This window comes from Varanus komodoensis, unplaced genomic scaffold (genome assembly GCF_004798865.1).
Source record: "Varanus komodoensis strain SLA01 unplaced genomic scaffold, ASM479886v1 scaffold36, whole genome shotgun sequence".
Lineage (NCBI taxonomy): Eukaryota > Metazoa > Chordata > Lepidosauria > Squamata > Varanidae > Varanus > Varanus komodoensis.
In genome coordinates this window covers 240174-381183 of record NW_025335873.1, presented here as the reverse complement: position 1 = coordinate 381183, position 141010 = coordinate 240174, and the positions used below count along the sequence as shown (strand labels likewise).

At 50.8% G+C, this 141010-nt stretch overlaps 4 protein-coding genes across 11 annotated transcripts in view; 3 read left to right on the top strand and 1 right to left on the bottom strand.

Annotated features, from left to right (window-relative positions):
- Window positions 1-7948, top strand: part of GFI1B (growth factor independent 1B transcriptional repressor) — a 12431-nt gene extending 4483 nt beyond the window's left edge. For 3 of the 5 annotated variants that reach the window (XM_044440055.1, XM_044440056.1, XM_044440052.1), the window contains exons 2-7: window positions 1629-1755; window positions 2505-2591; window positions 3931-4184; window positions 4733-4870; window positions 5402-5567; window positions 6973-7948. In XM_044440055.1, coding sequence (XP_044295990.1) covers window positions 1632-1755; window positions 2505-2591; window positions 3931-4184; window positions 4733-4870; window positions 5402-5567; window positions 6973-7151 — 948 coding nt within the window. In that variant the 5' untranslated portion in view covers window positions 1629-1631 and the 3' untranslated portion in view covers window positions 7152-7948. Of the gene's footprint in view, window positions 1-1505; window positions 1756-2504; window positions 2592-3930; window positions 4185-4732; window positions 4871-5401; window positions 5568-6972 lie in introns of all 5 variants that reach the window. The other 2 variants (XM_044440054.1, XM_044440053.1) reach the window with 1 other exon arrangement.
- Window positions 7949-19946: 11998 nt separating this feature from the next.
- GTF3C5 (general transcription factor IIIC subunit 5) lies at window positions 19947-35690 on the top strand. Its single transcript, XM_044440039.1, has 11 exons — window positions 19947-20155; window positions 22763-22979; window positions 24552-24750; window positions 27635-27830; window positions 28985-29089; window positions 30088-30202; window positions 31504-31584; window positions 32038-32135; window positions 32655-32737; window positions 33153-33295; window positions 33613-35690. Exons 1-11 carry the CDS (start codon window positions 19952-19954, stop codon window positions 33777-33779), a joined length of 1608 nt encoding a protein of 535 aa, XP_044295974.1. The 5' UTR covers window positions 19947-19951; the 3' UTR covers window positions 33780-35690.
- A 185-nt stretch (window positions 35691-35875) lies between these two features.
- CEL (carboxyl ester lipase) lies at window positions 35876-48859 on the top strand. The gene is made up of 11 exons (XM_044440040.1): window positions 35876-36086; window positions 38114-38264; window positions 40517-40639; window positions 40965-41162; window positions 41521-41651; window positions 42024-42131; window positions 43012-43129; window positions 44052-44238; window positions 45635-45838; window positions 47166-47363; window positions 48588-48859. The coding sequence occupies exons 1-11, from the start codon at window positions 36021-36023 to the stop codon at window positions 48778-48780; spliced, it is 1677 nt and encodes a 558-aa protein (XP_044295975.1). The 5' UTR covers window positions 35876-36020; the 3' UTR covers window positions 48781-48859.
- A 1735-nt stretch (window positions 48860-50594) lies between these two features.
- Window positions 50595-130127, bottom strand: RALGDS (ral guanine nucleotide dissociation stimulator). Of its 4 annotated transcripts, none has more exons than XM_044440036.1 (18): window positions 129890-130127; window positions 74852-74962; window positions 70677-70870; window positions 69334-69408; window positions 68778-68971; window positions 68127-68248; window positions 67797-68012; window positions 66785-66888; window positions 66125-66209; window positions 62096-62173; window positions 61733-61819; window positions 59137-59169; window positions 58027-58148; window positions 57281-57376; window positions 56421-56679; window positions 55351-55596; window positions 54312-54426; window positions 50595-53342 (listed from the first exon to the last, which is right to left on the bottom strand). In XM_044440036.1, the coding sequence occupies exons 1-18, from the start codon at window positions 130067-130069 to the stop codon at window positions 53167-53169; spliced, it is 2493 nt and encodes an 830-aa protein (XP_044295971.1). In that variant the 5' UTR covers window positions 130070-130127; the 3' UTR covers window positions 50595-53166. The 4 variants fall into 4 exon arrangements, with proteins under 4 accessions (XP_044295971.1, XP_044295973.1, XP_044295970.1 ...); XM_044440038.1 differs by lacking the exon at window positions 129890-130127 and adding an exon at window positions 121326-121654; XM_044440035.1 differs by lacking the exon at window positions 129890-130127 and adding an exon at window positions 106039-106361.
- Window positions 130128-141010: the final 10883 nt, after the last annotated feature.

Genomic DNA, 141010 nt, shown 5'->3' with positions numbered 1-141010 from the left:
AAAGGGTGGTTATGTGTTTAGCCTCACAGGTAGATTGGTCCTGAGAAGTGGCACGGGAGCCTTGATTCCTTAGCCCAGAGAAAGGCATAGAGGGATTCTACTTGGCACATGCCAAGGAGTAACCAGCCCTAGGTCCAGATTTTTTTTTATTCGGGGGGTGGAGAATATTGTAAAGGCAAGTTGGTAACCAGGCTCACACAGTGACTGCCTGCAAAAATTGCAGAGGGTGGGCAGCAGCCACTGCAACCCCAAGGAGCCACACTGGGCTAGTGAACCCGGTCAGAGAGAGGGGCTGTGACTAACAGCTCAAGGGCAACACAGATTAGAATTTGCTTTGGGTGTGTGTTTTAACTGTTACTGCATGAGCAGTTCCAAGAGAAAATGCAAACGACCATGCAAATAAGAGACACTTGATTGCCTTCCAGTGTATTATGCCTTTTTCATGGATTGTGTTACTGTCTGGGATGCAGGCAGGGTGGCCCTGGAGGATTTCACAGGCTGGAGGCTAAAGAACAAGGGTAAATACGGGATAAAGGCAGGGATGGTGCTGAACACCCAGAAGGTCCGGAGCTCAGGCCCACTGGACGGAGGCAGGAGCATAGATTGACATATGCCAATTTGCATGTGCTCTGAAGTCTCTCCCTGTGTGTCTGAAAAGGAAACCAGGTGCTAAGGACGTTCCTATTGGTAAAAAGGGGCGTATGGACGGGGAGAAGGGGGCATCCGATTTCCGAAGGAAGATAACCAGGCAAAAGTATTCAGTGTGGAAAGACACAGGAAGGGAAGCACATGTGTGCAAACAGCCAGCTGACCTCCTCAGGACCCCTGCAACTGCAATGCCCCACGAGCCCACAGTGGGACAGACTCCGGAGAGTCGGGCTCCAGCCCGTGGGGGCCATTAACCCTGCCGCTGCAGGACACGAAAGACAAAACAGGTCCCTTGTATCCTCTCTCTCTACCCCAAAAGGTCAGGAGGTTCAAGGGCAGTTTTTGTCACGAGCATTTCCCCCACCGTGTGCTTAGTCACCAATGCTGAGTGGATGGGAAGCAAGCAAGCAATGCTATTCCCCCCGTCCATTTATTTATTCATGTGATCCCACAATAACCCAAAAGCTGCCTTCCAAAAGCTTTCCTTTAAGAGCCAGCCCTCGTGGCCTTAATCTTTCTCTCAACTGGTTAAAATCTGTTCTTGTCAAAAAAACGTCCACTTGCCCCCAAATGAATCAACAGGTCAGACACCCCCTCTCAGCCCAGCATCCTCGGGATGTGTGGGACTGCAATTTCCATCGTCCTCAGCTTGCATAGCCAGTATGGAGGGCGCCAGGTTGGGCAAATCTCTTCTAAATGTACAATCCTATACATATTTAGACAAAAATAATATTTTATTGCTATACCACTCGGCAACTGAAGCTGGAGGCTTTGTTTGCTCACTGGAGGTTCAATGCCCCACCTATTTGAAGGAGTAATTCCTCGCCCTCAATATGTTTTCTTCCCTTCTGCTTAAGGCGGAGTCCATTTTGGGGGCTGCTGGATATCTTTTATCAAGGAAAGGCAGCAGCATGCTCCTGGTTCTTACTTCCCTCTCTTTGCTTCATTGTCTTTCTGGATCTTTGCTCGCTGGGGAACAGGAGATGCCGAGATCCTTCCTGGTGAAGAGCAAGAAGGCGCACTCGTATCACTGGCGTCGCGCGGTGGATGAGGGTCTCCTCCTTCCGCGCTGGGATCCGGAAACCGCCACTGCTCCCTGCCTTGCCAGTATGTCAGCTATCTTTGTTTCGCAAGAGTTACGTATAGCCAAGGTGTCAAAGCTTTCTCAGCCCGAGGGCCAGATTCCATTTTGGAGAAGCTCTGGGGCATGGTCTGGGGGGCAGGGCCAAAAACAGAAGAGGTGGGGCCAAAATGCACCATGTTTCAGCTGAAAGCAGCAGCACCCCAACCTTATGAAATTGGGAAAGCACTACTAAAAAGTCAGGAAACATCCACAAATAAGGGAGGAGGGAGTACCTGAAATTTGAATTCAATCTGAAGCAAGATCCGTATTGATAAATTCATGGGGGAGGGGGTCACTTAACTGAAGAGAATTATTGATCTGGGAAAGTTCCAGGGTGGGTACAAATTAATTGAAGCAACTGGGGTGTTTTGGACAGGAAATGAAGTAACCTGCCTTTAAATCCATTCTGTTAATGATGCCGACATTTGCTATATAAATTAGCCTTCCTCGGCTTTTAACTCTCCTGCAAGATGTACCTACCTAATTATTCTTGAAGCGTTCACGTGGGCCTATCCTGCACCAAGTCTTTTAAGTATCTAGCAACACAGTGCCAGTGAGATGAGGCAAATCGGGTGGTCTTGACCCCATGGTACATTTTAGGGGTCTTGAGGGTACCCTGCTGTGCATGGACTACAGTGGCCCTTCAGGCCAGGGAAAGCCAAGCCAGACTTCAGTGGCCAGGGCCCCCCGAGTAAGGCCTTCACCGCAGATTACCTGCCATTCCCTCTTGCAGAAGAGAAAGATGGTCCCGCCGAGGGCAAAGAAGAAAACATCCCTGCCCAGAATATGACCAGGATAGTGCCCAGGTCTCCGACACCAGGTGAGAGATGGTGCAGGGTCTACACGCACCACACCATGAGGGGGTGGTGACATGGTAGAGGCCTACGGGGAGCAGAGGAGGGATTGTATCAGTTCAGTCTGCAGATGCGGAAGTGCCGCTTTTGAATGCTCCCCCCATTAAAAACCTTCCTGCAAATAGAAAAGCAGCTCCTCAGGGAAATGTTTCCAGCCCTGCTGAGCTGCACTTCTACTTGCAAGGAATTATTCATGCTGGAAGTGCTGAAAATGTGATGGTCCGCCTGCAATCTGAAATGGTGCAGTCTGGAAGTCCACCTTCCTTCTCTCCACCTGCGCTACCTGCCTCATTCTGCTGCTTGTGGCTGTTTCCAGTGATACAACAGAATGCAAATAAAAATCTGAAACAATTAAACGGCAATTTAGGGATCCAATGAAATGCAGTGATTGGAGTGCCAGACTACAAAGACTCAGATTCAAATCTCCACTCGGCCATTAAATTAAATTTTCTCAGAGATCACGGGCCAATTGCTATTTGAGCCTTACCTACACCTCACATGATTGTTGCAAGGATAAAATGTGGGAGGGAGCAATGCATGCTACTGTCAATTCCTTGGAGAAAACATAGCATATGAATTAACAAATGAAATTGGAAAATAAAAAATGAAATTCGGTGTCAAATAGGTGGGAAATTTCACGGCTGCATTTGAAGGACTTACAATTAGTTTTGGCAGCTGTCAGTTGGAAATCTTACAAGTTGTCAGCAACTCCAATATTGTACTGTTGCCTGCCTGTTCTCAGAAGTGGGAGCAAGTCACTCTCTCTCAGCCTACCTTGCAGGGTTGCTGTGAGCTTAAAATGGGGAAGCCCACCACCCTGTTGATTCATTCACTTACAGCAGCAGTGGACAGAAGTTCTCCAAATATTTGGGATGCCAACTCCCAGAAGTCCCTGCCAGCATGGCCAATGTTCAGGAATTCAAGTGTTGAAATCCAGAACATGGGAAGACTGATTTTCTGCCCACCTTGGATTTACAGCTATTTCTGAGAATCAGGGTGGCATAGCAGTTAAGAGTACAGGACTGGGACTCGGGCGAACTGGATTCTAGTCGCCACTCAGTCATGGAGCCAACCGGGTGACTCTGGGCCAGTCACAGACTCCCAGCCCAACCTCCCTCACAGGGTTGTTGTGTGGATAAAGAGAATGAAGTGAGCCGCTTTGTATTCATTGTAAGAACAAAGCGGGATACAAAGCTAATAAATAAATACAATCATCGCCACTACTAGTAGTCATAACAGTAATATGAAAATGGTGGATCATACACAGGATGACCATCTCTTCCCCCACCCCACATTCTGCTTCAGAGCGACCCGTCCCGGCCTTGAAAGCCAAAGAGGGTGGTGCTGCGGAGAGCACGTCTCCCGCCTTCTACAAACCCGGTTTTGCGTGGGACGCCTTCCACCCTCCGTATGGCTACAGGCCAATGTCTTCTGCCCGCCTGGACCGTGCCCTCGGCCTGTACGGGACCCACCTCCTTCCAGCCTTGGAACCGCCGCTTGATTACAGCATGCGATTCTCACCAGACACAGAGACTTTCCACTGCATTATATGCAACAAAGTGAGTTCTGCACAAGCCACGCACCTCCTCTGGTGCTGCCATGCGAGGCTGCCACGTGAGCCTCCCACAGGGCCCTGGGATGAGGAGGGTGCCCGAAATGGCCCAGACGGGTGCCACTTCACCCCGGAGTGCCATTTCAGTCTCTCACCAGGTGGGGTGATGCCATTTATATGGCTCACAATGGCCCCAAGTGAAGCTGTGTCCCTGGAAAAACGCCAGTTCGTTTTCCCACCAGGAGGAGCATCAGACCCTTCTCCTGAAAGCTGGAATTCCATTCCGGAGAACACTCGGGGGTGCTTTCTAGTGGCAGGTCTTGCCAAGGGGGTGGAATGCCACCTAGGTTGGAGGGAACAGGGGGGCCTGGCCAAAGGGCAGGGCTTTGCCAGCCAGCCAGCCAAACCCGACAGGCGAGCTTGGAGGTAGGAGCAGACGCCCTCCTCTGCCACAGAAGTGGGGCTAGGAGGGGACTGGAGACCCAGCTCTTTCAGATGAGATGGAGTAACAGAGGCGGAGTGTCCGTTGTTCTCACAAAGCACTTTATTTTCCAGATATTTTCCACACCTCATGGTCTGGAAGTCCATGTCCGAAGGTCACACAGTGGCACACGGCCTTTTGCTTGCAAAGTCTGTGGCAAAACTTTCGGCCATGCAGTGAGCTTGGAACAACACAGCAACATACACTTCCAGGTAGGATGGGGAACTAGGAAGCCAACGTGGCTGGCCCATAGCGCTCCGTGGCCCAAAGGCAGTTCTTCTGATTTTCTTTTTTTTAATTTCAAACACTCCCACCAACCACTACATTTTTCAGAGAGCTACTCTAAGAACGGGATAAAACGGGTGTGGAAGCTCTCTCAGTCTGAGGACCAGCTTCCATTGTGGAGAAGCTCTGGGGTGGGGTGACATTCCTCTAGTAGGTGGGGCTGAAGGCCAAGGGGGTGGGCCCAAACTACAAAGAAGATCCTCACACTGTAGTTGAAAGGCCTTCCTGCCCGTTACTCAGCCGAGAAAATACCGCGAGAAGAAAGCTGAACTCGCAAAGAAGAAAACTCGGCAACAGTCCCCAAGCCAGACATCTTTACCCTGATAACACCACAGGAGCCCTGTTGTCCCCCATTGCTGGCTGTCTCAGCAGTTAATGTTCCTAGTCCCTGTGGTCTGATGTTGCACACATGCAGAGACGCCCAGGGACCCTCTCTCCCGACCCCGCCTTCCTTGCAGGAGAAAAGCTTCGAGTGCAAGATGTGTGGCAAGGCATTCAAGCGCTCTTCCACGCTCTCCACTCACCTGCTGATCCACTCAGACACGCGACCCTACCCCTGCCAGTACTGCGGGAAGCGCTTCCACCAGAAGTCCGACATGAAGAAGCACACCTACATCCACACCGGTAAGAGGGCACCCTCCCTGCGCGGGGAGTCCTTAACGAACTTCTGGCCAGGCCTAAAGGGATGTCTCATTCAGAAGCACAGCGCAAGCCCGGCGATCCCCAGAACGTAAGCGCCACGGCGGGCCCATCTCATCCAGGAACCTAGTCACACGGTGGCCCAGCACTGCCTCCGGGAGACCCCCCAGCAGAACACAAGCGCAACAGCACCATCCAGCAACTGGGGCATATAGGCACACTGCCTCTGATCCTGGGGAAAGCGTATACCCTTCAGGAGCACTGGCCACAAACAGCCTTCTCACCTCCAGGGACCTGCCCCGTCCCCGTTTATAGGGACTGGTTGGTCGCAGCCACAGCATCTCGGGGAAGCGGATTCTGTCATTTAACTCTGCAGCACTTCCTTTGATCTGCCCTGTATCTCTCATCGTACAGATTCATGGGGTGAACACATTGGGTTCTAGAATTATGAGGGGGAAAGAAAAAGGTTTCTTTCTCCACAGCATGCATAATTTTGCACACTTCCATCATGGTTCCCCTTAATCGTCGTTTTCCTAAGCCAAAAGGCCCTTTTGCATCACAGGGGAGCTGCTCCAGCCCTTTGATCTTTTTGCACATCTTCAGACTACAGCAGGACCCCCGTATCCATGGGGGAAAGGTTCCAAGCCTCCCAGTGGATGCCTGAAGCCACGGATTATTTATTATTTATTTATTTAGTAAACTTCTATGCCTTGGGGTGGCTTACAACAATAAATAAATACATATAACCATATAAAAACAATATAATTGGAAACGCCCTGGCCAAAGATATAAAATCAATAAATAAGCTAACAATTAAAATACCGTTTAATAAAAAGGTCTTGGCCTGGCGCCGAAAAACACAGTAGCAAACGCTCTACTGTACATACACATTTCTTTTTTTACAAGTTCACGGACAGAAAATTCATTCTTACTGCATATCCTAGCAACCTCAGCATACATTTTCCCCATTAAATCAAATTCAAAGTCTTGATTAGGGTCCCAGACCAGCATATCCTATTAAATCGAGAATTTCCACTTAAATGAAGCACTTTATGAGTTCCCTTTTGGACCAAGCTCAACAGCAATTGAGTGAACCTGTGGCAGCTGGGCCAGTGGAAACGGGGCGGGGGGGGGCGCTATATCCAATACCTACTGGTGACCAGAACTGTTGTCGCAATGGTCCAAGTGTAGCTGACCAGCAAAACAACACTCCGTTGTGTAAAGCGCTAAAACAGGGGCGGCTGCAATTTCGAGCAGGATCCTGTTTCCATGGGAGGAGGTCCCCTTCTTGGGCTATTCACCAGCCTTCCATCTGAGCAAGGACCACTGTAATACTAACACCCGAGATGCCTGTGCTAATATGCCTCGCACGCCTCTCTTTTCCATGCAGGTGAAAAGCCGCACAAATGCCAGGTCTGTGGCAAAGCCTTCAGCCAGAGCTCCAACCTCATCACCCACAGCCGCAAGCACACTGGCTTCAAGCCCTTCAACTGCGAGCTCTGTGGGAAAGGCTTCCAGCGAAAGGTGGATCTGCGGCGTCACCGGGAGACCCAGCACAGTCTCAAGTGAGAGGGGGGACCCACTGCAGCCTGGGTGGAAGACCTGCGGCCCAAGGGTCCTTTTGCAAATGCCGCCCACCCTGCACCCAGCCCCCCGCTACTCTTCGCTCTCACCACCCCACTGCCGTTCCCTGACAAATGTTGCCTCAGGTGATACGGCCCTTGAGAATTATCTCCCTGAGAGACCCCCTAGCCTAGGGGTGGGTGGGTGGAGGATTTCCGGCACTTTGGACTTCAGCTCCCAGCATTCCTAACCACACTGGCAAGGGACTATGGGTGGTGAAGTGCAAAAGATGCCCGCCCCCTGCAAAACTACAGGACATGGATTACTCTGTGGGGACAAGGAAGAACCAGGGAGGGCACAATCCTACTCATGTAGACAGAAGAGGTCTTAGAATACCGGCACGGCCCAGGCCCAGGCGGCCCTGCTCGGAGTTGTGAGACCTTTTTCTGTCTAAACATGAGCAGGACTGCACCCTAAAACACTTTAAGCTTATACCCCAAGGATAGCCAGAAGGAGAGAATGGAGGAGGTTACCACCCTGTGCATTGCTCTGAAATTTAAAGAAGGGAAAAAATCGAAATTCTCTGAAATGAACAGTTTTGCAGCGGAGAAATTCATGTCTAAATGTCATGTTCTTAAATCTGGACACTTATTGTTTTCAGTTTTGGGAACTCTCACGCCAAACCCTCCCTTCTGATTTCTCACAGAACCCTGTACATAAGTATTTATGCATGTCACACTTTTTTAAATCAATCACCTGCTACAAGTCATTAACATTTCATAAAGTTGCTTCTACGATGCATACATCTGGATTATTATTGGGGTGCTAGTATTTGTGCTGGGGTATCTTCTGTTTGCTTTCGGGTATTCAGACAGGCTGGATGCCCAGGTCAGAGTCCTCTCAGAACTTCGCTATAGTTCAGGCACCAACATCACGTCCTTCCAACACTCTGCAGAGGAAATGCAGTGGGGGGTGCTTCGACACCGCATCATTCATCTTCCTCCAAATCCTTCCACAACCCACACGGTATTACCCCAAATCTTAACTGTTCACAGACTTTGCAAACAACCTGTGCCGGGTGAACTTCTGAAGCAGTAGCATCTGCCCAAGAGTAAAGCAGAGGAGAGGAAAACAGAACCATGCCAAAATTGTACAGTAGTGCTTTGCATCTGTGCATGCATATATTCATTGATGTGTTGAATGCCATGGTCAAGATTTCCAATATAGCTGTCACCTTAGTCTGTGGCAACAAAGCATCCTGTTGCCCCATAAAGCCTGTTTGTGACTATTAGTCCTGGCTGTGTGCAATCTGCAACATCAGGAGCAGTGTACCTGTGGACACCAGTTGCTGGGGGACATGGGCAGGAGGTGCTGTTGCACTCTGGTCCTGCCCGTGGGATCCAGTGGGCAGCCAGCTCCATACTTAGACTCGATGCCCCTTTGATCTGATCCAGCCTGGTTCTTCCTCTCACTTCTAACCATTTATTTTGGCATAAACTGTTGTGGACAATGCCCACTTTATTAGAAGGCATGAAACATTAGTCCCAAATTGACAGATTTATGTACATGTGCCAGAGAGTGGAAGCAGCAGCGACTTTAGGGTAATTCTCGGTCTGCGCTGCTTCATTTCAGTCCCCTTCAGCAACACAGCTCACACCTCTCCACCTACCAGAATGTATGTCTAAATGACAGTGACACCCAAGTCCCATCATGTCATGTTGGGAGCAAGAGAAAAAAGTTCCTGTGCCTCGTCCCTAACAATAAAAATATGTTGACTGGATTCAGAAAACATGATTAGGGGTTGCAGTAGGGTTGTTGCTGAAACATGGGTTACTGTGTTGTCCGGACCCTGCTGTGCCAACCAACTATGGCTTGTTAACACAAGAACCCATGGAGAGAGCCCCTGCTTTGCTCTGGGGCTGTAAACTGCACATTTCCTCTTTGGTGTGTCATTGCATTGCCATGTTTTAACCTTTCTCGAGGTGGAACAGCTTTGCTTTTTGGCTGTTGCCTGTAATCAGTCCAAGATCTGTTGGCTGAAGACAGATGGAAGGAAAACGTTGCTTCTCCTGGCAATCGTCCTGCAAAAGTTGCTTTGCATGCCTCTAATTTGCTAAACAAAGCAGTCCAAATATCAGCCTCGGAAGAATGAAGGTGTTAGGCAGACAGGCAGGCAGAAGCTCGGACAATTGGCTTCTCTGTGCTCCAGCCACCGTGAGATTTTGGTGGGAGGTTAGTTGTGGATTGACTGAGGGTGGGTGGCCCAGATGTCCCTGAGTGGGGCCCTTTGCCCAGCCTATTTGCATGTTGAGAAGCAGAGGAGGGGAGAGGGCAGGTGTGCCCCTTTTGCAGAAGCGGCTTGACTCCACCCTCACGATTAAGCAATCAGGAAGAGTTTTCTTATCAGATCAGCACAAATGAGCAGTCCAGTTTTCCATGCTGGAGGGCCAGGTGCTTTGGGGAAGCCCAGAAGCAGGACGCAGAGGCAATACCTCTCATTAGCCCTTACGGCTGATCGCTTCTCTCCAGCTCTCTATGAATGTGTTTGCTTCTATTCCAGAGCTGTCGAAATCATTAGCCATCATTGCTGCCACCCTATACGACTCTGGTGCACCCACAGCTGGAGTATTGTGTTCAGTTCTGGGCCCCTCATTACAAGAGGGATGTAACGAGGTCGGAATTGGTGCAGCGAAGGGCCACTCGCATGGTGGCTGGTTTGCAGGGATGAGGAGAGACTGAGGGAGCCGGGTCTTTCCGGCCTGGGGAGACCCAATGAGGAGGAGGAGCCACTCCAGGGGGTCTTGGGACACACCCAGCCATGCCTTCCTTCCGTCAGCACAGGCCCTGTAGACAGTTCATGCTCCGGCTCATGCTCCACACACCCTGTGAGGAACTCGTGGCTTAAACAGTTGCACATGCAGTTCTCAACGCTTCTCTTTGGGATGCTCTCCTGTCCCCGTTCTAAGTGCCATGCTTGCATCCACTCTTGTGCTGCAGATCCAGCATTTCTCGTCAGCGGGCCCTGATGACAAGAGATGCCATCTTAGCCCATGCCCAGCCATACCTACTCTCGACACCAGCCCTGTGTTCATCCCAAGGGTTTTGAAGCGCATGACCCGGACTTTGAATCAGGCCTGGAGCTCATGTAATTGATGAAATACTCTCGATTTATTGCTAATTAATTCCCTTGCTGATTGTTTTCTTTGAGCCTAAACATTAACTCACTCCCCACCATTTACTGTTTGATAAACTCCTAAAATAACGGTTCCTCCCTTCTCACTGTCACTAAGTCACTTTTATGCTGAAATCATAATCAATGTAGAACTTTCAAGGCATTGGATTAGTATTGACTATTCCACACACACAGCTCATCCTCTCCAGGCTGTGGGCCATAGAAACTTTGGAGACAAGTAGATAAACATGAAAATTATAAGAAGTAGAAACATAACTGCAGGAGAAAAATGGAGCTCCAGGCCTGCAGATGTATCCTTTCTTAAAAACTGAGCTAAATAGCAATGCCTTGCATGGTTGTTGCTGTTTTGTTGACTCCTACAAGCAAAGGGGAGTAAGGGAAGAACGACTCTGGAAATCTGGGGCTGAAGAACTCCTTGCCTGTGGAGCTCAGCTTTGGGTGATAACTTTATCAGGCGTTGGCAGCTGCTAACTGTCAGCCCATGAAGCTGGCTTGGTTGGGAGGAGAGACAGACTCCCAGGGCAAGATAGGTCAACCCTGCTCTTATCAGAGCCTACTATGAACACAAAGATCCTGAAAGAACCTCCCCACAACTCCACAACAGACAGATTGTCAAGAAGGCGAGGGGGGGGTTGGGGCCCTTAATATATAGAAAGGCCCCCATGCAAATGACAGGCGGGATGGGGAAACTTGCAAATTGGAACATGATAACCATCTCCAGGAAATGCAAATGTTAAGGAGGGCATGACATGATGGCCACAATGGTCAGGGAGACCAGAGCCCCTTTAAGAGTGAGCATTCTTCATCTGCCAGAGACTCGGGACTAGAAGAGAGTATGTGGTCCCACCACTTTTCTTCCCCAGAAAGCAGTGGTTTAAAAATATTTTTGGCATATTTTGTAACCCTCAAGGGTCCTCCAAGTATGCTGATAATCCCCTCTTGCTTCAAGTGGCCCTGTTCTGGCCTGATTTCTGTTGGCGCTCACCACCTGACCATGCTATTAAAAAATGGGATGATGAAAGGGTACGAAAAGAAGTGTAACCTGACTGTGTTTATTTTCCTCTTCCCTCCCCATCCCTTTTTCCTTCTGTACTGTGCATACCTGCATCGAAGCTGTTGGTTCTGACATGGACACAGCCTTGAGCCCATTGGCAGAAAGGCAAACGAAGGCTTCCTTTTGCTTAGGGGAAGGAGATCAGCATACAACTTGCTGATGAAATGCATTCTCTGGAACACAACATAGCATTTGCTCTGCTTCTGCAAACTTTTGAGAATGTTCAGAGAAAACCTTAAGGGCCAATGGTAGACAACAGATGGTCTGCTGGATTGCGGACAATCCTCTCTGAAAGGCAGGCTGGCCAAGACACAGGACCTCCTGCTTCCAGATGCAGCCATGGAAAGCATTTGTGTATGGTGCCTGAGGGGGAAAACATGGTTAAAGAGCCAAGCTTCTCCTTGTCCTACAATTTCTGTTTGGTTTACATAGACCGGGGGTAGAGAGCTTGATGCCCTCCAGAAGTTTTGGCCTACAAAAGCCATCAACTGCTGCCAGCTTGCTTCCCTGCTGTGCTGAGGTCTCAAATGCCCGGTCAGCATCGACTGAGAGCCAGGAGATCCAGATCAAGTCCCTCTCAGCCATGACTGTGGCTCACTAGGTGTCTTTGGGCCAGTCCCTGCCTCTGAGCCTAAGCAACCTCACAGGGTTGTTGGGAAGATAGTGAGAGGGCGAACTGCGCTGGGTTCCTTGCAGGGAAAAAGAGCAGAATAAACGCAATACATAAACTAAGCATTTCTTTCCATCATGTCCCCAGAATCCTTTGCAACGCACAGACTGCAGGATGAACTGCTTACAAGAAAGGATTCCCCCATTTCCCCCCTCTCCCCTCGTTTTCCGGATCCTTTCAAAATGGGGCAGCTTATCTTCTCTCCTAAGCAGTTTTCTGTTCGGAGGTTTTGTTTCATTTTTGGCTCTTCCTTTCTGTTCTGCACAAACTATCTCTATCGAGCAGGAAGCATTGTACACACAAACACACACACTCACGACAACCACAGCTCAATAAAGCTATTCCTCTAAGACTTGTATCCCATAGGCTTCCTGTTGACTCAGTGTGCCAGCTCCAGGTTTCGGAGCGCCCTGGGGCAAGGCACCCCTCTGAGCCACGTCCTCCCTGCCATGGCCACTGGCTTGCTCCTCCACCTCCTGGCTAGCCCTTGCTTTCCTGACAGGCTGGGAACCGGGCACAGCCCCTCTGTTTTGGCATGGCCTTGGCATGTGCGGCTTCTTGGCACCCCTGGGCGGTAGGCTCATCCTGAATCTCGGGTCAGGGACTGCACTGAGACCTGGAGAGTTCTGTGCAGTTTCTCCGCCTTCAGCCAGGCCTCTGTGACAGAGGCACTGCAAAGCAGCAAGGCCATCAAGGGGTTGGGGAAGGGGTTCCATATAGCCTGGGCCAGCTTGAGGGTCCATGCAGAAGCAGTGCGGTGTAGTGGTGAAGAGCATGGGACTGGGACTCAGCCGACCCAGGGTCTAGTCCCTGCTTGGCCATGCAGCCAATGGGGGGACTTGGGCCAGCCGCTAACTCTCAACCCAGTCTACCTCACAGGGTCACTGTTGTGGGGAGAAGACCGAGAGCAAGAGGAAGAGAATGGTATGTGCCACTTTGACTTGGTAAGAAAGAAGTGGGATATAAATCTAATAAATAAATAAATAAATAAATAAATAAATAAATGTCCCCCCTCACAGTGACTCTCCCTTCTTAGCACCATGGTCCCCAGTGGCCCCTGGTCCACATCCGCTCCCTTGCCCCTGCTGCCCAAAGCCTGCTAGAGTGGAGGCGGCAGCAGCTTCTGCTGCCCTCCTCCTCCTCGCCACCCCATTGTCTGGGCCAGAGCAAGGAACGGGGAACAAGCAGGTGGCAACAGGAAAGAGGAGACACACACCCAGGCAGCTCTTGTCAGTGTGCCCTCAGCAAGAGCCCAGCCGTGCTTGCGCCAGATGCTGGCAGCCGTCGTCAGCCACAGCATATGGAGGAGCATCGCCGATAAGCAAAGAACGAGGCACCCCCACTACTGTCCTTTGCCACTTCCTTGGGGGACAATTCCAGTTAAACCAGTACATTAATTGTTTGATGACTGGCAAATTAGCCTTGCATCCTGGATGGCCTTCCTGGTCCCTTCCAACTCTACTAGTCTATGATCTCCAGGTGACTCCCAGGAATCTCCCTCGCCCTAAATGCTACTCGGATTATATCTCTGTACAGACAAGAAAGGTGTTGGGGAACTTGGGCCATCTAAATGTCTTTAGAATCCAACTGTCATAAACAAACGCCAGCATCTACAAGGGCGATGCACAATGGGAGAAGTAGTCCAATATTGCCCCTGTTCCTCCATGCTGCCAGTGCTTTTGCTGGTCTACCAGGAGCCAGAGAACTGGGCCAACTGCTGACTGAAGGGGTGGGTCACAAAAACAACTCAACTTCCATACAAATATATGGCAAAAATGTAAGTGTTATTTGGGCCAGAGCTGCTTCCCACCAGAACCCGTGCTAGGCCTGGCCGATCTACTTCCCCAGGCCCTGAATCAATTGCACACATGTGCCAGAAAGGGGAACCCGGCACACTTTTGCTTGGTTTCATGGGTGTGGAGTGGATATCTGAGAGAAGGATGCCCAAATCCGCACCTTCTCCTGTGAGGAACAGCAATCGCTCTGCAAAGTCCTGCCATTAGCGCAAAGCCCTCGGGCTCTGCAGGGCCACCGCCTTATCGCCTCTCGCCACCTGCCTCCGTTGTCCCCTGCTTTCATCCTCCCGTCATGATTCAGCAAAATCTCCTCTCCAAGAGAAAAACAGGCTCCGCCGTGGAACAAATCACAATGTCAGATTACCAAGGCGAAACGGGGGAGCATTGCAACACAGGGCCGTGCGATAAGGCGGCTGGGGAGACCACATGACACCAATGACTAGCAAGACGTATTCATAATATTGTTCCAGGGATCCTCAAATAGGAGGTTATTCTGGGGGTTGGCTTTTATATGGCTGGGTTCTGCCATCTTATGTTCTGAGAGTATACTATTACATTTCAAAGAATACAGGCTGAGGGGGTGGGAAACAAGCACCTGGCATTGCGGCCCCTCGCCAATCCCCCTTAAGCACCAGTATTTATTTACAATTTGATTTGCAGCACTGTTTCGATAATGCTAAGCACTTTTTAAACATCCACAAGTTTCCCATGCAACATTTATCGAAGACACAATCCTATACATGCTTAGACAGAAAAAATGGCCTACAACTTCCAGCGTGAGTGTTTGGACAGAAAAAAGTAGTACAAATCCTAGCATGCTGGCTGGGGATGCTGGGAATATTTGTATCCGTCCTCAGTGCTTCCAGAGTGGCTTATAGTAAACGAGTTTGTCCTCCTCCAAAGACTTATATTCTAAAAAGACATGATTTGTTGTTGTTAGTTGCAAAGTCGTGTCCCCAGAGTGCCTGAAGAACTATGGAAGGGGGGTTTGCAACATTGTATAAGAGGTAGCAACTAAAACCATCCCAAAGAAAAAGAAATGCAAGAAAGCAAAATAGCTGTCTGAGGAAGCTTTACAAATGGCTGAGGAAAGAAGGAACGCAAAAGGCAAGGGAGAAAAGGAAAGATACACCCAACTGAATGCAGAATTTCAGAGAATAGCTAGAAGAGATAAGAATGCCTTCTTAAATGAACAGTGCGAAGAAATAGAAGAAAACAATAGAATAGGGAGGACCAGAGATCTCTTCAAGAAAATTGGAGATATGAAGGGAACATTTCACGCGAAGATGGGCATGATAAAGGACCAAAATGGCAGGGACCTAACAGAGGCAGAAGAGATTAAGAAGAGGTGACAAGATTACACAGAAGAACTATACAAGAAAGAGCTTAACGTCCCTGAAAACCACGATGGGGTGGTCACTGACCTCAAGCCAGACATCCTGGAATGTGAAGTCAAATGGGCCTTAGGAAGTCTGAGCAACAACAAAGCTAGTGGAGGCGACAGTATTCCAGCTGAGCTATTCAAAATCCTAAAATACAATGCAGTAAAAGTGCTACATTCAATATGCCAGCAAATTTGGAAAACTCAGCAGTGGCCACAGGATTGGAAAAGGTCAGTTTACATTCCGATCCCAAAAAAGGCAATGCCAAAGAATGTTCAAACTACCACACCATTGCATTCATTTCACATCCTAGCAAAGTTATGCTCAAAATCCTACAAGCTAGGCTCCAGCAGTATGTGGATCGAGAACTACCAGAAGTACAGGCAGGATTTCGAAGAGGGAGAGGAACAAGAGATCAAATTGCCAACATATGCTGGATCATGGAGAAAGCTAGGGAGTTCCAGAAAAACATCTGCTTCATTGACTATGCTAAAGCCTTTGATTGTGTGGATCACAATAAATTGTGGCAAGTTCTTAAGGAGATGGGAGTACCAGACCATCTTATTTGTCTCTTGAGAAATCTATATGTGGGTTAAGAAGCAACAGTGAGAACTGGACATGGAACCACTGACTGATTCAAAATTGAGAAAGGAGTTCGGCAAGGCTGTATACTGTCGCCCTGTCTATTTAACTTATATGCAGAGCACATCATGAGAAAGGTGGGCCTAGATGAATCACCAGTTGGAATTAAGATTGCTGGGAGAAATATCAACAACCTCAGATATGCAGATGATACCACTCTCATGGCAGAAAGTGAAGAGGAACTAAAGAGCCTCTTGATGCGGGTGAAGGAGAAGAGAGCAAAAGTTGGCTTGAAACTCAACATTAAGGAAACTAAGATCATGGCATCCGGTCCTCTCACTTCCTGGCAAATAGATGGGGAAGAAATGGAGGTAGTGACAGATTTTATTTTCCTGGGCTCCAAGATCACCGCAGATGGGGACTGCAGCCAAGAAATTAAAAGACGCTTGCTCCTGGGGAGGAAAGCTTTGGCAAACCTAGACAGAATACTAAAAAGCAGAGACATCACCCTGCCAACAAAAGTGCGTATAGTCAAGGCTATGGTTTTCCCAGTTGCAATGTATGGCTGTGAAAGCTGGACCGTAAGGAAGGCCGAACACCGAAGAAAGAGGCGTTTGAACTGTGGCGCTGGAGGAGACTCCTGCGAGTCCCTTGGACCGCAAGGCGATCAAACTCATCAGTCCTAGAGGAGATCAACCCTGACTGCTCTTTAGAAGGCCAGATACTGAAGATGAAACTCAAATACTTTGGCCACCTAACGAGAAGGAAGGACTCCCTGAAGAAGAGTCTAATGCTGGGAACAATAGATGGCAAAAGAAGAAGAGGACGGCAGAGGATGAGGTGGCTAGATGGAGTCACTAAAGCAGTTGGTGTGAGCTTAAGAGGACTTCGGGAGATGGTGGAGGACAGGAAGGCCTGGAGGAATGTTGTCCATGGGGTCGTGATGGGTCGGGCATGACTTTGCAACTAACAACAACATAGAGCTTCTCCATCTTTGGCTGCAGAGCACATATTCAATCTGATTTCTGTGTTGACCATCTGGTGATGTCCATGTGTAGAGTCGTCTCTTGGGTTGCTGGAAAAGAGTGTTTGCTATGACCATCATATTCTCTTCACAAAATTCTACCAGCCTGTGCCCTGCTTCATTTTGTACTCCAAGGCCAAACTTGCCTGTTATTCCAGTTATTTTTTGGCTTCCTACTTTAGCATTCCAATCCCCCAGGATGATAAGGACATCATTTTTTGGTGTTAATTCTAGAAGGTGATGTAGGCCTTCATAGAACCGGTCAACTTCAGCCTGTTCAGCACCAGTGGTTGGGGCACAGACTTGGACTACTGTGATATTGAATGGTTTGTCTTGGATTTGAACTGAGATCATGCTGTCATTTTGGAGATTGTATCCCAGTACTGCTTTTCCTGCTCTTTTATTGACTATGAAGGCTACTCCATTTCTTCTGAGGGATTCTTGCCCACAGTAGCATACCTGATGGTCATCTGAATTAAATTCCCCCATTGCTGTCCATTTCGGTTCACTGATTCCTAAGATGTCGATGTTCAGTCTTGTCATCTCTCGTTTGACCACATCCAGCTTGCCTTGATTCATGGATCTTACATTCCAGGTTCCTATGGAGTATAGATCTTTACAGCATCGGGCTCTCCTTTCACCACCAGATACATCTGAGACTGAGTAGCCCTTCAGCTTTGACCAGTCACTTCATTCTTTCTGGCGCTACTAGTACTAGCCCTCCGCTCTTCCCCAGTAGCACATGGGACACCTTCCGACCTGAGGGGCTCAACTTCCGGCCTCGTATCTCTTTGTCTTTTGGTACTGTCCATGGGGTTTTCATGGCAAAGAGACTGGAGTGGGTGCCATTTCCTTCTCCAGTGGATCACGTTTTGTCAGAGCTCTCTGCTATGACTGTCCATCTTGGGTGGCCTGCACGGCACAGCTCAGAGCTTCATTGAGCTACGCAAGCCCCTTCATCACGGCAAGGCAGTGATCCATGAAGGAGAAAAGACATGATATATGATGATAAATTAAACCGTCTTTCACCAAGGCAGGCGAGACGGCTCTATTGCAGGGGTTATAATCAGAATGCTTTCATTGTCACAATTTTAAGAGCCTCCCTACAAATGCATTTCCCCCAGCCTGTGCTTCTCTCAGTATTTTTCCTGTTTCCTGGTCTCACCACCCCAGCAATTAAGCAGTAGTTCACCGAAGTAATTTTAGACCTTGAGCTAAGAAGGCAGACCAATCCACCCGCCGTACATAGCCATTTTTATTACTTCATGGAGAAGGCTACCCACAGCCACTAGTCCTGATGGCTCTATGCCACGTCCAGACCAGAGGCCTGTGTACATCAGTTGCTGGGGAACATGAGTAAGGGAGTGCCATGATTATGGGTTTCCCATTTGTAGAGCTGCTGGGCCACTGGAGGCAGAAAATGCTGGGCCAGACAGATCCTTGGTGTCACCTGGCAGGGATCTTCTTGTGCTCTTAGATCCACAAAGAACAGCACTCCTTTGCAAAACAAAGCCATTGCAAAAGGGGACCTTGACAGACGAAAATGATATTCCCAGAGCAAGCACAACGACATCCAAAAGCTACTGAGCACACCCCTCAAGTCCTGAGCATCCAAATATAACCATTTTACACCACCCATTTTCCAAACACCCACAAGGAACAACAGCAAGAAAGCAGCATAAAAGGGAAATCCAGCTCAAAAATCCTTACCTTGCTGGCTGGGGGATGCTGGGATTTGTAGTCTGTCACATTTGGAGGGCACTCTGTCCGGGAAGGCAGTGGTTTCGTACGCTGATGTTAGCTGGACCGTTGTCAAATAGTACCCCCTGTCGTGCATGAAATGAATAACAGTTACAAAGCATCCATCATAAATACTTCCAATAAAAGCTGTACTACAGCAAAAGCTTTCATGGAATTGCACCTGTTTGATTAGCTGCCCTGATGTATTGTCCTTCATTAATTAGCCATTGCTGGTTTTTTGTTGTTAGTTGTTAATGGCTGTTTTTAATGTGCTTTTCCTACTTTAAAAAAAATCTTTATACTGCATATGGTTTTATTGCTGAATGCCATTTCGGGAGGGCATCTGCTGTGAAAGGCAGGCAGGAAATCTTTAAACAGATAAAGGCACAATCCTATGCATATTTAGACAGAACTAAGGCCTATAGCTCCCAGCCATGACCTGCAGCAATTTTTCTGCAGGAACAAGCCCAGCATCACATCCCAAGGAGCTTATTTAGGGAACTTCTTTCCAAATCTTTGTACTATTTAATAAATGTATAATTTTGAGACTCAGTTTTATGCACTCCTTTCTAGCATTTGCTAGAATGACTGGGGGAAGGGGGGAATCTATCACTTCCAACACACTCTGACCAGGTATGGGTCTAGAATACGCTGTGAGTTGTATTTTTAAAAGACCACACACTAACTCACTGATTCTGCCTCCCCTCACCCCCAGTAAGAGAACCTAGCAGGGCTGGTTGACCTTGCTGGAAACTGTAGGCTTTTAATTCCTGTCTAAACAGGCATAGGATTTCCCCATAAATCACGTTTTCTGCCATTTTCCCCTCTTGCAAGGAACCAAAGGCAGCCAAATATACATCAAGAAAGCATACTGATCTATAGGAACGTATATATTCCACCAATATACTAATTTAGTCTATCAACATATTCTATCAATCCATCAACTTCTGTGGCAATATATAATATGTAATAAGAACCAGTATGGTGTAGTAGTTCAAAGCATGGGACTGGGACTCAGGCCATGGAGCCAACTGGGTGGCTCTGGACCAGTCACAGACTCTGAGCCTGGCCTACCTCACAGGGTCGTTGTTGTGGGGACAAGCTGGAGAGGAGGAGGAGGTCAGCTGCTTTGAGTTCTTTAAAAAAGAAAAAGATGGGCTATAAATCTGATAATACAAATAAAGTAAATATCACCACACCAGATGACGGATAGGGATACCTGGCCTGCTGGGGACCCGCCTCGAGGCGGAACTCTTCTCGCCCGGCCCTTGGCGCACCGGCCGCATTGCGACGTGCGCGGGGGACTCTTGGAGCGACGGACCGCGCCGCTGCCGCTGCCGCCGCCTTTGGGTGAAGGAAGCCAAAATGGCGGGCGAAAGCGACGCCGAAGGCGGCGACGGGAAAAGCGACCGTCAGGCCGGCGGGGAAGGCTCCTCGGGGGCCGGCAGGGCTGCCGTCACCCCGGCGGTGCCGCGCGACAAGCGGCTGGTGTGCGTGGAGTACCCCGGCGTGGTGCGGGACGTGGACAAGGCGCTCCTGACGCTGGGGGGCGAAGAGGGGGTCTCTCGGGTGAGGCCTTCTCCTTAGGAGCCCCTCGTTGTTCCTCGGGGGAGAGCTGCCGGAGCTGGAGACCCTCTCTAGCCTCTGCTTTCCCCTTGCAGCGCCGGCATGTATCGGTTGCGGGGAGGGCTGTACTTTGCGTATGTTCCGGGAACTCTTCTTTTTTCTCCCTGCAAAATGCAATAATAGTGATTGAGATTCTCTCCCCAGACATACGCTCCATTTCTTTCCAGATACGATGGACTACAATTTCCATTACCCCTGGCCAGCCTGATAGGAAGCCTTAGGAAGTCAGCCTTCCCCAACCTTATGCCCTTCAGGTTAGGTGTGCTGCAGTGCAACTTGCAGTATCGTTAATAGGACCCAGATATCCACAGGCCTAGCCTACCTCTCCATCCACAATAAGATAATGGCCCCATTGTTAACTGTACCCTCTTGTTGCTGTTGTTGTTTTCCCTCACTTCCACTGGCTTCCCGAAGTGACTTACGGAAATTCTTAATTGATACAATAACCCCGCCCCGCCCAAGATCAATAGAAGCCTTAAAATGGTATAAGAATGCAAAGGGAAAAAAACACCATAAGCATATTCTTTAAAAAGAATTGTTGTTAATAGTGAAGTCGTGTCCAACCCATCACGACCCCATGGACAACATTCCTCCAGGCCTTCCTGTCCACCATCCCCTGGATCCACTCAAGCTCATGCCAACTGCTGCTTCTTTTGCCATCTATTGTTCCCAACATTAGGCTCTTCTCCAAGGAGTCCTTCCTTCTCATTAGGTGGTCAAAGTATTTGAGTTTCATCTTCATGATCTGGCCTTCTAAAGAGCAGTCAGGGTTGATCTCCTCTAAGACTGACTGGTTTGATCACCTTGCGGTCCAAGGGACTCGCAGGAGTCTCTGCCAGCACCACAATTCAAAGGCCTCTTTCTTCGGCGCTCATCCTTCCTTATGGTCCAGCTTTCACAGCCATACATTACAATTGGGAAAACCATAGCCTTGACTATACGCACTTTTGTTGGCAGGGTGATGTCTCTGGTTTTTAGTATTCTGTCTAGATTTGCCATAGCTTTCCTCCCCAGGAGCAAGTGTCTTTTAATTTCTTGGCTGCAGTCCCCATCTGCGGTGATCTTGGAGCCCTGGAAAATAAAATCTGTCACTACCTCCATTTCTTCCCCATCTATTTGCCAGGAAGTGATAGGACCGGATGCCATGATCTTAGTTTTCTTAATGTTGAGTTTCAAGCCAACTTTTGCGCTCTCTTCCTTCAACCGCATCAAGAGGCTCTTTAGTTCCTCTTCACTTTCTGCCATGAGAGTGGTATCATCTGCATATCTGAGTTTGTTGATATTTTTCCCTGCAGTCTTAATTCGAACTGGTGATTCATCTAGCCCCGACTTTCTCATGATGTGCTCTGCATATAAGTTAAATAGACAGGGCAACAGTATACAGCCTTGCCGAACTCCTTTCTCAATTTTGAACCAATCAGTGGTTCCATGCCCAGTTCTCACTGTTGCTTCTTCACCCACATATAGGTTTCTCAAGAGACAAATAAGATGGTCTGGTATTCCCATCTCTCTAAGAACTTGCCACAATTTGTTGTGATCCACACAATCAAAGACTTTAGCATAGTCAATGAAGCAGAAGTAGATGTTTTTCTGGAATTCCCTAGCTTTCTCCATGATCCAGCGTATGTTGGCAATTTGATCTCTAGTTCCTCTTCGAATAATACCATATGAAAAATGTTAATCTGCATATATATCCCCTCCCCCGCCGACCCAGAGCCGTCTCTTCCAACTTAGCACTTTCCAGATGCATTGGATTGCAACTCCCATAATTCTTAGTTAGCACGGCAATAGATATGGTAGCTAGGAATAATGAGAATTGGCATTCAGCCTTTTTAGAGGCTGGGGTATCCGGCTGGGGAAGGTTGGCCTAGAATGAATACTACAAAAGCAGCCCATGATGACTTGGCTCTGCTCCAAGCTGCCAGGTATAGTTTTCAGGGTCTCAGGCCAGGACATGGATGGCCAGAGACAAGACAGAGGCACAGGGACCAGTGCAAGAGAACTTGAGGCAAGATAGAGTCTAAAGTCCAAATGTAACTGGCATTAATGGCAAGTCCAACTCAGTCATAGTACAGGCCAACCAGGAAAACAAACACGGTTCAGATACCTTAAACCTTTGTCACTGTGCGAAAGCTGAAAAACTATCAGAAGGTCAAGGGGAAGGGTGTGTGACCATCTCAGGAAGCCTGGAGGGCTTGAGATTCAACTCCTCTGGACTGGATTAATCTTTGTCTGATTTAACAAGACAGTTCATGTATCCCGTTACAAACTAGGCTGGGATGGGGATGGTGACAGGCCAGCTAAAAATCCATCATGGCTCCAATTTAGCTCATGGGCTTTTAGTTGCCTTCTTTTATCTAGATGCATTTTTGGTCATAAGGATGACCCTGTGTGTAGCAGTTTGAGGGGAGTTCTCAAGTGGACCTTCTGAATTCATATTCTTTGTAGAAGGGGGTGATTTTGGAAGTGAAATGAGTGTTAGAAAGCCTAATTGCAGGGGTCAGATTCAATCAACCATTATTACATGTGGCTGATTTACATCCTCTTTAGATCTATGCTGACCCAAGCAGAAGACTTGAGCTATACTTCCGCCCCAAAGATCCTTACTGCCACCCTGCTTGTGCCAACCGTTTCCCTACATCTTCCATGCTCCTCAAAGTGAGAAAGAAAACTTGGAGGAAACAGACAGAAGCTGGTGATTTTGAAGAAGAAAGTACATTTGAAGTGGAGGTCCTTGGCATAGTCACCACAGTTTATAAGTTTCAAGGTAATCCTTTGTTCTGACCTGCTTGGAGTATGCATGCGTGCAACCTAGATGGTGCAATATAGCATTTTCTTCCTCTGTTTTGTATAGCCAGCAGGTGTTTCAGATTATATTTCCCAGCATTGCTACCCAAAAGCCTATTATTTGTATAAGTCAGATATTAATCCTGGACCTTATGCATACAAACCTTGGTCCTCCTACTGATTTTTGAGCTTTTTCCAATAGTCGGTTGTAAAGTCCTGGATCAAATCCAACCAGAGCTTTCCCTAGAAGCAAAAGTGACAAAACTGAGGCTATCATACTTTGGACATATCACAGGAAAACAGAACTCTGGGGAAGACAATCATACTATGGAAAGTCAAAGGCAGAAGAAAACCAAGACCAGATAAATGGATTAACTCCATAAAGGAAGCCACAGCCTTGAATTTGCAATTGCTGAGCAGGGGTTGTCATGGATAGAACATTTTGGAGGGTTGCCATAAGTCAGAGTCAACTGGATGGCACATACCATTTTTATAATGACCCATAACTGAAGCTCTGTGGGAGTTCCATAAGCCAAAGCTTTAAACCAAAAATACAACAAGACAGTAAAAACTTGTATGAAAAAATTAAGTTTAAAACACAGTATCATTTGATGCGGATACCTGGAGGGTCGCCTCTGAGGTCAAACCTAGGGACTTGGGAGGTATATATGGAAGTTAATCTAGCCCCAAACTATTTAGGGCTTTGTACATTAAGTATTTTTCCAGTGCTTTGAACAGACCCAGAAATGGAAAAGTGCAGATTTCATTACTGATTGTTAAAATGGTTGAAAGAATGCTCTCTAAAGTGATGGTGAGAGAAACCAGGACAGAACATGTGAACTCTGAATCCGCTGGTTCTCATACATTGTAAGAATAGTTTTCTTCCCCCAAGGCAGTCCAGAAAAAGAGGTGCACTGCTAGATGGGACGGAAGTGTTCATTGCCAAGAAATGTTCAAATTATTGGTTAAGAAACTTCTCTAACTCAACCTGTTTAAAGAATTAATTCAGCTTGGAGATCATTAATGTTCTTTTATTCAGATTATTAAATACCAACCTAGGTAATATTTTAAAAGAAAATGCATTATATTAACACTAAATATCACATTAATTTACAAGAAACTTACTCTTATTTCTCTAAAATTAAAAAATCAGTTTATTAAAAAATATGAAACTTAATGTACTTTTCTCTGCCTTGACTAACTGAAATTTAGTCAGCTATAATGTCTCTCTCAGGGCATATTGTCAATACATAACTAGCTAAATATTATTAATAATACATTGCATTTCTATTCTGCCAATAGCCAAAACTGTCTGAGTGGTTCACAACATTTAAGTCACCCATCCGGGTTTCAGCCAGGCCTGGCCCTGCTTCACTTCCCAGAGTAGGCACAATCAGGCAGTTCAGGCTATAAACAAAAGCGCCCCTCATTTATGTTTGAGTATTGCTCAAGGTGCCCACCTCTGTCGTAATGGCTTCATTTAGTCGTGCTGTGAGGGAAACTCTGGTAGCCATTGAGGTGAACCTGCATGTTTCTGTTTCATTGTCTTCAGGGATGTCTGATTTCCAGTACTTGGCCGTGCACTCAGGCCCTGAGGGCAAGCAAACATCCATGTATGACAAAGTCCTGATGCTCAAGCCAGAGAAAGAGGAGTTCTTCATGAGTGACATGCCACTTTATATTCCTCCACCCATTTTCTCACGCCTGGACACACCTGTAGACTATTATTACCGCCCAGAAACACAACACAGGTCAGTGCCTTTCTTGTAGCAGTAGCAAATAGCCTTTCACTAAGCCTTCAGGACTTGGAGCTGTACCTGGGCTGTCGACAGCAAGGATGCAGAACCTCTCTCAGCCAAAGGCTGGATTTTCTTTTGGAAGAGCGCTTGGTGGGCATGTGCCAGTGGTTGAAGAGACCAAATGCAAGAGGGGCAAGCCAGCATGTTTTAGCTTAAAACTCTTATTGCCGTTAAGTAAGCTTTGAGAGATATTATATTTCCACCTTTTAGAATAGGAGGAAACATGGCAGCAAAACTAGGAAACCAATAAGTGATTGGGAGTGAGGCAAAAGGGGTGGGACATGAGGGAATGCAGTGTTCTGGGGAACTCCACAGGGCTGGATTGGTTCCCTGGGCCTGAGGTTCTGTGCCTTGATACGTAGGTCTAACTGCTGTTTGAGCCAAAGATACTTACACCCTGGAGCTGCTCTTACGGGAGTCCGTGAGCAAGTTTTTACATGGCTGACAGCTACAACTGGCATTTGTAGAGAAACTCCAGCTGGATTTGTTTATTCCATGAAGGCATGGTGGAAGAAGCATGGTGGAAGAAACACGTGCTTCTTTTTACAGGGTACCTTTCTTCTTTATTCATCAGTGCAGCTGCTTCTGTCTCAGCACTCCAAGTCCCAGGTTTGGACGGCTGATTTTACCTTGCTCCATGCTATGTTGTTACTGAGGTGGTGTTGGCTGGCAGTGGCTGTTCAGTGAATAGAGATAACAACAGAAACGCCTCTCATGCTAACACCTTGAGTTTTTCTCACTGTTGTCCTTCATCCAAGATGAAGAAAAACTAAATGAGTGGAAAAGTAAATATGCTGCAACATGGTCTGAATTTTGATTTCCTACCTTTGGTATCATTTTCTAACCCAGGAGTTGGAACCCAGTAGACTTCGGGGCCCAGGTTACTATGGCCCTTGCTGCCATCCAGTCACTAGTTGAAGTGCTCGCTGGAGTTCTTCCAATTAGCTCTTTGGTGAGGGAGCCTTCCCTGCAAGGGGCAAGAAATAATCGTGTCCTAATTCTGGGACATTTCCCCTCCTTCCCAGCTTAAATCTGAATCCCAAAACTTAGTTTAAGTGCTTTCAAGAAGCACTCAAGCTTTGGATTGAAAACTCCTGAATTGAATAGAGACATAAAGGAGGTAGCTATAATAAATAGATGTGTTTGGATCAAAAGGAGTTCATTGTGTAGGAAATGTTTGTATATATTGGTATTAAATGGCAGGAAAATCCTATGTTGATCCATTCCTTTTCTGTGCTTTGGTGCCACCCATTACCTCAGGTTTTCCCATCCTTTTTTAAAATCCTCCCTTCAGTTAAGACTCTTTTTTCTCAAAAGTACATAAAACAAAATACCCAACACAGATTTTAAAACTTCCAATCATTTTCTTCCCTCCCTCCTGAATATGTGGTTGGATACTTTCATTAATTTTCTAATTCAATACTGAATACAATGCGCAAACCTTCACAAACAAATTATTCCCTAGTTGGCATTCTTCCCCGGCCCTTAGATAACTTGTCAATTGTATCTGTTTGCCCACTTTTTTCCAAAGAGCCTTGAAAATTTGGCACGGTCACCTTTTTCCATATCCTAGCTGCATATAAAATATTTTTTAAAACCATAAAATGACAAGTGTCACCTTTCCCCTGTTTAAATCATACCGAAACATGGGTAAGACTGGGGCCTCCAGTGGGGTGCCTGTGGCTGAGACCTCATGGTCCTCACCAGGTTCCCTGCCCATCCTGATTTGCACGTTATTTTTATTTTTATTTTTTGTATCTGGAAAAGATACCTGATTGGCTGGCATGCTGCGAAGTGAAGGGTTGCCCTCCAGCGCCCTTTTGTTTGTGTTCGGAAGAGTGCTTTTTTGTACTGGATTTCAGACGCACATCTGCCTCATGCTTGGGTTTCTGGGCAAGGTACTTCCTCTAGTTTCACCAGTTTGCCTTCCGGAAAAAATGAGTGTTCTGTGAATGGCCACATCCACTCTGGTAGCTATTTTATGAATAGGCAAATTCCTTATGGTGGCAACTGTTTTGGAAAATTCCATATGTGTTCAGAAAAGGGACAGGACCCCTGGGGTAAGGCATCAAGTGGTAGTTTATCATCCAACGTTCCACATTACTCTGTCCAATCCTAACACACTGATAGGAAGAAATTGTTCATCTTCTAAGGGAAGGGGTGGGGTTTTTGGTACTAATATTTAGAACTTCCACAGTACCACACACAGTAGTGGTACAGTAAGGCCTCTCTCCGAGATAGGATGGAAGGCAGCATTGTACAGAGGGACTTTTTGGAGGAATGATCCAAGGGATTCCCTGTTTGCTGCCTTGGCCATTGGCCTGTGGGGTCCCTCGGGATTCCAACGTATCCCGCGTGATGCCGATCACATACATGACATCTGATGAATCACAGCTCTGCCTTTCTGTTCCATCTATATCCAAGGAAGCTGCTCTGGTTCTAAATTGGTGCCTGAGGAAGGTAAACAAGTTAAAACTTAAACCAGACAAGGCCAAAATGCCAGCCTGTCCTAGCTTAAAGCTCTTACTGCCAGTAATTAATATGTAGGAGAGCCATTCCAGCCTTTTAGAATGGGGAAATCCCAATTAGTAGGGGCAGTTGGTGATTGTGGGAAAGGGAGGATAGCCAGAGAAGAAATGTTGCCTTCTGGGATGTTCGAGAGGGGTGAATTGGCATCTCAGGCCTGAATTTCTGTCCCCCTGGTATATACTGTGAAAGAAAGCAAACTTTTCTTTTTTTTTAATTAACTGTTAAAAAGAAGGGTTTTTAAATATACTGCAGTGCCCAACTGAGTTGAAAAGGCCTTGTCTTGCTTTTTCCTTTCATTGCTTTCCAGGGAAGGATATCACAACCCTTCTGTGTCTAGTGAGAATCTGATAGGCCTCAGCAGGGCTCGCCGGCCCCACAATGCCATTTTTGTCAATTTTGAGGATGAAGAGATCCCCACCAAGCCCTTGGATGCAGCAGAGCAGACCTGGAAGAGAGTTTGCAGCAACGCCATGGACCACAAAGCAGAAGAAGAGTTGAGAAAAGTAGGTGCAAAATTAGGTTCTCAGCTAAAAAGAAGTGTGAACAAGATGCATTTGTTTGGAAATTTGCATCCTCAAGAGAGCCTGGATTGCCTGGGACTGCCCAGTGTACAGCTGGTGGTACAGCCAGGTTTGCCAACATGTGGAAGTGCCCTGAGCTATAGAAGGAGTTGGCAGACTGGTGAGCTGCACTCAGCTTGCTTAGAATCTCTACTTCTAAAAAAAGTTTCCTTAAAAATGCATGTTTCTAGCCCATATGCTTGCACAGGTGAGCTGGGACATAATGGTAGCATGATACAGAGCTGTCTCAGAGGCTGTGGGGAAGGAGGCTGAGCTGGGCAGAGTTTGCACTGGTTAGGGGAAAGACCCTGGAATGCTGTGTTGCTCCTTGTTCATTTCTATGATGAACTGAATAAATAATGCTGCTAAACTGGATTTTCCATAATTCAGATCAGTTTTTATTTTATTTATTTATTTTTCAATTTATATCCTGCCTTTGTAGGAAAAAGGGCTCAAGGCAGCTTACATCTCCTCCTCCATCTTGGGGAATGTTGCTTTTTCTTGTTGCAGAATGTAGGTTAATCTGACTTTTTTTCTTTTTGACCCATGTCTAACCAGGCTTTGAAAACCACAGAGTTTGTGATAACCTTTTATTTTGGGCTGCCTGGAGTATAAATAACTTAATATCACCTATGGTGGTACTAAGTTGCTTACTGAACGAAGATGTCTTTGGTTATGCTTCTCGATCATAGTCATGCAATCTTTGGCCATGCAATTGTTCCTAAAAGCAAAACTGAGCCTATAGACCAGGTGCAGTGTGTTAGAGATCCTTTCTGTCAGCCTGATGAGCACAGTATTCTGACTTTAAGCATTTAGGTAATGCAAATATATATGCCATCCTTCAGGTAAATGGTTCTCAGAGCCAGTAACACACAAAAAGAACAAAATGACAAGTTATTAAATGAAAGATCTGCTTTGTAGAACGACCAGAGTGTCTCTGCCTAATGCAGAATTTAAAAGGCAGCATGAATGCAAGATGGACTCGGGTTGGGTCCTACCCTGCAGTAATTAAAAAGGAAGTTTGTCATTCGGGAGGCAAGTTTGGCTATCTTTTTTCTCTCTCCCATTTTCTCTTATGAGTATTTTTTTTTTTTAAGCTGTTTGAAGTCCGACCTGTCTGGTCTCGTAATGCCGTGAAAGCCAATATCAGTATTCATCCTGATAAACTTAAGTTTCTTCTGCCATATTTAGCTTATTATATGGTGAGTACGATACGTTTTTTCACAGTTCCATGCTAATTTCTTTGTTTGCAGACAACCTGCATGGAGTGGCGCCCCCAAGCACACCTGTGTCACTGTTGAGTGTGGTGTAAGCTGGGTGTGGTGTGCCTCCTCTGCCCGGGTTCCTCAGACTTGGCCCCTGCCATTGTGTACCCCAGGCTCACTGAGCGAGATTTGTCCTCTCCATTACTCTGTGTGTGTGCGCGTGTGCGCGCGCCAGGGGGATGTGGGGAGATAACTCCTCAGCAAGTGGGAGGGAGCAGGTGCTTATCTCAGTTTCTCAGCCTATTAGTCTCATCAGTCTTCAAACTAATATCAGTTATGTGCTGGTAAAGGAGTTCTGGCTGAAGGTGTTCCTGTGAGTTTTAACATAATTAAATATGTTTTAAAACAAAACAGCCTCAAGGGGCACATTCCTAAGGTCCCCTTAGTGTGTATGCCGCATTTAGGTGTCCGGGGCTCACAGTCTTGCAGCTTTGGTATTGACAGACACACACTCTCTCTCTACTCGCTATCGATAGCAACACCCTTGCGATATTTTGTGCGTTAGGCTGTCAACTATTTGTGTGTTGTTGCTGTACCTGATGAACAGTGCAATATCAATTGCATTGTCTGCTGCAATTTTAAATAAAAAAAGCTTGTTGCTGTAAGGAAGTACTCCAAGGTAGAACAAGTCTGGAAATGAGGCATTTGCCCCAGGTTCTCCAGAAAGAAGTCTGAAAACACTTGACAACCTAGGCAGAAGGCAAGGCTCAAGCTAGTGACATTTCCTTCCCCTGTCAGCTTTAAAGGTTCCAGCAGTGGTGAGAAAGGTGCATTTGTTTGTGGGTAAGAGAATGATCTTCTGAAACCTCAGATTAGATGCCAAAAGCTCAGAGTTCAGGGAGCATTTCTCTCTCTTAGAATGAAGGCTTGTTTAAATGGTGTGTGCAAGAAATCAGAGTTTTGTATATTATTGTACTTGTATGTCGTCTCCATAGCTAACAGGTCCCTGGAGAAGCCTGTGGGTTTGCTTCAGTTATGATCCAAGAAAAAACCCCGAAGCAAAAATCTACCAAGTCCTGGATTTCAGAATTCGCTGTGGAATGAAATACGGTAAACACACAAACAAGCAGCGAAAACACTGCTGTACTCTTCTCTATCACTAGAACCCTCTCCACGTGTGCACACGCTTTTGTGTGCTCTTGGAGTTGTCGGGTCCGTGCTGTGAGAGGGCCAGGCTGCTTAGCAGTGGAAGTCCTGCGAGGTGCAACGCTTCTTCTTGCCATTTGAACTGCTTCCTCTCACAGCAGTCCCTTGTGGGGCTGAGAAGCTCTGCATCTGGGCAGAACCTCTTTTCTAGCAATTTGTGAAGATAATGAGAATCGTCTTAAAGGACGGATTTGGCAGCCATTTGTTCTCAGGTCCCGCTTCCTGGCCCCTTCCCTGTCGGCTCCCTTTGGGGCTGAGGGCTGATTTTCCTGTCAGCTTCTCCTCTGCCCCTTTCCAAGCAGCATAAGAGCTGTGCTGGATCATACCCAAGTTTTGACCACTCGAGTATTTCATTCCCACCGTGGTCAACCAGATGTCCCAGTGGGACACCCATAAGCAGGGTATATGTGGAATGGCACCCTCCTAGCCATGTTGCGGGGCGGGGGGGGCATGCTGCCTTGGATTCTGGAGGCAGTATCTGGTCTCCACAGTGAGTAACTATTGATGGTGTTTCCCACCATGAAATGATCCACTCTGTGGTGCCATTATTTGGGTAGTGGAAATATGTGGGCGTCTTCTTTTCAAGGCCTGTGGATGTGGAGGGAGGGGGGAGGGAATGGTGGGAGCCAAGAAAGAGAGTAAATTTGAGCCCATCTCTCAGTCCCTTCTCAGCAGGATCTTTGACTCTTTGCCCTTACAAGCTTCCTTAAAAAAAAGTGCAGCCAAGAAATCGGGAGGGAAAACGGCTGGTTTCCTGCAGATGCAAGGCAGCTCCTCCATAATGAAGTTGCCTGTTAAGCAGACAGACACGTGTGGTGCCATACGACGGATTTGAAACGTTCCACGTTGAGGAAGCCCTTGATCTCCCTGAACGCCAGCCTTTACCCATCCAACTGCAAACTTCTGGGAGGTGCTGAGAGTTCCGGGGAGTGGCTTGGCGCACACTTGGTCATCTGGAGGCGCTGCTCAGGCCGTTCTGGCCTCACAGTTGCCTTTCGTGGCCTGAGTGTTTGCCCTCCAAAGCACCTTCTGTTCTGCACACCGGAGATCTGGGAGCAAATCTGCCTCGTCTGCTAAGGCCGCCCTTCTTGTGGAGTGGCTTCCAGACAGCCCCACCGGTCGACCAGGGATGGTGTTGCAGTTCCCCTGGAGATGCTCTTTCTGCACTGTGGCTCCTCCCTCACAGACATGTTTCTTCTCCTTAGGATACGCGCCAAACGACATGCCAGTAAAAACCAAGCGGAGCGCCTACAACTACAGCTTGCCCATCACAATAAAAAAACCAGGTACGCTGTGTGGATGAGGCAGGTGGGCGGCTGCTTTCTCTTGCCTTCTCCGGCTCAGGAGAAGCATGAATGAAACCCCCGTGACTTCTGCCAAGCATTTACCGGACTCTTTCCAAGGTCAGTGCAATGCGGGAATAAGATAAGCTTGGCAAGATGTTTGCTCTGACTGCATCTCAGCTTGGGGACCCCACGGCCCTGCTGGGTTTAGCCCCCGGGCTGGTTACTCGCCCCTGGTGTAAGCTGGGTGGCTCTGCTGTGTGACTCTCGAGGCCACTTGCTCTGTTGGGTCTGCTGCGCACAAAGGGTGATTTCTGCTGGTCGTGGCCCAGCAGGTCACATGTTCTTCTCGGGTCTGAATTAAAAGGAGAAGGGTCTGATCATGTTGTATCGCAATTTCTGTGTACCTTTTCATGCAGTCATGTAATTTGGAGAATCTCCTCCCACTCTTTTCAGCAAGTCATGCAGTCGGCATACAGGACCTGAAGCACGGGCTGAGCGCGTCTGGGACGGCCAGTGGGAAAAAGCCTGCCTTTAGCAAGTACAAACTTAAGGTAGGCACTGGGCCTCTCCTTGCTTGTTGTACCATCTAGCCTGACGAAGAGTTCTGGATAGCCCAAAAGCTTGCATATTTAATAGAATTTTGTTTGGGATTGCTATATTTTACTTGGTATAAAGGTATTGCCAAATGATGGATTTTGGGTTGTTTACTCGCGGGCCAGAATAGCTACCATCTTTACTTTTTAAAGTAAAATGCATTGCTTTGTGGAAAGGGAACATCCATGAGCTTCCAATCCTGCCTGGCATCCGTGTGGAAACAAGGCCTTCCAAGCCCAGAAGGTGGTTTCGAGCAGCCGGAGTGGGGCAGGGTGGGGCTGGATCTGACTAACAGGAGGACTCTTGCCCCCCTGGGGGCCTGGAAAACGAGAGCAGCTTGGGTGTTCTCTGCACTGAGCCCATGGAGGCGGCAAGACTTTCCACGCTTAGAAATTCATCCACGCCCTTGTGTGGAAAAGTTTTGGCCTTCCGGCTCAGTCTTGTTTCTGATTCTATCCCTCTCCTTCCTCTTTTAGGATTCAATTTATATCTTCCGTGAAGGGTCCCTGCCCCCTTATCGGCAGATGTTCTATCAGCTCTGTGACCTGAATGTGGAATGGTATTTGCACCAATCATTTGAATGCTCCTGTAATGCTCGGGGGCGTTTTGATTGCCTTCTGAGAATCTGCCTTAGCCGCACAGGAATCCTCCCCACCAGCCTGCCAGGCCAGTGGAAATGCCCTCTCTTACACTGGAAAACATTCGGCTGACAAGTCGAGAAAGTCACGAGCATTCGTGCATTGCATATGCAGTCTACAGAATGCCTCGGAGCTTTCGGCCCCTTGGCAGTGTTCCCAGCCATGCCCCCACGGTCAGGTGTACCACCTGGCCCCAGCTCCAGGTGTCCCTGTATTGGCATGGTCCTCTGAAAGAAGGGGTGGGTGGTATTCTTGAGTCTAGGGTGGCCCAGTGGCACAGCCCCTTTCCAGTAATGGCCTGGACAAGAGCAAAACCGGAGGGTGGTCTCTGTTCAGCTTGCAGAAGATCATCCACCGGAATGACGGCATGGAGACGGTCTGCACTGAACGAGACGGCTGGTGCCTTCCCAAGACCAGTGATGAGTTACGGGATGCAATGTCTCTGATGATAAAACAGATAATCCGCTCAGCAAGGCCTGGTAAATAATACTAATATTAATAATACTAATATCTCTTCCTCTTGTGAGAAACCCAAGGTGACTGGCTCAGTTCTCTTCTGTTAAGTGTTCCTTCTGGCAGGAGGAGACAGGTGGGTGTGCTCAGGTTGGTCTCTCCCCTAGCCTGATATTCCTCCTGAACAGCAGGAAAGGCAACCTCCCAGTGGCTCTAGAAAAATTGTGATCCTTTGCTCTTGTGCCAGGCTCAGCTATGTCCAGCTTCTTAATTAGTGAACATTAGACTGAGTAACCCCCCGGTAGGATTCACCTTTTTAATTCTTTTCCCCTGCCTGCTTCAGCTCTGTTCACAAGTACTTCAAACGCCGAAGAGGGCAAAGAGCAGCTGACATTTGAGTCTGGAGAGGAGGAGGAAGAGGAGGAGGAGGAGGAGGAGGAGGAGGAGGAATTCAAGCCTTCCGATGGGAGCGAAAACGAAATGGAGACAGAGATTCTGGACTATGTGTGATGCCACATGCCTGATGTGGACACATTTGTGGGGGAAATCTTTGCAGCCCATGTTTTGGTGAGGGACATGGGGACAGGCAGGCCAACTTGATCTGCAGGCTCTGTGTGATGCCCTTTACCCCCCCCCCCCGGGCTGTTTCCACTCCTGGCCCCCTTGGCTGCTCTCCTGGGATTGATCTGGCCTGCAAGGCACGTGTGGCGCTTGACCACAATCAAAACATGCCGCTGAGTAACTTCTGCTCTGACGCCATTTGTGCTCAACAGCAGTAGCTGCCCTTCCAGATTCTCCCCACCACGGCTGTCTGTTCCCCCGTTCGTCATGGACTGCGCTCCGTGGCACTTTGGCGCTGTGCAGATGCCATTTCACTCCAGCATTGACTCATGGAAACCTGTTCTTACAAGTGGTTACCAAGGATATTGATACTGTGCACAGATACCTTTTCCTGTCAGGTACACTGAAAGCCGGCAGAGCCGCATGGACCAAGTTTTTGGTGGTCTTGTCAAACCAGACTGATTTTATGCAGCCACCAGGAAGCCTCTCCAACTTGGCTGTTTCTTGTGGCAAAGAAGCAATGGACTCTCGCAAACTCATTCCTAGAAGAACTCTGTCGCTCCCAGGGATGCTGGTTCATGCTGTCGGGCTCATTTCCCTGTGCTGTGCCGTCAAAATGTTTTCTATCACATTTGATCCACGGTTCCCTGCAGCAAAGCAAAGATTGTCTTGGCATTTAAAATTATGTTGGGAAGGAACCTTGGAGGTCCTCCAGCAAGATCCTCCACTCAGTGTATGATCTAGTGCAGGATGCATTTCCGGCCGGCAAAAGAGATGGCCCTGCAGGCTTAGCTGAAATGCCTTGTGGGAAGAAGTGCTCCTCGCTTCTTGAGCTGGCCTGTCCTGCAGACCAACAGCTGTACTCTTAGGAACTACCGTTAGGAAGTTGTGTGTCTCCTTCCCTGCGGTTTCCACTGTGATGCAACATTTTGAATTAACAGCTAAATAAGATGTGCCCTAGCCTTGCTATACTTCCTGGTGCCCCAGGCTGGTTGTTTGGGCCCCCGCCTAGTGGGAAGGGACTGAGGGCAAGCAGAGCTGGAGGCAATGCAAGGGAGGCGGGTGCTGGCTGAGCAGCTGCAGAAGCCATTGTGTGTATTGTTCAGATGCATTTCCAGTACTAAATTAAATGCATTGTTCAGATGTATTTCCAGTACATAAGGAAGTTCCAGGATTGATGTTGCCTTTCATAGGACTTTTTTGTTTGGGAAGGGGGTCAGATTCGCCCAGAGCTGATGGTGGTGCTGGTTGTAGCACGGGCTTTGTGGGGTTGCCTTTGAGCTTTGAGGACTGCTCAGAAGCTTCCATTGGCTCAAAATGTGGCTGGTGGGAGCCATAAGATCTGAACATGTTATATCAATTTCGCACCATGGTTTTTACCTTTTAAAGCCTTAAACAGGGTATTTAAATTACCGCCTTCGTATGATTCTCCTTCTCTGCTGAGATCAGCTACAGTCTTGCTTGCCCAGCAAAAAAAGACAAATTAGGTTGGCAGGCACAAGAGGTCTAACCTTCTTGGTGTTGTGGAGGTCCATTTACATGGGCCTATGCATTGCTTCTGTAGTGCAAATACTGAAAACCAATCTGTTCCAAACTGCCTTTTAAAACAGTGCTTTATGGCAGTGGTTCTTATGGCTTTGCAAATCCTTAAAATACTGTAGGCTTGGCTGCTTCAAATCTATTTTTTCTTGTTGCATACTGACTTGTGAGAATTGTGTACTTAAAAGTGGCTTATAAATATATGAAAATACCTGTAAATACAGTCTTGAAGGCTTAAGCAGGACTGGAAAAGGCCAGATTTCAGGCACCTATAATTTTAATAATGATAATGATAATAATACAGATATCCACAATTAGAAATACATTTTGTAGCCTTTTTCAGTTTGGTTGTCTCCCCTGACATTTTTTCCAACTCCCTCCTTAAGCGTTTTCCTTTCTTCCAAAGGAGACGTTTTATTTATAACTCATAGCAAGGATTGCCTGTGTGAGAGAACCAGCTGTTGGGCGGAAGAAGGAGCCAGAAGCCATCCTGTGTCAAGGTAAAACAGACCTACCATTTGCATTGATTTCTGCGCAGAAACGGTGGTGGCGTTGCTCGCTCCTCCCCTTTGCTGGTGCAGTAAAAACTCATGCCTGACTCAGGGTATAAAACACCCAAGAGTACTGAGGCAGCCCTACTCAGACCACAGCATGGCTCGCTGGGACATCGTGTGTCTTGCCTTCGCCTTCTGCCTGGGTGCAGCAGGAGCTGCAAAGGTAACTGTGGCTCTGACTGATGGCACAAAAGCAAAAACAAAGTCCGGTGCTGAATTTGGGAGAGCAGATGAGTTGAATGGCTTTGCTAACTCTTTGTAAGGCTCACAATCAGGGGCAGCATATAGGGCAGGCATGGCTGGGCCCCTGTGGATGGCCCGCACCCCAGCAGGTACCCACTGAAAAAGAGGGCTCTTCCTCTTCACCTTTGCAACCTGCTTGTTCACCTACCCCTCGCTCTGGCCACGACAACGTGGCAGGTGTGGCCCCGGCCCTCTGGCTGTCAGGCAAGTGGTAGAAAAGACGAGGGTGCAGAGCAGTGGCGCCTGGCGATCAGGACAGCAAGAAGGTTGACTGCTGAAAGGCAGCCCTTGATGGGTCCCTTGCCACGGCCTTCAAAAACCTGCAGCTGGGACTGATTATGTCCGAAGGTCCTTGCTTCTCCTTCCAGGAGACCAAAGGGAGTTGGTATTTAGGGAAAGAAAACAAGCCATACCCCATCCCTCTGCACATGGCAGGCCATGATGCAGGATGAGGTCAGACGGGAGTCAAATGTCCAAAGAGCACTTGGAAATTAACCTGGTCCTTCTCTAGCCCTTTGAGGAGAGCCCAAAGGACCAGTCAAAGATGGCGGTATTCGTACTTCAGCAGGCTAGTATATTTTTAATCTACATTTGGCAAGGCGTCATCTCATCTGAAACATCCAGTCAGAGTTTGTGTGTTGAGAAAAATCCTTGGATTTTTGTCTCTTGGCTCACAGGTTTAATATTTTTATCCAGGTGAGGGGGAGTGAATCATCTTTCTGCTGGAGCAAATGCCTGAGATCTGGAAAGGGGGTGGGGGCCGTGGGAGGCTGGGTTCATTGTTCACCCTCTCTCCTTCGTTGGTAAGCTCCAAGCAGCACGTTTGCCTGATTATGCCAGTGGCAAGTATCCGTTTTTGTATCCAATGGTGCTCCAGAATAAGAAACAGAAATGCGTAGCTTGCTGCACCTGCCAGTGCCAGACCTGGAACCCCAGAACCAGTGGGCCCCTGCTCCAAGCGATGGGCCCCAGCCGCCGCCACGGTCGCCAGGGGTTGGCACTGGCGGGAACCAGCGTTGTTTCCCGGGACGTTCAAAGGCTTTTGAACACGGGAGCAGCAAAGGACTGGAGAGGGGAAGAGACGCGGCCGAGGGCAGCCGTCTCACTGATGAAGGAGCAGCTGCACGTGGTCCTGCAAGCGGCCGTTTGCCCCACTGGCCCTAGAAAGAGGGGTCCAGTGGGCCACCGCCTTGCTCAGCCCCGCCACTGCCCCCTGCAGCCCAGCCTTGGGGACCACGGCTTCCCAGGGTGCTGGCAGGAGTTTTTCCGAGCCCACCTTGCCTGGAGATGCCGGGCACTGGACCTGTGCTGCACGTGAAGCAGGGACTCTGCAGCTGCACAGGAGCTTGGGTGGCCCAAGGGGGGTCTTCTGCAGAGGCACTGGCTGCCAGGCGTCAGGCAGCTGGAAAAGTGGGCAGGGCCTTTTTTGTGGTAGCCCCCTGACTGGGCTGTTTTCTCCAGTGAGATCGGCTTGGAATGGCATGTTAGGCTACCAAGCCAAGGCCTCTGTGCTTGTCCAGCCCTTTAACACGCACAAACTGCTGCTGACTTTTTGTGATGGGGCTGTGGGGGAGGGCAGCCTGATCAGTAGGTTTTAATCCCGCTTCTGGCTCCTTTCAACAATAGCCCAAAGGCAAAGGCAGCTCTGCTGAATGTCATAAAAATGCCAAAATCACTTTAATGGAATCCCTTTGATTAGGTGAACACCAAGATCATTAAAAATGCACAAGCTTTCAAGCTATCCAGGTCTCTCTATCAGCCAAAAGGTTGCAACAGACAGATTGGCAGGGCAAGTGGAGTCTTTCTCCTGTTCTCACCTTTCAGTGTAATGTTGTTCCCATTTATGTATTACTGTGAGCTGCCTTGAAAACCTCGTTGCAACTCTAAGGGGGCCACATTTCATCAGAAGAATAACATATTTTTCTTTCCTTTGTGGCGTGAATCTAGCTGGGCATTGTGAACACGGAAGGCGGCTTTGTGGAAGGTGTCAATAAGAAGCTGGGCCTTTTTGGGGACTATGTGGACATCTTCAAAGGAATCCCCTTTGCAGCACCTACAAAAACCCTGGAAGACCCTCAGCCACACCCTGGCTGGCCAGGTCAGGGAAGGGCAGCGGGTTGGCTCAACTAACGATGATAACGTGCAGCACCTTCCAGTCACTGAATGCACATCACAAATTTGTGTGCTGGGGAACCGGGCAACAACTTCCAGGTTCCCGGCTGTCAATTCCCACCTGTTGCAGTGGAGGAGAGAGACTGCTGCTTGCTGACAGAGCGGCTGCTTTCCCTCCTGGCCTCAGTTGCTGGCATCTGCAGCTGGGTGGGAAGGTCTTGTGGAGAATGACTTCCTGCCAGAGTAGACCAGGGTGCCAAGCCCTTCTTAAGCCCAAAAGACTATTTCTGTTTGGGAAAAGCACTTGGAGCCACATCCTGATGCTAGGCGCAGACCAAGCAAGCCAAGTGTGCCGGCATTCTTTCGTATTTAAGCTTTTCTTTCTAGTGACAAAGCTTAAAGAGAAGCGTTTCAGCTTTTTAAAATGGAGGGAAAGTGGCCGAAGCTGGGCGAACACCCCATGACTGGCAGCTGGGGGGAGGGATCATGCCGGGAAGGGGATGCGACCCCTTGCGGGACCCTGAGAGGTCTGGATTTGGCCAGAGAGGCATGTTGAAGTAATGGCCCCCAATTTATTCCTGCTCTGCTGCATTCCTCTCTCGGGGGAGGTGAACCAGAGCGTGGATTTCATGCATGCTAGTAAATTTTCCTAAACAAAATTTTCCCCACAAAATTTTGCTTCATTCCTCCTGATGTTCATGAACATGGGGAGGGGCAAAATGGAGCAGTGCGTTTCTGCCCCCCATCCGCACCTCCACCTCTGCCAGTGACTGGAAACAGTATTCTGCCACCTTTTTTTAATTTGCTGTTTTCCAGAGATTTTGCAGCACTTCGCACTTCGCACCCACGGGAACCCGAAACAAACGGCACTGAGCGCCTGTCCCTAGAAAGCAGAATCCACGTGGCAGTTCTGCACCATGTCCTGTGCTCTCTGCAGAATCGTTTTGCACACAGTGCCCAGGAAGGGGGGCAGCTGCATGGCAGAGCTCAGCCCCTGCATACGGGAAGTCCCGAGCTCACTGCCCACAGCCTCCAGGTTCCCCCCAAAACCGCAGAGCCGCTCCCAGTCCCCGACTCGTGAACCACATGGGTTGGTGGTTTCCTGTGGCTTCGTTGGAGCCGGGGCCAGACGAGGGCAGTGGGAAACTTGGAAGTGCCAGGAGCCGGGCAGCAGAACCTACGGAAAGGCCCTGGTCAGTCAGGGAGGCCAGGGACCCGGAAGATGCACCAGGGCGGAACAGGGATGTGGCCAGGGACGAGCTGAGGGCCTAGAAGAGGAAGTCACGCAGGTGTGCGTACCTTGAGGCAGGCCAGGCAAGGTGCAGGGGCTGAGATGAGCCAGGGAGCCGGTCAGGCGAAATGCAGGAGAACAGGCAGCAAGCAGGAGGACGTGCGCCATGCAGGAAAGCTTCCTGGGCAGGAGCTTGCCTTTGCATGGCTCCTCCCCAGGACTCCCACCTGCTGCTCATCAGGAGGCTGCGCGGTCCTGCAGGGCCTGGGCCAGTCCTGCGAAGGACTGGAGGCTGCCCTGGTTCGGGCCCCAGAGCTGCCCGGACCCCGGCAGTGTTGTGGGAAGGGCCGCAGCCTGGCAAGAGAGAACCTGCATGGCAGCATGTGGCCTTGCACTCAGTCCCTCGCAGGCAGGCTGGGAAGTCAGACGGGTGGCCTCTTCCGCCTTGGAGTATCTGGCCTCCCAGAGTAGCAGCCTGGGCAGTACAACATCGCTACTCAGCGGCTGGGTTCTGGTCAGATCTTTAGTATCCCTTGAGTGTGGGCAGTTGTTGAAACATGGGTTATTGTGTGCTCTGAACCCAGCCGTGCAAGCAAACCTGAAACGAACAAACCCCCCCGTTCACAGCCCAGTAACGAACAATGAATTCTCTTCAGGAATAATTCATGCTTAACAAAGCAGGGTTTCTTAGTTTGAGGGGCAGTGCGGTCTAGCGGTTAAGAGCGTGGGACTGGAACTTGGGCAGTCTGGGTTTGAGTCCCCACTCGGCCACGGAGCTCATGTGGTGACTTGGGGCCAGTCACAGACTCTCAGCCCAAGCTACCTCGCAGGGTTGTTGTGAGGATAAGATTGCGAGCGGGAGGAGGAGAATGATGTAAGCTGCTTTGAGTTCTTTCAAAAAGAAAAAAAGCGGGATATGGACGAGTTGAATGTGCATTATCTTGGTCTGAATCCAAATAGTGGATCCGTAAGGAAAGCGCAGACACATGCCCACCATTTCACTCCAGGCACCCTGCAGGCCAACGAGTACAAGAAGCGCTGCCTGCAGTCCACACTTACCCAGACAGATGTCCGTGGCAGTGAAGATTGTCTCTATCTGAACATCTGGGTCCCCCAAGGGAAAAAGGAAGGTAAGGCTGATTGCCGAGGCCCAATCCGGGCCTTGACAGACTTCCCCTCTGGGTTTTGCAGGAGGGTTGGCAGCCCTTGGGGCTTCTGCACCGGGTGCCACAACGGCTAGTGCAGCAGCTGGCGTGGCGTGGCATGTTCGGGTTCCACACCACGGTCGGGATTTCTGCCCATGGACTGCTCCCCATCCGTCTCGGGGACACGTTGGGTTGCCCTGGAGCATCTTTGGCAATGCATGTGGGGGGTGTCGTCCTTCGAAACGGTGGTGCCAGTGTGTCTCCTCTCTGTTGCACTGTCTGCCTGCCCCCACTCCCCTTTCTGCTTCAGTCTCCACCAACCTGCCAGTGATGGTCTGGATTTATGGGGGAGCCTTTCTCTGGGGGGGTGGACAAGGCCCCAACTTCCTGAAGAACTACCTCTACGACGGGGAGGAGATCGCCACCCGCGGAAACGTCATTGTGGTGACCTTGAACTACCGCCTCGGACCACTGGGCTTCCTCAGTACAGGAGATGCCAGCCTTCCCGGTGAGAGGCCTCTCTGGGTGTGTTTCTAGCCGCCTCCATGTCCCCCACCCACCCCGTCTCCCGTGTCCGTCTCAGCTCGCTCAGCGGGACGAATCGGAATGCTTTTAATTTCTGGCAACACAGTTAGCATTAAACAGCAAGTTCAGCTGCTGTAGACGTGCTTGTACAAATGCCAGCAGTCTCACGTTTGCAGTATCATGTTTGATATTGTTTAAGCTGCTTGCAAATGTTCTGGTCATGAATCATTCATTTTAAGAGGGCCAGGTGTTAAAAACCAGGTGCCTAATCAAGTCCAGCTGTTGGTGGACGACCTCGGCCGGTCAGGGATGCATCTCCCCCTCTCTCCTTCCCTCTCAAGGCAACTATGGCCTGAAAGACCAGCACATGGCCATTGCCTGGGTCAAGAGGAACATCAAGAACTTTGGCGGTGACCCCGACAACATCACCATCTTCGGGGAGTCAGCTGGAGCCACAAGCGTCTCCTTGCAGGTGTGGGGCTCTTGCGGGGTCCTGGGTTGAGTGGTGTGGTGTGGTGTCCTTGGGATGGAGTCACCTTTTTTCAGCAGGTGTGCCTGCTCTCCCTGTGCAACCAGGTAGGCCATCTGGGTCACCGAAAGGACCCAGAACGGGACAGCTTGGACGTGAGGCTGTCAAGCGAGTCCTGCAAGAAGCACATTCCTGTAAGAATCAATCTGTGCTGCTCGCCCCTTTTTGCACTGGAAACAGTTCTTTGAGAATGTCTAACAAGCTGCTGTTACGACACTTGTATAAGCAAATGGTGACTTTCTGCACTGTTCTTGTTTCACTGATAATTTTGGATCGGAGAGGATGTTTGATGCACTGGCTCTCTCTGCACTGCAGACACTGTCACCGTACAACAAAGGACTGATCAGACGGGCCATCAGTCAGAGTGGAGTCGGGCTCTGCACTTGGGCCATTCAGAAGAATCCTCTCTTCTGGGCCACCAAGGTAAAATGCCGTCCAGGCAGGTGGCTAAACATGGCAGGGCGTGTGGAGCGCTTTTCCGAAAGCTGAATGCTGCACCAGTAGCGGCGTCTGGGCTGCTGTGGCCGCCTGGGGTCTGCCCAGGCTTGAATTGGTCCTGGCCTTTCACTGCTCTCCCCCTTAGTAAAAATGAAGTTAGAAAATCACAACGCACTGAAGCCAGAAGGCAAGGGTGCAGAACGTCTTTCTCCCAGGGAGCCAGATTCCATTTTGGAGAAGTTCTCAGGCGAAAGGCAAGCCAGCGTATTTAACCTCAAAGCTCATATTGTCAGTAACCATCCCTTGCTGAGGCCTTTCAACTCCATAAAATGGGGGAAGCGCCACACAGAACCAGCAACAAGCGAATGATCTGTGATTGGGGGATGAGGAAGGAGGCAGAGGAAGGTTGGGGTCTGAGGTTCTGCCATCCTGCTTTGCCTCTCCATCTGTGTTGGCCTCAAGACTGACCACTGAGGCTCTGCTGACAAGCCCACCCCATCAAGGCCAGCTAGATGGGTGGGCCCAAGAGACAGGGACTTCTTCGTAGTGGCTCCTGTGGAACCCAAGGCTGCTGTAGAACTGTCTTGCAAGGGATGTCTGTTCAGGAAGTGAGCCTGTTTGCTTTTAGACGGGACTTCTGTTCTGCTTTTAAAGATGCCTGGCTGAATTTTAAACAGCTGCTTTAAACTGTGTTATATTTTTAAAATGTATTTTATCTGAAGCTGGACTGGACTAGGGTGCTATTCTGCCTTTTTGCTTTAAATCGTTTTTATGCTGCTGCGCGTGAGCTGCCATGAAGAGAGCACTTGCTTTGAAAAGCAGCATGAAACCGATTGAACAAATGACTCCAACGTGTGCCTTCCAGATAGCACAGCATGTGGGCTGCCCCACAGACAACACAACGGTCCTGGCAAACTGTTTGAAGGTCACCGACCCCAAAGCACTGACGCTTGCCTACCACCTGAACGTGCTTAACCTGCGCTGTAAGTTCGTCGGCCTCGGGGGCAAGGGCCACCACATACGCCCTCACTCTGAACAGAGCAGTATCCATAAGCGCCCCCAGAGCAGCAGCAGGCGGCTCAGTGCTTACTCTGAAGCCGCCCGGGAGAAGGATGTGTGTTCCTGTGCACAGCTCGGCATCGGGCTCCTTTAAGAGCGCGGCAGGGCAGGACTCGCCCTCCCCTGCCCCTTGGGGAGCACAGCCGCTGTTCCTGCATGATTTATAGATGGGCGTCTTGGCTGGAAAGAGAGGAAGTCCCTTCCGAGAGATCGGAGGTGGGCCCAGCATGTGGCCTCAGTGAGGGGAAGGGCTCCGCTGGCAGGCACTCCATCCGCTGAATTGCGCAGAGCGCCCCTTCCCACTCTCTCCACCACGGTCCCCTGGGTCAGTGCAGCACCCTCGGGGGCTGGGGGGGCCTGCCGTGGGGAGCGTGGCTGTGGCAGTACGCTGCCAACTGTGCTGTCGTTCCACCGTAAATCTGGATCCCGCCCATTGTGGGAAACCTTGTCTGAAGGCGGGCCAGTCCGCCGAGGCCCGTGAGCGCACCCGTGGCCGGTCCCAGTTTCGAACAGGTCCTTGGGCGGGAGCATCCCCCGTGCAGTGGCCATCGACTGGTCTGGCTCCTCTTTCTTCTGCAGAGGCCGTGCGGCGCCTCCCCTCTGCCTGCACCCTGCACCCTGAGCCAGAACGAGGGCCAGGAAGAAGCTCCTCTCAGCAGGGCCTGCTGGGTGAGGGCCTCCTGCAGATGCCCACCTTGCCCGCGGGCCCTCCAGCCCCTGGCCCCGTTCCCCCTCCTGTGCCTGCTGCGAGGATGAGGCGCGTCACCGCGTGCTGCATGCAGCCTCCCTCCCCGGGGAAGCCCTCCGGTCCCCAGGTGGCGCAGGCATGTTCTTTCCTTCCTGCAGACCCGCTTGTCCACTATCTCGCCTTCTCGCCCGTGGTGGATGGCGACTTCCTCCCGGATCACCCCGAGAAGCTCTTTGCCAACGCCGCTGACATCGACTACATCGCTGGCGTGAACAACATGGACGGGCACTTCTTCGCCGGCATCGACATGCCTGCCCTCAACCGCCCGCTAGTGAAGATCACGGCGTAAGGAGGGGAGCGGGCGGGGGCGGGCGGGGCGCGGGCGACGGCCCCGTGCGGGCGGGCTGGGCCTGCTCTAGTCCGAGGGCTGCATTCAGCTCGGGAAGCTCTTGAGAGCGGCACGTTCCGGTGCTGAGCAGTGAAAAGGGCAGGTCCGGCAGCCGGGGAGGCCAGCTCGTTCAGCATAAAGCTTTTCCCGGCAGAGCCACACAGAAGCCGGGAAAGGCCGAGCCATTGGAGGTGGTGGGTGTGGGGTGGTGGCCGGGGAAAGGGGGTGTGGCCCTCAGAGGAGCCCCAGGGGACTGGATGTGACCCCCACCCACACCTGAAGCCCCCCATCCCTCTGGTATTTCCATTTTTAAAAACTCCTTAGGAGAGGAATAGACCTGACACAGTTTGAACATGTGTGGCATCTTTTTGTTGTGCTCATTGTCCTTCTTATGAAAGGGTGGTGTTCAGGTTAATCCATCTGACTTCCCGTATCAGATACATAATCCTGAATCCAGCATTGATTAAACTGGCAGACAATGGGGACAGAGCATAGAAAGAGAACACCAAAGTGAATTTCAAAGCTGTGCTGGATATAAAAAGTCTGGGGAAACACAAAGGCATTGCTTGTGTATCCGACTGGTTGTCTATATAGCCGAGTGTTAGTGACTATCTGGATGTCTGTGGATACTCGCAACAGCACTCTCTGCCCATGTTCCCCAGCAACACCCTGCCTCTCACCCTGGGGAGAGCATGGAATCATCGCCAGCAGGATCCCCCCCACCCCCCCATACGTTGCCCAGCCCTTTTTTAAATGATGGTGAGCCATCATAACCTCTTGTGGGAGGGACTTCAGCCATTTAACTGCTGCGCAAAGAAGTCCCTGCTTTTAAGTGTCCTGAATCTTGCATGGAAAAACCTCACGGAATGGCCCTCAATTCCGAGTTTGGAGGAAAAGGTCCCCCCATCTGCTTCCTCCATACCATACAAAAGGGCTCCATCCGGAGCTGAAAATAGCGGCAGTGTTTGTGCCAAGTGAGCATCCGGGAAAAGATGGTGTCCCCCTGCCACAGCTGCCTTGGCAGGGTGCCACGGTGCCGAGACCCACCTGGAGGTTAGCTGAGAGCCACACGTGGCCCAACACACAGCTTGAGAAGCCCCCAGTCAGAGGCTCGGGCTACGATGTGGGAGATCCCAGGGGAGGTTCGGTGGGTGACGTCGGGCCAGCCACTCTACACCCAGTCCTACCTCGTAGGGTCGTTTTCAGCGGAGAGCCATAAACGCCCCCATCCGCTGCTTGGAAAAGGGGTGGGGTCAGGCTCCAGGAACGTCGATCCACGGGGCGCACGTGACGCAGCCCAAGCGGCACCGTGCAGAATGCCCACCTCCTCCCGCCGCTGCTCTTGTGTTCCAGGGAGGAAGTGCAGAATGTGGCGACGGGGCTGGCCGTGGAGAAGGGAGAGGCCGGGGCAAAGGCCGTCTTCTCCCTGTACAGCCAGGTGTGGAGCAGCACCGTGGACCAAGAAGTCATGAAGAGGACCGTCGTGGACATGGAGACGGACTACATCTTCCTGGCGCCCACCCAGCGGGCACTGCAGCTGCACAGCCAGCATGCCAAGTGAGGCTTCCGCAGCGGAGCGCCTGGTTCCGCGAGCAGGAGCAGAGCGGGGCCGGGCGTTCGCCTTCAGTGCTCCGGGCCGGTCAGGGTGGAGCTGGCTGCTTCCGGAGAGGTGGAAGTCGGGGCAGACCTGCCGGTGCTTGAGGGAGGCGGGCGGAGGAGCCGGGGGACCCTGCAGGTGCCTCCAGACCAGCAGCCCCACCTCCACACAGTTCGGCCCATGGGCTCCCTCAGCAGCCAAGCCACTGCCTCAAGGAAACCCACACGCTGGGCGTGGAGGCCATTTGGCTTGTTCAGGAACTTGGGGGTGCCCCACAGAAACTGGGAAATGTGGGGAGATACTGGTTCGTATACTGGTGGCAAGCAGTCCCAGAGCCCAAATCCTTGCATAACCGAAGCAGAACCATCCACACACGGGTTCGTGAGGGAGATGGAGGCCGAGCAGGAGCGGGGAGACACCAAACTACACAATCCCCATTTAAGGGATTTGGGGCAAAAAATACCCCCACGTGGCTAGAGCAGAGCACGTCGTACCAGCTGCTGGTTGGGGAGGAAGCAAGCGGAGGCTCGAATCGTGGGGGACCGGAGCATGTTGCGAGGCATCCTCTGCACAGCCGCCGTTTGTGGGAGGCCCGGCGGCTTCTGCAGGTCCCCGCTGCTCTGAGGCTTTCAGAATGACGCCCTCTTTTAATGACTCGCTGGCCACTGGAGTCAGGCACTGGGTGCATCCAGGCGGGACTTGTATCTTGCTAGTTCCCTGCTCAAAACATGAAGTTTTGCCAGACTGCTTCATCTTCCTGTTGCTTTTTGCCTCTTTTCTTACCAGAAAGAAGAGGAAAACAGACTAGGGAGGCGCACGGGGCCCCTTGGCTGGCAGTGGGAGGAGCCCGCCAGGAAGGGAGGGAGGCGTGGGGAGGTCGGCCTCGGCCACGTGCTCCAGGCACGATTCTCCTTCTTGACTGCAAGCTCCCTCTGCTTGCTATTCGCGTGGAAAAAGTGTGTTTTGCAAACAAGCAGCGCAGGCTTGGGAATACCGGGGCCTTGTCTGGAAAACACGTGTGGGGCCCGTTCTGGTCTTCAGCAAGGGAGCATTACATCCCTGGATGCCCCTTCCCTCTGGCGGAAAGACTCACGGGCCACCCCAGCCCTCCGTCCACCTGTGTGGCAGCTGCGGCTCCCTCCCCTTTCCACCTGGGCTGCTGAAGATGGGTAGACGGAAGCACTTCCGTGCGTGCGTGGGGGGGGGGGGGGGGGGGGGCACATCGTGAGGGCCTGCGGCTCTGCTCAGTCACTTACCTTCACCACACGCCTTTTGCTCCCCGGTCAGGACGGCAAAGACATACAGCTACCTGTTCTCCGAGCCGTCGCGGATGCCCGTCTACCCCAGCTGGGTCGGGGCAGACCACGCCGACGACCTGCAGTACGTCTTTGGGAAACCCTTTGCTACTCCACTGGGCTACAAGTCTCGGCACCGGACCGTGTCCAAGGCCATGATCGCCTACTGGACAAACTTCGCCAGGACAGGGTAAGCGGCTCCCGTTCCTCACCGCAGCCCTTGGCAGGCCGCAGACCTCCTGCTTAGGCCTCAGCTGATGGCTGCCGTGGGTGGGTTTCAGAGCGTTGTTCGATCTGAGCAGATGCCTTGGCTCGGCTGACCTAGGAAACTGGTCTGTGAGAAAGACTCTGTAGGAGATGGTGGCTGTGCCTGATTCGGAGCTCTGGCTTCCGCCGTCAGCTCAGGGCCTGGGTACACTGGGAAGCTGCACCTCCTGCTTCCCAGGAACAAACCCACCCGCCGGGGGCAGCTCTGACTCACGTCTTGGTCTGCAGGGAAACCAGCTCCAACTGACAGTTGGATGAGAACCATGAAAGGCAGGTGAAAACCTGTGCTGGGCCCATCCATTGGCCAAAGGAGCACTGGCTGCCACTGGCTAGCCAAGCCAGGACACCAGCAAGGGAAGGCCTTTGACGGCCCACCTGTGCTCGCCATCGTGTCCTGGCCTCGAAGGCCTGACCGCCCCCTTCCCTCGTCTCCTGTCCTTTGGCCTCTTGCAAGGGCAACTTGCAAGGCTGAAGGTGGGCCTCCCTGGCTCTTTATGTGAACTCTTCGAGAGATAGTAACTGAAAAGCCCAAGAAAAATGCAGCAAAGGATAATAAGAGAGGAGAAGGTCCCTCACTATGTTACGCACAGACAGACCTTTTCCTTTCCAGGCCTGGTTTCAAATGCTCCTAAGATTCCAGAATTCAGCAGTGGGGGATGGAGCAGAGGGCCTCTAAAACCACGTGATTTGCTTGTGCCCTGGAATGGCAGCTGTGCTTCCCACAAAGATTGCTTTGCGGAGCTTTCAGCACTGAGTACGGCAGCCCCAAACTGGACACATAGGATGAAGTTTCTGGGGCCCTCCAGATAATAATAAAGCGCGCCAGAGGGTCTAACATAAGGGAAGGTGGAGCCAGCATTCGATTCACTGCTCCACGCACCACTGTCTGTGGCACCCCTGAGCTGAGGGGCCTATTAAGCCCCCGCGAGTTCAAGGTGCGGCACCAGCCACTGGTAAAACCTCACTGGGACTAGTTTGTGAAGGGCATCATCAGGTACGAAGCTGAACTCGCTCTGACTCGTCCCTTTGCCCAGTTCTGGCCTGCAGGTCGCACGATGCCACGAAGCACAGCAGGTCGCAGATCACCTGCTACTGTGTGCGCTTCGTTCCTTGGACGGTGTGTTTTACTATTTTTCTCCTCTTGCAGTGACCCTAGCAAAGGGTTCTCAGACGTCCCCATTGCTTGGGTGCCCTACGACATTCAGGATGGTTACTACCTGGAGATCAATGACAAAATCAACATTCAGTCCGTGAAACAAGGGCTGCGGTCACCTTACGTGGATTTCTGGAACAAGGCCTACCGCAGCCTGCCAGATGTCCCTGTGACCCTGGACCTGTAGCAGCACCAGTGCGGGAACAACCGCCTCCATTTGTAGAAGAGCGGAAGGCAAGCTCTGAATAAATCGATCTTAACTCTTCCGTATGTCACATCTTTGGGTGCATGGTTTCCCTTCTGTGGCTTCAGGCACTTAGGTTTCCTTGCATTTTTGGTAAGTTTTATTTCATGTGGCATTCTGTTTGGCTCTCCTGAACGTCCTACCACTCAGTTTCATGGGAACATCCCCTGCGACCTGGTTTTATAAAACCAGAGGAGAAACGCTCTCTCCAACTTCTTAGCCTTCTTACCTCAGTTCTGCTTTTTGGGGAAAACATACTTTCCTTGGGAATGGCAAGGATGACCACTGATAGGATAATCCCACTCAAGCCCTGCCTGCCCCCGAGCAGAACTGCATATTTGACCCTTTCCGGCCTCTTTCCTGCCCAGCACGCGTTAGCCATCTGCGCTGATGCTTCCAAATTGGCTCGAGACGACAGCCACAAAATTTAGCAAGAAATATTTGATGTACCTTTTAGCTTTCTTATTTAAGCCAGATGGAAGGAAAGGTTATTGGCCATTTTGAAACTTTTGATGCCCCACTATTTTGTGAGAACCACTGGGAAGGGGAAAAGCCCATTGCGTCTCAGAAAGGAAAAGCTTTTCTCCTCCAAGAAGGCTGTCGTGCTTTTCAGCTACGTTTCTGTGGCCTGCTGCTCTGGGCATCAGATACACGACGTGTTCACTGCCAGTGGCCAAAATGCTACACCCAGCCTGGGTGGAGGGCGAGATACGCCAACTGTGCCATTGGAGGAAACTGAACTGCCAAGAAAATACAGGCAGTGATCGTACCTTAACAGTGGCCATTAAGAAAGCTTTGCTGGGGAATAGCACAGCCTTTAAAAAGGTATTTCTGGAAGGAAGGAAGGAGTTTCAGCTCCAAATCACTGAGGTGCAGTCCATCAAAAGAATCAACTTGGCTTCCTGTGGTTGGAATAATTATAAGGCCTTATTGGTGCTATTTTTAAATCACACACTTGGTATGCTAACTGTCTCCGCAGGAGCTTTTGTGATTATCAGGGCCTCTCCATTTCCAGTTTCCACTCCCTGGGGAAACAGAGTTTACATTGCTCTCCCTCCACCTCACCAGCCTAAACTCACAAACACTTGATGCATCTCATGAAGTATACAAACTATGATAGCTTCTGCCAGAAAAAAAGGCCAATCTTTAAGATGCCTGGCATGCCTTTCTTTTTTGGGGATGGGTGATTCCAATTCCCCTGATTTGTTTCCACTTTTCTTACTGGCTCTGTGCTAAGGGCATCAGCTTCTCCTACACATGTCCAGTTCAGTTCCAAAAGAGCCAGGGGCTTGGTTTGCATGGAAGCAGTGTGTCCACACTCATGTAAATTGGATGTTTCTAGTTCTGCACATAATTTTACCAGCCTTGGTCTTGGCCTCCCCCATGGTTGTCTTTCTAAACTAAAAAGCTGGAGTGGGATCCAGCTTGGGGTACTTTGCGCACAAAGTCCCGGGTGCAAACTTGGGTCCCTGGAGTGGAGGGCAGCTGAAGCCCAGAGCAGCACAGGTGGAGGTTGCTGGGTCCAAATTTCCATCTGCTCCAGCCAGCAAGGATGATGGGAGCTGAAGTCCAGGGAAGTAAGGAAGGCACCGAGTTCATTACTCATCCTCATGGGGAAAAGTGATGCAGACCCTTCCAAGGCGTCCACATCACATCTCTCCCAGCTCACAAATGCCCTTTCTGGAGAGGAGGGGGTGGGGGGAGGCAGAGCGCAGGCAGGGCACAGCTGAGCCTAACCTGGTCAAACAAACAACATGTCAAAACATTGGATTTTATTCAAAAGGCTAATTACACAGCCGTATGCCCATCACACGGAGTAGTGTGCTACTTCATGAAAATCGGTACAAAACCTACAGTCACCTTCGCGAATCACTCACTCACACGCACAAGGAGTCTGTGGAGACCCACCATGAGGCCACCCAAGGGGTGTGGGGGAATGGGGACTCTTCTCCTTTCATCTGTCACTGAAAGTTTCTCACCCAAGTGTGAACGCCGCAAGGAGGGTTAAGCAGAGGCGACTAAAGCCGCTTTCTCCAACATGCTGCCCCCTTCTGTGCCCTGGATTACAACGCCCACCATGCCCAGCCACTGATGATGCTTGGCTGGGGATGGCAGGATCTGCATTCCCACACATCTGGAAGGCACCAGGCTGAGGATGCCGGGGTACATGTAAAGCACAGCCTGCGTGGTCCCCAAGGCACAGCTGAGAAGCGCACAAGCGAGTCGGGCACTCGCCACGCGGACGGGGCAGCCTTCTGTGCAGCTGATCCACAGGCAGAAGCCCCGCGGGAGGCCGCTGTTGGCAACACAGGCCATGAGGGCCCCCTTCCTCCCAGCCAGGAAGCAAGCACGGCAGGAACTGGAGACGGAAAGCATCTGAGCACTTGGGGCACCAAAAGGAAAAAAAAACCAGATGACCAAGCAGCTGTTCTACCAAGGAGAGGAGCTGCGGCGTTATGCCTTGTTAGTGTTTGCAAGTGACTAAAAGGAGTCGGAAAGGCTGCACTGAGGGAAGTGACTGAAAAGTGAATGATGGGAGAGGGAAAACATTCCATCCCACCTCTGCCCTCAGGGAAACCAGAGATCCCATCATAGGCAGAGGGAGACCCTTGCGCTGTTCGGCCAAGCTGCTTCGGCAGGGGTGCTTGGTTTAAGCAGGATCCAGAGCAAAGTGTGCCTATCAAGGCCCCCAGGCAGGCGAGAGTCCCCCTTCCATGGGCCCCTGAGAGGAAGAGAACATTAATCTGGATAATGTGTTCTCTAGAAAAAGACCGCAAAGCAACACTGCAGAGTCTCAGACGCTGCACCTCTTTCATCCCCACATTTTAAACTTTCCCCAGGCTTCTGTCCTCAAGGTGCTTCAAAACCAGTTACTTTCCAGTTACGAGCTTCCAAAGTATCAACAACCTGTTCGACAGAAGGCCAGAAGTGTCAGGAATTTAGCTCGGTACCTTACAGGATAAGGCTCGGACAAGAACTGTTGCCTCCACCAGCCCTGCCAAACACAAAGCAGATCGAAAGGGCAACTGCATCTCGGGGACCAACAAACTGCCTTTTCTTAGTGTATCTTTCTCCACCCTGGACCATTTAGTGTTTTAAAAAATAATCCTCCTCCTCCAGATACACACATTTTAAACTCAGGGGAAAAAAATGGAAACCAATCATTCTAAACAAGGGGCTTTTGGCATCCCCTCCCTCCCTCCCTCACACACACACACACTCAAAGTTCTCTTGCAATTTAAAACAAAAGTGACTGCACTAATGGACCTCTAACAGTGTTAGTAAAATGTACAAATCCAACTGATCTATTTACAAGAAATAAATACTGGGTGGGGAGAAAAAATTAGTAAATTCCATTTCAATTCTGCCTTTTTTACAAAAATCTGATCACATCAGATCACAAGTCCACAGACCCTATTTCACTGTCAAAGTTTCCAGTCCATTAAAACATGAGTGGCACTTCCCAACAGGTTAAGGAAATTCAGAGGTTGGTGTGGGGGAAGTGGAGACCCTTCAGAGCAACCGCCGCTCAAGCTCTTCCGTCACTCACACCGAAGACTCTATTTACAAAAGCTCTGTACAGAAACTGGCTTCTTTTACTCCTGCTCCAGTTAGTCAGCAGAGGGGCTTTGTCTATGAAGAAATGTTGTTTGATCTTTGGTGCAGGCTCTTTAAAAAAGGAAAGAAAAGGGGAATTGGAAAGTTCTGACTCACTGGCGGTATCCAGCTACACCAAGTGACCGTGGCGTCTCCTGCAGATTTCTGTGGCAGGCAACGCAGCCGGCAACAAGGAGCAGACTGGCGGGCTGAGAAAGCAAGCTTTCCAGTTTGCTTCCCCTAATGGCAAAGTGCTTTTCAGGCAGTGAGAGTTTGCTTGGCCAGGAAAATCCTCAGAGCAGCAACTCCAGCGCAGGCAAAGCCCGTCCCTTCCCAAATTCCACATCCTCCCTCTTCCAGACCGCTGCTCTGCTGCACCCTGGCCGAGGTAAGCGTGGACGCCCTCTCTTTGCAGCACCACTCCAACAGTGTAGAGAAGACACCCTAAGGCAGAGAGGTGGGTGATTGCTCCAGGCAGCCAGGCCGGGTTTAGAAAGTGAAAAATCTTCCATGTAGAAAAAGACACACAGAGACCTGGTTGAAGGCAAGGGCCGGCTGTTGCTGCGAGAAACGCACAGCCAAGCAATGGTGTTGCTAAGGTATTTCCGCCCACAGTCTTGGTATGTGATTTGGAGCTCCTTCCCCCTGGAGTGTTACTTAAGTCAGAGCAGCAGCCAGAAGCACAACGGAGGCCCCCCATCTCCGGCTGAGCTGGCGAGGGCAAAGCCCCGGTCAGAAGATGCCTTTGGCGATCTTGAGGCCCTTCTGCTTCATCCGGGGCAGCGTCGAGCTGGAGCCGTGCTTGATCTTGACAGCCTTGGAGAAGCCCCGCTTCTTGAGGACGAAGTCGTAGTTGGCAGCAGAGTTCATGGCATAGAAGACGTTGGCATTGTCGGGGATTTTCAGCTCTGGGGTGGCAAGCGGGAACAGAAAGGGAACAAAGGAGGGTCAGGCCCAAGTGGCTGGTGGGCTGCGCCTTGGCCGCATTTCAAAAAAGCATCTGTTCAGGCCCCTGAATTAGGGTGGGGAGGAAGAAGGTGGCAGAGAGTGGCGGGTAGAGAGAGAGAGAAGGTGCTACACAGAACAAGAGGAAGGCGCAGCCGGAGAAACGAGGGGTGTTGAAAGAGAAAGAAAGGGTGGCAGACAGAGAGGGAGAGAAAAGGGGAATTCCAGGGAAAAAGAGAGAGGTGCTAGATGGAGAGAGAAGGGTGTCAAGAAGGAAAGCCGGACAGCAGAAAAGAGAGGAGAGGACTTGAGAAAAAGGGTGGTCATGCGGGGAGGGAGAAAAACCGCTGCGAGGAACGGAGGCCAGCGGCAAGGGAATACATGAAGCCCAGGAGGTGGGGAGATCCACATCTCCCCAGAGGCCATGGAGAAATCTGGGGAGCAGGCAAGTCTATGCGCTTCCAAGAGAAGAGCTGCTACTGCTAAACATCAAAAGACAACACTAAGTTTATGCTGTCTTTCCTTCCTTAAAGGATTCTTTCCCGGTGGGGTAAAAAAAGAAACGACACCAAGCTCGGGAGGGGTACATGTGGAAGGGCCTCCCCGTGGCTTGGCTCCAGGATGATCATCCCACTGCTGGAAGGATATGGCAGGGGCAATGGGGCCTCTGCCCCTATCTCCCCTGCCGCCTTCAGCCTGCCCCCCAGGTCTGTCCTGGAGGGCTGGGAGAGTCTGAAGAGCAGAGCGGGGCGGGGGGGGCGGTGTGCTGGGGACTGCAGGGGCAGGAGATGTCATGCTGCAGAAAGGACCCGGCTCCGAGCCAGTGAGCGAGGTGAGTCTCCGCTAGAAGCCCGCACTGCAAGAGGCCGGCGCCCCACCCTGTGAGAACGGGATCCGCGCAACAGGCCCCGGGACGCGCCAGCCCCTCCTACCTCTCTCTTCCGAGAGGATCTGAATGAGCTCGTAGTCCTCCGGCCGGTCACCGTCCAGATTGTGCTTGGCCATGGCCTTCCGGATCACGACCGGGGTTTTGTCCTGACTCGTCACCTGGAACACCGTGTCAGAAATGAGACGCGTGCTGGCCGGCACTCACTCCGACTGGCACGTGAGGTGCTCGTGCTCCTGGACAATTCGGTTTCCAGGAAGGAGCCACACAGTACCGAACGTCACAATTATTATTATTTTGACCTGCATTATCCCTTGAGCTGCACGCTTTTTATTTGATGCGCCTTGCAATATTTTGAGAAGACCTTGTGGAGCGTGCGGTAGACACACCTGTCCATTAAGGATCTAGCACAGCTTTTCCCCATCCTGTAGCTCTCCAGAAGTTTTGGACTGCAACTTCCAGGAATGCTACCACAGCACTGAATCGTCTAAAAATACGACCAGTCCAGTGCCTTCTACATGTTTCAGACCACTGTTTCCAGCATTTGTGACCCCTGACCATGCTGGAAGAGCATGGGGGGGGGGGCTGAAGTTCAAAGCACCTGGAGGGCAGCACTGTGGGGAAAGCTGTAGCAATGCATCCCAAACTGAACTGCAGCACACCGTTTCTTGTCGGGCACGACAACCACTGTACAGGTCAGGTCCAGGATCAGCCTTGTGCAAAAGGAAGCAAGGCTTTTGGGAATCCTCTACGTATCCCACAGAGCATCTTAGTGCGCAGGGCCTCCTGGCCCTGTGTAACATTTTCAGACAGCTGGAGGCAGGAGGGGTATTCCCTCAGTGCAGTCGCTTGGGAGAAAACCTGCACAAAACCACCAGGCAGCCGGCAGTCGGGAAAGCAGGGGTGGCCGCCCGGCGGGACTTGAATGTGGCCCACCAGCCTCGGGCTCTGCACTCCTGCCCTGGAGCAGGACTTCTGTCCGGGGAGTGCCTTTCCCACATGCACCGGACATGGGGTGGCTTCCTCGTTTCCTCCTGCTCCTTCCCCTCCCCTGCAAAGATGCGGGAGGGCAGAGAAGGACTCACCAGGATGCTCTTGTACATGTTGCCGTTGTCCACCGCCAGACTAACCCGGATGATGCAACAGTCATCCACCTGCTGGTTGTACAGGGGCAACGAGAGAGAGGAGTAACTGGAGATGCCGGAGACGGAGCGCTTGTGGGTGCGGGAGGCCGTCACCGGCGTGGAGGAGACGGAGGACGAGGAGGCGCTGCTGGAGCTCGACCCAATGCCCGACGTATCCAAGGAGGACAGCGAGTTGGACTCCCAGAACTGGAGAGGAAAGAGGGAAGTGCTTTTGTGTTGCTCTGCACCGTATCAGATCGGGAAGCAAGCTGGCGTTTCCTGTTCCCTCCCCGGTATTCTTTGTTTCCAAGGCAGGATTCTCCTTTGGCCAGGCCTTCCCGCAGCCAGTGGTACAGCGGAGCCCCTCAGCTGGCCGGAACACCATTTGGGGGCAGGAAGGCAAGGCCCAAACCGAAGGAAACCCCAGGAAACAGCATCACCAGACCCACGTAGGCAGGCGGGGAAGAAAAGACGAATGGCCCGGGCAGGTGGCGGGGAGCAACCTTTAGCCCAACGCTCTGCTCCCACCTTGAGTGGAGGCACTTGGCTGGGACCTGCCCCGTGCATTCCACCCCGCTGCCTGCAGCATAGGAGCCTCAAGCCGAAGGCCAGACTCCTGAGCCCGAGGGCCAGGCTCAGTCCCAGAGCAGCTCCTGGGGCTGCATCCCAGGATGGGCAGCCGAAGGCAAGGCGGGCTGCCGACAAGGCCAGCCTAGCTGAGCTCCGTGCTCTTCCTGCCTGACTGAACCAGCCAGGAGGCATTTCAGCCCTCTAGAATGAAGGGCGGGGCAGGACGCCATGAGCACAGAACAAAATCCGGGGACCCACCACGTGAGTGATGGTTATAGGGAACAGACAGGCCAGGGAAGGGGCTGCGACTGCCCGGGGAACCTCAGGGGGCCAGATATAGCCCAGTGGCTGGAGGTTCAACCCGTTAGCTTGGGTCTTCCAGCCGCCCCACCCCTTCCCACTCCAGCACACTCCAAAGCACCCCAAGTTGGAAGCCAGCCTCCCCCCGACGCAGACCGCACCTGCCGCCTGCCCCGTTGGGTGCGAGCGGGACCCAGCGAGCTGTCGCTGTGCTGTACCTTCTTCTCTTGGCCCTCGGGGGAGTCGGGGATGAAGCTGATGTTGATCTCCTCCACATCGGAGCTGCTGGAGCCTGCCGAGGTGACGCTGACAGAGTCGGCTGCATCCCCACTGCACAGGTAGGGCCCGCACTTCAGCTGGTCGAAGGACTTTGAGTGGGAGCTGCCACTGGCGCAGGACTCGGTGCTGGGAGCCTGCCGGCTGCGGGGGCGCAGAGCAAGGGGGGTGAGGGGAAGGCAGTCTCGTGAGGACGCCAGCAAAACCACCAGGCCGGCTCATGAACCCGCCCCGAAGGCAGGCCCGGGGGCTCTCGGCCCAGCCATGTGAACTGGGGAGAGGCTCAGATACTGCGTGAAGAATTATGGCTCCCTCCAAGAAAAGAGTTTGGGTTAACCTTTCAAAAATTGATTTTTTCAAACTCACAATGAACAGTTGAGAACCCCATAAATAAACTAATCTCTTGGCACTTTTTCTCATCACTCAGAATCTCTGTTTGGCACAATCAAGACAGTCCAGTCAAGTTTCCGCTCATTGTCCTAATTAATCAATCAATCACATCACAGATTTGTGTGAGTCTTAGGAGATTGCTGTGTATTCTCAAGATGAGCAAATTCAGTAAATTCCTTAAAAAGTGTCAATTCCTTCTTGGGATTTTTTAATATCTGAAGATGCTGAGTGAATTTCTCCATTAATGCAAAGTCCCCAAATTTCTGTTTCTACTTAAGAGATTGTTCGTTTGATTTCAAGTTTGAGTTAGCTTGAAAGGCTGCCCAACCTCCACTTCCCAGAGTTCAGGACTTACTCGCTCCAGCGCTTAATGATGCCCGTGTTCTTCTTTGCCTTCAGAGTGTTACTAGCTGATTCTGAAAGGGGTTCGATCTCACACGAAAGGCTGTAGCTGGAAATGAGAAAGGCTGAGTGACCATCTGCTCTGCCGATCTCCTCCACATGGGGTGCTGCCTTAGGCCAAGGGCCAGTGCAGGTGCAAAGGAACTTTGGGAACAAGATACCAGTGGAGGGTGAGACCAAAGGCAAAAGCTTGAGGCCAAAAAGACGAATCCCCAAGCCTTTGTGGTGAGGGCTAAATTATCAGAAGGGCCGCCTGCCCTTGTACTAGCCTTGCCCAGCTTCAGACCAGCGTTATCATTTCTGGCTTACCAGCTAAAGCCATCCGGGCTTTCTCAGTGGTGGCCCCACGCTTTTGGTACTCCCTCCCTGGGAGAGCCACGTGGCTTCACCACAACCTTAAAAAATAATCCCCACACCTGAAAATATGTTACTCCACTGGAAAACCATCAGCTGTACTACACCTTGCACTGGGCTGTGATTTCAATGGCTCAAGGTATTGCAATATTCTAGGTCGCCCTGCAAGGGCCACGCCCCACCTGAGAGGTGGGGTTATAACATCGTTTCAATACGTAGCGCAAGCGCACAGCCGCAGGGCCAAATGCGCTGGTCAGGCCCAGAGGAGAGGTGGTGCAGACCCAAAGGCAGTCCGGGAGGAAGTGGCGGAGCCCGGCCCGGCCCGGCCCAGAGGGGGCAGCTCACCTCTCCGCCTCGCTGAGCCGCTCCATGCTGTGGAACCAGGCGACGAAGCGGTCCTCCTGCGTGAAGCTGTAGTTGTTGCAGGCCGACTGGAGCAGCTTGATCTGGGCGATGACTTCGAATTCCTGCCGGGAGGGGAGACGGTTCGCCATTCGAACAACGTGCTGACCTGTTCATGCGCGCGCAGTGGAATGTGGGACAGGGTGGCCGGATGGGGGAGGCGGGGAGGGCATGAATGAGAGCACGAGAACTGCCCTGCTGGGTCTGAGCCGGGCCACTGCGTCTGTCGTCGGCTTACGCAGTGGCCGGCCAGCTGCCCAGAGGGCAGGCCACAAGCCCTTCCAGCCTTCCCTGAGCTCGCCTGCTCCTTCCCACCCACTTTTCCCCTGCACGTTTTGTGGCATTTTTGCAAACCAGATCGACACTGGATCACGCGCACTGATGCCGGCAGACTGCCCTGCCTCCCCTTCCTAGGCAGGCCCGCCCCCGGCCCTAAAAAGAGACGTCGGGGCCCTCGCTGTGCTTGGGGGATGGGAGGGCCATCCAAAATCAGGCAGAGGGCCTTTCCACACTTGGGGTTCTCCCTCTCACGGGATGCCGTTCCGGATTCCAGCCCTGTCCTTCTGCAGTTAAGCACACACGCTGCCAGCCTCCCTCCCATGCAGAGTTCGTCCCGTTTCTGGCTGCTGGGGAGACGAGCCCCGTTTTGCCATCAGTATGCGGATGCATGCGTGCTGGGCCTGGGCCTCACCGGGACAGGCGTCCACACACACTCCAGCTGGCTTTCTCCACCCCTTTCTGCTCTGAAGCCTGAAACCTGAAATGGTTTCAGAGTTCCCACCCCAGGCATGTTTAGGCAGAAGGAAGCCATGCAAGCCCTTGCACTCTCCATCCAGCGTGGCCGGCCGGGAACTGCAGGACCGCGTGGCTCAGATTCGGTGTTTCCTGGTCTAAACGTGCCTGAGATTGCACCTCTAATTTACTGCCCCACTTTGCTGATGACGTCATTTGTGGAAATGGTTTGACCCTCTGCCTTAAATGTTGCTGTTCAGAGTTCCGTTCGGTCTGGTTTTTGTAAATTGGCAAAGCAAGAATCACTGCAACGGATCTCACCTTCCTCCTTTTCTCAAAGTTGATCAGGCCTCCCTGGACAAGGGGGGAAAAAAAGGCAGAGGATTAAAGTTCGAAAGCTTTCCAGAGACCAAAAAGCATCCAAGGTGTGTGAAACCCTTAACGATACCTGGAGAAACTTCTTTCAGCTGAAGTAGGAAAGGGGGCAGGCAGAAAAAACGGCCTACAATTCCCAGCATGTCCCATGTTTCCTGCTGACCAATTTTTTAACAACCTGCATGTAACTGCGCACTGAAAGACTGAGTGGGCAAACTGTGGCTCTTTGGACGAGTGCCAGCGTCAGCTGTTGTTGCAGACACAATCTCTGTATAGCAGTATTTGGTTAAGAGCTTGTGCAAAGTGGAAGGGAGGTACCGACAGGGCAGTGAGCACCCATCTTTCCATCTGCCTCTGGTTGCCAGGGGTTTTGTTTTAAAAATATTTATAATGCCTTGAACACTCTGTCTCTGTGTTTCTCTTCTGCATTACTGAAGCCAATGAGTAAGAATAAATGCAGTCTGCCCACCGGTTAGCCTGTGCTTAACAACAGCTCGGCATTTTTAATGCTTTAATCATTTAATCTTTTCATTGTCATAGTTATTGTTGTTTTGGATTATTATTTCTTATTGTAAACCACCCCTTTGGCATTACCAGTTGCATGATATATACATTGAATAAACAAACAAGCAGACAAACACAATTACATAAGATCATTAAATAGCTGAGAAAGCGAGTTAGAAGTTATAATTGTAAGAGCTGTAATGTAGACAACAATATTCTCAAGGGCGGGAATCAGTCTTGACTTTGCTTACCGGAAGTGGTATGTATGTTGATAGGACCATTTCGTGTGTGTGTGTGTGTGTGTGTGTGTGTGTGTGTGTGTGTGTGTGTGTAAGGGCAGGGGGAGATGTGTGTATAAATACATACACATCAGAACAATATCCCATGATCTATACACAGGTCATGAGATCTTTATTACAAATTTCAGTGAAACAAAACAAAGCAAAGGCATAAAAAGACAAAAAGCTACTACAGGAATCTGAATGCCTCAGTTCCATTTGTGAGCATCCCAGTGGGGCTTCCCTCGCTCCACTGCATCCTCACAGCGACAACCCTGCGAGGCTGAGAGGCTGAGACGGGCCCACGTCACCCAGGGCCTAAGGGTCAGGGCGCTGCAGGAGGGTGGGATCCCATCACGGTGCGCCCACCGCCTCTCACGTGCATCCCTTCTGCTTGCATGCTTGAGGGGGAGCCATGTTCCTGTTGTGCCACGCTTTGTATTTTTAAGATTTTTAATTCTGTAAACTGCCCACAGAGCTTTGGCTATGGGGAAGCACAGAAGCGCAATCAACGGAATGAAATGCAACAGATTTTTAAAACATAAATGGTACTACAGAGTCGGAGGTCAGACTAGATGGCCCGGGAGACCCCTTCTGACTCGCTCTGTTTCTATGTTTCTATATGAGAGAGAGAGAGAGAGAGAGAGCGAGCGAGCGAGCGAGCGAGCGAGCGAGCGAGCGCGAGCACACATATACACAGATATATGAGGTGTGTCCAGAAAGTAATGAGAATGAAGTCCCTACGTTCGAGAGGGGCTCTGGGAAGGGAGAAGCTGGCCAAGGGCACTTGGGGCGGGGTGCCAGGTGCATGTCAGAACGCCGATCAGCTGCATTCCAGCCCTGTCAGAGTCGAGGCATTATCTTTTGTGGCACCCCTGTGCAAGTGCCTCGCATTAAGAATAATGCAAGAGAGTTTGGAACAGCGGTGCCTGATAAAATTGCGTGAAATTGGGTGAAAGTGCATCAGAAACTTGGGAAACGGGGAGGAAAGCTTATGGAGAAGCTGCGCTATCATCTGCCCAAGTGTACCGATGGCGCAAGTTGAGATCGGCTCAGCTTGGATCCTTCATCGCCACGACGCACCGAGTCACAGTGCTTTGGCCGTCGGAGAGCTTTTGGCTGGAAACACATCACGGGGCGTCCCCATCCACCATACAGCTCCGACTTGGCTCCTTGTGGCTTTTTCATGCTCCCAAAGGTGAAGAATGGCTTGAAAGGACGCCATTTTGGCCGTGTGGATAACGTCCAAAGAGCCACTATGCAGGCTCAGAACGCCATCCCACCGGAAGACTTCCAGGGATGCTAAGAATGGAACAATTGCTGGGAGCGTTGTGTGCACTCACAAGGTGCACACTTTGAAGGAGGCAACGATCAATGGTAAAATTGTTCAATAAAAGAGTTTTTAAAATGTCATTCACATTACTTTCTGGACACACCAGGTACAATCATCATATATAATGATCTTATATAATGCGGAGTCCCCTGAGGTGCCCCAGTGCGGGAAATGCCTGGAGGATCCACCGGGAGGCAGGCTGCTGTCACAGACGGATCTGCTCTTTTATGACTCTCTAAGGAAGACAGAGAAGGTTCCAGGATGGAAATGCTTTTTGGTGGCACAGCATTTGTTTGAGGGCGATGCAGAACTGCCTCCCACGAGCACCAAAGACCAGGTGGAGAGGAGCCCAAGGAAAGGAGGCGGCCAAGGAAAGATGGACGAGTGGGCCGAGAGGCAGGCTGGCAGGGAGGGGAGCGGTACTTACCTCCAGGCAGTCCTTCATGGCTGTGTCCAGCATCACTAAGTCCGTGAGGAAGGTGCCCAGGTACGGGATGGTTCCTTGCATCACACCCTGGGACAGAGAAGCAGGTCCTTGACAGCGCCCCCACAGCCCGGGGGCCCTCCGTGGCTGCCTGGGGAGGCGGCAGGGGCACGGCAAGGCCCTGGCGGTGCAGGCAGGGGGTCCCCAGCTCGACCCCAGCACCATCTCCAGGAAGGGTGGGGAAAGCTCCTTTCCAAATCCCCGGAGCGCTGCTGCTGCCTGCCTGGGCGGGGGGGGGGGGGGACCAAGGGCCGGACTCCACACAAAGCAGGTCAGTGGGCACACAGGCTGCCTCACGGCACTCACCATCTCTCGCTGCTGCTGCTGCCTCTTCTGGGCTCTCTTTGGGTTTATCTCTAGCGTGGCGAACTTGGAGGTCCCCTCCTGAATGGGCAGGAAAGAGAGACACACACAGAAGAAGAGTTGGTGGTGAACCTGCACATGCCGCTTTAAGCGAGGCAACTGCAGACTCGGTTCCGACAGCAAATCGGGGGTCGCTAACTGGGGCTTCCCGTTCGCGCCAGAACCATCGGCTCCCAAAACGGGAAGCCGAGCGATGGTCCGCTCGGCGTGGAAAGGCGGGAACGAAGCCCAAGGCGGAGAGAAACCGTGCGTCTTGTGTCCCACGTAGGAGGCCTCCCCAGATAAGCCGCTCTTGACGTGGCAATTTCGGGGAGGCAAGAGAGGTCATCATGGTTTAGCGTTCTGCCAAGGATGCCCGGTACGCACTTCCTGGAAGCCGGCACTTCCCCCATCAGGCCCCCAAGTCCTCCTGCCCAGTCAGGGTGCTTCTCTGTGCTGTGCTACCGGCTGGGTGTGCACAATTGTGGGGCGGGGGGAGCCACGAAGGCTTCCACCCCCTTCCAGCAGCTGCCCAAATGCCCCATGCTGCTGGCTTCCCACGTCCTCCACGCTCGGGGAGGTGTCCATGGGTGGTCTGCATGCCACCCTCGCCACGCACCTCGCCGGGCTGAGGCGACAGGAGACTGCGTGTCACGAAGGGGACGGCCCCTCCCCGCCCATGAGGACCCGGCCACTGAGGGCCTCTCCACTGGGTGCCAACAGTGTTCCAGAGTCCCAGCCCTACTTGGAGAAGTGGGGACCTGATCCTGCAACACTCGGAGCTCTGGAAGCCCAGACCGTATGCCCCTCTCCCCGGACCCCCAGCCCCAGCGATCTCCCAGGGTGGTGGCTCCCCCCACCCCAGCAGGTTGCTAGGTTTCCCTCCGGGCTTCATGACCGTCTGGAGAAGCTTAAGGCTGCAACAGGCCGGCTGCTGGCCCTGCCCCATGGCCTCTGCCTCCACTCACCCAAGGAATGCGGCCTTTAAAACCAGCTCCGGCCCGCGGGCTGGAAGAGGTCCGGCATCCCAGCACCTGTTAGCAAAGCACTTCGCCCGCTACCCCAGAAAACCAAAGCAAAATCTGCAAAGCAGACGCGAAGGTGCAGGCGCTCACAGCTTGGGCCAGCAGTACGACGTCAGAACAAGCCCTCCGAGTAGTGGCTCCCGTTCTCGGCTCGTGCCGCGGAAGCTCTGCCCCGAGGCTCCCTGGCATCTCGCAGAGCCCAAGAGCAAGCGCCAGAGGGAGGGCGCTATCCCCACGCCGCACCGCAAGCGCCCGGTTTTGGCGACCGAAGCCAGTGCTCGCATTACCGAGTTAAAAGGGCCACCGGCGGGAGAGGCGCTGCGCCAAATGCGAGGGTGCTGAACGCTCCCAGTGACGGCGCAGGGGCTGAACTGGGAGACAGACGCGGCTGGGACCAGCCCTTCCCAAGCTGCCGCAGCCTCTGAAGGGGGGGAGAGAGAGATAACAGGAGGGAATCCCTGTGCTGACACACCAGGGCTCTGGCAGGCGCGGCCTCCCCCTCCTCGGCTTATCTCTCACCCTCACAGGGGATCCTCGGCTGCCAGGCCTGGGAGCCTCCCAAGTGCCGGAGCCGAGCAGGCAACGGCCGTCAGCGCTCGGCTTTGGCTGGGGAGCCTTAGACAGGGTGTGGTGGCGGCGACGGCGGCAGCGAGGGACTGCTGTGCCTCTCCTCCTCAGACAGGCCCCCGCAGCACCCTGGACCCCTGACCCTTGGGGCCAAACTGGCTGGAGCTGCTGGGAGTTGAAGTCTGTGCCACCCAGAGGGGCCTGCATGGGGGGGGGGGGGCTGCTTAGGAAACTGGCAAGAGAAGAGAGACTCCTGTGCCTTTAAACAGCAGCTGGACAGGCAGCAGTTCAACAGGGCAGCTACCAGGGCTGGGGAATGGCCATCTTATATGGTGCTCTGTGTTACAGAAGGGCTGCGGACCTGCGGCAAAGAGCCACCTGCTGCTCCCAGACCACCACACCCGTTTCCCCTTTCCCTCCATCCCGACTGTCTGGGGATTTCCTGATGCTTGTGCAGTGTCACTCCATTCTCCTAAGCTTCAGTGACGGACAGCAAGAGCTTTGGCAAAACAGCGCCAGCCGTTCCAGCATTTTAGCCCTGCAAGGAGCTTTCTGGCGAGAACGCCTAAGAGACACCCGCCACGCTGCAACACTTCGTTGCTGTTCCCCCATGCTGTATTAATAATTAACTGTTTGTTGCAACTATAAAAAATGGGCTGGGCAGAAGGGAAATCTGGTCTGACTGGTACCTTTAGAGCAGATCAGCACGGATCTCCAACCCCTAAGTGGGGAATATTTTTATCACCCGCTTGAAAAGAAAAGGGAACTGCAGGATTCTCATCCGTGGACACGTGGCCATCTCTGAGCTCCGTGCGGCTGGTTGCCAAGGGGCGTTCAAGTGCAAGCAAACAGAAGAGTCCAGCCGCACGTTACGGTGATGTGAGTCATGCTTTAAAAAAACGTGCTGAACATCACAGCTTTTATTTTGAAGGGAAAACAGTCACGATGGTCCCAGGTGGGCCAAAGCCCAGGGGTCAGCCCTGCTTTGCCTACGGGAAGCACCAGGTGCCGCCCCTGGCATGTTTCCGGGGTGGTCTGGGAGCCACACCTGCCTGGAATGACAGGGAGCGGCTGCCAAGCGATCAAGCAACATGCAGCCCGTAGGACCGATGGATTAGCTCGGTATAGAAGCCAAGAGATCAACCGGGATGAACGTGCGGGCGAAAACAGATCCTCAAGAAGTCACTTTATCTCACGAACTGCAAACACAGACCCAGAGATAATGGAACAGGATGCAAAGGGATTGGGCAAAACTGTCGCTCAGCAACACTTTGGGCCTTCTCCAATGGAGTCCACGATTCCATCCACGTGGGGTGGAAAAAGTGGCCAGGCAGAGGGTTTTCTCCCTTTTTTATCACCCCAAAACTCAAAGAGGTTATTCCATGAAGTTGCATTCATGACAGAGAAAAGGGAGGGACTTTTTGGTCAGAAAACTGACACAGTTCTGGAACGCCGATGAGCATGGCTCCTTTTCCCTCCGAAGAAAAGTGACTAATTTACGCCTGCATTTCAAAAAGCGTGACTGATGTAACTTGTTTGGACGATAGCCTCCAATTCTCAAAGGGAATGCAGTCCTCCTCCTCCTCTCCTGGTGTTCCCTTCTAACTGGTACTGAAAATGAATCACAGAATCACAGAAGGGCAGAGCTGGAAGGGGCCCGAAGCTCACAGGGTCCACCCCCTGCTCTTGCAGGACTCCATCCTGCTCGCTGTTGACCCCTCAGGGGGAAATTACGGTAGAACAGAACGCAGGCAGAGATCCCCAAAGCAAGTGCTTTTAAAGCTTCATCTTCCATAAAACTGATGGGTCAATGAACCTGTTTATTTTCATAAGCCAGTTTTGCTCTGGTGAGTCACTGCAAGAGAGAAACCTTCCACCTTGTATGGTTACAGATTTGATGAAGAAAATGCCAGCAGTGGGCTGTGAAACTTTGTCTAAGAATAGAGTGATCTGTGTATTAGTTGCTAAAATGCTCACACACTTAAGAAACTGGTCCTTCCTTTTGGATTCTCCAAGTTATGCTAAACCCAGAGCTGGAGAATGAACAGAAAAGAGACCCAACTCACGGAAACACCTCTAAAGGTGGAAGCAGACGGAGGGGAGTGAGAATGCGGGAGTCTGGCTTCGCTTGATAACAGACACACAGTCCAGCCAACTGCACAAGTGCCGCCCGCACGCAGCAAGCTATTACTGAAAGAGCGCATCTGCGGCGAGGCTCAGTCCTGCTTCCACATCGCCCTGGCACTCAACCAGCGTTGCGCCTTCACCCGAGGTGCTTGACCGTTCTCATGAACCAGCTGCCCTGCCCGAGCATCTCCTAGATTTCTGTAGCAGCACAGGTGGGTTTCGAGGCATCACATGAACAAAGGGATCAAGCCGACGTGGGATGCAGGCGTCTTACCTTAATAAGGAGCTCTCGACTCAATGAATGATTATTCTCGTCTGAGAAGATTTCTGACAGCTCATGGAAAGTACGGAAGCTCTCCCTGTGGAAGGAAGAACAAGGGCCGTCCATTAAAAAAAGCACAACTGCCTTGCTAATGTTTTTCACACTAAAACGTGGAATGCATTCCATTCAGCCTAGTCTTCTTTTCTGATCCATTTTTTAAAAATATATTTATTTACTAAACACACATTCCACTCTTCCACAAAGCTCCTGGTGGTCTAAAACCAAACCCACAAAAGAGAAATAACTCTCAATCAAAAGGAAGCTAAGGAATAAGACAGAAGTTAAGAACAACAGAGCATAAAGAACTCATTTCCCACTACTTTTCATCCCTTACAATGGTATCGAATGTTTGCTTAACATACAGAAATGCATCAACACAGCACCTCGCAAGAAGGACATCTGCCGCATTCCAGCACTGAAGGGCACTGAACTATGACACCACGCCGGCTCTCTTTTTACCAAACTTTTCAGGGGTTCCCCAATTTGAAGAGGCCCGGTGGCTGGGGAACTGACCTGAAATAGACAGCCTGCCTGGGACAGAGGAGTATTTGAACAGGAAGCTTTTGTGTTAACACACAAGGTGACACACACTTTCAGTTCTCCCAAACTCACCGTGAAACTTCATCCCATGTCTTCTTCAGCCTGTGAATGGCATTGCACTGCAGAGCTGAGAGAATGGCTCGGAGGGAAGAGAAATTCTTTAATATCCGGCATTCCTGGAGGAATGTAAGAGAGGAGAAGGAGTCAGCGGCAGCAGCGGCTAAGAGCGGGAGAGGGTCACAAGCACAAGCAAAGCTAAATTCCTTCGGCAGAATTCCATTTCCTGGACTCTCTGCCCCGCGTTGTCACTGGCACTGTTTGCATCCTGCCACCATGCATGTGTGAGCTGCATGCAGGCAATCCTGATGCTGAACAAATTAAACCTTAGAAGTGTTTCCTTGCTTTGTGTACGTGTTTCTGATTGTGTTGTTGAAGGGCTGGAAGAGCACGCGATCGGCTGCTACGGAGTGCCATGAAGCAGCAGCCAAGAGCGGTGCTGGAGGACAACGGGGCCTGATTCGTGCAACAGCTGCAATTCCTCCTTCGTCTTCCTCTAGCTTGTAGGGCTCGGTCTACATACGGAAGAGAAAGGAATGGCCGAGAGGGCCCTGCCTCGCTTTGCACTCCACGGAGAGGCCTGCATTTTTTGTAATTCTCCCCACATGTAAACTGCTCCTGCATGTGAAGAGCCAGCACATCAGGAAAAGAGTCTCTCATCTGTGTCATGAAAACGCATAAACAAAAAACCCCGCCATCTCTTAGCTCCAAAGCCTTACTGCTGCTAAGCCAGCCCGAGGAGAGGCCTCCCGAGGGGCTGTGGGGATGGCCCAGAGCGGGGAGCTGCAGCCAGGGGCCTCAGGCAGGATGGATTTGGCTGTAGGTCTGAGGCTGAAACCTAGCAATCCCCTGCCTCGTGTTTTCAAGTTTTCAATTGCACCCTGCAGGACAAGAAACGCTTTCTTGCTGCTTTGCAAAGGTGCCACCGACTGAAACTGGCCGCAACTTTCCCGCCCCAGCTCTGCCACCTCCAGTCACCCTCCTCACGGAGGGGTCCGCTCAGGAAGGAAAGGGACGGCTCACCCACCCGAGCTACTTCGATCCAGCGCTCCACCACCTTGGCTCTCTGCTGCGGCTTCAGTGCCCGGTCCCCGAGGCAGGTGGCGATGACACAGTTGGTGACGCTGTTGAACTGGGAGACGGTGGCCCGGATGGTGGGCGCCAGGTGTTCTTTGCCTTTCTTGTCCCGCTGGGACCAGATGCACCCCAGGCAGTGATAAGGCACCACCTTCTTGAAGAGCTCCTGGGATGGGGAGACGCCGGAACAAGGATCAGCACCGGGGCAGCGGGCCACGAGAGGGGTGGGGCCCGGGGAGCGGCGCAGGCTGCGCGCAGGGAGAGACCGCGAGGCACTCACAGCGTCCATCAGCGTGAACTGCTCGGCGGCCATCTCTGGGGAAAAGGCAAGGAAGTCCAGCTTGCCCTCCCCTAGTCCGTTCTCCTCGTGCAGGCGCAGGGGGCAGCCGGCGTGCTCCACACCTGGGAGGGAGCAGGTCAAGGCAACCTAAGCAACAGCAGTGCCCGGAGAACCGCCCACCTCCTGATTTAAGAAGATCTGGGACCCAGGCCTAGAAGAAACCCATTTGCGGAACTCCACAGGGGGCAAAGCCAGCCAACTCATTCCTCATCCAAACCATCTCAAGCAAGAGGGATCTTACTTCCCTCCCCAGCTCCCAGCCATCCCCAGAGTTTTTCTTCTACCCTGTGAGGCAGATTAGAGAGAGAGTCAGAGCCTGGCCTAAAGTCACCCAGAGACTCCTGAATCCCAACCTAGCACTCTCACCACTAGGCCACACTGGCTCTTTTGCGTTTTAATGTTTTAAAAGCTGTTATTCCCATTGGTTAAAAGGATGCACAGGGCCAGCGTGCCTCTAGGCAGGCAGTGTCTGGGGAAAAGCCACACCAGAACGGAACTGGGCCAAGGGCTGCCGCACAAGGGGGTCTCCTGGGTCACACAGCCAGCAGCTGGTGGGGCCCGGGATCGCGGCTCTGCCGGGGCACCGCTCACCTTCCGTCTCCGGCCCGGCACGCTCCCGGTGCTGGAACTGCGTGAAGAGGATCCGTGCTCGCCGCTCCAGGTCCGACCTGGGAATGTTCAGGCGCACGTAGCTGATGAGTTGCTTTAGGCAGGCGAACTCCGGCGGCTTGCGGAAATCTTCCGAGTACTGATCCAGCCACGCTCCCAGGATGGAAGAGATGGTGCTGAGGGAAGGGCACTCAGTTTCAGAGCAACTCTGGTGGGCTGTGTGACAGGGAGGGTGGGACAGACGGGACCAAAACGACGCCAGCCCACCTGACCTTCCCATTTGCTAACACACCCTGTCTGTATCCCAAAGAAAGTCCCGTCCGACTACGTGGAGAAAGAAACAGAAACTGAAGCAACATAGGAGTGATCCAATTACGCTGGGCTCGCTTGCTCATGCAGACAGGCTCATGGATCACGATAAGCTCTAATCTCCAGGGGCAACTCCCTGCAGAAGCGTCCGAAACCTCGAACATCCTGCTGGCTGGAAGCGAGCGGAAGAGGCCAAAGGCAACCAACAGCTTGGGGGCCAGAGACTTACTTTTTCAGCTCCTGCCTCTCGTCCACAGCACGCCTGGGGTGCTCGCCATTGGCCTGCGGGTGGAGCTTCCCGTATCTAAGAGGAGAAGAACGCCAGTCAGTCCTCGAGAAGTTATTGGTATCTTCACATGACATCTCGTCCCCCAAGCAGCTTACAGCAGTGTGGCAATTCCATCTTATACAACAGCCCTGCAAGGAAGGCCCGGGCTGAATGAGCAGGACCGTCCCAGGCTCAGCCAGTGAGAGCCCAACTTCCGAATGGCTGGGGCACTCTTTGCTCGGACACTGGTGGGCCCGCCAGGTGCACTGTCAGAGAGGTGCCACGGGCCTGAGCCTGCCATGTCATTCATATGGGACTGACGGAGCCACAGGTAATGCTCCAGGCAGAGAAGCTCATTTACTGGGTGGTTTAACAGTACAGTAGATATAAGCCAGTGAGAGCCAGTGTGGTGTAGTGGTGAAAAGCATGGGACCGGGACTCAAGACGATCTGGGTTCGAGTCCCCGCTCAGCCATGGAGCCCACTGGGCCAGTCACAGACTCTCAGCCCAACCTTCCTCACAGGGTTGTTGTTGTGGGGATAAGATGGAGGAGGAGAATGATGTAAGCTGCCTTGAGCCCTTTATAGGAAAAAGGCAGGATATAAATCGAAAAACAAACAAACAAATAAATAAAGCCTTTGAAGAGTCACAACTGGCCAGCCCACCTGAGAGTCTACTGCGCAAGAAATACCTACTTTCATTTGCCTGTATTCATGCACGGGTCCCTGATCCTATTGGGGATTCGTTCGGGAACACAACCAGGAATCCCCACTTCTGGGAGAGGGAGGCCTTTAAAAATGCTGTGCTGAAGGCTAGTGCTGAAATACCCACCACCTGCAACCCACATTTCGAAGAAATGATCATTAAAAAGGGATATGGCACTGATGCTATTGATATTGGGTGGGTTTTCCCTACTGCTTTTCTTTATGTTATGGTATATTTTTAAAAGCCAGTCTAGATAGACTGTTAGGGTTAAAACACCCCACATGTTGTAGAGAATAGCATGATAGAACCATCTGAATAGTCAATGAAAAAATAATGCACCGCTATAAAAATTTCAGGCGGGGTGTAGGGCTAGCAAGAGCACCAGACTTGCTAGTCTCCAAAATCTGCTGCTGGCCGGGTAACTACATGCACCGCCTGCTGGGGAACATGGGTTGGAGGGCCCTGGTGCACTCATCTCCTGCTTTGGCCTTCCTTCGGGGCCTGAGGTCCAACGCCACTGGCCCCTGCGCTCGTCAGCGGGACGCTCACACCAGCCCCGCACCCAGAACCCCCCGAGCGGCCAAAGAGGCGGGAATTACTTGTTCAAGAGGAGGTCCAACACCTGCTTGGTCGTGGCAAAGGCTCGGTACGTGCACAAGAAGATGGTGACATATGTGGAGTCGTTGCCCTTGAACGCCGAGACCAGGTACTCCACCAGCTTCTCCAGGGTCCCGGCTTTGATGGTCCGCACCTTGCACGTCTCGTAGAGGTTTAAGGCTGACTCGTTTTCAAACTGCAGGGGCACAGGCGGGTGGCAGGGTGAGGAGCAGCACCTGAGGGCCAGGTGCCCTTCCAGAGACGCTGGGAGGGGTAGGATCCCAGCAATGCAAATGCGAGGGAGAGGGACTAGCGTGGCCCAAACCGTGTCTTTAGCTCTCTGCCAGTGCTAAGCCTTAAGAGAGGTAGTTCAAACCTCCAGAACAGGGGACACATGAACAAAAAAAGCCAGGAAAGCACAGAAGAATCAATGGAAGTTGGGAAGGTGCCTTGGATTCAGGATGGACCAGGACACCGAGCGAGGCCCAAAATTCTCCAACCCACAACTGAAAGTGGCTATTACGGCACACCTGAGCTCTAAAGCTCTCTGGTATCCAAAATTACTTGCAACTGGGGCCAACTAGAGTGTAAACAATTAGAATTAGGCTTCGGCGAATGGGACGGCATAAAAATGTTTTAATAAATAAATAAAATAAAATTTGGCTTCCGATAATTGGATGACAGAGCAGGCCACTGAGAAAGCAGGTCAGCTCTCAACACAGTACTTTTGACACCTCTTTTTTTTTTAAATCAAGTTTCTTGATTTACATGGTGGTTAAATCAGAATTGAAAAGTAATGGGTGGCAAGAGTTTAGAAGTGGTAAAATAATTTTGCTGAAGGACTTTAGTGGGGAAGCAGGTTGAATTTAATTGCTGAGGACAGGAAAAGCTGAATAAATCAGATCTACAAAACCGTGTAATTAATACAGGTACAGAATTCAGATTTTCAGTTTGTTCATCCCCATAATTTTCCTTTAAAAAGGGCAGTCTGCATTCCAGCCCTTCACACAAATTCATAATTTTCAGTATGCTTCCACATTTTTTGTTACATGCGGGCCCGAGGATGTTTCTGTCATGCAAATCGTTTTTTCACACTTCCTTTTAGGATTTTTCCTGTTTTTTTTCCAGGGTGGGGGGAATAAAAGCAGAGCAGGGGTCACTCAAGTGTCAAGGTTCCTCTGTAGCTGTTGGGAGAAGAAGCAAATGGATTCCGATGTGACCAGACAGCCGGAAAATGCCAATAATAATGCGAAAAAGCCCTTCACTGCATTCCAGATTCTCCCCCCACTGCATGCAGCTCCATGGCGGTCTGGACGCATCAACCGTGGCGGGGCTGAAGGTGGGCAACATGGAAACTGTGTCAGCCTGACGCCGCAAGCCGCCAACAATCTGGGCAGCATCAGCAGGACAGCGAGGCGGCGTTTCTTAACCTCTTAGTCTCCAGGAATGGAAGCACATTCCTACAAAGCAATGCTCGGGCGCAGGGTTAAAGCGTGCGTGCAGGAAAGTCCCTGGGCTTTGCATTGTGCTGAGCTCTTGGATCAAAACGGTGAAGAGAGCAGACTTTGCGCCAGTTAAGCTCCAAGTTTAAAATGCCATTGGACTGTCATTTGTGGGCACTTTACAGAGTCCAAATAGCACGGAACACTTGCGACCAACAGTTTTGCGTAGGTGAGTGAGCAGCGAGCTCAGAACCACATGAGTGGGAAGAAGAGAAATAGATGGTCCAGTCCCTCATCTGTTCAGAAGAAGAAGAGGTCTTTAGAATTTCCTGTCCCGCACTTCCACGTCACCAGCCTTCCAGTAAGGCTGGTAAGTAATTGTGCAGGATAGTCACTTTTGCAAGGCTGACACAGTCTTTCTGACACATTCAGTGGAAGCGTGGAGGTTGGGGAAAGCGCCGAGTTCACGTCCTCCTTTCCTGGTTCCAATGGTTTGGTCTTATTCTGTGGCGGCGAGCCACTCTCCCCGCAAGGCTGTGTTCCGATTTGGAGAAGCCAAAATAGCAGCATGTTGCCACTTCAAACTTGACTGTCGATGCATAATCTTTAGGAGAGGCATCACAGCTTTTTAGGATGAAGGGAGAACTCACAGAAGCGAGGAAACCAGTAAGCGACTGGTCCTCAGGGAAAAGGGCTGTGACCCTCTGGGGAACCTCAGAGCACCTCGTCTGAAGCTCTGTGCCCTTGGTGCAGCGCAAAGCACAAATACAACTGTACGCACAGAGTCATTCTTTCCACAGATAAGTATGTGGAGGGTGGGAACAAATGTACGATCCTAAATTCTCTTGCATCTACTATCCATGCATTTACTGAGTATGTGAAAAGAGCCTCTTTCACACAGCCTCAGGTTTCCCCATCTACACAGAAGGCCTACCATACAGGATTGTTGTGGGGGAAGCCATGTTTGACGCACTCAGAGGCATTACAACGGTTCCAAAAGCCAAATAGTGCCTGGTTCCTAACTCACCACCCCGCACCTTTTTACCATTGCATTTTAAATGGCTTTTCTTTTTAAAATCTCCCACATCTTTTCAGCCACATAACAACAAGCCCTGTTACTATTCAAAATGTTTTCCGCTTGCTTAGAAACACCGCACCCTCCATTCTCTCACAGGGAAATGCCCCAGAGAAGCAGTCAGATGCTATCTTTCTCCAGGGCAAAAATGACACTCATCGGCTCTCTGGCAGAATTCAGCAAGGTCAAAAACTCCAGCATTAAAAAAAACAAAACAAAAACAACGTTTCTAGCACTTAAGGCTGCAAATAGGGTTGTAACTGTGTGGGCAAAGTTTACAGCAACCGCCAACACTGAGGTGCGCCTCCAATTAAAAAACTGGCATAAAATTACACCAAGTAAGAGTGAAATTTGATGCCAGTTCAGAAAGAAAACATCCTACCATCCCCAGCCAACACGCACAGGATTTTCACATTTTGAAAATACCTCAAATGTGCTTAACTTACAGAATATATGCAGCATGAGGAAACAGACTTTTCTTTAGACAGAATTTAAATGTGATTTTTAAATACGGGGCATGCACAGTGCTATGGCCTTGCTGTCTTTGTGAATCAACACATGCTTCCCGACCACATTCCTAAGTGAAAGATGGAAAGCAACCTGTGTTTTGCCTGAATTCAGTTGGTTGTATAGAAGTCCTATTGCCATCGAAGCTATTTATTTGATATTATGAACTGTTTTTATAGCTGTTAGTGTACACCATTCTGAGAGCTTGCTGCTGATCATCAGTACAGAGAAGCTTCGATAAATAAACAGCATGTCTGTTGTCTGTTGACAGAGAATTTGCATTATAGCTTCCTGCCTTATCGGTTTATTAATTAACTGAGTGAATATAGATAGTGCCTAACTGGCAGATAACTTTGGAGCAATGTACACTAATTAAAATAAGTTCCAAGTACAGTATCAACCAGTAAATATGAATATGCATCTGCATCTCCCAGGCCACGTGTGCTTCTGAGACTTGGTCATCAGAGCATTTGCAGCATTAGAAGCACAGTTCAAGTGTCTGAACTACCTCACGTTCAGTATTTACAATGACCCTGTAATGTTGGCTAGGGCAGAGGACGACTCTGCGACAGCGACTCCTGTGTTGGTGGGAAAACTCTCCCCAAGGCTGCTCAACTGGTGCCGAGGCGGCCCTCATTCTGATGATGGGTGAAGATGGCCCGACTTTCCCGAGAATTTGCTTATTTATTTATTTAAAACTTTTTAAGACTGTTCCTTACCGAAGTTTTGGGACGGTTTAACAGTAAGAAAAAAAATAATGCGGATGTTAGTTACGGCCCAAGTGTGGCAGATGGCTTCTGCAGTTTTTATTCTAGGTTTTGCAGCAGGAATGATTTTGTGAATTGTGGACAAACTCTTTCTCTTTGGTACTGTTTTAAAATCACGCTTTTATGGTGCTCATTTTTACTTGTAACGGTGCCGGCTATAGTTATATGATTTTGAGGGTTTCTTTCTTGTTTACGAATAACGAGTTCTGCATTTGTTTGAAGTGCGCGTTCTTGCTGCAAGACAGATTTCTACAGTGGAAAGTGACACAACGTTTAATAAAAATGAATAGTAATTAATGACAGATACCAATGAATGATAATAAAAATGATGGTGGGGCAGACAGCTAAGGCAATGACTGAGCCAGTGACTGCCACAGCAGACTTACCCCGAGCCACCGCTGTCCCTTGTTGGCCGTGTGATGGAGCTGGACTTTCCGCAGCGAAATGCTGTAAATTACACCATCTTCTACCTCTTCTCCAATCTCCTGAGTGGAGCTCTGGCCGGGAGACAAAGGAAAGAAGAAAGTAAAAACAAGTAAATACATACCATTCTGTCCACTTACTGCAACAAACAAATGTGTCATGAAAGAGAAAAATTCCAGTCAGAGAGCAGGGCCAAGCCAAGAGAGTTTTCTGCACAGGGAGAGTATTAATACTGGCCTACTCTACAGGACTGTTGTGGGGAGGTCTTAGCAAAAGACAAGACTTCACCCACTCCCATATAAAGAAGCTGACTGGACTGGCAGTCGAATTTTACCTCTGCACCTGAGGGACAGAAGGCCTTTGTTAAGCCATCTACCTTAACTGGAATGTGCATGGTCTGGTCTGAATGTTTGAGGGAGAGAAGTAAAGGGAATCTCAGGGAGGAAATTTGTCCATGTTCAGAGGCACCCAGCCCAAGGTGCCAACCTCTCTCAGCCAATGAAAGATTCTGCCTTTGGCAGGGAAGGGATATAAAAACCCAAACCTGTGGAGAAACCTGAAAGAAGCTGTGGGAAAGAAATCCATCCCTAATGGTGTGAATCACGGCACCGTTACTCAGGGCTGTTTGGTGAAGGAGAAAGACCGAAGGATACCAGGAGCCCCAAGAGCTTGTGCTGGAAAGCCAAGCCTTCCTTGCACAGATTTCTCACTCCTGGCCCAGGCAGCTTTGGGAAAAACCACTCAGCCTTTTGCCAGAGCTTCTCCCCAGGAAAGGGACCCGGGAGCCACAAATGAGACCTCTCACACGGTGCGCATGACGCACCTTGGAGTCTCTCAGTGCCCCGCTTTTCTAGCCCCAGTGCCCCGGTCACCAGCTCGTCTTGCTCCGCACCCTTCTTCTCAACCTGGTTCCCACCTGGGTGCTGGATGGGTGGGAGCCTGGGGCGTGGGGGGAACCCTGGCAAGGGCCAGCCCCCAGGGCCAGCCCGGCATGGACTTGGCTCTCGTTATCAGCTAGGGATGCCTGGCATTCCAAGAACAGAGACCGCAGCCCCACACCAAGAAGGGGGAATGAGCGCCTAGCCGGCCCACAAAGCTGCCCACAGGGGCTTGTGGCTTCCTTGTTTATCTAACCCGGGTCAGCTATTTGCCTGCCTTTCCACATTCTGGCAGGGATAAAAACAGCACACCTGATCACACATGTCCGGGACGTGTGGAGGGGTGTTGGGCGTGCTCTGGACAAATAGCTCAGGCCAATGCTTTGGACAGCTGCCAGTCTCTTTTGGGTTGGGTCCCAGTTTCCGATGACCCTTCTCCAAAAAGAAACAGCCACTGAGGGAAGGTAATTGCATTAATAACTCTCTTGCTCTCTTTCATATATAAATTTATAAAAACAGACAACTCCAGTTCCTCAATGCAGTTCCAAAACCTCCCAAGAGCTTTACATGTTCCAGCATGAAATTCCAGACTGCAGGAACCAAAGTGACTGCATTCCTAAAGCGTCCCGAGATGTTTGTAGTGGACGGGCTAGGAAAGCTTCTAATAAGTAAGGAAGGAAGGAATTCAGATTTCCCCTGCTCTGCACACAGGTGCACTCCCAAGAAGAATCTGTTCTATGAATACAGATGGATGCTCTGCAGTGCTTACTCAGCGAACTTGTATTACCAAAGAACTCCGGAGCAGAAATGGAAAGTTGACTTGGCAGTTTCAGCGTCAGCTCAGGCTCACGAGGCCTTGGGACGGAAGGGAGGAATGCCCGGGTTTGCTGAAAGTGCTTAAACAGCTTCCTTCCCCCTTTTTAAAGCAACCCATTCATATTTTACAGTCAAATGGTGCAAGAGCTGGAAGCTTACAAACAGACTGGTCACATTAGCGGAAACAGAAAGTCGAAAATTGCAAGGTGCTCCCAGCACGTGCATGCTTTCAACATATTGCTGGGGTCAGAATCTTTTTCCACTCCTTCCCCGGCTTCCCCACTGAACTGTGTGTCCCGTCCCCGCTCTTTCTGCAGAGCGTTCTTCCCATTTCCCAGAAATGGAAGCAGCAAAACTACACCGAAACAGAGGAAGCCCATCTGTCACCTGAGATAGCATTTCTGAATTTAGTGGTGGGAGGGGGGCTGCCACTGTGACCTGAAGATTACGTTTCTGCTAATGCAGCCAAATATCATTTTGGGCGTTTTAGCCGCTGCATCACATCACTGCCTCGTGCGATGCACTATCCCCATCAACAGAAAGTGAGCCATGACTGAATAGTTACCAAACTCAGTAAGTTAGCCACAACCCATAGAAAGATAGAAACATAGAAAACAGAGCAAGTCAGAAGGGGCCTCCCGGGCCATCTAGTCTGACCTCCATATTCATTTTAGGAGAATCTAAGGCAGTTTCTGGTTTGGACCCCAAGAGTTTCTGTCATGCCAGAAAACGTACAATGCTAAAAACTGCTCTTTTGGGACCACATCAGGATTAAACAACTGAGAGTCAAGTCTAACTGGTACCTTGAAATAATTTACTTTTTCCTTCCCTTAGTCAATGACCCCCAATTTCTCACAACTTGGACAGAACTTGGAGGGTTTGGCAAAGCGATCATCCGTTTGTGCAAAATGACAGTGCGATTTCTCCGGCAGCACCAAAGCGCCACTGTTAAGAGGCGAAAGTTCACCTCGGAGGTTTTGCTGAATCCGAGCGGCGTCTTCCACGTGCCCCAAGAAACTCAAGGACATGCATTTCAACAAGGCGTTCTGCTGGACACGTGGCACGTTTCGAAAAGGAGGCACGCAAGCTATCAAGGACAAGAATGAATCAGGACATATTTGGCACTGTGCATGGGAGTGTTTTTGCCAGCTTGACTGCCTGACAGTCCATCTCTGGACATAATTCAAACTGCTGCTAACTTTTCAGACCCCAAAGGGCCTGAGGCAGGTGACCTGAAGGAATGCCTCTCCCCAGACGTTAAGGTAACACTAGCAAATGAGGGAATGCAGGTGGCTAGAAGAGAGAGGGCCCCCCGGAGAAAACTTGTCTAGCTCCCACTCGTTTCTTCTGGCACAGAGCAGAGCCTGTTTCAGACTCTTTAGAAAAGATGCTTGGTGCGTTTAGCATTTTATTCCACTGCTTGTTTCAATTTGGTCTACTGCACTAGAACGGTTTTTTCCTTTCCTGATGGCTTCATGTTGGTGTTATTCAACGCTTTATTTCAGTAATACTTGCATTTTAGGTTGTTAATGGATTATACAGCAACCAGAAGATAATAAAAATACCTTTCAAAAATGCCAAAGTCCAATGCAGCAACTCAGTTTGGCGAGCTCATGACACCACTGCCTTCACAGAAACGCAGCGAGTCAGAAGGGACCTCCCGGGCCACCCAGTCTGACCCCTGGCTCCAGCCGGCTCTGCTCGTGTAATTCCCAGCATGTGGTTGCCCAGCCTGGTTTTGTCATTCCCGCCAGCAGGAGATGCACAAAAAAGCACCCTGGCTCCCACAAAAGGTGTGGGTTGCCGCTGTGTGCAGCAAACCAGACCCGTGACTTGCATGAGGCGAACTGCAAGGCTGTGCAAAGAATCCAAGCCCGACTCCCTCAGTCCCATAGCCGGGAAGGTAGAAGACGCATTGGAAGGTCCTTGGGGCAGGGATCTGTCCTTCTGTCTGCCTCCTCTGTCACATAAATAATCTCCGGTTTGGCAACGTGGTGGATGCCAAAGCGGTGGGCTTGGTAATGGGGGCAGCAGGGCTTGTCTGAGTGGCTTCTGGAAAGACGGGCGTTCACTGAAAGCAAGCCATTAGCAGGCAATTGTGGGCTACCTAGAGCGCCACTTAAGTGCCGTTAGTCAGCACTGCATCAGTAAAGACAAATATTGCGACCCGCAAGCGATGGAGGTGCTTCGGAAGGCTATTTTTAAAACACAGAAGCATCCCAGACCAGCATCCTGGACCGACGCCTCCCCGCACTGCAATTAAGACTTCTGGCCTCCATCCTGACGTGGAATGTGAATGCGGTCACATGGTACAGTTGGTGGCATATTTAAATATGCCAGCAGATAGACGGAAATTGTTCATTTGATGGAGGCCCATGTGCCACAGCTTCCCCAAGCACAGAAAGCTAGACTATCCCTGCAGCATGCATTACTGGGTTAGCTTTCCAGATGCAGGGAAATTCAAACTTGCGTTCTCCTCTCCTGTGTTTGTATTACTAAACCGAACGGTGCTGTGACGACTGCACTGCATGCTAAGTGTCCTCAAATTGGCCTGAGCGTTATGCTAAGTTGGCCGACTCGATTCCTGCCGCACCATGGCAGAGTGGGAGTTGCAGGGAAAAAGCAACCACTGCACCCCCTTGTTCTAAGCTGGGGTGGCAACCTCCCTCCACCCGAGGCCGAGTTCATTTCCAGAGAACCCTCTGGGGACTGCATTCGAGCAGCTGGTAAGGCCCAAGGCGATGGGAACAAGGCCAAAACTGCCATCCCGTTTTACCTGCAAGCATTTATTTATTGCCAGGAACTGAGTGAGGGAGAGCACTTCAGTCTCCAGTTCCAATGATGGGAAATCGCTTGCCAGAATCCAAGAAATGGGTCCAAGGGAAGGTGGGGGGGCCACCTGGGAGCTTGCGAGGGCTCCTCCCGCAGGGCTTCCACCTCTGACGCCGTTTTACCGGCCAACTCTCAGGTCACGGGGTCAGAGCCTTACCCTGGGATGGAGTCCCAGCAAAACACCGTAGAGTCAAGACGAGTGTGTGCAAGCGGGGGGGGGGGGGGGGGGAGGAACAGGAGGGAAAGGGGGCCTGTCTTTCCTAACACCTTGGCAGAGGTTTGCTTTGCAGCTTTCCATGAGTCACAACTCCCATCACTGTTATTATCACCTTCCGTTCCTGTTACTACACGAGCTGTTGGTTCAAGCTCACTGCTATTACAGGGCAAAAACATTTTTAGGATATTCCATGAATGGAACCATCTACGTTGCCCATAATAACTGTGAAAGCCCCTGAAGGGACAGCCTAAACCTCAGATTTAACCCCTCTGGGCTGTCATTTTTCTTGCCCTTTCCAGTCCATTTTATTCAGCCCCCTGAGGGCTAGAAACTTTGCATGTATGTGCAAGACAGACAATGATCAGGGTTCACACTAAGTTTTGTTCCCCTGAGCTGAGATAGTAGAGACAGCCTGCACAGAACCTGCTTCCCAAAAGGGGGCTGATGTCACAGAGACCAAGCACTGAACTATATGAACCATGGAAGATCTGGGTTCAAATTTCGGCACAGCCATAAATCAACAAGGTGCCTGTGGGGAAACAATTTTCCCTCCAGCCTCAAACTTGCCCCTGAGATATGGCGATGATCACACTGGACAAATTGACAGTGACGGCTCCAGGGAGAGGACCCGCTTTTGGGACCGTGGGCACCTCGGGGAATTTGACAAGCTCTCCTGGAGGCCACAGGAGGACTAGGAACCTGCCCAAAAGACAGAGTCCAAGCAAGAGACCACAGCATGCTTAAACAACTCCTTTGAGCCCCCTGTTCCAGCACTGATAGAAACCTATTCCACAGAACTCTGCACTGCTGCTAAGAAAAACACGCTAATCGAGGGGGGTGTTTAGGATACTGTGGACAAGGACGGTTTGGAGGGCTGTCCTGGTGCCTGTGAGCATCACACGGCCGACTATTGCACTAGAGGAGGAGGTCTTCCTAGGAACACCTGGGAGATCACTTCTCCAGAAGATGCCCTCCGTGGAAGCTCGGCAGACCCTCGGGGTTTAGAGAAGGCACGCCTCAAAGCCCTCGATGGCACAGAGAGGATGAACATCCACTCTGGAAGCCAGATGGTAGGGCAGATCTTTTTGAAATACCGTTCATTTTAAATGGTTTTTATTTTAATTTTGGTGTTTTGCATGCTGCCCTGGGAACTTTTGAAGGACACAGTATATAAATCCCCAGAAGAAGTAAAATAAATACATTTTTATGGCTGCCGGTTCACAGAGATAATTTGTGCACTTTGGACTATGACCAAGCTCTATAAATGCCAAATATTATTAAACAATCTATATAGTTTACTGCTTACTCTATTTTATTAGTCAGCCAAACATGAGCATTTGCCAGTATAATTTAGAGTATTAACAGTTGTGGGTTTTTATATATAAGTGTCTATGTGCACGCACACACGCACAATCCCACACTTAACCCTCCATCCCAACTCAGTTTCTACTAATGCAGTGACTGAAAACTTCCCCTGAAATCAACAGCTCTTACATAAGCTGAAAGGCGCATGACTCAACTTGAAGCATCAGAAAGACTTCAAAACCCCTCTCTGTTTCCAATTCACAGGGACCAGTCTGTTTTCGTTCTGGACCGAAACTTTAAAAAGCAGAACTATTTGCTGCTTTCTGAAATAGGAAACAACCATAAAAAAGAAGAAATAAAAATACACACAGAGAGAAAACACACAGCTTTTTGTTTCATTACACTTCTCCATGCAAATTATTTTAAGTTTATCAGGGCAACAAGTTCAGTCTTCCTGGTAAGAGAAATCATGAAGTGAAAAAAAATGACTGCATGGCAAAGATTTATGATCAATGGAATATACAGAAGTTTCTATGAAAAGACCAAGGGCTGTTGCAATGCAGTTTTACCAAAGAAGAGGAACATATTGAAAAAGAAGCTGGGGGAACATGGGAAGCTGGGGGAACATGTTCAGCTCATCTGGAGGGAATCAGGTGGGGGAAAGCTGCTCTGGAATTACATCAAAGGCACGAAATTTCCTTTAAAAAGGAAATTTTTAAAGAAAATGCCATTTAAAAAGCAAATGCCATTTTCGCATTTGCTTTCATCATAAGTGTTTGTAAGAACTGACACTTTAAATTCTATTCATTTATTATTTTTATACACAGTCTTTCCACCTAAAAATTAGTACTCAAGATGGCTGTCAATAAATTCTAGATAAAGGCAAAGGCTGAAGGATGAAATATAACACAACATTACAAGAAATAAATAGCACCCAAACAAACAAAACTTATCTCAACCAAAGGCCAGGTTATCATGCCAAATCCTTTCCAGCATGGGAGGCCGACAAAACCAGGAAACATCCCAAATTGCAAGATGACAAGGGAGAGTCTTCCAGAAATTATTTCTTCAGGGATCTCTGTGGGCTACATTTTAAAAAGGTAACCCCCAAAGAAGGCCCAGGGTAAGTGGTACAGGGCCAAAATGTTCTGGGCTACTCTCAGGAACAAACCTTTATTTTTGGCATCCTAGGACTTTGTCTGAAGCTGGATTAAGCTCGCAGGAAGGAGTGAGAATGGGCTGAAGAAACACCACCAGTTTAAAATAGGCAGATGATACCCTGTCAGTGATGAATTGAAACTACTTCTGGTGAAAGGGAAAGAAGAAAGTGCAATAGCAGGACAGACTATTAAGAAAACAAAAACCATGACTACAGAAGGATTACAGAACTTTAGTGTTAACAATCAAGAAACCGAAATTGTGAAAGATTTTACAAACCCTGGCTCAGTCAATTCAAAGGGAGACTGCAGCCAAGAAACCAGAGGAGGGAAGGGCCAGAATGAAGCAACAGGCAAAGATACTCAAGTGTGAGGGCGTTTTGGTGGAGCGCAAGGCCAAGATCACCCACATTACTGAATTCTCAAGCACTAGGTCTGGGTGTGAAAGCTGTGCACTGGAGGAAGCTGGCAGAAGAAAATGGATGCATTCCAACCATGGTGCTGGAGAAGAACTTTGTGGATACCCTGGACTGACAAACACGTGGATCAAACCAGGATCAGGGCTTTCCCTAGGCCAGGGGTCAGCAACCCACGGCTCCGGAGCCACATGTGGCTCTTTCATCCCTCTGCTGCAGCTCCCTGCCGCTCAAAATATGCGTCACAACCGCCAATGTGCGACACCCGCCGGCACGCGATTTATTGAGCTTTTCAACCCCTGGTAGGCCAACCATGGATAAATCCAAGTTAAGAAAAGTTTCAGAAGAAAACAGAACGTTTAATGGTACGTGGACAGATTCATTTGCTTCCACTGCTGACGAGACTGGTTTACCAGTATGCCTAATATGGTTTTGTTGCATGCAGAAATAAAACACACTATAGTTTTTTTATACATAGCATAAAGGTAAAAAAATGATATATGCAGTGTTATCTTTATTTTAGATGTCAAAAGGGTTTTGTGGCTCCCGGTGTTTTCTTTTCTGTGGGAAACGGGTCCAAAGGGCTCTTTGAGTGTTTAAGGTTGCCGACCTCTGCCCCAGAAGGACAATACTGAGAAGGTGAAACTCCCTGATGAAGACAATTACACCAGGGAAAGCCAAAGGTAGAAGAAGAAAAGGTAGACTATGAGATGGACTGACCTTATAATGAAGTCACAGCCTGGAATTGACAAAAGCTAGGCTGCCATAGATAGGCCATCCCAGAGGCCTTTCATTCCTAGGTTCACCATAAACTGAGGACAACTTGACAACGTAGAGCAATAAAAAAGGACTCGGATTCTCCTTTTTACCACTCGTTTCCTGCTAGTGGCAGAGAGGGAGAAACGCCAGCTGCATGTGGCGGGGAGTTCCACTGGAAGCAGGCGCTGCAAAGCCGTGTCTCACCTCCCCACCAAACATGCTTCTGATGCTGGCATGCGAGGCCCAGAGAATGGCCATTCCGCAAAGGTCTTAAAACCCAGGGAGGCTTGTATGGGAGAATATTCCAGCAGGGAAATCACGAGCGCAGCACAGGCCCCAATTCCTGATGTAGCCAAACTGCAGTCCACGCATCACGTGGACACTGCCACATCAGGCTGGTGATGTCCACATTTGCAGAAGTACTAAAAAAACCTCCCAGCCTGCTCGCACTCCACTTATTTCCGGCCAGTGCTGCTCGATGCTCCGTAACTCAGCGGCGATGGGGAAATATCCAGCGCTGGGTAAGTCCTTTCCCCAGATCTCTCGGAAAGTGCTCCATGGGGCTTGCTGGGACCATTTCCAAGGGCACGTCAGCAGGCTGAGAGCAGAGAAGCCACCAGTCTTGGGGTTGGAGGGGCAAGAGAGACACCCATAAATTCTGTACTGTCTGCAGCAGCCTTCCCAACTCGGCTCCCTCCCGATGTGTATGACTACAATTCCCAGCATACCCCAGGAGCGCAAGTCGTGGGGAGGGAGATGGCCACCCCAGCCTGTCACCCTGCTCCTGCAGGGTTCATAGGCTGCTGGGATCCACAGAAGGCTGTCAATAATCTTTCGTTTTTCTCTGTCTGAGCCCTGCCTGCATGGCAGGGCTCAAGTTTGGCTAGGGAAGCCCCTTTCCTCCCGCTTGGTTTCTGGCTGCATTTTCCATGCAGTCACCCAGTCGTGGCTCAGATAACCACACGTTTCCATCTGCCAGCCTGGGATGGAAGCAAAGCGAGAACTTTTAGAGATTCATGCTGAACACCCAGGGATTTAACTTGCCCTTACAAATGCCCCCCTCCACACACACAGACATGCAGGTCGGAGGCATGTTAATCTACAGGGAGGGATGACATGGTTCGCAGGCCAGAGGTGTGGCTCTATTTCTACAACTGCTCCCATCCATGCCTGGAAAAAAGCACTCGGTGCAGGCACAGGCGATGCTGCAGAGGGAAGCTGCAGTAACTGGCACCAAAGGGGGAACCGGACGAGGCCATTTCCCCTAAGCACCTCTGCATTTCTTCTAATGTGCCAGTTCTGCACTCCAACCGCACAAGCACAGAGTCGGTCGGGAGAAAATCGCTTGCAGAGTGGAAAAGGGCCGTCTGCCAGTCCGAAAAGGGGTGGGGGGGGTGGACAGGCCTCACTTGCCAGGAAGGAAAAGGAGCACGAAATGAGAAGGAAAAACAAGCCTCCATCCCAGCACGGGACTAATGGCCTCCATCCTTTAAACACAATAGCAGCAGGAAATTCTTTCAGCTCTCCTTCCTGCCTCAGAGCAAAGGAACAAGTCCAAAAGGCCTCATGAAAACATTTAGCTGCAAAAGGAGGAATGGGTAGAAACCTGTGGGCAAACTTGGTGAGCAAACTGGAGGCGGCCACGCACTCACCCCACACCCAGGAGCATCTCTGAGTTGTGGGGCTAATCCTTCCCTCTCTGTAAACTTCCCCAAGGCCAATTTGGCACTCCATGGGGGCGGGGGGGGGGGCTTTCCTTTCTTTCCTTTCGCTTGCTGAAGATGGGAGTGTGATGTGCCCACGGGTGGCACAATTGCAGCGTTCTCCTAACAGCATGATTAGCATGGCCACACAAGGAGGCGAGAAGCGAACGTTCTGTATTTTGAGAACCAGTACGGTATAGGGGTTAAGAGCACAGGATTGGGACTTGGGTGATCCGAGTTCCTAGTCCCCACCAGGTCATGGAGCCAAGTGGGTGACTTGAAGCCAGTCACAGACTCTCAGCCCAACCTACCTCACAGGGCTGTGGTTGTGGGGATAAGACTGAGAGCAGGAGGAGAATGATGTAAGCTGCTCTGGGTTCATCATGAGGAAAAAAGCGGGCTATAGATCTAATGAATTAATAAAGAACCACATATTGTCAAAGACAATAGGGTCTTAGAAGCGCTCTCCTTCCATCACGGCAACATGTGGCAGCAAAGCCCGGCCCAAAAGCAAGAGCCGGCATGGCAGGCCCCTGCGAGGTCCCATGCCCAGCCGGCTCTGTGCAAAAGGAGGGAAAGGTATCGTGGGCTCCTCGCTCACTGCCAGGAGAGCAGCAGTTGCAAAACCATTGCTGGCAGGATGGTCCGGAGCCGCAACCTCTGCAAGCAAGTGAGCACGCCTGGAGTTTTGCGAGAATGCCTCGGTCGGGCTCCCCCACAACACGCCTCAGCTGAGGGTGGGGCCTGCCTAGTCACAAAATGGCTGCCATGCAGGGCATGTACAACACAAAACAGGAGGCTGGCCCGAGAAGTGCAGGTCCAAGCGCCCAAGAACAGAACCAACCTTTTGGAGCCAAAGAAAGGCAGTGCTGGTGGGCAACAGTTCACGCTGCGGCATGCCAAGCACCCCCTTTCAAAACAGCATTAACACCCGGAGGGGCCGTGCGAAGAACTGGCGGCTCCCACGGGCCCCATGTTGGAGACTCCAGCATGCGCCACCGAAGCTATGCCTGCTTTTGAACAGCTGCTCCTTGGAGAATACTCCATGCCTCCTACTATTCTTTGCTATTGTTCAAGATGCTCTAAGATGTTAGAGAGAGATTAGCATTGTATCCTTACAGTAATAAAAACACCACACAGACCCAACGCAAACAAGAAACCAAGTGAATTCTGCCTCTGCACCAGGCTTCCATTCTTCCACGCTTTTGGCAGGAGAAAACTCAGCAGCTGAATGCTAGCTATAGAAAACACACACACAGCAGTGCTAAATAGAATTTAAAAAGACAGTCTTGTGACTTGCACAGAGTCAGCGACTGAAGTCAGGAATTATGAACCAAATCTCTTGGTTCCAGACACGAGCTGCGTAGAAAAGAACTGAACTTTTAGAGGAGCCCCATATCAGCTTCACTTTTAAAAGAGCACTTCAGAAGGTCGCATGATGACAAGTGCAAGAAAAAGGAAACCTTTATAGCCCTCCATCAGAAAGCAAGCTATTTTAAAATATGCCAGGTTTTTGCAGGATTTAGGCCCTGAGAAGCCCAGTCTGGAGGAATTCGGGAGAGTGAAGTCGAGCAGCTCGCATTAAGCCCGGCCAGACCATGAGGCCGCACGAGACTCAGGTTCCCAGGTTATGGGAACAGTTCATGGTTTAGAGCTAAGCTTTAATAAAGTGCATCCAATATTCTGTCGTGTGGGATGTATGAAGCTGGGGTTTGAGTGTTACAGGACAGGAGTATGTGCACTGTAAATGCAGGGGAAAGAACATTATAAATCAAGGACAGCCATGCAATGCAGCCCACCCATCCTGTTGTGAAACCCACCACCACCCAAACACACCATATGATCTTCTTAAAATGAGGCAGGGGATGCAGAGCACTGTGGGCTTCTGGGAATGCAATTTTGCATTAAAACAAGGCATATGATTTCTGTACACCTCAGTCGAAAGGGAAAACGTGGCTTTTGCCGGGGGGGGGTGCCTCCCTGGTGGTAGCAATGGAGGGAGTGCAAAGTGGACAGCTGTGCATTCCCATCTCCAGTTTACCTCCAACCCCCAGTTATGGGGCAGGCAGAAGGCAGACTTCCAGGTTTGGTGGCAGGGTATCTGCATGTGGATTCCGGGCAGCAGACCCCAAAGGACCGTCCATCTGTGCTACACCAAGAACACCGATCCACCGGCAGGCTCACATTCTCTCATGAACATGCCATGTCAGCATGCAGTTGCTCCCTGGTGAAATTGCTCATGAGCCAGCAAACTTCTCAAAAGGACACTGCTGACTCTGTTTTCCAGTCAGAACAAACCATGTGCCTCTTTGCTGAGAGATGAATCACACAAGGCACAGTGGAATCACCAGCATGAATGGTGACAAGGGGCAGAATTTACACCAAGAACAGGAACTTGCTAGATTCTGAGCATACAATAGTGGTGACCTCCAACTTTTAAAGGTTTATTTCTACAGTTGCTAAGGACTAGAATCCTGCTATTAAAATACTGCAATGTGCACTTGCGAACTCCTTTCCCTCCCAGAAGCAATGCAGAGATTCAGCAGCCAGCTTCCCTAGAACTGCAAACTCTAGTCTCGTCCACCGTCCATAAAATGAAGGGCTCCTGAGAGGTTGCACTCCACTGCCTTCAAGAAAGAACATTATCACAAGGAGCAGATAGATCCAGCCCCATATACTGACCGCAGAAGAAACAGCCTACCGGGCCCTTCACTGCCAGAAAGAACACCTGTGAGAGCTTTGATACACAAAAGCAACATCCACATTTTGCTTTTTCCCCTCCTCATTCCCAGTCTCTTTCCCTTTTCTGTCGTGTCTTTCAGGCTGTTAAGGCTGCTAGGCAGGGAGTGCTTAACTATGCAACTCTCTAAGCTTCTCTGGAAACCTTTGGAGGCTGAAGAGCTGGGTCAAAATACTGTGAACGAATAAAAAGAATTACACAGTGTGCAGAACCTGTCAAAAGCGCAAGGTTTGCCACCGCATTCGCAAGCATCTATGCTGCTGCAAGGCGGAAATCGCCAAACAACACATTCCTGACTCTGCCGCCTGTGACCTTCAGCGCACACATGCTGACTAAGCCAGGCATCAATTGCTCTCCATTTAATTTAATGCTAAATTCCATCCAAGGGACAGAGAGGGAGAGAGGGGGAGAAGATCCAGATGTAAGCATCTCTTTGGAAGAGCGGCCTCTTCTGTCACACTTCCAGCTGAAAGGACACTCATTCTGGGAAACGGCCCGCCCCCCATCGTGATGAGATTCAGGAGATGAACTCAGTGCAGCAGGCTGTACCCTCCCCACCTTCAGCTCTGGGCCAAAACGCCCTGCCAGCAAAGTAATTTCACAAGAGCCCCGCCGGCTCTGCATTTTGCAGCACGGCACGCTCCGCAGGCTTCCAGTTCCAAGCCAAGCGGCGACAGCAGGCTGGGTGTGGGCCCCTTCGGCCCCGTCACACCCACACACAAGGACGGGCCAACGATGGAACGGGAGAGCAATTAATTACGCGTGCAGGCTGGCTGAGGCCGGCTGGTGCCCACTGGTGCTGGAGGGCCCTTGGGTGCATCACCCACCATGGCCTCCCACCTTCAGTTAAGTCTACCTCCTCATCGCCATGGCCACCGGCTGCTCCTGCCCCTCATCCAGGGTACCACCGGCTTGCTTGGTAGGCAGAGAGCCAGGAGCACACTGACTGTGGCAACTCCTGCTTTCTGGCCCACAGCAAATGAGTAGGCAGCATTCAAGACCGAGGAGAAGCGGTGACCCCAGGGGGCCTTCCTCAGTGTGGCCCTCAGCAAGCGCCCAATCATGCCTAGCCCTGGCACCAGCCCTGTGACCAGGTTTAGTTGGGGAGGGAAATGTCTGTAAAAGAAACGAGAGAGAGTTTCAAGGGTCCACTTTTTAATCTGTGGTTAGGTTATGGGGAATGGGGAAAGAAAAGAGGGGCCTTCCTCCAAACCATGGGGCAGCTTTGCTTATTCAAAACTGAGCTCCTTGGCACTCCCTTCGGAAACTCAAAGAGGAAGGCAACAGCTACTGCTTTTCCTGGCACTAATTATTTTTCTCCAGGCACTAGGGGGATTCAGAGGTGTGTCCCCAGTGACAAAAAGGGCTCGCTCACACTCTAGCACGCAGCTGCACCTAATGCATGCACACCTTTTTTAAAGTCACAGCAGCCATTTGCTGTGGATGAGGAGGATGGACAAACAGTGGTTCAGAGGGTGGCCACAAGGAGAAGGCCTTTCCTGTGCTTGCCCCTCGGACTGTGAAATGCCACCAACACTGCCACCTTTCCAGCACCAGGCTAAGATTTTCCTCTTCTCCCAGGCAAAAGGGAGAAGAAAGGCACGCCATCCTGTGGCTGCAGGCCTGTGCAGAACCTGGTAATTTATCATTCCTTCTTTCTACCTTTTAAAAAAGGTTTTGAATTTGTCTTAGGTTTTGATCCCTGTTTTAAGCTAGCTGGGGTGTTTTCTGAAGAAGAAAACTGCATTAATTAGCAATTAGCAAGTGTGGTGTGGTCATTAGGGTGTAGGGTGGAGGACCCAGGCTCAAATCCCGACTCAGCCATGAAGCTCAGCAGGTGCCTTTGGGCCAGTCACAGATACCCAGCCTAGCCGACCCCACAGGGTAGCAACAACCGGGGTGAGGAAGACCCATGTGAGCTGCCTTGCATTCCTTGCAAGAGGGAAAAAGTTGGTACAAATGCAATGTATTATTCCTCTTCTTATGGGAGTGTTATCTAGGGTCAGTTCTTTCCAAGACTACAAGGCAATCTTTCACACCCAACAACCAAGCTATAGAAGGGCCAAGCTGCCTGCAAGAGATGGGTCACTGAACTGCGATAATCCCATTCAAATTGCCTGTTAATGGCAGAACTGACTCACTGTGCAGGGACCAACCAAATTTATAAAAGGCCATCTCTGCCTTCCCTCCCTCACCCCCCCTCCATGGTATACTGACCCAGTAAACAGCTGAAACAGGAAGACGCAGGAACAGTCTCCACCGAGGGCGAGTGAGAGATGAGCCGTTTCCAAAGGAGTGGCGGGTGGTGAGGGGGAATAAAAGGAGCGCTTTTGTTCTCGGCTGTGCCACCCACCCACCCACCGCGGTAACAGCTGACGTGCGGTCTCTCCGTTAGTTGCAAGCAGTGGGGCTGAGGCAACCCTGGATTCACCTCCAGGAGCCCCTCTTCAAATCCCGGAGCCAAAACATTCACCGGAGGAGCGCCTGTACAGATGCCAAGCGCAGGGCCTGCCTCCAAGCTGCGTGGCTGCCATTCCGTCAGGTCTGGCACTCAGGAATTGACACGAGGCAGTGTTTGGCACCCAGCAGCTGGCAACAGGGGTAGGAAAGCAGGTGCCAGTCAATTTTCACCAACTGACATGCAATGGTGTACAGGACCAAGTCAAAATGGCACCGCTTACAACAGCTGCTTGGTTAAATCTGTCGCTTAGGAACTGACATGCAACAGTTTTTGGGACCTGGCAAGAAACCGAGAGCTTCCGACAAGTGCAGGCATGCCACCACTGCTGGGTTAGATTTCATGCCACTGTGTTTGAGAAGCAGTGCGGTGTAGTGGTTAAGAGCATGGGACTGGGACTCAGATAATCTGGGTTCTAGTCCCCGCTCAGCCATGGGGACAACTGGGTGACTTTGGGCCAGTCACAGACTCTCAACCCAACCTACCTTACAGGGTTGTTGTTGTGGGGATAAGATGGAGGAGGAGAATGATGTAAGCTGCCTTGAGCCCTTTGTAGGAAAAAGGCAGGATATAAATCCATAAATAAATAAAATAAATAAAGCAACAAAAAACCACAACTTCCAGAGGATTACACAAATCATGCCCTCAGATTTGGGGGAGGATGGCAGCAGGTTGCCCAAGATGGCATGGCTAAAGGTCAGGTAGTATGGGAGTTGTAGTCCAAAGCAAGAGAGCACAGCAGCTTGCTTCCTTCTAGCTCATCAGATAAAATATTTATCGCCTAAGTTTTAGGGTTTAAGTCCTACAACTCTTAGCATCCTAAAATGCCACCGCCAACACAAATGCTTCAGCGGCCCACCTAAAAATGGATGGAAAAAGGAGCACTCTCACTGCCACAGGAAAGGCCCGGCCCCTAAGTTAGCCTCCCTTGGTAGTGGGCAGCATAGTAAGGCATTCAAAGAAAATATTTAGGCTCCGAGAGGTGACCTCTTTTTAGTCCCTTTCCGGCACTTCCAATGGGGTCTCATAGCTCTCTGTGCACCATTCTCAGGAGTGCGCAGAGGCGCCATGCCAGGCCGGGGGTGGGGGATCCAGCACCAAGCCAGAGCTGAGCACAGTGCATCCAGCTCTGCACTTCACCTCTCAATCCAGACCGGAGCCTTTCTAAATTTACTTGTTTACTCAGCTGCTCTGGCAGAGTTTGCCAAAAGCTGTTTTCCGCAAGGTGCCTGTAGGTATCATTTCACAGCAAGTCACACAATGAAGGGTGGGTCGAAAAACTTACCACAAGACAAGGGAATCGAATCAAGAAGCACAGTTATATCTGTGGCGATGGTCACAAATCCGCAGCAGTGCCACCCGGAAAACCTGTTGGATCGCTTCTTGGCAAGAGGCGGTACTCACTTAAGACCGGATTAACTAAGACTCATACTGGCAGCCTTTCTTCCTCTCTCCTACCCATCACAACTAAAATCATCTCTGCCTGAAACTCATATGAAAAATATGAAAAATAGATGGCTCTCCTGCATATACTGTGACAAGCCTAGAAATTAGTCTTTCAGGGTTCATGTGACCCACAAAGAATTTGGCTACTGATGCAGTAACATCAGGCAACTCTTCCAGAAAACAAGCATGGATTCAAAAACAAACAAAACACACCAAAGTTCCTAGTCCTCATGATGGCATGGGAAAAGTATGGTGTTTTATTACCCCTTTCTTCTGGTTAGTTAGAAACTTCTGCGGACTTATTAGCAGGATTGGAGTGGGCCCAACTTCACTTTAAAGGGAAGAGGGGAAAAACTCAAGAGATGTCTTTGTTCCATCACTGCTTTGACTTTACCAACAGTAAACTTCCAGAGCATGTAGTGCTTTTCCCCACCCCTCCCTCCCCACCAGAGTTTCCAACTTTGTTCAGCTGCTATTTATTAAAATGCGGCCAAGATGTGAGTTCTAAAAATAAAAAGCCCGGCATCCCAGATTAAGTTGCTTGCAGTTGCTTTCCGCCAGCCTCTTTGCCATTTTGCAAGTCAAAGCAAAGATGACCCCCACGCACCCTCCACACACGTGTGTGTGCACGCACAGAGCCGACACCAACATCCGGCCCGCCACACACAAAGCTTTGCCTGGCGTCGGGAGAATCCGAGCCGGGCTTTTCCTGCCTTCCCCACCGAGCGCAAGCAGGAAAAGGCCAAGAAGAAAGGAGCTGCCCTGGCGGCGGCGGCTGCACGCACGAGGCGGAGGATGCTCGCCGGCAGCCATGTCTTGCAAGAGATGAGATGCCGTCCGCAGAGGCGCAAGCACTGCTGCTTTGGACTGGGCACGCAGCTGGCATGCTAGAACTGGGAAAGACCCCCGAGTGCCTCAGCGCAGAGCTCTCGACGGGCCAAAGTCAACGGGGTGTGCAAAGGAGCAGACAGCTCTTGTGGCCCCACAGCTCAAGCTCTGCCCCTCCCCACATGAACCTGCCTGGGCCCCAAAGTCGGCTTCGGAGGCTCTTCTTGCATGCCCCCTCCAAGGGATCTCAGAGGGCAGCAGTTCTGGATAGCAGTTTTCCACCACGGCTCTGTGCTTACCAAAATCTCTCCCTAAAGAAAGCCACCTGGTTCCAGCACCGGCCTCTTTACAGTCACAGACCAAGCCGTCCTTATTTCCCAGGCACTTGGATGTCATGTTCCAACAGAGCCAAGCTCAGGGAACCAAGGTTCAATTTGGATGCCAGGAAGTACCTCCTGAAAGTTAGGACGCCGAGGGTGTGGAATGGGCTTCCACGGGAGGTCGCTACGGTCCCATTGGTGTGGGTGTTCAAGGATAGGCTGGACATGCACATGATGGGCATGTCCTGAGTGAAGCCGGCTGGAGCTGGGGGTCAGGCTAGATGGCCTGGGAAGCCCCTTCTGACTCGTGCTGTTTCTATGTTCTATGCCATGTCCCAATGGTTGTGAGCCACTTCTGTGGTGTTCCTTTGGTGAGGGAGAGAAAGATTTTTGTGTATTGTGAATGAACACTCTGTGCTTTTTCTAAAAAAAATTCTTTAAGGTTATTAGTTAATGTTTTAAAATGATAACAAAATATTTAAGATATCATGATTTGTGACATGGCTATCCTGCCCATTAACTGAAGATCTGTGGGTAGTTTACAGGATGAAAGATTATAAGGTTCATATGTAGAGAGGGCTGCACTGAAGATCTGGCAGAGGAGAAGTAGCTTAGTGAGGGCACAGCTGGAAGTCGATTTCCTGAGTGTTTGCTTGGACCTGAGCTGAACGGGCCTTATTCCTACTTGAGCAAGTCCAGGACGGCAGCCGTCCTTCCAAACAGAGTGTGGTGCAGTGGTTAAAAGTGCGGGACTGGGACTCGGGAGAACCGGGTTCTTTCTTTCTTTCTTTCTATCTATCTATCTATCTATCTATCTATCTATCTATCTATCTATCTAAAGTTTTTGTATGCCATCCCCTTGCTATATAGCCTCGGGATGGCTCACAGAAATAAATAACTATAACACAATACAATTAAAACCCGGAAACACCCTGGCTGCACAATTAAAACCTATAAATATTAAACATTGTTAAAATATCGTTTGAGTAAAAAGATCTTGGCCTGGCGCCGAAAAACAAATAACGACGGCGCCAGGTGGACCTCTCTGGAGAGTGCATTCCACAGATGGGGCACCACCGCAGAGAAAGCCCTCCTCCAGGTGCTTTGCTTCCTGATGTCTCTCACGGAGGGCTCCCGGAGGAGGGCCTCTGCTGCCGATCTCGGGGCGGGAGGGGATATATGGACGTAAGCGCTCCTTTAGGTATCCAGGTCCCAAGCCGTTAAGGGCTTTATAGGTGATTACCAACACCTTGAATTGAGCCTGGACTTCAATGGGAAGCCAGTGAAGCTGGTAGAGGACTGGGGTTATGTGAGAGTAACGCCCAGTCCCCGTCAGCAACCTGGCTGCTCTATTTTGCACCATCTGAAGTATCCGGACTGTCTTCAAGGGCAGCCCCACGTAGAGCGTGTTACAGAAGTCCAACCAGGAAGTAACCAATGCATGCGTCACTGTCCCTGCTAGTCCCTGCTCAGCGGAGGAGCCAACTGGGTGACTCTGGGCCAGTCACAGACTCTCGGCCCAGCCTACCTCACAGAATTGTTGCTGTGGGGATAAGACTGAGAGCGGGGGAGCAGAAGGATTTAACCAGCTTTAAGTTTCATGTGTATTTTACTAGACACGGTTTCTATTAATTCTGGGTGGGGGAGGGTTTCTGTTCAATCAATTATTTATTGATTCCTGCAATTATTTATTGATTCCTGCATTCATGTGTCATTGCTTTGAGGCTGCTTCTTGCATTGGGAAGACACACTTTTAATAATAATATAATAAAAATACTGCGTGCTACACGAATGGAAACAATATTAAGACTCACTGTAGATCTTGGGTTTTATCTTATTCAACAAAAAAGCAAGAACAAAAATTGTTCTGTGACTTCTGGATGCCACATTGGCTCTTTGTAAGGATTTCTCTAGGTCAGCTAACTGCTAGCTAGTGCTTTACTAACCAAATGTTTTGGTAATGTCGCGCTTGGGAACAGATTATAATAGGGGTAAACTTTGTACTGGAACACTCATTACTATTTCCTGGTGAACACAACCTCTTACATTATCTACCTGCTACCTGGGTGTTAACACAGCATCAACACAGTTGGATTCCCTGTGCCTTTTCGACATGTCACAAACAGCTATTACAACACCAAGGATAAATGCTCACAACTTAAAGGCAATGGACAGAGGACCTAACAATGCTTTCAAAATTTGGTACACTGCAAATTGATGCTCATGCAGCTGTTTGGTCTGCTTTTATTGAAGATTATTCCGACAAAACTGTATTTTCATTTACGTGCAAAACACACTTCAGATGCAGGCACTGAAATGGCAAATCTTTCTTTCTGGCAACAGTCTTTCTTCCTGTTGTCATTTAGTTGAAATTTTATACTTAAAGGGATCAACTAGCTTAAGAAGAAGAAAAGGGGGGGGGGGGTCCAGCAACCTGCTGATCGCCAAACAAGGGCCCAAGTTGCCGAATCTTTATTCTTGCAATGCCCAGAGTCATTTTATCCGTCATGTCCTGTAGCCTCCTCTGGGTAGTTTTTCAGCAGGTGGAAAAGGAGCTTTCCTGCTATTTGATACTTGTGCCTTTTAATCAGGGATGCAGAGGAGTGACATGCACAGAACACCCTCCCCGAAATGCCACTGTCTTACTGATGTCTTTTGCAAAACAATTAAAAGGGACTCTCCATTCTGCCTGACATGATTTTCACTGGGTGTCAAGGACTCCACCTCCCAACATGCAAAGCTTCCGCTATGTCAGTCCCCTTCCAGCTCAGCTTGGCCTCGCATCCAAAACCTGTCCCCTAGCAACGGCTACCTTGCTTGGATCTCTTTCTGAGAGCAACAGCCTTGTGAGGCGGGCAAGACGAGGGAACACAACCATGCGGGGAACACAGCAAGCTTTCCAAAATGCAGATCGACTAGGAAGTGGGGACGATCAGCAGAAATGGCTGAGGGGTGGGAGGAGAGGCACACAACTAATTATCAAGCAGACAAGGGATGGCGCTGAAGGATTATTCTGTTGAATGTCCCCGACTTTTTTTTTTAACTCTCCTCTCCGAGCGGGAGTGCATGAGAGCTGACACACAAGGGCACCAAACCAACACAACGCTCCTTTGTTTTCCCCCACTGAGGAATCTCTTGTGTGCTCATAGCCTAGTAAACAGCTCCCTTTCCCAACATTTGGCTTCTAAATTCCCCAAGGAACAGGAAGGCGGTGTGGGGAGAAATCAGAGCAAAGCAGAAAAAGGAGAGCTTTGGCCTTCGGCTTGTATCACAAACTCGCTCATTTGCATTTTTAATAAGTCTCTACTGCAGATAGCGATCTCTAACCTAAGGTGTTTCCCATAGCGCAAATTTTGCCAGTTTTAAGTAGTTTGATTTGTGCTATGGATGACTGCAGAACGGGTGGCTGCAGGGGCTACGGAGACTAGACATCTCAGACCATCAAGAGAGCCTCTCACCCAAATTCTCACTTTGTCCAGCCTGCCCAGAACAGTCATTTAAGGTTTACAAATATGCCCACCCACCTGGCAGGTCCAGCAACCGACGGTCCTCAGGAACCCTAAAGCCACAACAACCTTGAGTCAATCAACCTATTTATTTAGAGTTATGCATCACTTACTATTAGTAAATTCTAAATGATGGACAAAAACAAGTCTGCAATTTAAGATTACCTTCCGGGAAAAGCCTGCTGGAAAAGTAACATTTTTGGAAGCTGCCCCCAATCCAAGCGGATTGGACCCTAACCTGATTTGAAGTGGTCGGGAGTTCCAGAGAGGAGGGGACTAGGATGATGCTAAGGACTCTGGTTCAAGCCATGATGGATGGGATCTCCACACCTCGTGTACTGCCAGCAGGGCATCTCCCGATAAGCGCAGCAAGCAGACCAGCCAGTGGCAGATCAGGTGATTCCCTTCGATATCCTGGTTCTGGGTTAAAGGATTACCAAGCCAGTACCAAACCCTCAAACCTGCTCCGGCATTATCTTCACCTTAAGGGACAACGTATTCAGGCTTGTGCTTGTATTCCTGAGGGTGCAAACCAACAGAGGCGCCTGTGAACCCCTCAAACCGCCCCTCCTCTTCTGCCCTGAGTCCAGAGGATGGCCACTCCCGGCATGTATCCTGATGAACCAGGCCTCCAGCCCAGGGGGCCCTCTCCCCCTTCTCCAAGGCTACCTTCAGGACCTTGGAGAAGCAGCTGGCCCAGTTCTTCCGGGGCTGCCTATAAGGGGGAGGGGAGCTCAACATGTAGACCTCCACCTCCAGTGCTGAAGCTCTTCCTGACCTAAGATCTGGGAATCTGCAGGAATTCGTGTCTCCCTTCCCCACCCCCCTCCAACACTGCCTAGAGGCCACAGGATTGTTTTGCTTGAAATCTAAAAAAGCCAGGCTTTAAAATTATATTCTTTATCAGAAGATTTCACATAGGCACGCCATTAAACAGATTACAACTGTCTGCGAAACACTGCAGGTTTTTGTCATTGCATGTTTGTTTAACTTGCCCTGTCTCCTGGAAATCTAATGCTGAAAGATCACTGACAAGGAGACACAATTTAATGCAATGCTTCTGAGTTAAACTTCTGAACTGGCAGTCTGTCCACTTTAATGAGAATTAGGCAAGCTATCTGTTTAACAGCAAGGTGAGGATGCTGTATCATCGTACCTATTGCAACTTGTGTTGGAATTCCACCCCCAGGTCAATTAAAAGTGCCTCTCAATGGATAAAAAAGGGTTCCTAATTGAATTAGGTGTCAGATCAGTAATATAAATGTTTACCAATGGAGGACACCATTTTAAAAGAAGCCATCTATGTTTCCAGGCAAAGGGAATGCCTCTTTCAAGATGGTCGCCTGCCATGTCACAGGAGTGCCTTGTTTTAAAACGGACTTCTACTTCCTGTATGTGATCACAACAGAAGCATGCCCCCCCCCACACACACACACAATAAAAAGCTTCCAGCCAGGCCTTGCTCCTGGGAAGTTTGGGGTGCCAACTATGGAAACTCAATCTGCAAGGCCTTTTTTAAACACCTCAGATTTAAAACTTTAAAGAAATAAAATCCTACAGCAATGCAAACAAGAGAGATTTTGGGTGGTCCCACCAGGCAGGAGAGTGTTCAAATCTGGAAAGATGCCAGGGGGATAAGCCGAAGGCTTTGGCTCCAAAGGTTGCCAATCCAGCCCTAAATCCTCTTAGGACTTCAACCAGGTTGGGGGACCAGAAGGTATTGTGTGCTTCTATGGAAACCCAGCAGGGCAGTCTCCAAGAAACATGAGGTCAAGGCGCAGGCGGCAAAACCCCGCTCTGCCCACATTCCGGCTCTGCTCCAGGGACAACGCATGCCCCAGCAGCGACCAGAAAACTCACCACAGCCACTCTTCACAGCTTCATAAGCGGGACTGCCTTGCAGACTGTCCCTGGAAAGTCGCTGGGAGGCAGGAAAGAGCGAGTGGGGACTGCAAGTCTGAGCCGTGGGGTGCAGGGGGACAAAGCACTGCTCCTGCTAACACCAGGGCTTTATTAATAATCAATGCATTTATTATATACTACTATTTGCTGTCTTAAATAAGCAAAGCCCATGCAGGAGACTCCCTGCTGCAACTCTGTTGGAGTCACTGTTCACCTCCTTCCAAACTGCCTGACCCACCACCTCTGTGATGCCTGATGGGTCTGGCCAACCGGGCAGAACAGCAAGCCCTCAGTGAATGCCTCCTGTGGAGTCTCTGTAGGAGTCTGGCTGCTTCCCAAACATGCCCGAACCAAGTCCATATACATAAAAACACAGAAACAGAGTGAGTCAGAAGGGGCCTCCTGGGCCATCTAATCTGACCCCCAGCTCCAGCTGGCTCCATTCATGTAATCCCCAATATAGAGGCAGGCTGTTTTGAAGGGCACGCAAGTGAGTTTGTTCAAGTCCTCCAGAAGGGAAATGCAAAGTCCTGCGGGGATGTCAGAGAAAACTGGTCTAACCTGGTATGAGCCTGCCCAAATATTAAGTTCAGCACAGAGGTCTGATTCAAACCTAACTGCAAGAACCCTCAGGACAGGGCCTTCTCAGGGATGTCCCCGCACCTTGGAGACATGTCAAGCCACAACGCCAAAGACACCTTTATTTCTGTCTGTATTTGGTGCTGCAAAACCATGGCCTGCCTGCTGCTGCCCCAGTAAGTATGAATCCATTTGTCATGTGTATGCTTATATTTCTACAATTTTGTTTAACTGCTTTTAGTGGCTCCTGGGAGACAGGCTTAAAAACCCTTTAATGAATGAGTTAAACAAACTAGCCTTCTTGCAAATCTGAGATATAAAACAGACCAGGATACTGTTGCTTATTTGACAAATCTCTACATTGCGTTTCATTCAGAAAATGCTTGCTGATTTATGTGGGTTTGGGAACAGGCACAGATCAGGCTCAGCTGCAATATTCTTCACATCCATCATGTGCCCTTGAAATATTTAGTGCTTGCAGTGACAATTCCCCAAAGTGGGATGAGTCAAGAGCCCCAGGAATTCAGGGAAAGTCTCCCTCAGCCCTTCAGTCTAATTCACTTCAGCCTCCCAGACAGCAGCGTTCATTAATCCAGAAGGAAGAGGAACAATCAAAGGCTGGCCTACCTCACAGGAATGTTGTAAAGAAAAATGTAGGTAGGAGAACCATATATGCTGCCTTGGGCTCAATGGAGGAAGACGAAATTTCTTGGCATTGGATCCCCTCCCTCCCCCAATCTCTCTGAATAATGAAAAATATTTTTAACCTGCCTTTCTACTAATAATAATGACACTCAAGACAGCTCACTGAAACTATCAAAATGGAATAAAATAATTAAGAAATTACATTTGAACTACTTTTCATGTAACTTGTTTTTGGATCAAGTATATCTGGCATTAAATCAAGTTAAGGAAAAGTTAATCAGACATTTGCACCAAGAAAAACTGACTCTTGCAGGCCGAATAAAACCATGTACCTGAGACACACACTTGCGTATAGGGTGGGGTATAAATATTTTAAATAAATAAATTCACCACATTTGCCAATAAGATATGTCATGGCTTACTAACCTGCCCGCCTCCATTTCCTTGTTGATCTCTTAGTCACATGCAGCCTGAATGAACCAAAGTTTGTAAGGCTGGTTACCTGCAGGGGATTCATGCTCACCCCAGGCGATCAGACACGAGGTTACTTACTGACCTGGTATATTCTGATTTTGATAGACACAAGAGCACTACAACTCACTTCTAGCTAACAACTAGGACTTCTACTGACATGGGATCTGCGATTTTGTAACACACTCCATGCTTATCTTTGCAGCCCTACAGCACCCTTCCTCAACATGGTTCCTTGCAGAAGTTTTCATCTTCCGATGCCCTTCAACCCTGGCCCCCATAACTAAGAATCAGGATTGCTGGGAGCTCTGGTCCAAAACATTTAGAGGGCACTACTACAGAGAAGGGACCAGAAACTTACTTTTGAACATTCAAAACAAAGGCGATATTCTCACAACGCAATGCCAAATTTTTATTCTTCCCACAACTGGGAATACCACCCTGCTGAAGAAGATGTTGCAAGATGAAGACAACCAATGCCTCAATCTCCACTAAGTAGGGGTATCCAGTTAATAAAAGCTGAATCATACTGATTAAGGACCACCCTCGTGCAGTCATTTTATCCAGATTAAAAACACCACAGTCCTTAGAGAGCAACGTCTTTGTTTCAAAGCAGGGTGTCTTACTCATCTGGATATGCTTAATCCATCAGAGGAGACTTGATGTCGGCAAAGGGAATGACTTACTTGGCCAAGTGAAGCAAAGCCTCTGAAGTCACTACGAAAAAGAGAGCGTGTGTGTGTGTGTGTGTGTGTGTGTAAGTACTATATAAGAAAATCTTTCAAGAATGGCAATGCTGGAACAAAACTTGGTTATGCATATTTCGGGTGCAATTTGACATTTCAGATTCAAGCACCAATTCAACCTCTCATATCTATTTGCAAGAGGGCAAGGAAGGATGGCCCTGGTTGGCCGCTGTATGGACAGAATGCTGGACTAGAAAGACCCACTGTCTGATCCTACAAGGGTCTGCTGCACAGGCTGCAATGTACAGTGTTTGGAAGCAAAGGAAGGAGATGACCCTTCAGCTTTAAAAGTTGCGCAAAAAAAAAGGAATTTTCCTCCAAAGATATTTCACACTGCAAAACTTCTCCTTGAGAAACCAAGGGTCACAATGGAACTTCATGCACTCATTTACAGGATAAATCTCGGTTTGAATGGAAACTTCCCTCTTGCTGCCTTGCACGCACTTCCCCAAGGAAGGGGAAGAGAGACGCAACAAAAGACAGTGCTGGAAACAAATATTGTGATGTATATTCTGAACAGAGTTCAGAACAACAGTTGCATGCCATCTTACCAAGTCTGCAATGTATCCTGATCCAGGAGCTCACCTCTAGACAGGACTGGGGGGTGCCAGGACCACCACCACCCTGGCCAAAAAAAAGAAAAGCTGCAAGGCCATGCTCTGTCTGAGACACAGAGAGAAAAGCGACAAACTCTCTGCCAATGAGCTAAACGAGCAAGCCTGGAGCCAAGCTGTCCAATGCTAAGTCGGCATCCACCCCTGCATGCTAAATACAGATGCTAAAGACCTGGAAAAGGTGAGTGCATCCTGACTGGGGTGGGCAGAGGGGGACTTTTCGGAAGAGTCTTTCTGGGCACAAATCAGTGTTACCTTCCCATCCCATATTCAACAACGTTAGTTCTGTTTTGCTTCATGTTTTCAATTTTCATTATTTAAATGCAGCAACTTGCAAACACATCGAACCCTGCCCCCACAAGTCTGTGCAGACAAAGCCCAAGAGGAATTCAGCTGACATCCTTGGTAATTAATGACAGATTACCTGCTGCTTTCCTTATTTCCACCGGGGGCCTGGAAGAGGTTTTCTTATTTAATATTTAAAAATAGTTAGTTGCCTGCTCCCACCTGAGCATCCACCCTCCTACAACCCTAACCCTGCTGGAGCGGACATTATAACCTTGGCTGCATAAAGGCAGGCAATGAAATGCTGGGGCGAGTTAAGCTGGCAGAGTTGTGAGCTGTAGTTAAGTGTAGTTTAGGGTCTTCCTGCAGGCAAAAAAAAATCCTACAACTGCCAGGTTGCAGTGTTGAAGAGAAGGATGAACAGCATGGCTAGGGGGCTAGCGTCAGCTGGACCCCGCTGGGGTTTGGACCACTTGCAGGTACTCAGCTATGCTGACCCTTGGCACAGGCCCTCCCCTTGAATCTAGGCCCCTCCCCTTGAATCTGCTGGCCACAGACTCCACTGGGTCATGAAGCACTACATGAAGCTTCCATCCTTGGCTGGACCTCGGAGATGTTTCCACTGCCATTTCAAATAATTTTAATACTGTAGGGTTTGTGTGTGTATTTTTAACTTTAGCGTATTTCTAGTCATCTTTTAATAATATCTGAATATTGTGACTTGATAAAATTGCAATAAAGATCATAGAATGATAAAATAGTAGAGCTGGGAGGTCATCAGGTCCAACTTGCTGCTGCTGCAGGACACCAAGTTACACCATCCTATGCAGATGGGATGGGGTTGCAGATAAACTTCTGGAGAGGAGAGGAGAGGAGAGGAGAGGGAGACCTGAGGTGGTAGAAATCAGCACAAAGCAAAACAATTCTTAAAAGGGGGTGGGGAGGATTAGACTCTGTTTTATTTAGCCCCATAAAGTTTCTCCACCCTTCTAGCAAACCCGATTCTTCCTATGTGCAAGAAGTGACAGGCACAGTGGCTTTGACTAGCTGCTCTTGCCAGTAATAATTTGGAATAGAGAGGAGATGAAAGATTGATACCCCGTTCAAACCCCACCTATCCATGGCGTTGCTCTTCACCCAGGAGAGAAAACCCAAGGAAGTCTGAATGCTTCCTTCCCGGAATAATGGGAACCAGATGAGGCGTATGCAACATTGCTTGTGCACCCTCCAAAAGAATGAAACTGTGGGTGGGGAGCGGAGAAGGGTCCCTTGTGCACACAGGATGCATGTGGCTCAGTCCTCCACCCCAGAGCCAAGGTCCAGAAAATCAGGGCTTTAGGAGACAAGCCAGGCTTCTCAGAAAGGAAGGCCAGACCAGCAACCAGGAAAGGCCAAACGCTGCTCTGCAGCTGAGCCCACCCAAGATATTTTGACGCTGAGTGCAAACAGCTCAAACATTAGGAAGAGTCTTCCTGCAAACACTTGAATTCTGCTGCCTTTTAACTGAGTCTCCAAATCTGCTGCTTTGCGTAGAGACAAATTCAAGATGGGAAAGGAGCCCTGCCTAAATATGACCCAGCTATTTCGCCTTTTGAAAAGCAACAAGGAAAAGCACACAGCGTGACAACTGCAACCAGCCTCCCTTTCTGGAGGTCTGGGGCCAATTCTCACCCCACTCCTGGCAAGGGGCTTTGGCAAAGTCAGGCTGAACAGGAGGGTGGGATTTTCTGCAGCCTCCAGAGAGTTGCAAAGCTCTCAGTAGCCTGGAGGCTGCAAACACGTACAAACATGCATCTCTGAGCCGGCTGCAGTGTCCAGGCGTCATCAGTGAATGGAGGCCAGGGCAGGCAGGTCAAGATTCCCCTGAATGACACAGTCCTGCCTTCCCTTGTCTGGGGCCCAGCCCACCCGATGGGGGTTTCTCCCATGGAAAAGGATATTGTACAGTCCTCCTCCAACTCCAGAGCCAGGCCCGAGATCTTTTGGCAGGCTGCAGACATGAACAGAAGGTGCAACAAAAGCTCCCGACAGGAAGCCCACTGTCTCCCATTAAATGCTTTAAAGGCGCCAGGTCTGTGCTCTCAGCCCCAGCACCACTCCTAATAGATGCTCAGCTTGGCCACATGCCAGCTGAGGAAGCATCATCACGCGACTGGTTAAGACCAAAGCAAAGTGACAGTGTGACTGTGTGCACACACGAGAGAGAGAGAGACAGAGACAGAGAGAATGAGAATCCCCGGTAGATAGAAAGGAAGCTTCAAAGCGCATTTACCCAGCCAATCACTTTCTCACAAATCTGCACATCTGCCAATCCACTGAGAAGGCCATGCTGACGAGCACACTCCTAGAAGCATCCATTTGCCAAATAACAGCCCTGCTGGACTGGACCAAAGGCCCAGCTGGCCAAGCGCTTTGTTTCAAGTAACAGTCCAGCTTATCAGCACCACCCAGTATTCAGAGATAGGCTGCCCTGGAACAAGGAGGTCTCATTTAAAGACAACAAGAGAGCAGTAATTTTGTTGCTCCCACACCAGGTGCAGGGGCTGGCTGGCCACACTTCCGAGTGAAGCTCAAAGCTAATGACACTATTTAGGGGTACGCTGCTCCTATGCATGGAGGCTCCAACTACTTATTTTTTATTGTGGTTCTATCCCACCTCCCTGCCCTCCAAGGAAACCAAGGTAGCTCACATGGCCATCCTTTCCATTCCATCCCCACTGCAGCCCTGCAAGGTAGATCTGACATAAAACCCACAGCTGACTGACCCACAGTTACCCCGTGAGGTCAATGGCTGGGGGGCGGGAGGTGGCTAAAAGTTGGATCTCCGGAGTTGGATCTCCAACACCCTAACTCCAATGTCACTTATTCTATCATGAGGAGGAAAGGGCTACTGACCAATCCACTGCCTTTGCCTAAGACTTTGTCAAAGTCATTGCCACATCTTGTGGCCGTGCAACTAAAGTTAGATGCAGATCATCTGGGGTTTCCCAATGTTTTCTGATTCTCCAATGACTGCAGGAAACATTGAAACTTAAAGCAAGCAAACAAAAAACCCTCTGCAACGGCCAACTTTGAACTAATATCAACCTCAGCATTTCTCACCTGTACAATGGGAGTATTAAGGCATGTTTAGACAGAAGTCCTATTAACCCCCACCATGGCTGGCTGTGGAACAGTGCTTGTGCTTCTTTTTCTTGCCTAAACTTGTGTCAGGCTGCACAGTTTAATTGCTTGCCTTTGATGAAGGACTGGTGCAGCCTATCGGCTTCTTAGGTAGTTCTGTGTTCGTATCTATCTATAGTAACAAATATGTTTATTAAAATATGGAACACAGAATATGGTAGATAACTGCCTCCATTGCTTTGAGTCCTTTCCACCAACAATTTCTTCCTACATAACTAGACCTCAGAAGTTTAGTAAGAAAGTAGGTCGACACCACAAGGCTGAAGTGTGCCCACCTCCAGGAATAAGTGAAAGATGGGCTGCATGCAAGCAGCTCACTGGCTGCCTTTGGGCCTCTCCCTCTTTCTCTTGGACGGCATTCAGGCAACAGGATAACCCACAGTAGTGCCTGAGTTGCCACTGAACTGTTGTTGAAAGATGGGTTACTGTGTTGTCTGAACCCAGATGAAATAACTAATGATGGCTTGTCAACCATGAACAACCAGCCCGCAGAGAGAACCCATGGTCTGTTGTTGGGTCGCATGCTGTGGAGTTGTTCATTGTGGTCTGCTTTCTGCCAGAGGCCGGAGCGTCCAGCAACTAAAGCCAAAAGCCCCCAAACTCCACTCACAGCTGCAAAAAATGACCTTTAATTCCCAGCGTTCTCCAGCCAATCTGATTGGGGTTCCACCTCCCTAAACTCAAGTAGGATTGTCCTGTAGGGAGTAATTTTCAAGAAGGCTGCATCTGGGGAGGGACGGGTTAATGTTCCCCTTCATATGTCCTGCAGCTCCCCCTCCCCTTCATGGCAATTAAACTAGGAGGCTAGGAGGGGTGGCCTTTTCCCAATTAGGGGAGGATGCTCTGGGTCCGGATGCAAATTAATCGAAGAAACTTGTTTTGCCTGGGATGACCGTCCTCCAGCGACATTTAAATCAGGCCTAATCCTTCTTTCTAAATTTGCATATGCAGATTTTAAAGCGCTCCTGCAGGCCCAGGTCCTGTCTCTTTTTTAAGCACCCTCCACATGCCTACACAGACGGCCTAGGAATTTGGCGAGCAGCTACGGCGGCGGGGTGCCGCGGGGTGGGGGGGAGGATCGGGCTAGGAATCGAGCTGTTTCGTTCTCCCCCCTCATCCACATCCACTTGAAGACCTCAAAAACAGCCGTCTGGCGAGGCGCTCTGAAGCAGTGGTTACCCCTCCCACAGCGCTAATTCGGGGAACAAGAAGCCCCCGCTCTGCGGCGGTGGGGCCGAAAGCTTAGTCCCGAGTAAACAGTGCGGGGGCTCCGGCCCGCCGAGGGCTTCCACGCCCCGGATCGCCCCTGCAGAGAAAGCCACAGCATCTCGCCGGGTCTCTTACCTCCAGCAGCGGGGGCAAGTCCGGATCGAGCTGGGTGAAGCTGTGCAGGACGACGGGGCTGGCGCTCTCGGCGGCCACCTCCAGCCTCACCCCGTCCCACAGGCTGCGGAGCCGCCGCGACCCCTCGAACATTCTCTCCGGGCTGCTGCAGCCGCCGCCCGCGACCGCTCCCGCTGCTCGGGGACGCTCATCCTGCGGCAGCTCCGACCACATGAGGTTCACCATCGGAGGAGGGTGAGCGGGGGAAGCCTTCTCCTGCTAACTTTCCATGGCAGCAGCCTGCGCGGGGGCGCGCGGAGCCGGGCTTTGGAGGGGAGGGTAGCCGCCGCCGCCGCCGTGCGCCCGGCGCGCTCCTGCGCTCTCTCCGGCGCCGCGTCCCTCGCTCCGCTCTGCTCTGCTCTCCTCTCCTCTCCGAAGCGCCTCACTTCATCACACTCGCCACGGGGAACATTTGATCCGCCCACTCGGCGCGCAAGGGCCTGATGTCACCCGCGGTAAAAGGGGAAGGGGAAGGGGAAACAAAAAGGAGAGAGAGACTCGCTCGGAGGAAAGAGGAGGGAGAGCGCGGCCAGCGAAAGCGAGCACCAGGGCGCGCTGGCCCGTGGGTCCCGCCCTCGCCCGCTCCCCGTAGACCGGGGGCTGGAAAGCAAGCCGCACGACGCCCTCTGCAGCCCGAGACAGCCGCTCCTTTGCTTTCTCCTGGAAGCAACGGGGTGCTAAGCACCGAAAGGATCTCGGCCTCAAGGCCCAGAGGACGGCAAGCGGAACGCGCTCGCCTTTGCATGTGTTAATTTACGTATGCGCTGAAGTCCGTGTGTGTGTCTGTAAAATGGGAGGCAGGGGCGAGGGGGAGCGGGGCTTTTGATTTCAGGAAAAGGCTCAAGCAGAAAGATGAGGCGGGCAGCGAGAGGTGAATGTGGGCAACATGGCAGCTAATGCAGAGGGGCTGCATACATCAGGGGCCTCTGGACCATCAGGCAGCGAGTGCCCTGGACAGCAGGGCCACGGGGCAGAGAACCTCCCAAAGATCTGGGGCGCTGATGAAAGATTCAGGGCTCCAACCATCATGGGACACCCCCTAACACCACTTCTGCCAAGAAGCAAATAGCCCAGGTGCCTGTTTATATATTCATAACATTTCTAAACCCCATCTTTACCTGAAACAGGTCTCAAGATGGCTCACAAATAACAACAGCACATTCAAAATACAATATAAAAAATAAAATTCCAATTTAGAATCATGTAATTCAGCCAGGCCCCTGGTAAGCCTAACCATGTGGGATGGAGGCAGTTCATCTAGCTCGCAAGCCTTTTAAACAAATTTGCAAACTATTTTAATTAGTTGTATGTTTTTTTTAAAAATAGGGACAGCAGAGAAAATTGGGAGGGGCATGGGAACGGCAGGGGGGAGTATGATGGAATAGAGTCTCCCAGGAGAGGGCACTGCTAGCTGGCTGGCAGCCTGCTCACACTCTACTTCAAGACTCCAGATTGCCCATACATTCTTCCCCATGTTACCACATGCCTCCCATCCCCTTTGAGTCAGCTGATTATTTGGTAGTTTCCTGGCTGCTGGGCTGTGGGATTCTGGAAATTGTAGTCCAAAGCATTTAGATGGCACCAAGTTGGGAAAGGCTGATTATATTTCACCAAGATATTCAACTCAATTACAAGCAGTCTGAATAAGGGCTGAATGGGTCTGTAACAGAACAATAAACTGTGATGGATTTTTAATCATACTAGAAATGTTAATCGACTTAGCAAAGCCATGATTTCTGGGCTATATTATTATTTACTGCATTTGTAAATACCCACTGTTCAGACTGCTATTGCCCCCCCCCCTTACAGTCTCACATGCATAATTATAATAATCAAGGAGAGAAACTGACAGGCGCTGACAAAGTCAAATGCCACAATGTACAAGGAAAGGTCAGCAGAGGGGAAAGGAAGAGACGGTTCTGTGAAGGACAACCATTAAGATAACCACCCCGTCTCTACTTCTTTTGCAATTTAATTCCCTCTGACTGCAGAGTTTATATCACAAACACACACCAGCACACATATATACATCTTCTACTTTGAGGTTAACAATACAGCTATCTGATCAGGTGGACAATGTTCAGGAAGACCTCTGCCAAAATAAAAGTGTCAGTCCTTAAGGTGCCACCAAACACTTTGTTGTTATAATCATAATATTATTATTTTCAGCCAGCCAGAGAGAGAGAACCTGGTGGTGCTTTAAAGCCTCGCAGATTCATTGGGGCAGCAGCTGTATCCAGATTCAAATCAGCTGTCCATCAGATTAATGAAGTGTTTTTGCCAGTTGGCAGAAATAATATACATGGGTGTGTGCTTGTGTGTGTACAGTGGGATGAAAGTAAATACGGGGTCCCAGAGGTCGCTGAATACATACAAGAGGCACAGCCTGCAAGATTCCGACTGAGTGTGTACCAGAGGAGCACTTCTTAAATGGCCTTTCTGGCCAGCTGTTTGCAATCCCTCCCCACCAGTTCTTTCCCTGCACGTCATGTCTGCCAACTGAGAATCCAAGCAAGGGGTGGAAGTGGCCCACTCAATAAGTCTGCAGAGACACAATGCAGGTTGCTGAGTTTGCTGCAACCAGGGGCACCGCAAGGGATGGCCCGTGAGGCCCCAACCCAAGGGTTATTCCAAAGAGCCCCGGATTAAACACAGAGCCCCGAGTGCCAGTCAGCCCCACCAGAAGTGCTCTTTTCCATGGAGGGGCAATTTTCACGAGATGGCAGCTGGGTGAGGAAGGATGGAGGCACCCGCCCCAGTTAAACTGAGAAAAATGTATTTCAGTGGTTTGGGTTGATGTGGCTTAGGGTGCAAAACAGCTGCTGATAAAAACGAGTTGGGAACCATCTTAAATTGTCCTGTGTTGAGGCAGGGATTGTTGAACACAGTTCAGAAATGCAAAATCGAGCCCGACTCCAGTTTAGACGGCAAGCACTGTGCACAAGCATCCTGTATTTTGCGCGTGTTACGAGTTTCTGCATCGAGGCACACTTCAGGACAAGGGTCCCTATTCAGTGTGGTGAGGAGGTAATTCCAACAATTCAGGCTGGAGGAGGGGGGCATGCCAGAAGTTCTTGACTTTTTCCTCCTCCCAAATTTATTTGCTTTATTATGTTTATATCCCACCTTGTTTCCTTTGAAGGAACTCATGATGGCTTGTATAATTCTCTTCCTCTCACTCTTATCTCCACAAAAACAACCCTGCAAGGTTGGTTGGGCTGAGAGTCTGTGACTGGCCCAAAGTCACCCAGTTGGCTCCATGACTGAGTGGGGACTCAAACCAAGATCTCTTGGGCCCCAGTCCAGAACTCTTGACCACTACCCCACGCCATAAAAGGACACTGGATTACGCCCTTACTGCTGCAAACCAAAGCATCCAGCTCACAGATGGAGCCGCCAACTATCTCCCTCTGAGAGTCTCTTGTTCTCCAATTCCAGCCAGCGGCTGTCTCATTGTACAAAAAAAGATATACCTTTTGGGTACCCTGCTCCTCTTTTAAAATATTACTTCAGTGGGGGGAGAGAGGGACAGAGGCCCCCTGGCTGCCTTGGGGATGCTGGGGGTGGTTGTCCTGGCACCAGGTAGAGGAAGGCTGAGGGACAAGATGTATGTGGTATTTTGGAAGGGAATGGGTTAACAGACCTGACACTTGCATAACCCTGATTGCCCTCAAAATCTAAGAGTCTGTGGAGAGGGACACAGGAAATCCAGGCTATTGTTGTTCTGTGTTTACAATTCCAAGAAGACAATAAAGGTCTCAGTGAGGTGGGGGGGTCTGAAATCCTCTCTTTGTTTTCCTAAGGCTGGGGTCTATGGCAAGCGTCCACACACAGGTCCACAAGCTCTTGCGGTGGCAGATGGTTCCGTGGAATAGAGCTCACTTCAGAAGCATGGAGCCTGGCCAAAGCATGTGTGTATGGAGGTATTCAAGAACAAGCAGTCCAGTGCCTGGGACATCTGAGGCAAAGCACTAGCTTAGACAGGCACTGCTACCTTCTTGACAACTGCACACTCTTGCTCACTCTGCAAGGTGTATTAAGTACCTGCTGTCTGAAAGAAAACCCTGGCCTTGACCAAATCCCAAATGAAGAGAATCAAAATAGCCCGTGTGCCGTTTCATGCTGGAGTCTTCCTTGGGGATTTGGGGAGCTTAAACAGAACGAGAAACAGAAACGGAATCCGTCTGTTGCTTGCTTTGCCGATTTCAATTCTCTTATGCTGATCAGAGAGACCTTTGGTGGGAAGAAGGGCTCTGCTCATGGAAAGTCCTTCTACCAGATCTCTTCCCAGATCCTCCCTCCACTGTGCCCCACCCTGTTCAGTGGGTTTCCTGACTCTAGAATTTTCAGGGAGTCGGAAGAGCTGCTCTGGGAAGGAGAGGAAAGCGATGGCCCACCGGCAGGTTGCTCCAACTTTAATCAGTTGGGATGCAGCCTGTTGCCTTGCGTTTCGTGGCCTTTGGGGCCCACTGCATACAATTCCCCCCATACCTGCAGGTACATCTCTCTCTTACAGTGTCCATATAACACAAGTCAATCTTCTCCTCCTCTCCCAGAGGGAATGGCGGCAGCAGAGGGCTAAGGCTGGGAGCCAGTATTTGGCCAAAGGCCTTGCAGCTGAACCTGTTCAGGCAGAGGGATAGAAACACAGAAACACAGAAAACAGAGCGAGTCAGAAGGGGCCTCCCAGGCCATCTAGTCTGACCTCCGGCACCAGCCGGCTCTGCTCACGACATGCCCACCATGTGGATGTGTGTCTTTAGAGAGCTCTTAGCAGCTGCTTTCCAAGGACAGGCAGGACCAAAATCCCAGGCGAAGACATTAGCTTAAAGCTTTTTCTGCAATAACCAAGCTTTAGTTCAGGCATTTCTACCTTTTCAAAGAGATGCAAAAACTGCATGGATGTCAGGAAATTCTGAGGAGGAAAGGGGAAGGGGCCAAGGGGGAAGAGCAGGGTCATGTGCAAAACTCCAGAGGGTCAAGCTAGGGTCTGTGATTCCAGTCCTCTCTGCAAACAATCTGACCAACAAGCTAAGGTTTTAAGTAGCTAAGTCCCATTGACTTCAACAGGTTTAAGCCCAAATCCTTCAGCTTAACTGGTTCTTGGACCAGTTTAATCGTTAAACTTTAACCCTTTATCTGCCATCTTTCACTCCTGAGTCCCTGTTTGAAGCTGACGAACAAAAAGGCTGCAGCATTCCAGGAAAGCATTTTGGGAGGGAGATGCTAAACGTTACCCACAAAAGCGGTGATGCTTCCAGGCTTGGGAGGGTCCCTGGGCAAGGCACCCTCCACAGGCCCCCTCCCTCAGTGAGTCCACCCTCTCATCACTGTGGTCACCAGCTGCTCTTCCCCTCTTTCCCAATATGGCTTCCATTTGCCTACTTGGCCAGGAAACACACAGCCAGCAGCATCCTTGCTCTCTCCTCTTTCTCCTCCTCCTCCTCCTCCCCCGCTCCCCAACCACTGTTGTCTGGGCCAAAACAAGAGCCACAAGTTGCAATGGGGAAGAAGAGGAATCATTCCCAGAACTCATGTCAGTGGGTCCCTGGCAGGTACCCAGGCACATCTTGGGGCCATCCCTTCCAAAAAAAAAAGCAGAGGCAGCAAATGCTGAGGTCCCAGCTCAACCTATTCATGTGCTTGTGGTTTTGTGCACTAGTCAGTCAAAGCCACCCAGTCATCTTTTAATCCATCTTTTATGTAGTGCTAACATACGTTTTCAAGCTATTTTCTTTTCTTTTTTTTGTTTTAAAAAAATAAACAACAGTGAAAGGTAACGTAGATGCTCTGATTCGAGAGAGAGGAAGAGACAGTGCCATGCCGATTTTTATCAGATTCGCACAATACAGACATCAAGGTTCTATCAGAAAGGGTTTGTTAGGTCAGCAAATGCCGTTTGGAATGTTGAGGCTCCGATTCTTATTTTTGAAATTTGCCTGAGCTCAAGAGACCGACCTGTTGAGGGCCACTGAAGTGCTTTGTCGATCACAGAAATCCCTCTACATCTGTTGGAGCAAGGTGCAAATGAGAAACTATAATCACATCTTAGCTCTTCAGCTGATGGGATGCGAATCAAAGGGTGAAAACTGGACAGTGGGAAGAAGGAACCCTTTTCCAGTCGCTGCCATGTTAGCAAGATGCTGAATGGTGCTGACCAAAAAGACTGTTTAATTTCTTCATTTTTAAAATCAACATGCAATTGGTTTGATAGTGATATACCCTATAATGCTATTCGGAAAGGGGGAAAACATCTTCTGAGTCTGACTTATTGCTTCCTCTCTCCTAAAAACGTCAATGAAAAGAACTACTCTGAGGGCCATTTTTCAAAATGCATCTTTCAAAACCCCAAGGTGTTGTATTCCAGAAAAAGGGGGCGACTGTGACCCGTCTGAACTGAGCTGGCTTGCATTTGTGGGGTCTCAATGCGAGTAAATTCAAGGCACGTCAGTTCAGGGGTAACCTCCTGCTTCATGCAGTGGGGCTCAGTTCACAGTAACTGTGAACAAGACTGGGCTCTTGGGTGAAAGATTTATGTATGTCCCAAAAAACAAGGCACTGAGATTCATTTATGAAAGTCAAATGACTTTGCATATGTTTATCTGGACTAGAACATTTGGCTCCCAGGAGCTGGTTTGGAGGGTTTTTTATTGGAAAAATCTGGACAAGGGTTAGAATGCCACAGGCAAAAAAGAAAAATGAGGTGGAGAAATGCGGTGCTGGTTTTGCTCCAGAATTCTCCTCTCCTCCACAGCAAGGCTGTGACTGTTTCATCTAGTAGCAGCAAGAAAAGTGCACCAAGAGAAAAGCACGGGGCTGCTTTAGCATCAAGGAAGATTCCAAGTGAAGCAGTTTAACCAACCTGAAGGCACTGGCAAACAAAAAATTGCCATGATGGCAAGTTAACATTGACTGGCATAAAGATCTGCTAAAGCCCACGAAAAATTTGAGGGGCTCATCAGCCTGGATACTTGGACAGCCAGTGGCCTGTCAAAATGACAGCAACCATCATATGAGGTGTAAAAAGCACTGACGTGTTCCAGCCTTTTACTTCAAGTCTCCAATCAAGTCTCAAGTGTTTATTTTCAACTCCAAGTCATTGCAAGAAATGTTTGAGTCAAGCCTTAAGTCTCAAGAGCCAAGTTTAGTGGAAAAAAGGGAGGTGGGGGGTGGAGGTGGGAGAGTTAACCCCCCCACTGATGCTCCCATCTGTGCTTCTCCCAGTGATGCAATGAAGTCCTTCACAATTCATTTAAACAAGGCCCCGCTGTTATTGTGAATTTGATTCCAGTGTTCCAGAGTCTGCCCCCCCCCCCCCCCGCACCACATTCCTCGTGCCAAAAAGGACTGAAACCTTGCCTTCCCTTTTTCCTATTGCAACCCCTCCTCCCTATCCTGCCCCCCCACAAGCTCCCTCCCTCCCACCACCTCTCCTGTGTTCATGCCTGCCTTCAGCCCGTCTCAGCCCCGGGATACCTCCCTCACACCAGATGTGGGCGCTAAGCCCTGGTCATAAAAACAGTAGAAGTCTGAAGTCGAGTCAGTTGCTCACTGCTCCCAAGTCAAATCACTGCTGTAACTTGAATCAAACTTGCAAGTGAGTCACTTGACTTGAGTCCCCAGCACTGGTAAAAAGCTGGTCACCTCTCAGGAATTCCCACTAAGTCTGGGCGAATAGGTTTGTTTTTAAGGATGGATTAACATTTAGCAGTCACTGACCTAAAGCAGGAGTGCCAAACCTTTCTCAGCCAGGGGAGCTCAGGGGAGGACACATTCCAGTAATGGGTGAGACTGAAGGTAAAAAGGACAGCCACCCCCACAAAAAATAACACCGTACTTCGTAGCTCAAAAGGTCTTACTGCCAGTACGTGAGCCCCAAGGAGACGCATGTCAGTCTTTAAGAACTGGGATGGGAACAAAGAGCTAAAGCTGGCCGTCTAGGAACCCCGGGCTGGAGGGCTCAACATCTCTGGCCTAAAGGGATGCATGTTGCAGGATCACTTTGATCAGAGAGGGCGGGGTGGAGAGCATCACGGCCATGTGCCCCAAAGCTTCCAAGAACCAGCAGCATGACTTGCAAGTGAGTCAGCGCCTGGCAGAGAGCTCCCTGCCGAGTCAGCTCTTGGGACAGCTGGCACTGCCGAGAAAGAGGCTGGACGAAGGCCAAGCTCGGAAGAGGTTCGCCTCAATGGGAAAGGTGCTGACCGGGGGCAGAGAAACGGGGTTTGGGGCACCACATGACCAGTGGGAGCATGTGTAGAGCAGGGGCCGGCGTGGCCCTGAAAGTGGGACGAAGCCCCTGCGTCGGGCGGCAGAGTCGGCAGAACACGGACTCGTGCCTGTGCCACCGCAGACCTGAACGGGTGGTGGGAGAGCCACACGGCACACTCGCTCGACACTTCCCAGCATGCTGATGCAGAGGGTGTTTGGGACCTGACCTGACTCCTCCTTTTTCTACAACGGACCTTGAGAATCTCAGGCCCATCTCCCCCTTCCTGCTCCAAGAGCGCAAAAGTATTGCTGGGGGCCAAACTAAATGCACCACCATTCATGCAGTTAGAAATTGCGTGGATGATTTGCTCTGTAAGGACACAGTCTGATGCACGGCTGAGCAGATAAACGTCTGGCAACACCCAGCCTTCCCCAGCCAGGTGGACTTGGGCATCTGCTCTCCCGCCGTTTGGTCCTTTGATTTTAAACCAGACTTTGACAGGACAGCCCTTCAAACAGAGGACTGTCACCTGCCAGTTCTCCAAACTAGAAGACTCCCTCTATTAAGCAGGAAGCCTGAGAACTTACGGAGAAGAGTCGAGCTGGGTCACACCAAACATCCAGCCAGCCAACCAGCTACCCACATGAAACCCACAAGTGGGACAGAGATGTCCTTGGTGGCCACCACTACTCCATGTGGAAGTGTATCTAGAGCCTAGCTCTGTGCTGCATGAAGAGGCCCTTCCTTTATCCTACCAAACAGCTTCGGAGAATCAGAGAATAGCAGAGCCGGAAGGGGTCAAGGAGGCCACCGAGTCCAGACCCCTGTTGTTGCAGGACACCCATTTACACCATCCCACTCAGAGGGCTATCCAGATTCTTTTTGAAAGTCTCTGGTGGCTGGATGGAGTAGCTGAAGCAGTCGGCGTGAGCTTAAGTGGACTCTGGGGGATGGTGGAGGACAGGAAGGCCTGGAGGAATGTTGTCCATGGGGTTACAATCGGTCGGACACAACTAACAACAACAAGTGTGAGAGAGCCCATGACCTCTCCAGGCAACTGCTTCCACTATTGTATTGTTCAGACAGTGAGGAAACTTTTCCTGATATCTAGCCGGAACCTGAGTTGTTGCAACTTAAATTGGTTATCAGCGAGAAGAGACCTTGACCTTCCTCTTTGTAACAGCCTTTGAGGTACTTATACAGGGACATCATGTCCCCCCTCAGCCTTCCCTTCTCAAGGCTGAACATGCCCAGTTCTCCCAGTCTCTCCTCACAGGGCAGTGTTTCCAACCCCTGGATCATCTTTGCTGCCCTCCTCTGGGCCCTTTCTAATTTCTCTGCATCTTTCTTAAATATTTGTGCCCAAAACTGGGCAGAGTATTCTAGACGGGGTCTGACTAGTGAGGAGTATGGGATGACACCTTTGGATTCTCGCATTATGGGACAAGAAAAATGTATGGCTATCCACTTTCTCTGCACCTAATTCTGTACACCTCTATCACGGCTTCCTTTTTTCTAAGCAAAACACTCTCAGAGGCTGTAACCTTTCCTCACAGGAGTAGGCAATTTGAGAAGCTGTCTTGGGCACTGCCACAAAATGGCTGCCACGCACGGAGTGGCAAAGGACAAGTACCCTACCCAAAAGACTAGTTGCAAAGCAAAGGCAGGGTCTGAGCAACTCCCTTGAACGCACGGTTTTCGGCATCGCCACACACCTATTTTATGGCAAGATCTGTTCATTTTGTTTGAAAAGTGGAACAGACAATTTAATAAGCGCCATGAAGCACATGTGGAGACAGGCTGCCACACCTGGGGGGTGGACTGATGTCCAGGCTCCCCGTTTCACACCCCTTGCTCCAGCCCCCTGATCCTCTTGGTTGCCTTTTCCTGCCCCACTTCCAACTGCACAGAATCTTATTTTAGCTGTGTGTCACCAGAACCAGACCGCAATTCCCAAATTTTGCTGCACTCTTGATCTGCAGAAGAGCAGTAGGATACTGGCAACTTTATTTTCAATACCTTTTAAAATTATGCCCCACATGGAATGTGTTTCTAGCAGCCACTGTCCTACACAATGCCATCATCTCAGAGTAAAGCCCGAAACATGAATAGGCCAAGTTAAACATCACTAAGAAAGCACTCCTATAAATGTTTAGACAGAAGGCAAGTTCTACACTTCCCGGTATTCTCCATTTGGGAGTTGTAGGACTCCATTTCTGTCCAAACATGCATAGGATTGGACCTTAAAGTATTTGTTTTGGCAGGGTTGATCGGTCAGCCTCGTGAACAAATGGAATAAAAAGAAGGGATGGACTTCTGGTCCATGTAACCTCTCCTGTGTTTGTTACAGTCCTCTAATTCCATACACATTCCTTTGCAAATTAAAACAAACCAAGCTGCACACAGAAATTCATATTTAAATATGTATCTAAAAAATGTGGTTTTCAATACATTTTCTCTCAGATACGCCACATGTTCTAATAGATGCTTTTTCAATCTAGTACTAAGTCAAAGCATACAGGAAGTTCGGACTGGGTGGCTAATTCTGTTTCCATTTGTATCATGGACCAGGAACTCTTTGTACCGAAATCTGCAAACACTGACTTCCTCAGGCACCTCTAGATGGAACGGAACTAGCACGGAAATCTGGAATCCTTTGCAGCATGTCAACAGTGGCTGGTGCTTATTTTCATACATTTATTTATTTATTTGGAGTTTTTGTATGCCGTCCCATTCGCATGAGCCTTGGGACGGCTTCCCACACAGTAAATAAACAAGTGTATAAACAATACATATAAAATCTGGATTTACCCTGGCTGTAGAAATTAAAACCAATAAATAATATTAACAGTTATTAAAATATTGTTTAAATAAAAAGGTCTTGGCCTGGCGCCGAAAAACCAATAACGACGGCGCCAGGTGGACCTCTCTGGGGAGTGCATTCCATAAGCGGGGCGCCACAGCAGAGAAAGCCCTCCTGGTACTCACCCTCCAGGTACTCACCCTCCAGGTACTCACCCTCCTAATGTCTTTCACGGAGGGCTCCCCGAGGAGGGCCTCTGCCGCCAATCTCAAGGGGCGGGAGGGCAAATATGGACGCAAGCGTTCCTTTAGGTATCCAGGTCCCAAGCCATTAAGGGCTTTGTAGGTGATAACCAGCACCTTGAATTGAGCCCGGACTTCGATGGGAAGCCTGTGAAGCTGGTAGAGGACTGGGGTTATGTGAGAGTAACGCCCAGTCCCCGTCAGCAACCTGGCTGCTCTGTTTTGCACCATCTGAAGTATCCGGACTGTCTTCAAGGGCAGCCCCACGTAGAGCGCGTTACAGAAGTCCAATCGGGAAGTAACATTTCAGAGCAATATCCCACATGTGGTTATTCCCGACCTGACAGCCCTCATTCTTGGCAGCTAGGTAAAGGAAAGCAGCCGGAGGGATCAACCTGGGAGGGAGTCCCACGTGCATGGATCTGTTGAATGGGATAAACTTGCACGGTGAGCTGTCTAAACTGGTTCTGGAGATTTGCTGAGTGAAAGGGACTTCCCACAAACGAAAGACCCTCTTGCCCCAGCTCGCTCTGAATTCACACGCTGTGACCAAGAGGTACAGCACATGGTGGGCATGTCGTGAGCGGAGCCGGCTAGAGCCGGGGGTCAGACTAGATGGCCCGGGAGACCCCTTCTGACTTGCTTTGTTTCTATGTAATCTCCGATGATCCAGAAAGGTTCATCCAGAAAATCCTCGGCTTTTTGTTATGGGTAGGACAACCACCACCCCAAGTAAGAAAAGTGGCATGTCACCAGCCCACATCAAAGCCAAACAGAAGTATGACAGTCTTTGGCAGGCCTCCCAAGTGTCCTCTGGGCCACTGTGACCTCCGTTGGCCAGTGAAGCCCAGGAAAAGCCCCCAGAGGTATTGTTAATTATAGCTTGGGAGGATCTCGCCTATATTTATAGCAACTCCTTCGTTGTGTGGTATTTGACAGCTTGTGGCCTTCTCTAAATGGGGAACAATGGGGCGATTAACCTTTCTTTGGGCAGTCAGTGACAGAATGCTCTTTTCTTAATTTTGGCCCTTCCACAGGTGTTTGGGAAGACAGAAAGATGCCCACAGTTCGGAACAGCAGCATCCACTCCATCCGAGGGAGGGGAGAGCCAGAGAAACACATCTTTGCATCCATATCAATTAATTATAATTAATGTGCTACAGTATTTTATAAATGAAGGTCCTTTCACACAGCCAGCTTTCCCCATTCCCACACTGCAAGGCCCACCTGCCATGTTCCTTGGGTAAGATTATTTTTCTGTCCGACCCAGTGTTGCTTACTCCAGGGTTTGCTCATCTCTGTTTAGGCCAGTGACACATTTAGGACTTCGAGGGGGGTGCTGTGGGCACTCTCACAAAATGGCTGCCACGGGCAGGGAGTTCCACAGTTTAGGAATGGCCACCGTCAGAGGCCCTCTCATGCCTTTGTTTGTTTGAATGCTTGTTTCTGATTTTATTTTGCAGTGTTACGGAACAAAACAAACACGTCTGCTATCATCCCACCCCTCCTTCTTTCCCGCAAGGAGTCCGAGGCAGCCTGGGGGAGCTTCCTCCTCTATTTTACCCTCAGAGCAACCTGGTGAGGCAGCTGAGGCTGCAAGACACCCAGTGAGCAGTTATGCGTGGACATGCAGCCACGAGGCTCCGGCTTCTGGAAGCGCCACTCCACAAGCGCTGAGGGGGACGCAAGCGTCCGTCTGCAGAGCGGCGGGGGGGCGCAATTCCAGCCTCTCCCGAGCTGGTCCTTCCGAATGTGCTCAGGACCAATTTGGCGCATCTGAAGGGTGCCAGCTTAGGGAAGGGTGCTCCCAGTGACTGGGGAGGAAGCCAGTGGGTGGTGCTGGCTAGCCCTGCCTTTCCTAAAAAGTATTCAGAGGGTCGGGGTGGGGGCGGCTATGCATTTCCATTCAGAGCACACAGAAGCACATTGCATGCGCACAGCAGGTTTGCTGACTGAGGAGGCCCCTTGCCTCTCTCGCAGCCCTGCAGCCTGGACACTGCGCTGGCTAGTTCAGCATCCCGACAGGTCGGGGCTGAGAGCCGTTCGCCGCTGCCCCACAGGTGCTGGAAGCCAACCGGAATGAGACTCCGAGGCAGGTGAAGGGTGGGATTTGGAGCCCCCGCCTGGAGGGAAAGCCCACTCTGCAGCCTCATGCTACTTCTGGGACTACGGACCCCTGCAAAAGTCCTGCCTTGCCTGCAAACAGGCAGCTCAAGTGGGACACAGGGACACCGAGACACAGAGGGACGTGGCGACACTCACCATGCCCGGGGGGAGAGGCGCCGGTCAGTGTGGGGGCACACGTGTGGGTGATCCTGGCACCGCCAGGCAGAGCTGGGAACAAATCCCGTCTGAGCCAGAGTTGCTTCTTGCCGTTGCGCTTCCGGGGTATGGAGCCTCTTTCGTTCTGAGAGCTGACTTCCTTTTTGGAGAAACTTTTGGGGGGTGATGGAGCATTAGGTGGGTGGAGCTCCCTAAATTCAGCCTGCCTGAGCTAGAGGTTCTCACCTCGAGAGAGCGACAAAGCCTCACAAGCAGCGTCCCCACCTTTCGGAGTGGGGTGTGGACAGCAGCAGGCGAGCTGGGAACCTCCCAGCAGTGGGTGGCTGGGGAAAGAGCTGGGCCAGGAAAAGGGGAAGCCTGAGGGGCAGATTTTGTCCCCGGACTCGAGGTTCTGACCTCGACATAGACAGCTGTGTGGGAGGAGGACAAACTTTGTAGCTTGGGGTAGAGCACATGCTTTGCGTGAGAAAGCATCTGGTTCGATCTCTGGCAGCAGCTCTGGGTAGGGCCAGGAAACAACCCCACCTGAAACCTGGAAAGCCGCTGCTGCCAGTCCGTGTTGACAGTGCTAATCCAGAGGGTCTGACGTTAGGTCAGTGGAAAAGCACCTCCACTGTGCATATGACTATTCTACCTTTTCTCAGAGGGACTCCAAGTCAGCTCACAACCCATTGAAAAGTCACGCCACACCTCTAAGATTTGAGCTTTAAAATTCTGAATCTATCGTACAACAGAATAAACCCTCTCCAGCATCAATGGCAGAGAACATTTGCCTGTACCCTCACAGCTTGCACAGATAAATACTCTTTTAATTGGCCCTTGAATGAAAACAGCAGACGAGACGGCCACCGACACCCGGGATGCCACCACTGGGAAGGCTCTGACCACTTTCCACAGACAAAGTCTCTCCAGTGGATTTGAAATCTCCATTCGGTCAGTACGGTGCATGCAAAAGGTCTTGGAGACGGCTTTTTCCCTGCACTGGGTGATCCTAGGAGTGGTCCAGCTCCTGGTAAGGGCCAAGAATGACTCCCCTCTGAAAACCCAGAAAGCCTCTTCCGGGCAGGACAGACAGACAGACCCTGCTCCTGATTCAGAATTCCTGTCACTGGGCCGCTGAAATAGGTAACAAGGAGACAGAAATCAAAGAACTGCACGGCTTCGGGTGGTGGCTACAACTGCAGATAGTTCCCGAAAACTCCTGCTGCTCATGTGCTTCAGCAAACGAGCGAAGCCACGTCTCTTCAAAGTGGGCAGGCGGCCTGCAGCTGCCAAGATCCATGCCAGCCCGCAGAGCTTCTGGGCGACTTTGGAGCCAGCCCTGCCATAAGCTGAGGCAGCTGCCTGCTGCAGGTGAGAGATTCCGGATGCCCTCAAAGCAGCAGGACAAACAGCCAAACCCGAGGATCCACAGGGAAATCCCCCTGCTCAAAGCCCAACAAAAAACCGAGAATGGCGTGAGCATGATGCGCCGCATGCGCTGGGAGCTGGGGGAACCTTCAGAGTTCCCACCTGGCCACTGAAACTTCTTCTGGCAGCCCTGAGTAACTCACCCCAATGAAGCATCCAACACTGGCAAGAATCTGGACAGCTCATGACCCCTTGCTGACCCCCAACTGCCCGCACTCCCGGTCCCCTCAGGCTCTACCTGCCACGGCACATGAGGATGCACACACAAGACACACCCCAGCACCCGGACGGTACTCACATCGTCGTCTTGGACACTCAGGGGAATATCTAGCATGCACATCTGGAAGGGCTGCACGAGCGCCTTCTGCATGCTGAACAAAGGTTTGGCCTCCATCTTCCAGCACGCGAAGGGTGCCTCTTCTCTCCCCGGAGCGCTTACTTCTTCCCCAATAAATCCAGCCCTGCAGCCAAACGCTCAGCACTGCTGGAGCACCTTGCCGAGCAATACTGTTCGCCGCAGATCCAGTCTCCTCCTCGCGGCAAACGAAAGGATGAACCCGCAGCAAGGGATTTCCATGCACTTGTCCTGATGGGGGTGCGGCAGCCCTGCCCATGAACGAGGTGCCCCCCTCACCTCACATCCGCGTGCCGTTCGACCCGCTTCTCCTCGGCTTCGCCTGCACCCAGGCTACTCCCGCCTGCAGCTTCTCTGCCCTCATCTACGTGCCCGGCGCTCACACCTAGAATTCTGCATTCCCTCCGAAGACACAACAGGTCTTCGCCTTCCGCAGGCTACAGGGTATGGAAAGCAGGCTAAGCGGCAACAATGATCCCCTGCAGTCGGCCGCCCGTTGCAGGCAAAGGATGAAAAGGGGGTCGAGGGGAGGGGGGCTCGATGCAGTCACCATCTCCCTCCGCTGGGCTGGCCGCTGTCTCTGTGGCACATCCTTTATATTGTTTCCAAAGGATTACGCCCTCAGCTCCCAAGGGCATAGAGGGGATGGGGGGCGGGGGGAGGGCTTGAATAATTCATACCTATCCAAGAGCCCTGGAGAATCCCTGCTACAGCACAGCGATTGCCAAATGACAGGCAGGAGCTTCTGTGCGCATACCTCACTGGAGATGGCACTGGTTTGGTTTGAGACTTCAAAACTGTGGGGCAGGACAGGAGAGGGCTTAAAGGATGGAAAACCAGGAATGTCACCTGGGGAGGGCAGCAAGGGGCAAATCAGACGGGCACGCAATGGAGCACTGGGAATGGACTGGTGGAGAACTGGCCACAGATCAAGTGTGCTGGCGGGAGGGGCTTTCCACCCCCTCTTTCCTACTGCAGAGATTGCTGGCCAGGGAATCACGAGACCCTGATGGGAATGGGAAGGGAGGCTGCCCAAGAATTAGGCAGCGGGCCACCCACATGTAAGACCCATCCTCTCAGGGGAGGCAGATCTTGGAGGCAAGCCCTGACATGCTTCTAAGGTGAAAAGCAAGACTGCAACCTGCCCGACACACGGTGAGGACAGCCGGCAGGCTCATTTCGGTGGGTCTAGCTCAAGCGAGGCGGCCCTGGCAGCTGCCCAAGCAGGCCAAGATCGACTCTCAACTGCCAGCCGTCTTCATTCCTACACCAAGGATGAGGAATTTCCTGCCTGCAGAGACAGCTTTGCCCTCCAGTTTCTTCTTCAAGGCTCAATCCTGTCCTTTACAGGTACACTTTTAAAGATGGCAACCACAGCCAAGCACCCAGCCAGTGGTGCCGCTAGATAACCTTCGGCCTTGGATTTAATTGTCCCATGGGGGCCCCCTTCGGATGTCCATACTGCGGAGCGCACAGCTATTTTTCTACCCCCCTGCCACCCATTAAAACTGCCTCTCATCATAGGAGAGATTCAACAGGGGTGGGGAACCTTTTCAGCCTGAGGACATCAGAATCATCTCACGGGCCGTATTCCCTTTGGGGGGGGGGGGCAAAGGCAGAATGGGCATGTGATGATTGGCCGTCGCCAGCACAGCGGCAGCAACCACTGAGGTTGCCGAACATCCACGACTCATTTTAATTTCTCGTTAACCATTCCCACAACAGAGTCAGAATAACTATTTCCTAAAGATGTCATTCTGCATGTGATGAGAGAGAGAAATGGCCTCTTTTCTCGCTCCTCGTGTGTAGGGTTGCCTGCTCAGTGACTCATGTGGGATTTTATCTGATGCTACCTGACCCACAGAAACAAACAGTGCTTAAGTCAGACAAACACCGGCTCTGACTGCTGGTTTTATCCATGGGGGGTTTCCTCCTCTTACTCACTCTAGTCATGGCAGCCAGTGATAAAATGAGGTTGTTTTCAAAGCAAGGCATCTTGAAAAGAAGCCCTGCCAAGAACACCAGTGGGAGAACATGTCGGGGGAAATCTCCACCCTTCAGTCCTACACATGCTCCCAGTGACCACATAGCATGAAACTGACCAGGAAGCAAGATGTGAGCTGAATACGTGCACCTAAACGATGGGATGTGAGGAGAGCAAGCCTTGTTTTGTGCCCGTAAGCTCCATCCTGTGAGTCATGGGCGGAGGGGAGTGGCTGAAGGATGTTAAGAACCTGTCACTAAAGCACAATCCTGGGCACGTTTATACTGAAAAAAATCCTATTTTGCACAGCATTCCCCAGCCAGCTGAGGATGCTAGGAATTGGAGGCTTTTCCCTGTCCACACTTGCAAGGACTGCATCCTCAAGGCCCAATCCTAGGTGTATTTCAACAGAGAGGAATCCTACAACTCTTAGCATTGCTGGCTGGGGCATACTGGAGGTTGTGGGACTTTTCTCTGTCTAAACATGCATAGGATTGCACTCTAAGCGACCTTAAATGTGGGTTTGTAGGGCTCTTCTTCTCCACCTGCCACTTTTCCTTGAAAGTAACTGTGTCTGAGCTTGGCCTATATCTCTACAAGGGAGTAAGAACCACTTCTGGCATTAGGAGAAAGATTTCAGGCAGAAGCTATGCTTTCCACTCATTTCTATTTTACACACCACATGGCAATATCACTGTCATCTAGCACATTTCTTGCAGGCCTTAAGATTTCACCCAGAGAGGGCCCCACTGTCAAAGGTCCAGCCCCATAGCTGGGCTATGGGGGAGCCACTCAAAAGTAGGCAATGCATACAGTTTAAAAACTGGTTAAAGACACAAATTGTAAAGTGTTTTTTTATTTGCTTGCAAAGCAAATTAAGGCAGTAGAGAAAATGTAGGGGGCCCAAGCCCCCCCACCCCCATTACAGGCACATAAGAGCCCCTTGAAGTTGGGTGCCTTGCCCAAGACTTTCCAGAGTCTGGAGCAAACACAGCCCGCAGAGAAAACTTCAAATCGCCCCAAATGTACGTTTTTCGCTGGTGACCCACTCACCTCTCATCAGTGGGTCATTGAGTGATCAAGTGAGACCCCCTCCCCCCCCTTTGTGCCTTCTCTTCCTCTACAGGGGGGAGTAAACCAGACAGAGCTGCTATTCTGCACGAAACCGTCAACCCCCACCGCTGCATGGCCATGCACGCTCCCCTCTGGAAAAGATAGACGTGCGGAATAAATCCACAAGCGAGACCTCATTGAACCAACCGCTAACCTCTTAATAGGTACAGAGTATCAATTAGCAATGCAAAGCAGAGAGATAATGAACATTCAAGAAGAAAAAATGATTAATCTTCCAGGGGATTCCAAAGAGGCTGTGACAGGCACTTGCTCCTTCTCTCCCGGCTCATCCAAACAGCTCCAGGTCCCTGGGGACACGGAAACCAAGCACCAAAATATCCTACAGATGTCGGGTTAACAATACCAGTTAAGAGCCAACATTCACGATGGGTTTTCCCCATTCACCATGCGGGTACCTTGCTCTGTCTCCATGGAGACAGCCACATGCAACGTTGCCATGTCGACGGAAGCACACTACGATGCAGGGAGGTAGTTTGGTTTGTACAGAAGAGAGACAGATATACACACAGCCAAAACCCCCTGTGCTAATGCCCTTTATGAACACAGAGGCTCCTCTATGATGCCTCCAATTACTAGGCCTGCTGGCCTTCAGAAACTGAATTGGTTGATCAGCAACTAAAAGCCGAGCCGCCTGAAGCAGAGACAGGAGCCTGAGGATTTTGCATGGGCTTCGGCACGTATAACTCTGCATGCGAAATAAAAAGACAAAATTCAAGATACACCCTCCATCCTACCCTCCTAAAATTGTGCAAACTTCTGAGATCTTGAGATATTTTCAGCAGCCACCTCTTGCCTGATGGAAGGATCGGGAGGTCCTGAAAGCCGGCACAGTAAGTTGGCCTCATAAAGGTATTTTGCCATGTGTGATTCTGCGCAGTCAGCAAGCTGGGAATTGCAGGCCTGTTTGTTTCCACCTGGGCATGCACGGTGAGATCACACCCTCAGTTGATGAAGCAGAAAGGGCTGGATTTACTCAGCTAGAAGAGGACAAAACAACCCTGCAAGAGCAAATAAGGAACATCGTAGGTGCAGGCCTCCTACCGAGCTGGCACAGGTGGTCCCCCCAGCTTCTTTCCCAGCCCTACCTGCAGATCCTGCCAGGGACTGAACTTCTGCAGGCAAAGAAAGGGTTGCGCTGCTGAGCTGTGGGTTGTCCTCCAAGCATTAAAAGCAAGAAAGTGTTTTTAATAGTGTGCTGACATTGCACTAAGCTTCAGTTATTAAACTTGCACAGATCCGGAAAGTGGCTCTGTGACCACTCAGCTGCATCGAGCCCCCTGTTCTTGAACTCCGGGAACGGCTGCAACTGCCATGGGAGGACATTCCCCGCACTGGAAGCAACCCAGGAGAAAGCTGCAAATTCTGGCTTCAGGTTTTAAAGGAACCGTAACAACTAGGGTTGAAATCCTCTAACCACTTACGTGAGACAAAGTCCCACTGAACCCCCTGGGGCTGACATACCTTGCTTGCCCTGGAGAAACCCTGCCCTTCACACATTTTGTGGGATCCTGGCTAGAGCCCATGGGAGTTATAGGCCAAAGTCCCAAGATTGTGGCTAGAGCCCGTGGGAGTTGTAGGTCAAAACATTTGGAGGGCCTGGAGCTGAAAAGTAACTTTCAGTCGTGTCTGCTGCCCTCTCTTTGGCATCACCTGGTCTGCACTTGGGAGCAAACAGCAAGGCCTGGAGTGGTTTTCTTGCAGCTGCAAATATAAAGTGGAGCTGGCCAGGTTTGTACTGCCAAGAATATCTCGCAATGCCCTTTCATCCTCGCAGCAAGCAGCCAGCATCTCCTTTAGGCAATGCAAAGTTCCTTACACTTTCAGCAACATCTCAGGAAAAAAGCCCTTGGATGGAGGCTTACTGATACTGGTGTTTCTTTACATGTCTCAGTGATCAATTTAATGGCTGAGGGAAAATCAAGTCGACTCTGCCTGCCTGCAACTGGCCTGGCAAAAATACACCCTGTGCTTCCTCTAATGTACACAGGGACACAAACAGTCAACTCCTAGTGAGAACACAAAAATATACACACACAGGCATACACACCCTGGCAATTTCTAGGAGGGCGCACACTAACATCCACACATACACAGAGCTAATCCTAAAAAAAGGCACACGAAAGCACACTCAGCCGATTCTCAGGCAGGAGAGCACATGAAAGCACAGACACTGCCTGTTCCCAAGAGAGAGTGCACAAAAACTTACAGACACGCAAACACACAGTCCATTCTGCAGGTGCCATGCATTCTGAGTGCATTAAACTTGTCTAGACCTTTCCCCCATTCTTGTGTGTGTGTTGCTTTCACAGGGGTTTTCCCTTTTGCTGGGGAACCCAGAAAGGATTCCCCCCCCCCCTTTGTAACTGCAGTTTCTGATGACAGTGTTTGGCCCCAAGGCAAGGAGAGAAAGGAGTGTCTGTTTCACCAGCAAAGGCAGGCTTATCGAGGGAAATCTCACGTTCCCAGCATGAGTACGCACACAACACACGTCCACTGAGACCCGCTGGGTTGACCCTGATAGCATGGGTTTGCGCCACTGCCACGGAAGTCAGAGACAAAAGGTGCAACTCTCTCCACGTTTACTTGGGAAAAAGCTCCCAGCAGCTCCGGCTCCCGGTTTGTGCCAGAGACCTCAGCTCGGAAATCCTACAAAACTGACAGGGTCATTTCAAAAAATGGAGGAAAAACAACCTTCACGTCAGCCCAGAAAGCCAACACTCCAAATCCCTTTGTATGGAAACCACCTGGATTAACACAGTGGGAGGAAACTGTGTTCTGCAGATGCTTGGCTACACCTTCTTCTTTCCAAACCCCACACACAAGCGGCAAGACACTTGCCCACTAGGCTGCTTTAAATTCATGTTTTTGGAAATTAAGCTTGAAGCTTGCAACGCAAAAATCAGACACAAAAATACACATATTAGAGGGAAGTATGCACAGAAACATATTATATTGGAGAAAATCGCTTGTGGCAAGTGTCCACCACGGAAGAAGGATACGCCAAAAATGCCTGTGTGTGAGCGGCAATGCACACCCAAACAATCCTAAATTGATGGTGTGGGCTTAGGTTTGCAAGCCGCTGAAAAAGCAGGCCAAGACAAAGCACTGCTGGGAAAATGAGAGAGCGCAACCAAAATGGAGAGAGTCACACATCCTCTTTCCTTCCAGGTGACTCGGAGGCTGTGTCTTGCCCATGCTTAGGCCCACCTTAATCTCTGGAGCCCAGGTGTTTTCATGTCTCTTGCTAAACTCAGGTGACCCAGCCGGTCTACGTCTCGCCCTTGCTGCCTCCATCTGAGCCCTATAAAACAAACTCAAACGATCCTTTACAAGGAAACGGGCTGCGTCATGAGGCTTGTCTCTGGCGCACACGGTCCCTTTTGCCCCAAGGGTCTTGGCTACAGCACCATCACTCCAGCATGCAATGGCGTCCTGCCAGCTCTGCTTGACAATCTTTCAGGGTTTATTTTTTAACAGAATGCATTTTAGGTACTGTTTGCTCACATTATTCTTGCACTTTTTAATAAGAGGAGAATAAAGGCTGCAAGATCATGAGAAATGCAAATTACATGATGTGCTACAGAAACTATGAGATTTGAACCTGGGCCTTGTCCACTCTGCTTTCCCTGCTATTGCCGTTTACATGGAACAGGGTTCTGTGAAAACAGACGCGATCGGACCAGAGGCGATCGGAAGGTGTTGCGGGGACAGAACTCTGACCTGTCCTGCAATTCCAGAACCACCCGCGGTGCCAGCACTGAATCAGACCACTCAGCTCTTGTCCGTGCAACAGGAGGAGATGCCATCTTGCCCTTTGGAACAAGCAGGCAGCGAAGCATCTTGGGCTGATTCATGGACACCCAACAACTTGGTTGGGAGAAGCAGGACTTTAAAACTCAGTTATTTACCAGAGGAATACAGAACTTCCGGCCTGGGATCCAAATCTGACCCTCCGCAGGGGCAGAAAGAACCAAATGCCGCTCCTAAGGTTTAAGTGACTGGCATTAAGAGCACTAAGCTAAAACAGGTCGGGGGTCTTGGCCCCACTCCCCACTGGAATACGGCCCCCGAGAGCTTCTCTGAAAGGGAATTTGGCCCTCGGACTGAAAGGAGTTCAGCACCCGTTTTGCCAGGACCAGACACTAGTCCCTGGGCTCTCTTCTTGGCCATGCTGTTTTGGAACAGCAATGCATTACACCGCACCGCTGCACGAGGATGACCCAAAATAGGGACATGGATCTGTTGCTAAGCTGTCTCAGCAACAGATAATACATGCAGAAATCCTGGTGGCAGGCACGAGCATTTCCCTTCTTCCCTGCCGGCAATACTTAAAACTGTCGGCTGCACACTCCTTGGATGTCCCCACCTCTTCATGCTGCATTTCCACAGGAGGAATCCTCCTGTTCAGGGCACACTAGGCAGAGAGAGGAGTTTGGTAGCCCAGCTAATTTCTAATATCACACCAACTAAGGGCGTGGAGCCTCTTCCAGCACAAGGGCAGATTTCAATTCCAGAGCTCTTAGAGGCCACGTTCCAGTGATGGGCAAGGCAGAGGGCTAAAGGAGCAGGCCCCAAACTGCAAAATTCAACTGGGGTTTCGTGGCTTGAAGCTTTCAGGGATGGCAGCCAAGCCTTAAGGGAGCGCCAGCTGCCTTGCCCCTCATCCTCCTCTGTCCTGTGGCTCCCACCTGCTGGCTAGTCAGGTGTAGCTGCAAGGGGCTGGGGGAATCGGACACCCCGGCTCTTCCTCCTCACCACCGCCTCGCCTGGGCAGAAGAGGGAGTCCGGTGAAGAAGCAGGCTGCTGTGGGAAAGAGGGTCTTGCCCTGGGCCCCCTGATGCGGGGAGAGCCTTCAGCAAAAGCCCAGCCGTGCCTACCGTCCGTGCCAGCCCTGGCCCAAAAGCACCTTGGAACTTTTTGCCCTTCTCCCAGCAGGGCCAGGCCCAGGCTTTGGAGGGCCCTTGGGTAAAGCGCCCCCCAGGGCTGCCAGCCGCTGGCAGGTCGACCTTCCCGCCAGCGTGGTCGCCAGACGCTCCTGCGCGGCATCCTCCTTCCCATCCCGTCTTCCCCTTAATGAGCAGAGAGCCCAACCGTGCCCGCTCCCAAAACCAGCACCGGACCCTCCCCGCTTCCCTTTGCTCCAGCTGGACAGCCTTGGCTGCTGGGAAAGGGAGCAGGGATTCCAGAAGAGGCCAAGCAGGCGGTTTCTTTCTGGTGCCCATGGAAATTACTCTTTCCAGTAACGGGTGAGGCCAGGGCACCAGAGCCAAGCAGGAGGTGGGTATTTAAGCAGAACAGGTACTCCCATCTCTGCCCGACCAGCCACCCCCAAAGCCAGGGCAGAGCTTAAAATGAGCCGGCTTCTTCCCCTCCCAGCCCAGCATCTGACCTTTTGCCTCCCCGGGTACCTCCTCAGGGACATCCCAGACAGGGGAATCTCCTCGCCGCGCCTCAGAGAATGCCTCCCAGAGGGAGCCTTTCTCGAGAGCGCCCGCCTCTTCAGTGGGATCCCTCTGTCCCCGGCCACGAGAATCTTCCATTCTCGGCGAAACACGCTCGCATTCTTCATGTCAGCTCCTTCCCAAACACTGGGTGACCTGTCTTCCAGCCTGCCTGGGCGTGGAGCTCCGTCTTCCTGGCGAAGACGGCCTCACCTGGACGAGGCACGCTTCCCGTGTCCCTCCCCGTGACCTGGAGCCCAGTCAGTGGAGGGAGGAGGCGGGAAACCCAGCAACCTGGCTGTTTATCGAGACAACACTGCCAGCTCTTGCGTTGCGCAAAGCTTTCCGCGAAAACTCCCAGGAACGGGGCCTTCAAGGGACGCACAGTTCAGTGGTGCACGGGGGGCGGGGGGGGCAGGGGGAGGTAATAATATTCAGGGGAACTCTGGGTTTTTGTTAAGGGCTCTTCCAGGGGCTACACACAGATTTTGGGATGGCCTCGTTTCATTACGGTGGAGAAACTGAACTGGCCCGATGACCTGTGTTGCTGCTGGCCAGGTGCTGACCCTTGTTGGGACACCTGGAGCCCCCCGACCTTCCTTCTTCCCGTCCCTTATGTTTAAACTGGACTTCGGCAGCTGCCCTCCCTCCTTATGGGCCTTTGATTTTAAACCAGACTTTGACAGGGCAGCCCTGTAAACAGAACCGCTCCACTTCGTGGGATGACCCCATGGAGGGGGAGCATGGCTGACCGGGGGGCTCTGGGAGGCCCAACTGGTTGCCTACATGGACTGGGGTTGACCCCCCTCCCCCCCGGTCCCAGGTAAGAATAACAGCTTTCGCTGGTTGTTTTCTCCTCCTGCCCTTCGTTTCAGACTTTTGTCCAAACAGAACACTCAGTCCATTCCCTCCGCGGCTTGGGCAGCCAACTGGGTTCTGCTCATCCCGGGTTCTGCACAAGTCCTGCTCCAATCCCAAACTGGACCGGGCACCCACAGGGAAGGAAACTAAAGCAGGGAAGTTCATCTGAAGGGTATACATCCCCTCCTTTGCCCCTGGGTTGGCCTGGTTTCCTCCACACACCATTTCATCTATGAGGAGGAAGGGGTGGCGGGAAGTGGGGGGGGGCTGAGGATTAAAGTGGCCGAAGATCCCCAGAGGGCCCTCTGCTGCTCTGATGGATGCGAGCCAAGTTTGCGGAACGGCCTCCCCCATGACCCCCATCAATGGGATGGTGTCAAGTACACCTCTCCCAAGCCTGGGCCCCTTTTTTGGAGCGGCGCCTGGATTTTTAGGAGTAAAACTCCCACTGAGGGCTGCTTGCGGCCACGCAGCTGCAGAGGGAACGTGCACTGCTCAGCCATGGAAGTCGGCAGCGGGCGCTTTGGGCCTGGCTGTCATTTTTGGGGGAGACCTGCCTGCCGGGGCAGCTGGTTCAAAAACGCCAGAGTCCCCCATGAGGGTACCTGGCTGGAACACTGGGCCCAGTTAACGTAAAGCAGGTGCCCTCCTAGCCTCGCGGATCAGTGCCCGTGTGCTCTTGCTGCCTCTCAGGTAGCCGCAAGGTAGACTTTAAGGAGGACAGTCCTCTGCCTGAAGGTATTTAAGAAGGTATTCAGTCCTCTTCCACATCTTGTCTAAGCCTGCGCCAGTGCACTGGGCAAGCCGCTCGCCCAGGGCTGATGTCCCGGAGCTGATACACGCGATTTCCTGCGACAGCCCCTTCCACAAGGCCTGGCTCTGCAGGCAGGTGCGCTTCACAGGCCGCGTGAGCTGCTTGAGCCACACTGGCTGCTTTTTCTGGACGACGTGGCTCTCCGGAGGGTCTGCTTGCCCTCTGGGTGTGTGACTGCTCTGGGGCCCTGCGGGCTGCTTGCCTGCTGCAGCATTTGACAGGTCGGTTGCTGCTGAAACATGGGACATCAGGTTGTCTGAACTCAGCCGTGACAACAAACCATGGTTTGTCAACTGTGAACAACCCACAGTCCACAAACCAACAATAAATCATGGGTTCTCTTCCTGGTTGTCTGTGGTTAACAAACCATGGCATGTTATCACAGCCAGGATCAGACAGCATGACAACCTACGTTTCAACCACCATTCATGGTTCAGCAACAATCCACATTCAACTCTTGAGCGTGGGCGGACAAATGATGTGAGCCCAGCCGTATTTCGAGAGTACCTTTGGCTGCTCTGTGTTGGGTGCCCCAAGCTGTCAGGATCCTGCCCATCAAGGGACCCCATGGTTGGGCCCCTGATGAGAACCCACACCCCAGTAGGGGGCCACTGACTCCCCAGTCCCTGCTGGGAGTGAACCCCAGGCAGGTCCCCAGTATGCCTACCCCGGTGTCAGGCACTAGCCTTTCAGTCACGGAGAGGTTCCTTAAGTATCCAGCCTGCCAAACTTTCAGAGGATCTGGGCACAAGGCCAAACTGCACAGTCTGTCTGGCCCGCGGTCCTTAACACCCGAGGCAACTTTTATCACAAGCATTTCCTGTTTCCAGCACTGACGGGGACATTTCAAGATGAAGACCGCCAGGCTTTGCATTGCAAAGGATGAAAATAAGCCCCAACATCCTGTGGAACAGGTGAGGCCTTCTTCCAAGGCAGAAAGAGACAGAGCCAGGATGAAATCTGGCTCCCCCGAGACACAAATCAGGGGAACTTAAAAGACATTGGCCCATCTTGATGAGCCAAGCCACGTCCAGGAGAAGGTCAAGGCATTAATCCATCAGAGAAGCTGCCTGCAGTCTTCCAGTTCAGTGGACTCCTTCTCCCTCCCTGCCCCTTGGAGAAAAGTAAAACCGATCCTGGATGCTTTCTGATCCAGCGACTCACAACCTCTGACGTCAAGTCTGTGTCTACAAACATTTTCTTTGACCAGTGGCCAGATTCTGTCAAAGCTGGAAAATACAAGAGAAGAAACTGCAGAGGGGAGCTGCTTGAATATGCAGCTGGTGGTCCTGGGGGGCCAAAAACAACAGCAGTGGGGGACCGTTGTTATGGCAAGCTCACACTCCTCCAGGGATGATACAGCAAGTGCCAGGTGAGCAGGCAGCAGCAGCCAAATGTGCAGGGCCATGTGCAGGGTGTTGCAATGGACAGAGGCTACGCTGTGAGGGTCCTGGATATGCACCAGGTCAGGATTCGGGCTAAGAAAGCGCAGGCCCCCATGTGCTTCCCAGGCCAGCAGCGGGAGCAGCCTGAGCCAAACGTGGGTGAAAGCACCCGCTTTCTCCCTCGCCTTCTCTGCTACCCTCCCATCTTCCACCGCATTTGAGCTTCGAGTTCTTGCTGCCCGTGTCAAGGATGTGGGAGAGGCATTTCTGCCTATTTGGAATTGGTGAGGAAAACTGCAGAAAAGCTGGGGAAACAGCAAGCGATCCGTGCTTCTGGCAAAGGTGACAACACCATCTGGAAAAACCAGGAAGGCTGGATTGGGGCCAGGCAGGACAGAACTGGCCCATGTGCCTGAGTCTCTACATGCCTGATTTAGCCCTATCAAGCTTCTCAGCAGGAGAGAGAATTACGTGTAGCTAAACTATTACAGTGCTTCTGCAACCGGTTGAACGATTTGGCTTTGGTTTGCGTTGTCTACCCACAGCCAAGTGTCCAACTCTCGCTGACGCAAAGTCCTCTTCGCTGCATGCAGCCGGCACTCCCGGCACACAGCACATCAGCACCGACTCCAGCCCATAAGGAAGACCGCGTTCTGCCAGATTTACACATTGTGAGAAACCCCTATTCCACCCCAGCTACAGACCTGGGCACAGCGAGGCCTGGATGGCCAGGGAGTTGCGCTTCCCCTCTGGCAGAGGGGATGCCAAAGGCAGGTGCCACAAGGTTCTTTGTTGTTGCTTTAACCGTGGGCTACAGGCAGCCTCTAAGCCCACCCCGCTGTCGCCACCTGGTGGCTGGCAAAGTGGAAGCAAGGGGCTCTCCTGAGAATTCTTCGCACAGCCTGTCCAGAGCGCAGAACCAGTGCCAAGGGACCACCTCCAGCGAGGCCCGCTGACAAAAGCCTTGCACTGCTGGAGCGGCTCCCCCAGTTCTGCACTGCAACCTGGCCCAGGTAAGAAGAAGGGACAGGTGCTGCCACAGCCGGCTTACTGATCTGTGTGCAGTTTTGACCAGGCGAGTGTTGGGAGAAAGGGGGAAAGTACAGGGCATACATAAAGGATGCGCTCTGTTAAAATGTGTGTGCATGAGCACGGGCATGGAGCATGCCTTTCTTTTACGCGCACACACATTCCCCACATCAATGATGTCCCGCCCACAGGCTTCGTCTTGGCACTTGTACGGACAGGCGGCTCAGTGGTCCGACCCGGCATCCTTCAACTACACTCACGAGATTCTCCGGAATCCAGCTGGGCTTTTATTCCAGGTGTTTTCCCCAGCGTGCAGGTGCTGGAGAAAACACCTCGGGTCACTTGTTGGACTGCAAGCTCCACCCTTCCTCACCGCTGGCTTTAACAGGCCGTGTTGAAATGCCCCCTTCCTCGCATGGGTGGATATGTGGATATCAGGGCTGCCCTCTCAAAGATTATAAATTGTTCTTATCGAGAGTTGTCTTTTCACATACCCGTACATACAGCCATACCTTTTGTATGTGCCAGTAATGATGAACTTATTTCTTGTACAAAAGCTGCTTTGTATGAATTTGTTGGCTTTTCTTGACGGTCACATAAAAAGAATAAAAATATACTTTTTAAAATGGCTCCATTGGCAAAGGCAGATGGGAGTTGGAGTCCAAGATCTGGAGGTTCACAAATTGCCCACCTCTGCTTTAGGCCAGGTTTCCTTAAGCTGGTGTCCCCCAGAAATGTTGGACTACACATACCTGCATTGCTGGCTTCTGGGGAGATCCTGGGAATTGTAGTCCTACCCATCTGGAGGGCACCAGGCTGGGAGAAGGCAGCCTTGACTACCCACCAGTGCTATGAAGGCACAGTTTTATTTGCACCAGATGTTTCATAAGAGTCGGTATGTGAAAGGCATATATTATCTGGGGAAACTGCCAAGATAAATTCAGATTATTTAAATGAACAGGCCAGTCCATCATGAAAGCTAAATCCCTCACCAGAAAAGGAAGAGGAGGAGGAGGACAGGAAAGACCAGGAGGGCAACATCAAATGGCTCCAATTCACTTAAGGATTTACAGCAAGGGCAGGACCATTCCGATAATACGACAGCCATGTGAGGGAAGCAGAACCTCTCTGCACAGCAGCACTCTATCTCTGAGTATTGGCAACTAGGCACAGCCCCCAGAAGGGGCATGTTGCCTTTGTGTCCTGCGTGGAGCCTTGGTCTGACCAGCTGGGGCTGTGCCCACATTTTTCAGAGCAGGAATCTGACGTGCCCCCTGCCTGAAAGCTGGGCAGGCTACTGGGGCCTGCCTTGTGGGGCACCGAGGCACCAAAGGTGCCAGCGGGAGAGGCCGAAGGCAGAGCAGGCCAGGTTGCAATATCAAATGCAGGAACTAAGGACCAGGCGAGGCATTTCACATTTCAGAAAGCTGAGTGATAAAATGCACAAAAGCTGAGAAACTGCCGGGAGACAGAGGGAAGGAGTGTGCTGGCACGGGCGTCCCAGAACCTCCAAGGGCCAGAATGGTGGGCTGAATTTGCTCTTTGGATGGGGATTCTGCCTCCCTGCCCTGGAGAGCTGTGCAGGGCTTAATCCAAAGCCAGGCTTGCCCCCCAAAACACTTCTACGGTGCTCTGGAACCACCCTGCAACGTGATGTGCAGTTAAAGGAACTGGGGGCATCTGAGCATGTGCAGAGTACATGCTGAGCGAGAAGTACACTCGCCCTTGGGGCTCAAGAGCGGGCAGAATTTGCAGGTGCGGGTTCAGCCGAAAGACCTCGCCAGCCCAAGCGACTGCTGCACACAGCTGGGAAGCCTCTGCCAAAGAGGCCAGGCTGAGAGCTAATCGCACCTTGCAGCATCCTCTGGAAAGTCTCAGGATCTCCCTGCCTCCCCAAACGCTCATTATTGCATCGTGTAAACATACATTATCCCTATCCCCGTCTTCCCACAAGGAGCCCAAAGGGGCTCTCACTCCCCTGCCTCCTTTCTCTGTTCCCCTTACAACGACCCTGCAGAGCTGGTTAAGATGAGTCTGTGACTGGCCTGAACTCCGCCAGGCCAAGCAGGGACACAGATCGCTGGCGCCGCATGCAAATGCATCACCAAGAAGGCCCAACTCCTGGCATCTGCTGTGGTGGAATTACATGCTGGAGGTGAGACGCCGCAGCGACGTGGGCACAGCATCATGCAAGCCCCAGCAGGCCTGCCGAGTTCACTGGCAACAGAGTGCCAGCGAGAAGGTGCTAATTTGGCCAAGCCACGGAAGCATCAGCAACCCCTCCACACCCATCATTTTGTGGGGGTTTTCCTGGGCAAGCATGAGAAAGGAAGAACCATGCAGCTGCCAAGGCTCACTGGGGGCTGGAAGCTCGGCTCCAAAGCCAGACATACCTGGGTGTCTCTGGGAAGGGGAGTCCCCGGCACATCGCTGGAAGCGTGCCGTAACAGTGCCACGGTTATGCCACAGGTCTCAGTGTGGCAGCCCTGGCCAAACCTGGAAAGCAGGCTGCAGAAGACTCCACACACGGAGCCTGGAGAACTCACCGGGCCTTGCTGCCAAGCACGCATGCGCTGGAGTGCGCCGTGAGTCCGCAAGCCCCTGTTGGTGGTAAAATGGTGGACGCAAATGCCTCTCTCCCTGCCCAGGTTTCTCGGCATGCGCTTCCTGATCAGGAGGGAGCTGCACAGCAAGAAGGGATGGGGCCTTTTCAGCGGTGGATTCACAGGTGTGACCTACCTTCCTTAAAGAGGGGCCCCTGGGACTGCAACTTAGGGAATTCTAATTCCCCCAGGCATTTCAGCCTGAGAAAAGCCTTGGCATGCTGCATATTTTAAAATATATCCTTGCTTTATCATGGAAGTCACATTGGGTTGTGAATTTTAATATTTCATGATCTATTTGTTGTTCAGTACCCTGGAATCTATTGCATAAAGGGCAATATACAAATGTTTTAAATAGAAATAAAGCCAAAATTTTCTCAGAAAAACAGGGTCACTACGGGCTCCCTCAAATACGCCATGTTCTGTTGCCTGGAGACTGGGCTGCTGATGGGGCAATATAAAAATATAACACACAAATGAAGCCTTGCCTCCTGCTCACTAATCCATGAGCTATTAGTGAGAAGCACTCTGCACGTGCTTAGTGAGGCACTTGGCTTTGCATGCTTTAACTTCACAACATCCAAAGTGGCGGCCCTTGCAATTAAAATGCGGGAACTTCCCAAGGATTCCTGTAACTGCCTTTCCTCAAAGGCGTCCTTCCCGGTGACGCCACCAGGGCTTTGGGGCCCCACTCAGCCACATGAGCAGGAGCGGATCCTAAACGCAAGAATGCCCAGGTCGGCTGCCCATCCTTCGAAGTAAGCAAAGTAATACATATTTCTGTCCAAAGGAAGGGAGAAATGGGATGCCACTGGGTGGGGGATGCTGGGAACTGGAGGACATTTTCTGGCTAATCGTGCATACAGCTGCACTCTAGCTCAGAGTCAAAAGTTTCCTAAAGGAACCACTGAAGATCTTAGAGTGGCCTTCCTGGAACAAGAAAAAGAAAGAGCTATTCCCCCTCTCACAGCCATCAACCAGCGTCCTCTCGGGGGGCGAACAACAAGCTGCCTGCCCCGTCTCCTGTTCCCTGCTTCCAACTGCCTCTCTTCTCTTGGATCTTTTCCTAGCAATGCCAGGACAGTTTTGCAGGATTAGACCCTAAGTCAATCTAACCCAAGTGTCCATCCCCAACAGCTGGACACACCTGGAAAATCCAAAGCGAGAACACAAAGGGTAACAGAGAAAGGGCAGAGGCTGTCTATACGCTAACCATGTTATTCCAGCATTATCAGATGCACTGAAATGTTATGGAGAGTTTCGGGGATGTATACAGCACTGTAGAAATATAGAGTAAATTTACCTTTAATGTATCACCAGACTACTTAGTACTCATTTGGAATCTGGCTATACTGACTAACTTAAATCAGTCTTTTAGGCCTGTCGCCACCCTAAATTTTCTCTGCCCCACATTTCATTTTACAAGCAAATTAATTGATCAAAACAGTTCACAATTTGTGCTTAAAAAGACAGCAAAACAACTGAACTACCCTCATTTTTGGCACCCTCCCCCAAAACTTCTAGGTGGACTAGAAGTGCAGCCTTCACTTGGGGTACTTGGGGTCCTCCAGGTGGGCTGGGCCAGAGACCCCATCCAGCCTAGCATCAGCTTTGAAAGGGTTGCTTTTGACTGGAAGGTCCTTGCGACAGGGACCTGTTGCTTTCCCCCATCTATATCAACCGGACCTTAGAGGAAGGGAACGGCCACTGCGACCTGCCTCTTACCATTGCCCACTCCAACAGCACATCCCTTGGGATAAAACGATCGTGGTGCTTTAGAATCAGCAGGTCCTACAGAAGCCATCCAGGAGGCCCCAGGCCAGTCCACGCGCTCGGAGCATTCCCAGATTGCAGACGCTCCAGGGCAGCGACCTGCCAGTGGAGTTTCCCTGTTTGCTTTCCTCTTGTGCAAAGCACCACATTTACATCCGTATCTCAGGAGAGAGAGAGAGACATCCGAAACATGCACCCACACGATCATGATCATCATCGCCAGGATCGGTGGCATCATCATCACCACTTACCTGGCTATCCAGCATCAACATTTCCAGCTCATTGTTCCCAAGGGCTGCCGAAGGAGAAAGGCGAAGGGGGGAAAGGAGAGGCGACTTCCTTGGCTCGGCCAGGCTGTTTGGGTGCCTGGCAGGCTGCCACGCGGCTCCGGCGCCCCTTCTCGCCTCCTTCCCCTTTGCGGGGGGGGGGCGAAGAGGGGATGCAAGCCCCCCCCGAGGTGCTCGCCCACCTACAGAAGGCGCAAGCAGCAGCAGCAGCAGCAGCAGGTCCCCCGCAAAGCCGGCCCCGCTGGGGATGCTGCCCCGGAGGTGCTCAGCTGGCGGAGCCCATCGCAAGCCCGTCTCCCTGCCGCTCTCCTCCAGGCAGAACTAGGGCGCTTCCCGGCCGGCGGCTCCATGAAACCCGCCAAGCCACCTTGCTGCCGCCGCCGCCGATGCTTCTCCAGAGGCTGCGATGGAGGGGTGCGGGGGAGACAGCCTTCCACCGGTCAACTTCATTCCCCCCCTCCCGGTCAATTTCCTTTTGTTGTCTTCAGGCGCTCTCTCCGCGCGCTTCCTCTTCTTCTGTCAGGAGAGCCATGGAAAAGCAGAACGCACCTTGCCTGCTTGTGGGAGTCTGGAAGAGAGAGGGAGGGGGGTTAGAGGGAGGGAGTCGATCGCACACTGCATGCAGCTTGGAACAATTTGCAAAGGGGCGGAGGAGGTACTAAAAAGATTCCAACAGCAGGCATCTAAATGATTCCGCCTCCTTTTTTTTAATTCCCCAGCCAGCAGGCACAACTGAGCATGACTGGTTGGGTAGCAACCTTGTGTACTGACCACATGCACACACGCACACAGCGTGCCCAGCAGGAGTCTCTGAGCCTGTGCAGAGTGCCTTTCTCTTTTGCGAGTGAGGAAAGCTGCCTCAAATGGAGCCTGTCTCAATCAGAATCGTCTATACCTTGCTTTCACACAACATGATAACCCACAAATCAACAACCAGCCACAGTTCACAAACTCCCCACCATGAATGTGGGTCATTGTGTTGTCTGAAAAACCCACCATTCGCAGCTCAACAGCAAACCATGAGTGATTTTCATGGGCTGTTTGCATTTAACAAGCCATGGTTTATTTATTCAGTCTGCATTTTAACGACCACCACTCAACCCTGTCTGAGACCAGTCATCCTCTGGTAATGGTCTGCCCAAGATTTTAGGCACCCTCCTTTTCCCTGAGAAGTTCTTCAAGGCACGTAGAGAGTGCCTTACCCTTATGACTGAAACCATAGAGCCTCTGAGCATATAATGTTTTTCAGTGGTTGAAGGGAAGGTGATTCTCTGAGCATGCACAGAGCATATGTCCATTGCCTCCTCCACAGAAATACGTTTTTAACAAGCTGAAGGTCAAAGTTCTTCTGAACATGTACAGTGTGCCTCAAGGGAGAAGGAATCTCTTTTCAGTGACAAACGATAAGGCATTTCTAGGCATGTACATATCACTTTTCTGCTCTGCGGAGCACACGGAGCACCCTCCCCTTTGGAAAGAAAGCAGGACGCTCTCCTGTACGGCTGAATCTCGCCCCTCACGCACACCCTCGAAATGTGGGTTGCCAACTTTTCAGTGAGAGAAACACGCACAGCAAAAACTCAGGAAGTAAAGTTGAATGCACACCTTTTTGCCCTCGCGGTGCTGAGGTGAGCCAGGGGTCCCAACAACCCTCACAGCCCCATCGCAAGCCCCGCTCTTCCCAACTGTAATTCTGGCTTAAGATTTTTCAAAATTAACTGGAAGGCTGGTTTGCTGCAAAGCAATCACTGGAGATCAAAACAGTGGCACTGTGAGTTTCCTTTGAATTTCACTTATTTCCTGCCTGGGAAATTCAGTGTTTCTTGACAGCCCTGCAGCAACTAGATGAATGGGTGAGCCATTTTACAAGGGTACCTGCAGCATCCTCTCAACCACCCCCCCCCAAAGGGTTGGGGGCCCCCAAGCTATAAAAACAACTCCTGAAGCAACACCTTTGAAGACCTAGAGGGGCCTTCCGGATGGGTTGGACTACTACTTCCAGCATGCTGCCTGAGGAAGGATGCTAGGAGTTGCACTCCAACGCATCTCTCCAGGGAGCATCAAGCTCGGGGCGGCTGAGCGAGAGCACAACACGCATGCTATTATTATGGGATGCGGTGAGAAGGATGCGGCCTCCAAGACCAATTAAGGCCTGCTGCAGGGAATGGTGACGGGGGACCGATCTTTCTTGACAGCTCTTTGGGCCTTGCCAAAAAAACCCACCCACGCTCAGAGAACTCCCAGACCTGAAAGCCGTTGCCTCAGTGCCTACACAAAAGCCCCACGGTTCCCCTTTCAAGCAGCCCAGCCGGGAGCG

Excerpts from the sequence above, each read along its gene's own strand:
- CEL (XM_044440040.1), top strand. The coding sequence starts at position 36,021 with ATGGCTCGCTGGGACATCGTGTGTCTTGCCTTCGCCTTCTGCCTGGGT. Across the intron at positions 36,087-38,113 it reads GTGCAGCAGGAGCTGCAAAG|CTGGGCATTGTGAACACGGA; the intron begins GTAACTGTGGCT and ends GCGTGAATCTAG. Across the intron at positions 41,652-42,023 it reads CCACAAGCGTCTCCTTGCAG|ACACTGTCACCGTACAACAA; the intron begins GTGTGGGGCTCT and ends TCTGCACTGCAG.
- RALGDS (XM_044440035.1), bottom strand. The coding sequence starts at position 106,263 with ATGGTGAACCTCATGTGGTCGGAGCTGCCGCAGGATGAGCGTCCCCGA. Across the intron at positions 74,963-106,038 it reads ACTTGCCCCCGCTGCTGGAG|AGCTCCACTCAGGAGATTGG; the intron begins GTAAGAGACCCG and ends TCTCCCGGCCAG. Across the intron at positions 54,427-55,350 it reads ACATGTACAAGAGCATCCTG|GTGACGAGTCAGGACAAAAC; the intron begins GTGAGTCCTTCT and ends ACGGTGTTCCAG.
- GTF3C5 (XM_044440039.1), top strand. The coding sequence starts at position 19,952 with ATGGCGGGCGAAAGCGACGCCGAAGGCGGCGACGGGAAAAGCGACCGT. Across the intron at positions 31,585-32,037 it reads CATCACAATAAAAAAACCAG|CAAGTCATGCAGTCGGCATA; the intron begins GTACGCTGTGTG and ends CACTCTTTTCAG. Across the intron at positions 32,136-32,654 it reads TTAGCAAGTACAAACTTAAG|GATTCAATTTATATCTTCCG; the intron begins GTAGGCACTGGG and ends TTCCTCTTTTAG.